This window comes from Salvelinus alpinus, chromosome 5 (genome assembly GCF_045679555.1).
Source record: "Salvelinus alpinus chromosome 5, SLU_Salpinus.1, whole genome shotgun sequence".
In the NCBI taxonomy this organism is placed as follows: Eukaryota; Metazoa; Chordata; class Actinopteri; order Salmoniformes; family Salmonidae; genus Salvelinus; species Salvelinus alpinus.
The window spans coordinates 99,109,522-99,253,700 of NC_092090.1; the positions used below are offsets into that span (position 1 = coordinate 99,109,522).

The 144,179-nt window shown below is 44.3% G+C and overlaps 3 protein-coding genes across 11 annotated transcripts in view; all 3 read left to right on the top strand.

The window, feature by feature from the left end:
• The first annotated feature begins 30,282 nt into the window (after nt 1-30,282).
• Nucleotides 30,283-83,108, top strand: LOC139577337 (zinc finger RNA-binding protein-like). 9 transcript variants are annotated; one of them, XM_071404371.1, is made up of 22 exons: nt 30,283-30,393; nt 30,626-30,707; nt 37,150-37,203; nt 47,876-48,167; nt 50,179-50,371; nt 51,261-51,590; nt 51,889-52,034; nt 54,070-54,156; nt 54,508-54,705; nt 59,138-59,423; nt 60,017-60,201; nt 61,767-61,886; nt 63,530-63,690; nt 63,835-64,009; nt 70,794-71,026; nt 71,200-71,350; nt 71,509-71,665; nt 74,868-74,965; nt 75,919-76,014; nt 77,651-77,762; nt 77,916-78,013; nt 81,169-83,108. In XM_071404371.1, the coding sequence occupies exons 1-22, from the start codon at nt 30,357-30,359 to the stop codon at nt 81,352-81,354; spliced, it is 3,477 nt and encodes a 1,158-aa protein (XP_071260472.1). In that variant the 5' UTR covers nt 30,283-30,356; the 3' UTR covers nt 81,355-83,108. The 9 variants fall into 9 exon arrangements, 8 of the variants coding, with proteins under 8 accessions (XP_071260472.1, XP_071260474.1, XP_071260477.1 ...); XM_071404373.1 differs by having other exon boundaries at nt 63,530-63,675; XM_071404376.1 differs by having other exon boundaries at nt 51,261-51,473.
• A 1,287-nt stretch (nt 83,109-84,395) lies between these two features.
• Nucleotides 84,396-117,556, top strand: mtmr12 (myotubularin related protein 12). Its single transcript, XM_071404380.1, has 16 exons — nt 84,396-84,567; nt 91,784-91,841; nt 92,077-92,216; nt 93,947-94,019; nt 94,231-94,367; nt 94,462-94,552; nt 102,205-102,328; nt 102,519-102,594; nt 102,751-102,848; nt 103,048-103,251; nt 104,241-104,311; nt 108,185-108,357; nt 108,630-108,806; nt 115,021-115,179; nt 115,502-115,764; nt 116,751-117,556. Exons 1-16 carry the CDS (start codon nt 84,496-84,498, stop codon nt 117,103-117,105), a joined length of 2,271 nt encoding a protein of 756 aa, XP_071260481.1. The 5' UTR covers nt 84,396-84,495; the 3' UTR covers nt 117,106-117,556.
• Nucleotides 117,557-134,314: 16,758 nt separating this feature from the next.
• The window catches only part of LOC139577340 (Golgi phosphoprotein 3), a 21,895-nt gene continuing 12,030 nt past the window's right edge, over nt 134,315-144,179 (top strand). The window contains exons 1-2 of the mRNA XM_071404381.1: nt 134,315-135,212; nt 141,232-141,363. Coding sequence (XP_071260482.1) covers nt 135,000-135,212; nt 141,232-141,363 — 345 coding nt within the window. The 5' untranslated portion in view covers nt 134,315-134,999. The remainder of the gene's footprint in view (nt 135,213-141,231; nt 141,364-144,179) is intronic.

Sequence of the window (144,179 nt, forward strand, 5' to 3'; positions counted from 1 at the left end):
GAGCGGTTAGATAATAATCAGATTTAGCCTTTCTGATTTGTCTTACACAATGATTCCTCAGTTGCTTAAAAGCTTGCCAGTCCAGGGCCTAAGCCTGTGTTCCTGGCCTTGAACCAAGCATTTAATGAATTCTAGTCAGCGTTTCTGATGAGAATGATACCGGATCCGGGATGGGGGGTCCGTAGAGGTTAAAGGAGAAGTGTATCTAAAGAGCCATGCATAACACTTGAATTTTCATCAACATTTATAATGAGTATTTCTGTGAATTCATGTGGCTCTCTGCAATATCACAGCATGTTTTTGAACTACTGAACATAACACACCAATGTAAAATTAGATTTTTGTATATAATACATGTATTGTTTATCATGAAGTCCTATGAGTGTCATCTGATGAAGATCATCAAAGGTTAGTGATTAATTTTATCTCTATTTGTGCTTTTTGTGACTCCTCTCTTTGGCGGGAAAAATGGCTGGGTTTTTCTGTGACTTGGTGGTGACCTAACATAATTGTTTGTGGAGCTTTCACTGTAAAGCATTTTTGAAATCAGACACTGGCTGGATTAACGATAATTTTATCTTTAAAATGGTGCCTAATACTTGTATGTTTGAGAAATTTGATTTATGAGATTTCTGTTGATTTGTATTTGGCGCCCTGCTATTTCATTTGCTGTTGGCGAGGGGTTCCGCTAGCGGAACGGGGTGCTGCTAGTGGAACCCCAGTCCTAGACAGGCTAGATGTCACTGTGTCCATTTCAACTTCTGTTCTGAAACAGTATGAACTCACCACTGTGTTTTATATGAAAACGTGGGTTGGACTTCGCTGTCCAAGAGACGAGAACAACATGCTGTTTGTCTATAAAGCACTTCTGAATAAACGACCTTCTTATCATCATCACTCATCAACATTAGAATTAGAATTCATAAAACCAGGTCTCAACATGGATTACACTTGAGGCCCATGCGATCTCCACAGAGTTGGGTATGGCTGCCTTTTCCTGTTACGCTCCTTGCTTATGGAATAGCCTGCAGATTAAACTTAAACTTGAGACTCTTGTCGCCCATTTTAAATATTTATTGGAGGATTTTTATTTTTGTATTGCTTGTAACTGTTTCAGGTAATGCAAGTTCTTGTGCTGTTAGGGGAATAACCTATGTGTAAATGTAATAATCTGCTGCTGTATTGTTTTGTGTGTTATCTGTGATCGTTTTGTCTTGTCTTGTGTAGTTTCTTAATCATTGTACCTAAACTGTATGTGTAAACATGTATACGCAGGGCCCAGCTGTAAAAGAGACCTTGGTCACAGTCTGTGTTCCTTGTTGAAATAAAGGTATAATCATTTTAGAGCCCTGGATTTCATCAGCACTTATTTGAATGTCTTTATGACAGTACGCCAACATTCAATGTCCAGCGCAATTATTGAGTGCTATGAATGCCTCTGAGTGGTCCAGACTCTTAGGAGGGAGATGTGACAGGTTACCTTACCAGCCAACACACCAACCTGCCTGGATCAGACTTAGACATAGTCCCTAAAACATTTAACAGTATTCTTTGACCTCTGAGTCAATTAACTTAATGATTTTTTTTTTCTCTCGTCGGAATGTGACTCATGCGTCAGTCGGAAACCAAGTCGTGACGTCATAACATCCCCTGAGGGGGGGGATTGACTTCCTTCCCAGTTTAAAACGGTCGTTCTCAGATCTGCTTCCTAATCAAGAAGCGACAAATAGGAAGCGCATGGACATCGATGTAAACTCTACCACTTCAATCAAGAGTTGAGTAGATTCTCCCATTGTTTTTTCATCTCTGCCATCTCCAGCTCTCACACGCTAGGCATCAGGAGTGTGTCCCAAACGGCACCCTACTCCTCCATTTATAGCGCACTGCTTTTGACCAGGCACCCCATGGGGAAAAGGTGTGTCGTTAGGGACATTTCCTGGTCTATTTCCTCTGTTTAATGGTCCAGCGGGTCACCGAGGCCAGTTTTAAAAGAACACTCGAATGTGTTAGAAAGCACTACAGTTCTCTACCTCCCCCTCTCTTCCTCACAAATGTGTGGGTTTTTTTTCAACAAAGTCGTCTCCACTGCAAAATGGGCTTTAATGAGTTACAACAGTTTCCTTCAACCTTTCCTTTTTGAACAATGCAAATTAATTAGTTAAAAATCATACAATGTGATTTTCTGGATTTTTGTTTTAGATTCCGTCTCTCACAGTTGAAGTGTACCTATGATAAGAATTACAGACCTCTACATGCTTTGCAAGTAGGAAACACTGCCGATTTTGCAGGTTATCAAATACTTGTTCTCCCCACTGTATATAGGGTACAGGACTAAACTGTAGGGTGATATATATAGGGTATAGGACTCTAAACTGTGGGGTGATATATTTAGGGTATAGGACTCTAAACTGTGGGGTGATATATAAAGGGTACAGGACTCTAAACTGTGGGGTGATATATATAGGGTATAGGACTCTAAACTGTGGGGGGATATATATAGGGTATAGGACTCTAAACTGTGGGGTGATATATATAGGGTATAGGACTCTAAACTGTGGGGTGATATATATAGGGTATAGGACTCTAAACTGTGGGGTGATATATATAGGGTACAGGACTCTAAACTGTGGGGTGATATATATAGGGTACAGGACTCTAAACTGTGGGGTGATATATATATGGTACAGGACTCTAAACTGTGGGGTGATATATATAGGGTACAGGACTCTAAACTGTGGGGTGATATATAGAGGGTACAGGACTCTAAACTGTGGGGTGATATATATATAGGGTACAGGACTCTAAACTGTGGGGTGATATATATAGGGTATAGGACTCTAAACTGTGGGGTGATATATATAGGGTACAGGACTCTAAACTGTGGGGTGATATATATAGGGTATAGGACTCTAAACTGTGGGGTGATATATATAGGGTACAGGACTCTAAACTGTGGGGTGATATTTATAGGATACAGGACTCTAAACTGTGGGGTGATATATATAGGGTACAGGACTCTAAACTGTGGGGTGATATATATAGGGTGCAGGACTCTAAACTGTGGGGTGATATATATAGGGTACAGGACTCTAATCTGTGGGGTGATATATATAGGGTACAGGACTCTAAACTGTGGGGTGATATATATAGGGTACAGGACTCTAAACTGTGGGGTGATATATATAGGGTATAGGACTCTAAACTGTGGGGTGATATATATAGGGTACAGGACTCTAAACTGTGGGTGATATATATAGGGTACAGGACTCTAAACTGTGGGGTAATATATACAGGGTATAGGACTCTAAACTGTGGTGTGATATATATAGGGTACAGGACTCTAAACTGTGGGGTAATATATACAGGGTATAGGACTCTAAACTGTGGTGTGATATATATAGGGTACAGGACTCTAAACTGTGGGGTGATATATATAGGGTACATGACTCTAATCTGTGGGGTGATATATATAGGGTACAGGACTCTAAACTGTGGGGTGATATATATAGGGTACAGGACTCTAAACTGTGGGGTGATATATAGAGGGTACAGGACTCTAAACTGTGGGGTGATATATATAGGGTACAGGACTCTAAACTGTGGGGTAATATATACAGGGTATAGGACTCTAAACTGTGGTGTGATATATATAGGGTACAGGACTCTAAACTGTGGGGTGATATATATAGGGTACAGGACTCTAAACTGCGGGGTGATATATATAGGGTACAGGACTCTAAACTGTGGGGTAATATATACAGGGTATAGGACTCTAAACTGTGGGGTGATATATATAGGGTACAGGACTCTAAACTGTGGGGTGATATATATAGGGTACAGGACTCTAAACTGTGGGGTGATATATATAGGGTACAGGACTCTAAACTGTGGGGTAATATATACAGGGTATAGGACTCTAAACTGTGGGGTGATATATATAGGGTGCAGGACTCTAAACTGTGGGGTGATATATATAGGGTACAGGACTCTAAACTGTGGTGTGATATATATAGGGTACAGGACTCTAAACTGTGGGGTGATATATATAGGGTACAGGACTCTAAACTGTGGGGTAATATATACAGGGTACAGGACTCTAAACTGTGGTGTGATATATATAGGGTACAGGACTCTAAACTGTGGGGTGATATATATAGGGTACAGGACTCTAAACTGTGGGGTGATATATATAGGGTACAGGACTCTAAACTGTGGGGTGATATATATAGGGTATAGGACCCGTTAGGTCAGGGGTGTCAAACTCAAATACCCAGTGGGCCAAAATGTAAAACCTGAACAAAGTCGCGGGCCAACATTGAACAAATGAACCTTTTAATATGGACCCAAACAAGTTTTGCTTTAACATTGAATATGGAACAAGCATCGCTTATTACCATACAATATATAATTTAATAGTGGAGACATGCAAAATCGAATTTCAAATGAAAAAACACATCAATGGCATTCATTTATTAAATAAATAAAATGTAATTCCTGCTCAGGCTCACGTTTGAAAATGCTTGCTTTTTCTCTGGGCATACGAGGTCACAAACTTTCATCATGCACTTTTTCACGAACTCTCCCTCATTAAAGGGCCGGGCTGATTTTGCGATCTCTGCTGCCACTATATAACTAGCCTTTACAGCAGCCTCACTTTGGGATGTGGCTTTTTTGAACATATTCTGTTGTGAAACCAAACTTCTTTTCATCTCCTCTACTTTCTGGCTCCTTTGAGTCATGTCCAGGTCCTTGTATTTGTCATGGTGTTTCGTTTCATAGTGTCGTCTAATGTTGTACTCCTTACTTACAGCCACGTTGACTCCACAAACAAGACAAACAGGTTTGTCTTTTACATATGTAAACAGATATTCTGCCTCCCACTTGTCCAGAAAGCTCCTGTTTTCTGCCTTTCTTTTCGCCATTTTTGGGAAGGGATAGCGCGCTGACAGTTGTAGCGTCTATGTTGCTATGACTACTGTCACAGAGGAGAGGGCGTTTCTGGGTCCTGTCCTGATTGGCGCGTGAAAACAACAGCAGAGCATTATGGGATTCGTAGTATTAGCGGTGAATGCGCTGTATAATACCGGCGGGCCAGCTCTAGTAGTAATTTGGTATTGTCTCGCGGGCCAAATATAATTACCCCGCGGGCCAAATTTGGCCCGCGGGCCAGAGTTTGACACCCATGCGTTAGGTAGTGGAGGAGGACTTAGCAGCAGGTCCCAGGTCAGTTCTCACCAACCGTTAGGTGACAGACCCCTGGTAGTGAAGGAGGACTTAGCAGCAGGTCCCAGGTCAGTTCTCACCAACCGTTAAATAAATCAAATCAAATTTTATTTGTCACATACACATGGTTAGCAGATGTTAATGCGAGTGTAGCGAAATGCTTGTGCTTCTAGTTCCGACAATGCAGTAATAACCAACAAGTAATCTAACCTAACAATTCCACAACTACTACCTTATACACACACAAGTGTAAAGGGATAAAGAATATGTACATAAAGATATATGAATGAGTGATGGTACAGAACGGCATAGGCAAGATGCAGTAGATGGTATAGAGTACAGTATATACATATGAGATGAGTAATGTAGGGTATGTAAACATAAAGTGGCATAGTTTAAAGTGGCTAGTGATACATGTATTACATAAAGATGGCAAGATGCAGTAGATGATATAGAGTACAGTATATACATATACATATGAGATGAGTAATGTAGGGTATGTAAACATTATATTAAGTGGCATTGTTTAAAGTGGCTAGTGGTACATTTTTACATAATTTCCATCAATTCCCATTATTAAAGTGGCTGGAGTTGAGTCAGTATGTTGGCAGCGGCCACTAAATGTTAGGTGACAGACCCCTGGTAGTGAAAGAGGACTTAGCAGCAGGTCCCAGGTCAGTTCTCACCAACCGTTAGGTGACAGATCCCTGGTAGTGGAGGAGGACTTAGCAGCAGGTCCCAGGTCAGTTCTCACCAACCGTTAGGTGACAGATCCCTGGTAGTGGAGGAGGACTTAGCAGCAGGTCCCAGGTCAGTTCTCACCAACCGTTAGGTGACAGATCCCTGGTAGTGGAGGAGGACTTAGCAGCAGGTCCCAGGTCAGTTCTCACCAACCGTTAGGTGACAGATCCCTGGTTATTATCTGGTGGTGAAAGCTTCATAAACTTAAACTCCAATGGTAAAATGCATTGAGACATTATTTCCCCAAGCTTCTTGCCCAGCTTTTGGTTTGGTACAGCGGGCGTTAATAGAAGCCTCTTGGTCTGCCTATCAAACCTCGATCAATGAGTAGGTTTACATGCAAACTAACAATTCAATTCAAAGGCAGTATGGCAAGAGTCAAGTTAACACCTTACTCTGCTTATCTTAATTGGCGTAAGCTCATAATCGATGTAAGCATACCCTGATTAAAACACCTGGTTAACACCTTAATCAGCATTCCAGCGGTGTATTTGAGCTGTGCATGTTATAGTATCAGCTAAGCAAGTTTTGACTTGGGCCTAAGAACAGCCATTAGTTGGGAGTTATCACACAATAATCCCCAGGTTCTCATGCCTTATTGCTTTAAATGATTAAACTCGTTGGTATGTGGAGTGAGATCATCCCTATCCACAGCTCAGTCAAACATCGCCACAGGCCTTCCTTCCTCATCTACTTGGAAGATGCACAGCATCAGGGAGGGAGGGAGGGAGGGAGGGAGGGAGGGAATAGAGGAAAGGGAGGAGGAGAGAGGAGAGATGGAATCAGGTAACAGGGGAGAGGGGAGAGGGAAGCAGGGAAAAAGGGAGAGAGAAGATGGGAAGGGGGAGGGAAGAGTGGAGAGGAAAGCAGGGAAGAGGGTAGCAAGGAAGCAGTAAAGAGCGGAGAAGGGAAGCAGGTACTAGGGGAGAGATGAGAAGGAAGCAGGAGAGAGGGGAAGGGGAAGCAGGAAGCAGCGAAGAGGGAAGAGGGAAGCAGGACAGCAGGGTGAGTGGAGAGTGGAGAGGGAAGCAAGGAACAGGGGAGAGAGATGCCAGGAAGAAGGGAGATTGAAGCAGGGGAGAAGGGAAGCAGAGAAGCAGGGGAAAGGGAAGCAGGGGAGAGGGGGGATGGGAGCAGGGAAGGAGGGAAGAGAGAAGCCGGGAAGATGGGAGAGTGAAGCAGTTAAGCGGGAAGAGGGGAGAGGGAAGCAGCAAAGAGTGGAGAGGGAAGCAGGACGGCAGGGTGAGTGGAGATGGGAGAGGGAAGCAGGGAAGGGAGGAAGGGAAGAGTGGAGAGGGAAGCAGGGAAGGGACAGCGAAGCAGGAAAGAGGAGAGAGGGAAGCAGGGAAGAGGGGACAGGGAAGCTGGAAAGAGGGGAGAGGGAAGCAGGGAAGAGGTAAGCAGGGAAGAGGCGAGAGGGGAGAGGGAAGCAGGGGAAATGAAAGGGAAGTGGGGAGAGGAAAACATGGAAAATGGGAGAGGGGAGAGGGAAGCAGGGAAGCAGTAAAGAGCATGGGAAGTGGGAAGAGGGAAGCATGGAAAATGGGAGAGTGGAGAGGGAAGCAGGAAAGCAGTAAAGAGCATGGAAAAGTGGGAAGAGGGAAGCATGGAAAAAGGGAGACGGGAGAGAGAAGCAAGGAAGCAGTAAAGAGGGGAGAAGGGAAAGGGAAGCAGGGACAAGGGGAGAGGTGAGAGGTTAGAAGGAAGCAGGAGGGAGGGGGAAGCAGGGGAGATGAGAGAGGAGATAAGGAAGCAGGGAAGTAGAGAAGCAGGGATAAGGGAAGCAGGAAAGAGGGGAGATTGGAGTAGGGAAGAAGGAAGGAGGGAAGAGAGAAGCCGGGAAGAGGGGAGAATGAAGCAGGGAAGAGGGGAGAGCGAAGCAGGGAAGAAGGGAGAGTGAAGTAGGGGAGAAGGAAGAGGGGAGAGGGAAGCAGGGAAGAGGGGAGAGGTAAGCAGGGAAGAGGGGAGAGGAAAACAGGACGGCAGGGTGAGTGGAGCAGGGAAGAAGGGAAGAGAGAAGCCGGGAAGAGAGAAGCCGGGAAGAGGGGAGAGTGAAGCAGGGAAGTAGTGAAGAGGGGATGAGGGGAGAGGGAAGCAGGATGGCAGGGTGAGTGGAGAGGCGAGAGGGCAGCAGTGAAGAGGGGATGAGGGGAGAGGGAAGCAGGGAAGAGGGAGGCAGTGAAGAGGGGAGAGGGAAGCAGGATGGCAGCGTGAGTGGAGAGGCGAGAGGGAAGCAGGGAAAGGGAAGTAGGGAAGGGGAGAGGGGAGGAGGGAAGACGGGAGAGAGAAGCAGGGGAGAGGGAAGGAGGGAAGAGAGGAGATGGGAGCAGGGAATAGGGGAAGCAGGGAGAAGGGAGAGGGAAGAGGGGAGAGGGAAGCAGGGAAGAGGGGATAGAGGAGAGGGAAGCAGGGAATCAGGGAAGGGAAGCAGGGAAGAGGGGAGATGGGATAAGGAAGAGGGGATAGGGAAGCAGGGAAGAGGGGAAGGAGTAGAGGGAAGCAGGGAAAGAGGGAGGCAGTGAAGAGGGGAGAGGGAAGCAGGATGGCAGGGTGAGTGGAGAGGCGAGAGGGAAGCAGGGAAAGGGAAGTAGGGAAGGGGAGAGGGGAGGAGGGAAGACGGGAGAGAGAAGCAGGGGAGAGGGAAGCAGGGATGAGGGGAGATGGGAGCAGGGAATAGGGGAAGCAGGGAGAAGGGAGAGGGAAGAGGGGAGAGGGAAGCAGGGAATCAGGGAAGGGAAGCAGGGAAGAGGGGAGATGGGATAAGGAAGAGGGGATAGGGAAGCAGGGAAGAGGGGAAAGAGTAGAGGGAAGCAGGGAAAGAGGGAAGAGGGGATATGGAAGCAGGGAAGAGAGGAGAGGAAAGCAGGGGAGAGGGGACAGGGGAGAAGGGAGAAGGGAGGGTAAAACAGAGACTCCTCTATAGCTGTTCATACAAGGCTGGTTTGCCAGAATACTGTATATAGAGGCCTCTGAGGATGGTGTGTGTGTGTATGTGTGTGTGTGTGTTGGCGTGGGAATGGGGGTGGTTTGGGGGCACCTCCAGGTGAGCCTCAGGGGGATGGTCTCCACAGGGTCGGATGGTGAACGCCTGGGATGGGGAGGAGGTGAGGTGTGGGGTGTGGAGGACATAGCGGATCAAGACGATCAACAAGCCCTCTACATTCCAGTCCACACAGCCGTGCCTGGGCCAACATCAACAGCATGCAGCCATGGAGTGAGAGAGAGGTAAATAGAGAGATGGACGTGGAGAGAGAAAAGAGAGAGCGTGAGAGAGAGAGGGGCAGAGAGAGATGGAGAGAGAAAAGAGAGAGCGTGAGAGAGACAGAGGTAGAAAGGCAGAAAGAGAGGGAGAGAAAAGGTAGAGAAAGAGAGAGAGAAAGAGAGAGAGAGAGAGAGAGAAAGAGAGAGAGAGAGAGAGAGAGAGAGAGAGACAGACAGACAGACAGACAGACAGACAGACAGACAGACAGACAGACAGACAGACAGACAGACAGACAGACAGACAGACAGACAGACAGACAGACAGACAGACAGACAGACAGACAGACAGACAGACAGACAGACAGACGAGAGAGAGAGAGAGAGAGAGAGAGAGAGAGAGAGAGAGAGAGAGAGAGAGAGAGAGAGAGAGAGAGAGAGAGAGAGATAAAGAGAGAGAGATAAAGAGAGAGAGATAAAGAGAGAGAGATAAAGAGAGAGAGAGGGGGCAGAGAGAGACAGGAGGGGGAAATCAATAATTTCCATACAAATCTTAGAATCAACTATTAAAGACTACCAGAGCCCACTGGATTCTCCAATTACATTGAATGAACTACAGGACAAAATACAAACCCTCCACCCCAAACAAAAGGCATGTGGTGTTGATGATATCTTAAATGAAATTCCAAAAAATACAGACCACAAATTCCAATTGGCTATACTTAAACTCTATAACATAATCCACAGCTCTGGCATCTTCCCCAAAATGTTGAACCAAGGACTGATCACCCCAATCCACAAAAGTGGAGACCAATATGACCCCAATAACTACCGTGGAATATGCGTCAACAGTAACCTTGGGGAAATCCTCTGCATTATCATTATCAGCAGACTCGTACGTTTCCTCAGTGAAAACAATGTACTGAGCAAATGTCAAATTGGCTTTTTAACAAATTATCGTACGACAGACCACGTATTCACCCTGCACACCCTAATTGACAAACAAACCAAACAAAGGCAAAGTCTTCTCATGCTTTGTTGATTTAAAACAAGCTTTTGACTCAATTTGGCCTGAGGGTCTGCTATACAAATTGATGGAAAGTGGTGTCGGGGGAAAAACATACAACATTATAAAATCCATGTACACAAACAACGAGTGCGCGGTTAAATTGGCCAAAAAACACATACATTTCTTTCCACATGAAAGTGGGGTGAGACAGGGATGCAGCTTAAGCCCCACCCTCTTCAACATATATATCAATGAATTGGCGAGGGCACTAGTACAGTCTGCAGCACCCGGCCTCACCTGCTAGAATTTGAAGTCAAATGTCTACTGTTTGCTGATGATCTGGTGTTTCCGTCCCCAACCGAGGGCCTACAGCAGCACCTAGATCTTCTGCACAGATTCTGCCAGACCTGGGCCCTGACAGTAAATCTCAGACCAAAATAATGGTGGTCCAAAAAAAAAAGTCCAGTTGCCAGGACCACAAATACAAATTCCATCTAGACACCGTTGCCCTAGAGCACACAAAAAACTATACATACCTCGGCCTAAACATCGGTGCCACAGGTAACTTCCACAAAGCTGTGAACGATCTGAGAGACAAGGCAAGATGGGCATTCTATACCATCAAAAGGAACATAAAATTCGACATACCAATTAGGATCTGGCAAAAAAATACTTGAATCAGTTATAGAACCCATTGCCCTTTATGGTTGTGGGATCTGGGGTCCGGTTCCCCAGCTGAATGCCGTCCACAGGCACGAGGTGTGAAGGATGGTCTTGGGCTCCGGGGTGGTAACCGTGGGGTTACAGCAGCAAGACAAGGCATCCGGATTGACGTTCTTGGACCCCGGCCGGTAGGAGAGGGATAAGTTGAACCGGGTAAACAGCAGGGCTCATCTCGCTTGCATGGAGTTGAGGCACTTGGCGGTGCAGAGATACTCCAGGTTTTTGTGGTCGGTCCACACAATGAACGGATGTTCCGCCCCTTCTAGCCAGTGCCTCCATTCCTCCAACACCATCTTCACCGCGAGAAGGTCCCGATTCCCCTCATCGTAGTTCCTCTCTGTGGCTTTGAGGCGGTGGGAGAAGAAGGCGCAGGGATGAAGCTTAAGGTCCAGGGTAGAACGTAGGGACAGGACAGCCTCCACTCCGACATCCAAAGCATCGGCCTCCACCACGAACTGACGGGAAGGGTCAGGATGAACCAGGATAGGAGCAGTGGTGAAGCGGTGTTTAAGGTCCCGGCAGAGGACCACGTGAACGGAACCTCGGTAGAGGTGAGTGCAGACAGGGAGGGAGGCCAGGGTACCCCGGATAAAGCGGCAATAAAAGTTGGCGAACCCCAGGAAGCGTTGCAGCTGCACCCTGGATGTAGGCTGAGGCCAATCTACCACCACTCTCACCTTCTCGGGATTCATCTGGACTCTCCCAGCAGAGATGATCTGGCCCAGAAAGGGAATGGTGGAGCGATGGAACTCGCACTTTTCCGCCTTAAAAAAAACAAATGGTTCTCCAGAAAGTGCTGGAGAACCTGTCGGACGTGGAGCACGTGTTATTGGGGGGAGTGGGAGAAGACGATGATGTCATCAATGTAGACGAAAATGAACCGGTTCAGCATGTCGCGGAGGAACATCATTCACAAGAGCCTGGAACACGGCAGGGGCGTTGGTGAGGCCAAAGGGCATGACCAGATATTCGTAGTGGGCACTAGCCCTGTTGAAGGCGGTCTTCCACTCGTCCCCCTCTCATATCTTGTATCCACACCAGTAGATCCAGCTTGAAGAAAACAGTGGCCCCTTGAAGACCGTAAGGAAAAGAGTGGTAGCGGATAACGGTTCTTCACAGTAATGTCATTGAGTCCCCGGTAGTCAATGCACGGGTGCAGGGTCTTGTCCTTTTTCTCCACGAAGAAGAAACCTGCACCAGCGGGAAAAGACGAGGGATGGATAAATCCTGTAGCTAGGGAGATCCCAATGTAGGTCTCCATCACCTTGGTCTCTGGTCCCGACAGAGAGTACAGATGTCCCCGGGGCGGCGTGGTGCTAGGGAGAAGGTCAATCACTCAGTCATAGGGGCGGTGCGGGAGAAGAGAAGTGGCCCAAGACTTGCTGAACACCTCTCAGAGGACCTGGTACTCCGCAGGAATAGCGGAGAGGTCCGGAGCAACTTCCGAGCCCCCAGGAAGACATCCCGGGGCAGGTTGCGCCAATGGGCTTGGCAAAACGGAGTCCAGCCCATGAAAGCGCCCGTAGACCAGTTGATGAGGGGATTGTGTCGCTGCTGAATCCCAAAACCACGGGAATCTGGGGGGACTTAATGAGCAGGAATTGAATGGTCTTGCTGTGATTCCTTGACACACGTAGGTTGATGGGAGTGGTGTTATTACCCGACCTATAGAGCGCCCGCCCAGCGCTCTAACATTCATAGGAATGGAGAGGGGCTGAGTGGGGATGTTCAGTTTAGAAGCCAGTGTGGCGTCAAAAAAAACTCTCATCGGCCCCAGAGTCAATGAGGACCCGGAGAGATTTGGACTGGTTTCCCCACAGCAGAATGGAATGAAAAGGGATGTGTGTAAGGGAAGCAGAAAAGTTCTCCATATGGCCCACCAGAGTAATCGCTCCTACCGGTGAGCCTGGTCTTTTACCGGGCAAGAGGACACGAAATTACAAAAATTCCCGCAATACAGACAGACAGCTCAATACAGACTTTGTGTTGATCCTGTGTTGCCGTTCCGCCGTTCCGCTGGCGACAGCCCAGATCTGCCTATGTAACCGGTTCTGTACCGGTACCTTTCTGCGTTGTGTTCTGGTAAGGTGAAGGGGGAAGATAAGGCTCTGGACACAATTCTGCCAGTTGTAACCTCTTTTAATGACTGCATGGAATGGATACAAATACAAGGCAAAAGTTGCCGTCTGCCGTCTGGACTCCATAGAAGTACATTTGCCTCTCCTCATCACGGTCTGAACAAACTTATTCAGTAGTAAAAGGCTCAACATAAAAAATACATTGTACCAAATGTAAATGTTCATATTTTCAAAAGACTCACATTTCGTCTTATTAATGTTGTACATCAATACACTAATAACTTGCTAATAAGTGTTAAATATTTCTATTGTACCATTATATGAAGCAACATTTTTGAAAATGAACGACAGCTAAATAGGTGTCACGTTCTGACCCATAGTTCTTTTGTATTTTCTTTGTTTTAGTGTGGTCAGGGCGTGAGTTGGGTGGGTATTATCTATGTTTTCTGTTTCTATGTGGGGTTTCTCGTTTGGCCTGATATGGTTCTCAATCAGAGGCAGGTGTTAGTCATTGTCTCTGATTGGGAACCATATTTAGGTAGCCTGTGTTCTATTGTGTTTTGTGGGTGGTTGTTTTCAGTCTTTGTGTGTCTGCACCAGATAGAACTGTTTCGGTTTTCACTTTTGTTGTTTTGTAATTTGTAGTGTTCAGTTTTTTGATTATTATTAAATTAAGATGAACACTAATCACGCTGCGCTTTGGTCCTCTCCTTCTTCCACCGACGAAAGCCGTTACAATAGGCACATTAATTAAACATGAAATACAAAATCGTCACATTTTTACAACATACCTACATGGAATGGATACAAATACAAAGCAAAAGGTACAAGTACAACTGAAGTCGGAAGTTTACATCCACTTAGGTTGGAGTCATTAAAACTCGTTTTTCAACCACTCCACAAATTTCTTGTTAACAAACTATAGTTTTGGCAAGTCGGTTAGGACATCTACTTTGTGCATGACAAGTCATTTTTCCAACAATTGTTTACAGACTGATTATTTCACTTATAATTCACTGTATCACAATTCCAGTGGGTCAGATGTTTACATACACTAAGTTGACTGTGCCTTCAAACAGCTTGGAAAATACCAGAAAATGATGTCATGGCTTTAGAAGCTTCTGATGGGCTAATTGACATCATTTGAGTCAATTGGAGGTGTACCTGTTGATATATTTCAAGGCTTACCTTCTAACTCAGTGCCTCTTTGCTTGACATCATGGGAAAATCAAAAGAAATCAGCCAAGACCTCATAAAAACAATTGTCGACCTCCACAAGTCTGGTTCATCCTTGGGAGCAATTTACAAACGCCTGAAGGTACCACGTTCATCTGTACAAACAATAGCATGCAAGTATTAACACCATGGGACCACACAGCCGTCATACCGCTCAGGAAGGAGACGCGTTCTGTCTCCTAGAGATGAACGTACTTTGGTGCGAAAAGTGCAAATCAATCCCAGAACAACAGCAAAGGACCTTGTAAAAAAGCTGGAGGAAACATGTACAAAAGTATCTATATCCACAGTAAAACGAGTCCTATATCGACATAACCTGAAAGGCCGCTCAGCAAGGAAGAAGCCACTGCTCCAAAACCGCCATAAAAAAAGCCAGACTACAGTTTGCAACTGCACATGGGGACAAAGATCCTACTTTTTGGAGAAACGTCCTCTGGTCTGATGAAACAAAAATAGAACTGTTTGGTCATAATGACCATCGTTATGTTTGGAGGAAAAAGGGGGAGGCTTGCAAGCCGAAGAACACCATCCCAACCATGAGGCACGGGGTGGCAGCATCATGTTGTGGGGGTGCTTTGCTGCAGGAGGGACTGGTGCACTTCACAAAATAGATGGCATCACGAGGATGGAAAATTATGTGGATATATTGAAGCAACATCTCAAGACATCAGTCAGGAAGTTAAAGCTTGGGTGCAAATGTGTCTTCCAAATGGACAATGACCCCAAGCATTCTTCCAAAGTTGTGGCAAAATGGCTTAAGTACAACAAAGTCAAGGTATTGGAGTGGCCATCACAAAGCCCTGACCTCAATCCCATAGAAAATTTGTGGGCAGAACTGAAAAAGCGTGTGCGAGCAAGGAGGCCTACAAACCTGACTCAGTTACACCAGCTCTGTCAGGAGGAATGGGCTGAAATGTACCCAACTTATCGTGTGAAGCTTGTGGAAGGCTACCCGAAACGTTTGACCCAAGTTAAACAATTGAAAGGCAATGCTACCAAATACTAATTGAGTGTATGTAAACTTCTGACCCACTGGGAATGTGATGAAAGAGATAAAAGCTGAAATAAATCATTCTCTCTACTATTATTCTGACATTTCACATCCTTAAAATAAAGTGGTGATCCTAACTGACCTAAAACAGGGAATTGTTACTAGGATTAAATGTCAGGAATTGTGAAAAACGGACTTTAAATTTATTTTTAATTTCTCCGGAGAGAGAGGCCAGACTACCTTCAGGGGGTCGGTCGGGTGACCCGAGGCATGTCATTCGGTAATCCGACCCTGTTTTAAGAGGTGTGATCAAACAGAATCTTCCATCTGTGATTTTATTTTCAAAGTCTCTGAACTAGCCGGGAACCAAGCAGCCTGCAGCTCATCATTAGACTAACTCAAACAGCATCTCATCTTATCGTTAGGAGAGGAGCCATCTGCTCTCACAGCTTTAGAGGACGGACATTGGGTTGTTTTGATCCGTTGCCCAATGCTGTACAGGCCTTCAACACATATACTATTCTGATCTCTCTCTCTCTCTGTCTCTCTCTCTCTGTCTCTCTCTCTCTCTCTCTCTCTCTCTCTCTCTCTCTCTCTCTCTCTGTCTCTCTCTCTCTCTCTCTCTGTCTCTCTCTCTCTCTCTCTCTCTCTCTCTCTGTCTCTCTCCGTCTCTCTCTCTCTCTCTCTCTCGTATAGCAACTTGAAAAAGAGGTACTGTACGTTCTTGGTTTTACGCACTTCAATTATCGCTGTTTAAAAACATAAAGACATTTAAGTGACAGAGACGTGGCATCCGACATATATAACCAGATATACAGTATATATATAACCCAATCATCGATGCGGTTTGAGTGTTGCGAAAGTAATCAAAAGGTCACTGGTTCGAATCCCCTAGCTCATGGGTGTCAAACTCTGGCCCGCGGGCCAAATTTGGCCCGCGGGGTAATTATATTTGGCCCGCGAGACAATACCAAATTACTACTAGAGCTGGCCCGCCGGTATTATACAGCGCATTCACCGCTAATACTACGAATCCCATAATGCTCTGCTGTTGTTTTCACGCGCCAATCAGGACAGGACCCAGAAACGCCCTCTCCTCTGTGACAGTAGTCATAGCAACATAGACGCTACAACTGTCAGCGCGCTATCCCTTCCCAAAAATGGCGAAAAGAAAGGCAGAAAACAGGAGCTTTCTGGACAAGTGGGAGGCAGAATATCTGTTTACATATGTAAAAGACAAACCTGTTTGTCTTGTTTGTGGAGTCAACGTGGCTGTAAGTAAGGAGTACAACATTAGACGACACTATGAAACGAAACACCATGACAAATACAAGGACCTGGACATGACTCAAAGGAGCCAGAAAGTAGAGGAGATGAAAAGAAGTTTGGTTTCACAACAGAATATGTTCAAAAAAGCCACATCCCAAAGTGAGGCTGCTGTAAAGGCTAGTTATATAGTGGCAGCAGAGATCGCAAAATCAGCCCGGCCCTTTAATGAGGGAGAGTTCGTGAAAAAGTGCATGATGAAAGTTTGTGACCTCGTATGCCCAGAGAAAAAGCAAGCATTTTCAAACGTGAGCCTGAGCAGGAATTACATTTTATTTATTTAATAAATGAATGCCATTGATGTGTTTTTTCATTTGAAATTCGATTTTGCATGTCTCCACTATTAAATTATATATTGTATGGTAATAAGCGATGCTTGTTCCATATTCAATGTTAAAGCAAAACTTGTTTGGGTCCATATTAAAAGGTTCATTTGTTCAATGTTGGCCCGCGACTTTGTTCAGGTTTTACATTTTGGCCCACTGGGTATTTGAGTTTGACACCCCTGCCCTAGCTGAAAAATCGGCCGATGTGCCCTTGAGCAAGGCACCCTGGGGAAGAGCGTCTGCTAAATGACTAACACATGAATGCGGTAAAGAGGTCAACGGAACTCGACCATAACAATGGAAATGCCATGGAAACGCAGTGGGGGGAAAGATGCTGTGGGGGGTTGTAACGCTCGTCGTTAGGGGGGTTGTAACGCTCGTCGTTATGTGGAAGAGAGGAGGACCAAAGCGCAGCGTGGTATGTTTCCATATTTATTGGAAACACTTAACAACACGAACAAAAACAATAAACAGAAAATGAAACTAACGACGCTACAGACCTGAACATGTGAACATACAGACAACGAAGAACGCAATGAACAGGAACAATCACCCACAAACAAACAGTGAGAACAGCCTACCTAAATATGGTTCCAATCAGAGGAAACGTAAAACACCTGCCCCTGATTGAGAACCATATCAGGCTAGTTGACAACCCTAAACATAGAAACACAGAACATAGAATGCCCACCCAGCTCACGTCCTGACCAACTAAACAAGACTGAACAAAGGAAATAAGGTCAGGAACGTGACAGGGGTAAAGATCGCAAATCTCCCAGACAAAAATTTGCCTTGATTTAGGCTATTGTTTCTATGTGTACTTCCCACTATGTTGAGGTAAAAACCTGAGTATAACGGTATTGATGTCAACACCAACACGTGTTCATGTCATTATCACCAATCAACTGCATTACAGTTAAAACAACGACTTTAACTACCACCACCAATCTCTTGTATGCTAGCTATGCTACCAGCTTATACGAATGGGAGTTAGCGTTTAGCAGTCGCTTCTTCTAAAACTGAGAAAGGGATTACTTATAAATGTTATGCCGTGAAAACAGCCAATCAGGATGGATTTGGTCTGTGTTCCATTGACCTCTGTACTGCATCTATGCTTCCTGTTCTCTGTCTCTCACTCCATCGCTATTTCTCTTCCCCCCCTCCCCCCTCTCGCTTTCCGGCAAAGTGTTTTCTGGGCTGTAAACTTTCAGATATAATTTGTCCGTCACTAAGATAATAAAAGATCAGACTTTTGTCCAGCCAGGGTGGCTAGTTAATAACCAAAGATGGTCGCGCCAGTAACATCGGCGTCACAGACAGGAAACTGAAGGAGTCCCATAATCAATACGCACTCCACATCTCAATGGACCAACACATTCCTTCCATGGCACCGGATCACTTACTGTACATTAGCAACCATTCTGAAGAACAACACTCACCACAAATAAGAAACAGAACAGGGACCTTTCTCTCTCTCTCTCTCTCTCTCTCTCTCTCTCTCTCTCTCTCTCTCTCTCTCTCTCTCTCTCTCTCTCTCTCTCTCTCTCTCTCTCTCTCTCTCTCTCTCTCTCTCTCTCTCTCTCTCTCTCTCTCTCTCTCTCTCTCTCTCTCTCTCTCTCTCTCTCTCTCTCTCTCTCTCTCTCTACTCACTCACTCACTCACTCACTCACTCACTCACTCACTCACTCACTCACTCACTCACTCACTCACTCACTCACTCACTCACTCACTCACTCTCTCTCTCTCTCTCTCTCTCTCTCTCCTTCCCTCATCTCTCTCTCTCTCTCTCTCTCTCTCTCTCTCTCTCTCTCTCTCTCTCTCTCTCTCTCACTCACTCACTCACTCACTCACTCACTCACTCACTCACTCACTCACTCACTCACTCACTCACTCACTCACTCACTCACTCACTCACACACTCTCACTCTCTCTCTCTCTCACACACTCTCCCTGTAGTGATTCTATAGGTCTGGAGTCAGAGTAGATCCTAACCTGGGTTTGAAGTAGTGAGTCTAGCTACTAGCGATGGAACACCAGTCATGGAGGGAATAATGGGGTCTCGAGTAACAGAAGCTTCCGTGGTCCAACAACCACAAGGAAGGCTGTTTCAGGGCGCGACGCACAGTATACCAGTGCCCTGAAATGTAGGCAGATGTCAGTCGGGGGACTTTCATAGCTTCAGATGGATTAGTGCCCCACGTTATTGGAGCACACACACACTCTGTCTCTGTCTCTCTCCGCTCTCTCTCTCTCCCTCCCGTCTCTCCCCCTAGTTTATTTTTTGACAGGATATTCTTCACATTCTTCGATCCATCATAGAACAATCCTAGAATATCTTTAGAGTGTGAAATATAGCATTTCCTGAAAGACAATCATTCCTGGCGGAACTCATCTAGGTCCCAAGCGCTGGTTGCATCATCGCCCGGTCTCTCCAAAACCAGATGGATTTAAAGATGGATTTGCGTGTGAAACAGAAAACATCTCCTTTCCATTAGAACGCCCACTCCTGTTTAACACTCCGTTTCCACATCTAAAATGATTCAACCACATGCTACCACTGGAAACAAACGATTCTCTATTTATTAGCCACATGCTACCACTGGAAACAAACGATTCTCTATTTATTAGCCACATGCTACCACTGGAAACAAACGATTCTCTATTTATTAGCCACATGCTACCACTGGAAACAAACAATTCTCTATTTATTAGCCACATGCTACCACTGGAAACAAACGATTCTCTATTTATTAGCCACATGTTACCACTGGAAACAAACGATTCTCTATTTATTAGCCACATGCTACCACTGGAAACAAACGATTCTCTATTTATTAGCCACATGCTACCACTGGAAACAAACGATTCTCTATTTATTAGCCACATGCTACCACTGGAAACAAACGATTCTCTATTTATTAGCCACATGCTACCACTGGAAACAAACGATTTTCTATTTATTAGCCACATGCTACCACTGGAAACAAACGATTCTCTATTTATTAGCCACATGCTACCACTGGAAACAAATGATTCTCTATTTATTAGCCACATGCTACCACTGGAAACAAACGATTTATTACTGTACTATGTGCTATTATTAGCATGATGGTTTCTTAAGCGCTGGCTGATGTATGCAGCGTGTTTGAATTCCATTTGTTATTAAGTTTTGAGAAAGAGTCATCCCCAGGTCATTATGACAAAAACTGCGATGCCAAGAGATCTTTTAGACTCAAACCTGAAATCAAATTCATAGCACTTTTCGAAATGCCCTTTAGCCCCCTGTTAGTGAATGGGATCCTGGCTCAGTGTGAGTGAATGGGATCCTGGTTCACAGTGAGTGGATGGGATCCTGGTTCACAGTGAGTGGATGGGATCCTGGTTCACAGTGAGTGAATGGGATCCTGGTTCACAGTGAGTGAATGGGATCCTGGTTCACAGTGAGTGAATGGGATCCTGGTTCACAGTGAGTGAATGGGATCCTGGTTCACAGTGAGTGAATGGGATCCTGGTTCACAGTGAGTGAATGGGATCCTGGTTCACAGTGAGTGAATGGGATCCTGGTTCACAGTGAGTGAATGGGATCCTGGTTCACAGTGAGTGAATGGGATCCTGGTTCACAGTGAGTGAATGGGATCCTGGTTCACAGTGAGTGAATGGGATCCTGGTTCACAGTGAGTGAATGGGATCCTGGTTCACAGTGAGTGGATGGGATCCTGGTTCACAGTGAGTGAATGGGATCCTGGTTCACAGTGAGTGAATGGGATCCTGGTTCACAGTGGGTGAATGGGATCCTGGTTCACAGTGAGTGAATGGGATCCTGGTTCACAGTGAGTGGATGGGATCCTGGTCCACAGTGAGTGGATGGGATCCTGGCTCATTGTGAGTGAATGGGATCCTGGTTCACAGTGAGTGAATGGGATCCTGGTTCACAGTGAGTGGATGGGATCCTGGCTCAGTGTGATTGGATGGGATCCTGGCTCAGTCTGAGTGAATGGGATCCTGGCTCAGTGTGAGTGAATGGGATCCTGGCTCAGTGTGAATGGATGGGATCCTGGCTCAGTGTGAGTGAATAGGATCCTGGCTCAGTGTGAATGGATGGGATCCTGGCTCAGTGTGAGTGAATGGGATCCTGGCTCAGTGTGAGTGAATGGGATCCTGGCTCAGTGTGAGTGAATGGGATCCTGGCTCAGTGTGAGTGAATGGGATCCTGGCTCAGTGTGAGTGGATGGGATCCTGGCTCAGTGTGAGTGAATGGGATCCTGGCTCAGTGTGAGTGAATGGGATCCTGGCTCAGTGTGAGTGGATGGGATCCTGGTTCAGTCTGAGTGAATGGGATCCTGGTTCAGTCTGAGTGAATGGGATCCTGGCTCAGTGTGAGTGAATGGGATCCTGGCTCAGTGTGAGTGGATGGGATCCTGGTTCAGTCTGAGTGAATGGGATCCTGGCTCAGTGTGAGTGAATGGGATCCTGGCTCAGTGTGAGTGGATGGGATCCTGGTTCAGTCTTAGTGAATGGGATCCTGGCTCAGTGTGAGTGAATGGGATCCTGGTTCAGTCTTAGTGAATGGGATCCTGGCTCAGTGTGAGTGAATGGGATCCTGGTTCAGTCTTAGTGAATGGGATCCTGGCTCAGTGTGAGTGAATGGGATCCTGGCTCAGTGTGAGTGGATGGGATCCTGGTTCAGTCTTAGTGAATGGGATCCTGGCTCAGTCTGAGTGAATGGGATCCTGGCGCAGTGCTTGATCAATTCTATCCTCAAACAGCGGCAACTAACTCTTCAGCAAATTACTGTTTTCAAAATCCTTGTAACAATAATGATAACATTTAACAATATATGCCATTGAGCAGACACTTTTATCCAAAGCAACTTACCAGACAGGGACTGCATACATTTTTAGCATGTGATTCCTGCGGGAATTGAACCCACGACTTTGGTGTTACCACCACACTTGTGCCAACTGAGCTACACAGGAGAATGACAGTGAAGGCCTACATGTATACAGGACAGTAAGCAGAGACCTCTCAGCCTAGCGTCTTCATAAAGCAGTGTACCTGCAGAGTGTACAGTGTTCCACAAATATTACAATGAGAGATCCACTCCACAGTCTATACATCTGCATATTTAAGTGGTCATTTGGTGCCAATTGAAGAAAACTGTATTCAAGTAAACAGAAAGCAAAGATGAGCAGCTGGCGCCATCTGCTGATTTGACTCTCTTGGTATGTGTAAAATGTTCTCAATATTTGACTCTTGGTAGGTGTAAAACGTTCTCAATATTTGACTCTTGGTAGGTGTAAAACGTTCTCAATATCTTACTCTTGGTAGGTGTAAAATGTTCTCAATATTTGACTCTTGGTAGGTGTAAAAGGTTTTCAATATTTGACTGTCTTGGTAGGTGTAAAACGTTCTCAATGTTTGACTCTCTTGGTAGGTGTAAAAGGTTTTCAATGTTTGACTCTCTTGGTAGGTGTAAAACGTTCTCAATGTTTGACTCTCTTGGTAGGTGTAAAACGTTCTCAATGTTTGACTCTCTTGGTAGGTGTAAAAAAAAAAGTTTAATAATGTTTACTCCCTCAGCTTTGGGACAAATGGCGGAGGTGCGCGTGAATGCACAAATGGAGGGCCAAGGGGAAGGGGGTGATTTGGGATTCAGTCACACACACAAACAAGTGTCATGAAATGCATGCACCAGAAACAGGGTATACTGACTTATCCGATAAATATCAGCAAGCTAGGCTAACTATGTGCAGCAAGCTAGGCTAACTATGTGCGGCAAGCTAGGCTAACTATATGCAGCAAGCTAGGCTAACTATGTGCAGCAAGCTAGGCTAACTATGTGCAGCTAGCTAGGCTAACTATGTGCCGCAAGCTAGGCTAGCTATATGAAGCAAGCTAGGCTAACTATGTGCAGCAAGCTAGGCTAACTATGTGCAGCAAGCTAAGCTAGCTATGTGCAGAAAAATGGCTAGCTAGCTGCTGACCGAACACAGAGAGTCAGCGCACTGTTCTCTTGATTGCAAAAAATGGATCCGTCTAGTCACAAGACTTTAGCTAAAGATTTGACATGTTAAATCTTGGAATCTCCGGTTGACCACATGAGACGTTTTAAAACTAGATCATTCAGATCAAACAAACTTTTTTTTCTAAAACTCCTTAAGACCGTAAAGTCTCATCTTGTGTATTAGAGGGCTGGGCCAGGGAGGCCAGAGACCTCACAATATGATATTATCATGATACCATATACATAGAGTATACAAAACATTAGGAACACCTTCCTAATATTGAGTTGCGCCCACTTTTGCCCTCAGAACTGCCTCAATTCGTCAGGGCATGGAACCTACAAGGTGTCGAAAGCGTTCCACAGGGATGCTGGCCCACGTTGACTACAATGCTTCACGTTGACTCCACAGGGTAGCTGGCCCACGTTGACTCCACAGGGTAGCTGGCCCACGTTGACTCCACAGGGTAGCTGGCCCACGTTGACTCCACAGGGTAGCTGGCCCACGTTGACTCCACAGGGTAGCTGGCCCACGTTGACTCCACAGGGTAGCTGGCCCACGTTGACTCCACAGGGTAGCTGGCCCACGTTGACTCCACAGGGTAGATGGCCCACGTTGACTCCACGGGGTAGTTGGCCCACGTTGACTCCAATGCTTCACACAGTTGTGTCAAGTTGGCTGGATGTCCTTTGGGTGGTGGACAATTCTTGATACATGCGGGAAACGGTTGAGCGTGGAAAAACCCCAGCAGCGTTGCAGTTCTTGACATAAACTGGTGCTCCTGGCACCTATTATCGTACTCTATTCAAAGGCACTTAAATCTTTTGTCTTGCCCGTTCACCCTCTGAACGGCACACCTACACAATCCATGTCTCAATTGCCTCAAGGCTTAAAAATCTTTCTTTAAACCTGTCTCCTCCCCCTTCATCTACACTGACTGAAGTGGATTTAACAACTGACATCAATAAGGGATCATAGTTTCACCTGGATTCACCCAGCCAGTCTGTATGTATGTTATGAAAAAAGCAATTGTTCGTAATGTTTTGTACAGTCAGTGTATATTGTAAATCTTTCGATTCTATATGTATTGCGATTCGATACTGTGATTTTATTGCAATTTGATGTTCCAAACATATTGCTTACCATATGAACCCCCCCCCCCCCCCCCCCATCACTATTATGTATCTGAACTGGGCTTAGCAGTACATGTCTGCCCTAACTGTCAATTTGCCAGGGTTAGAGGTGTCAAGTCCTTTCTATGGATTATATTTCTATGGCGGTGACTAACCTGGGACATGTCAGTCGTCTGTCTTGCCGGCGGCACCGTCCTGCTCCAGGTCTAGAGATCTGCTCAGGTGGGGCGCTGGGCTTCTTTTTCTCAGGTGGGGCGCTGGGCTTCTTCTTCTCAGGTGGCGTGCTGGGCTTCTTCTTCTCAGGTGGCGTGCTGGGCTTCTTCTTCTCAGGTGGCGCGCTGGGCTTCTTCTTCTCAGGTGGCGCTGGGCTTCTTCTTCTCAGGTGGGGCGCTGGGCTTCTTCTTCTCAGGTGGCGCGCCGGGCTTCTTCTTCTCAGGTGGCGCTGGGCTTCTTCTTCTCAGGTGGCGCGCTGGGCTTCTTCTTCTCAGGTGGCGCGCTGGGCTTCTTCTTCTCAGGTGGCGCGCTGGGCTTCTTCTTCTCAGGTGGCGCTGGGCTTCTTCTTCTCAGGTGGGGCGCTGGGCTTCTTCTTCTCAGGTGGCGCGCTGGGCTTCTTCTTCTCAGGTGGCGCTGGGCTTCTTCTTCTCAGGTGGCGCGCTGGGCTTCTTCTTCTCAGGTGGCGCGCTGGGCTTCTTCTTCTCAGGTGGGGCGCTGGGCTTCTTCTTCTTAGGTGGCGCGCTGGGCTTCTTCTTCTCAGGTGGCGCGCTGGGCTTCTTCTTCTCAGGTGGGGCGCTGGGCTTCTTCTTCTCAGGTGGCGCGCTGGGCTTCTTCTTCTCAGGTGGCGCGCTGGGCTTCTTCTTCTCAGGTGGCGCTGGGCTTCTTCTTCTCAGGTGGCGCTGGGCTTCTTCTTCTCAGGTGGCGCGCTGGGCTTCTTCTTCTCAGGTGGCGCGCTGGGCTTCTTCTTCTCAGGTGGCGCGCTGGGCTTCTTCTTCTCAGGTGGCGCTGGGCTTCTTCTTCTCAGGTGGCGCGCTGGGCTTCTTCTTCTCAGGTGGCGCTGGGCTTCTTCTTCTCAGGTGGCGCGCTGGGCTTCTTCTTCTCAGGCTGAAATGTATGTTATATAGTTGGGAATATTCACAACACACAGACCTTTACCTCAAGCTTTCAGACACAGACTGACAGGACACCTTGGTTTTCACCTCACTGTCAGAGTTTGCTGCCAGATGTGGACGACAACATTTCCTTTAATTTGGGCATTTTGCTTGGAAACAAAAAGGACATCAACATTACAGTAGCTGACATATTAAGTACAACACTGCCACCAAGTGGCCACAATGTACATCATGTACAGTACCAGTCAACTGTTTGGACAATCCTACTCATTCAAGGGTTTTTCTTTATTTTTTTTTGATTTTTTTTCTACATTGTAGAATAATAGTGAATACAACAAAACTATGAAATAACACATATGGAATCATGCAGTAAGCAAAAAAGTGTTAAATAAATCAAAATAATATTTTTAATATGAGATTCTTCAAAGTATCCAACCTTTGCCTTGATGACAGCTTTGCACACTCTTGGCATTCTCTCAACCAGCTTCATGAGGTGGTCACCTGGAATGCATTTAAATTAACAGGTGTGCCTTGTTAAAAGTTCATTTGTAGAATTCTTTCCTTTTTAATGCGTTTGAGCCAATCAGTTGTGTTGTGACAAGGTAGAGGTGGTATACAGAAGACAGTCCTATTTGGTAAAACACCAAGTCCATATTATGGAAAGAACAGCTCAAATAAGCAAAGAGAAACGACAGTCCATCATTACTTTAAGAGATGAAGGTCAGTCAATACGGAAAATTGCAAGAACTTTGAAAGTTTCTTCAAGTGTATTCGCAAAAACCATCAAGCGCTATGATGAAACTGGCTCTCATGAGGATCACCACAGGAAAGGAAGACCCAGAGTTACCTCTGCTGCAGAGGATAAGTTCATTAGAGTTACCAGCTTCAGAAATTGCAGCCCAAATAAATGCTTCACAGAGTTCAAGTAACAGACACATCTCAACATCAACTGTTCAGAGACTGAATCAGGCCTTCATGTTCGAATTGCTGCAAAGAAACCACTACTAAAGGACACCAATAAGAAGAAGAGACTTGCTTTGGCCAAGAAACACGAGCAATGGACAATAGACCGGTGGAAATCTGTCCTTTGGTCTGATGAGTCCAAATTTGAGATTTTTGGTTCCAACCGTTTGTGAGACGCAGAGTAGGTGAACGAATGATCTCCGCATGCGTGGTTACCACCGTGAAGCATGGAGGAGGAGGTGGTGATGGTGTGGGGGTGCTTTGCTGGTGACGCCGTCGTGATTTATTTAGAGTTCAAGGCACACTTAACAAGGCTACCACAGCATATGGGGCGGCAGGTAGCCTAGTGGTTAGAGCGTTGGGCCAGTACCCGAAAGTTTGCTAGATCAAATCCCCGATCTGACAAGGTTCAAATCTGTCATTCTACCCCTGAACAAGGCAGTTAACCCACTGTTCTTAGGCCGTCATTGTAAATAAGAATTGTTCTTAACTGACTTGCCTAGTTAGATAAAGGTTAAATATAAAAATTCTGAAGTGATATGCCATCCCATCTGGTTTCCATCATTTGTTTTTCAACTAGAAAATTACCCAACACACTTCCAGGCTGGGCTATTTGACCAAGAAGGAGAGTGATAGAGTAAAGAGGTTGGCTACTTTGAAGAATTTGTTTAACACTTTTTTTGGTTACTACATGATTCCATATGTGTTATTTCATAGTTTTGATGTCTTCACTGTTATTCTACAATGTAGAAAATAGTAAAAATAAAGAAAAACTCATAGTGGTGTCCAAACTTTTGACTGGTATTCTATATACTTTATACTTTATTTTATACTTTATTTATGCCACTCCGACATTGCTCGATATAATATTTATATATTTTTTAATTCCATTATTTTACTTTTAGATTTGTGTGTATTGTTGTGAATCGTTTTTAGATCCAACAGCACCGTTAGATACTACTGCAATGTTGGAGCTAGGAACACAAGCATTTCGCTACACCCGCAATAACATCTGTTAAATATGTGTATGTGACCAATAACATCTGCTAAATATGTGTATGTGACCAATAACATCTGTTAAATATGTGACCAATAACATCTGTTAAATATGTGTATGGACCAATAACATCTGTTAAATATGTGACCAATAACATCTGTTAAATATGTGTATGTGACCAATAATAGTTTATTTGATTTGATGTTTTCAACGGCAGGAAATGGGAGACTAGTCAGGATCGAGGCAAAGATGAATGGAGCAAAGTACAGAGAGATCCTTGATGAAAACCTGCTCCAGAGCGCTAAGGAACTCAGACTGGGTCAAAGGTTCACCTTCCTACAGGACAACGACCCTGAGCACACAGCCAAGACAACGCAGGAGTGACTTCGGGACAAGTCTCTGAATGTCCTTGAGTGGCCCAGCCAGAGCCCGGACTTGAACCCGATCGAACATCGATGAGGTTCAACGGCGGTTGGCATCCAATGTTAATTGTGCAAATGCTGAAGAACATAGAACATACGCACATTCGGGCACTGGAGTTGTAGACAAACTCAGAGAAAACAGAAACACAAACCGGCGCTGACAGAGATGGCCGCCTCGCTTCGCCTTCTCATCCATATATTTATATTTAGATATTCTTATTCATTCCTTTACACTTGTGTGTATAGGGTAGTTGTTGTGAAATTGTTAGATTACTTGTTAGATATTACTGCGTGGTCGGAACTAGAAGCACTAGCATTTGACTACACTCGCATTAACATCTGCTAACATCTGCTCATGCTCCTAGGTGATATTTATTTAACATTTAGACCCTTAGGTCTTCATCCATATCCCAAGTGGCGGGTGGAAGGTCCCTATACATAGGGGAAGTACTCAGTGACATCACTTCCTGAAACAGGCTAAAAAAAAAAATGTATAGCATAGTTTCACAATATTATCATTCAATGTATCAAAATATATGATCATACACAGGGAATGTGATGAATATTTACAGTAATATACACTTAGGTTGGAGTCATTAAAACACGTTTTTCAACCACTCCTCAAATGATGTACACCTTAGCCAATGATGAATCGAGTCATGCTTCTTCAGTAGTGGAATAAAGACAATTAACACTTAAATGTTGTAAATAAATGCTGTGTGCAAATACTGGAGTGATCTATTATTATTATAAAATTGTTCATAGACCAATGTTTGATACTGCATTCACGTGTAAAGGCTGTAAGTACACTGAATTTTAGTCGTTGAACTGAATGCAGACGGAAGTCTTTGTATAGACACCTTTTCGATTACATGAAAAATACGTATTTTCAACGACCTGAAAAATACGTCTTTTCAACTACCTGAAAAATACGTCTTTTCAACTTTTACTTTCAACCGAATCTGAATGTAGATTGGACGTCGGGCATAGTCGTCTTTTAAACGACATTTCGTTAGGTGGGAAAGCATTAGCTTTGGTGAGAGGGGGAGCTAATGCAAGTCTTTAAAATCTCTGTAAATGGTTACTCACACGAGTGTGGCTCAGAACTACAGTACTGCTACACTTCACCCCCATTTAACCTCCACCCTGTAGAGACAGATCACAGTCATTTCTCCATTGTGACCAACTGGGGCTTCAAAACCTGAGTCTCCTGCTATTCACATGACTGTTAGCCCACTGAGCTAAAGACAGTCTTCAGCACCGCAGACAAGGGATACTCATCATCATCATCATCATCATCATTCATAGCTCCGAACCACCAGTCATACGAGTGTCTGCTAAATTGAATATTGTAGCGACCTCATTCGGACTTCTTGGCGTTAACGGTTAATTAAGGTGTTGGCTTGACAGTTGCTGGACCTGGGACGAGCCAGGGGAGGCTGTTGAGGGGAGGAGGACGGCTCATAATAATGGCTGGAATGGAGCTAATGGAATGGCATCAAACACATGGAAACCATGGAAACCATGTGTTTGATGTATTTGATACCATTCCACCTATTCCACTCCAGCCATTACCACGAGCCCCAGTTAAGGTGCCACCAACCTCCTCTGGTACGAGCCCCAGTTAAGGTGCCACCAACCTCCTCTGGTACGAGCCCCAGTTAAGGTGCCACCAACCTCCTCTGGTACGAGCCCCAGTTAAGGTGCCACCAACCACCTCTGGTACGAGCCCCAGTTAAGGTGCCACCAACCTCCTCTGGTACGAGCCCCAGTTAAGGTGCCACCAACCACCTCTGGTACGAGCCCCAGTTAAGGTGCCACCAACCTCCTCTGGTACGAGCCCCAGTTAAGGTGCTACCAACCTCCTCTGGTACGAGCCCCAGTTAAGGTGCCACCAACCTCCTCTGGTACGAGTCCCAGTGGGGCTACCCCCTGAGTTTGCTGCAATGCTTTTGTAAGAGAAAAATATAACCAAATTATGTTGTTAATTTCCTTATAATAGTTAGACACAATGCATAGATACATTTCATATAAATAGTCTATAATTTGCAGTGGTGTAAAGTACTTAAGTAAAAATACTTGAAAGTAGCACTTAAGGAGTTGTACTTTACTATTTATATTTTTTTGACAACTTTTGCTTTTACTTCACTACATTCCTAAAGAAAAATAATGTACTTTTTACGACATACATTTTCCCTGACACCCAAAAGTACTAGTTACATTTTGAATGCTTAGCAGGACAGGAAAATGGTCCAATTAACACACTAATCAAGAGAACATCCCAAAATGCAACTGCCTCTGATCTGGCGGACTCACTAAACACAAATGCTTCGTTTGTAAATTATGTCTGAGTGTTGGTGTGCCCCTGGCTATCCATTCGTAAAAAATAAAAATAAAATGGTGCCGTCTCGTTTGCTTAATATAAAGGAATTTGAAATTATTCATGCTTTTACTTTTAATACTTAAGAATATTTTAGCAATTAAATTTAAATTTTGATACTTAAAAATCAAATCAAATGTTATTTGTCACATACACATGTTTAGCAGATGTTATTGCGGGTGTAGCGAAAATATACAGTACGTATTATCAAATACTTTTTGACTTTTACTCAAGTAGTATTGTACTGGGTGACTTTCCCTTTTATTTTCATGTTCTATTAAGTATGACAACTGGGTACTTTTTCCACCACTGATAATTTGATATTATGGTTTGGCCAAGTCCGTCGACATCGAGAAAAAATAATTATAGGCCTAGTAGAACTACAATTCCCATGTATATCTGCATGTAAAGCGCATGTGCGCCTGGTCCATTTCCCGGTCCGACCTTCTCATATAAATACGCAGGGTTACTAGACAAGAGTTCGTCAGAAAATACGAACCCAATGATTCCTATATGTCCAGTGGTCTCCTTCACCTATGGTGAGTTAACGTTAATAAAAATGATTAAATAGGTAACAAGATTATCAATGAATAATTTATAACATTTACGGGGAAAGCTGGGGTTGGTCGGTGTGTCCTTGAGGTGCTCTTTCTGCCTGTTTTACGCCTCTGCAGTGCACTGTATGCGGGGGTCTTGATTCAAACAGTAGCTAGCTAGCTAACCAGCGCTAGCCCACCGTTCACCCTCGATGTATCTGTCCCTTTTCTGCAGTGCCCAGCCGGCTTGGTGAAGATGCCAAAATGGCTACTGGCAACTACTTTGGATTTACCCACGGTGGTGCTGCACAGTACAGGTAGGATATGACTCCTTGGAATTGGAAATATGCGATCCTTCACCGCGGGAGCCCAATTTAAAGGACGGTCGGTGCTATCAGGGATCCTTGGGACCTTCACTAGCCTTAACAATAACCCTTACCTAACCAATAAAACAAATATATATACTTCAATGGTGGTGGGGGGGGGGGACACGTCCCAAGGATTCCGGACCTTTAAAGGATCCCCCAGAGGAAGTTGTGGCCTCTACTTTGCTGTAATATCCTGTCCTCGATGGGAAATTCACGTTTAGGTTCCACCTCCGATATAATTTGAAGGTTACTTATACATATTCAATAAATGGTTGTGGGAATTTACACATGGAGTTAATAATCAATCAATAAAATGTTATAAATCCCCTTTTTACATCAGCCGATGTCACAGTGCTATCCTATGCAGATGTAGAAGCATGGTGGCTAGGAATAAACATCAACAAATAGGGCACTGACAGCTGTCAGTGTAGCTAGCATGGTAACATTAGCAAACTAGCTATCTTGCTAACCATATCTAGTTAGCGAATCAAATTAAAGTTTATTTGTGTAGACCTTACAGTGAAATGCTTACTTTACAGGCCCTTACCAACAGTGCGATTTTTAAGTAAAACCAAAAAAAAAGGTATTAGGTGAACGACATAAGTAAAGAAATAAAAGCAACAGTAAAAAGACAGTGAAAAATAACATTATAGCCTCCCTACTGTTATCTGTTGCTGTTTTTTAATTTTTTTTTTACTACACAGCATTCACAAGATTAGGTTCTGGAACTGATTGGTTCTGGAGCTGATTGGTTCTGGAGCTGGATTTGTTAAGTCTCTTTTTGGTTAAACGTCATCACCGATTGGAAACTACTGGCGTATATTTTGAATTTGCCATCTATTATCTCAAGTTTTGTCATCTTCCATAAATTGGGGCTGTGAATCTGCCAGTTTATGCTTGATCCAGAAATATGGTCTGGGGCTTCGTCTGGAGGGTGTGAGCAGAGCATGCAGATGCCAAATTTATCTCCATACCCCAAATTTTGTGACAATGCAGAGGGCGCTCTTTTAGCTTTGACATGATTGGTTGATGGTAGGTGGGGTGGGGGGGGTGGCAGTTCCAGTATAAACACTCAGGTCATTGACAACTGCTCTGCTCAGTATAAATGACCTGACTTCTGTAGATACAGATTGACCATGAAGAGCCTTCAACTTTATGATTTAACAAACAATGGCATGCTGGTCGGCGGTAACATTCAAATATAACGCAGTCCTGAAACTAAATGCAGCTAGGCTGGAAAAATACATTTTATTTTATTTATTTAACCTTTTTAACTAGGCAAGTCAGTTAAGAACACATTCTTATTTACAATGATGGCCTACCAAAAGGCCTCCTGCGGGGACGGGGGATAAAAAATAAATATAGGATAAAACATGCATCACGACAAGACAGACAACACTACATAAAGAGAGACCTAAGACGACAACATAGCAGGGCACATGGCAACAGGGCACATGGCAGCAGGGCACATGGCAACAGGGCACATGGCAGCAGGGCACATGGCAGCAGGGCACATGGCAGCACAGCACGGTACAAACCATTATTGTGTACAGACAACAGCACAAAGGGCAAGAAGGTAGAGACAACAATACATCACGCAAAGTAGCCACAACTGTCAGTAAGAGTGTCCATGATTGAGTCTTTGAATGAAGAGATGGAGATAAAACAGTCCAGTTTGAGTGTTTGCAGCTCGTTCCAGTCGCTAGCTGCAGCGAACTGAAAAGACGAGCGACCCAGGGATGTGTGTGCTTTGGGGACCTTTAACAGAATGTGACTGGCAGAACGGGTGTTGTATGTGAAGGATGAGGGCTGCAGTAGATATCTCAGATAAGGGGGAGTGAAGCCTGAGGGTTTTATAAATAAGCATCAACCGGTGGGTCTTGCGACGGGTATACAGAGATGACCAGTTTACAGAGGAGTATAGAGTGCAGTGATGTGTCCTATAAGGAGCATTGGTGGCAAATCTGATGGCTGAATGGTAAAGAACATCTAGCCGCTCAAGAGCACCCTTACCTGCCGATCTATAAATTACGTCTTCGTAATCTAGCATGGGTAGGATGGTCATCTGAATCGGGGTTAGTTTGGCAGCTGGGTTGAAAGAGGAGCGATTACGATAGAGGGAACCAAGTCTAGATCTAACCTTAGCCTGCAGCTTTGATATGTGCTGAGACAAGGACAGTGTACCGTCTAGCCATACTCCCAAGTACTTGTATGAGGTGACTACCTCAAGCTCTAAACCCTCAGAGGTAGTAATAACACCTGTGGGAAGAGGGGCATTCTTCTTACCAAACCACATGTCCTTTTGTTTTGGAGGTGTTCAGAACAAGGCTAAGGGCAGAGAAAGCTTGTTGGACACTAAGAAAGCTTTGTAGAGCATTTAACACAAAATCCGGGGAGGGGCCAGCTTAGTATAAGACTATCTTCTGCATATACAGTTGAAGTCGGAAGTTCACATACTCCTTAGCCAAATGCATTTAAACTCAGTTTTTCACAATTCTTGACATTTATTTCTAGTAAAAATTCCCTGTCTTAGGTCAGTTAGGATCACCACTTTATTTTAAGAATGTGAAATGTCAGAATAATAGTAGAGAATTTATTTATTTCAGCTTTTATTTCTTTCATCACATTAGCAGTGAGTCAGAAGTTTACATACACTCAATTAGTATTTGGGAGCATTGCCTTTAAATTGTTTAACTTTCGTCAAACGTTTTGCGCAGCCTTCCACACATTTCCCAGAATAAGTTGGGTGAATTTTGGCCCATTCCTCCTGACAGAGCTGGTGTAACTGAGTCAGGTTTGTAGGCTTCCTTGCTCGCACACGCTTTTTCAGTTCTGCCTCCTTTGTTCTATAGGATTGAGGTCAGGGCTTTATGATGGGCACTCCAATACCTTGACTTTGTCATGCACACAGTAGATGTCCTAACCGACTTGCCAAAACTATAGTTTGTTAACAAGAAATTTGTGGAGTGGTTGAAAAACAGAGTTTTAATGACTGGATGTAAACTTCCAACTTCAACTGTAAATGGATGAGAGGTTCCTACTGCCTGAGCTATGTTGATGATGTAAATTGAGAAGAGTGTGGGGCCTAGGATCGAGCCTTGGTGTACTCCCTTGGTGACAGGCAGTGGCTGAGACGACATATGTTCTGACTTTATACACTGCACTCTTTGAGAGAGGTAGTTAGCATACCAGGCCAAAGACTCCTCAGAGACACCAATACTCCTTAGCCGGCCCACAAGAATGGAATAGTCTTCCGTATCAAGTGCTTTGGCCAAGTCCAATAAAAATAGCATCACAACATTGCTTAGAATCAAGGGCAGCGGTGACATCATTGAGGACCTTTAAAGTTGCAGTGACACATCCGTAACCTGAGCGGAAACCTTCATGACTCGAGACCACCGGTGTGACGGTAATACGGTCACCGCATCAGCCCTAATGACAGCCCACTTGGAGTTTGCCAAAAAGGCACCTATAGTACTCTCAGACAAGATTCTCTGGTCTGATGAAACCAAAATTAAACTGTTTGGCCTAAATGCCAAGCGTCACATCTGGAGGAAACCTGTCACCATCCCTACGGGGAAGCATGGTGGTGGCAGCATCATGCTGTGGGGATGTTTTTCAGCGGCAGGAACTGGGAGACTAGTCCGGCTCGAGGGAAAGATGAACGGAGCAAAGTACAGAGAGATCCTTGATGAAAACCTGCTCAGGACCTCAGACTGGGTGAAGGTTCACCTTCCAACAGAACAACGACCTCACAGCCATGTCCCGAAGCCACTGGAGTGGCTTCGGGACATGTCTCTGAATGTCCTTGAGTTGCCCAGCTAGAGCCCGGACTTGAACCTGATCGACCATCTCTGGAGAGACCTGAAAATAGCTGTGCAGCGACGCTCCCCATCCAACCTGACAGAGCTTGAGAGGATCTGCAGCGAAGAACGGGAGAAACTCCCCACATACAGGTGTACCAAGCCTGTAGTGTCATTCCCAAGAAGACGCAAGACTGTAATCGCTGCCAAAAGTACTGACTAAAGTGTCTGAATACTTATGTAATATTTCAGTTTTTTATTTTCAAAAATGTATAAACCTGTTTTTGCTTTTTCATTGAGATATTATGTGTAGGTTGACAAGGGGGGGAACTATTAAATACATTGTAGAATAAGGCTGTAATGTAACTGTCAAGGGGTCTGAATACTTTCCGAATGTACTGTCTTTTGTGTTATTTTGCAATGACTGAGTTATTTAATTTGTATTAACCTTTTTTTGAGAGAATTTCTTCCACTTTCACATTTAGAGTATTTTGTGTAGATTGTTGACACACAATGATAGTTTTAAATCTGACTTTATAACACAATGTCAAATCGAAGGGGTTTGAATACTTTTGCAAGACACTGTATCTTGTTGTCACCTATCGTGCACAAACCTACCAAAAGCACAGCTAATCTAGAGTCCAGATGTGTGGATTTCTCTTCTGATGCTCTCTGGGCTTGTCAGAAAAGCTGTGGAGACGACCGGTGACCGTTCTGATGCTTTCTGGGCACGTCAGAAGAGCTGTGGTTTTGGACTCCCTGAATGTTACTGACTGGGGTTCCCCGAGAAGGCATTTTGGTATCCGACATTATTCCAGCACATTTTCTGTGTATCAGCCTACAATTCATTTGAAATGGTCTGCTGTGCAGTGAGTGATTTAAAAAATGTTTTTTTAAATCCACTGTTTGTGTCAACCTCTACTGCAGAAGTCATTTATTTAACCAGGAAGTTCAAAGGAAATAGTCTACTAGAACACAGCTGTAGTAGGCTACCCAATATTTCTATCCAAAACAACTTAGGTCGACAACCTAGATGGCTGTTGTCGTACCAAGAGGATTGGGCCGTTTAACCCCATTTAAAACACAACAGTATTGACGAGAAACCGTTATAGGCCTATTTAGTTTGTAGCGTTTAATGACATTTTTAGTTGTGGGGTGCTGTTTTTAAATGTTTTTTTCAGGGCAGTTCTCCTGTGTCTCTGTCTGTCTGTGTTTTTGAAAGCACGTTTCCTGTAGCAGCAGCTTAGAGCTCATTGATAGAAAGCCAAGACTATTCTTCATGGCATTAACAGGCAGAGCATGGTGGCTCTTTCTGCCCTGTCAGCTCGCTGGCCACTGGACAAAATGGCATCGCCACCTCCCCTCCCCCCTCCCTCTATTGTCAGAGACCAATGGTGTGAAATCATCCGTAAGGAAATGAATGGGACAACGGTACACCATATCTTCAGTGATTAATTTGTGTAGAAAACTTTAGTTTAATCACTCTTAAATGACACAAATCACAAATTTTAAGTATTTATCTATCCATTTTTCCCAGATATATTAAACCAGAAAAGGGAATGTGCTCTATTGTTTTTCTTACTGAGTCGTCTGGTTTTAACGATGAGGAATTGGCACCAAAACTACTTTTGAATAATCTGAGTGCGCATGTTTCTCGACAGAATTCTACTCTACCGTTGAGGAATGGTCTGTTATGATATCTGGTTCATATGTGACTAAAATGCTGCCTATGCTACTCCATGTTTCTGCTGTTTTGGGATCAGGCATAACTGAGACGTCAGATTTTTATACAAAATCTACCTCTTGTTATGTATTATATTTTTTTTATTATTTGACATGTGATTTTAAGATCCCCATTTTAGATGTTGCTAAAGCAGTGGGTACTCTTCCTGGGGTGAAACATGACATAATACAGAACATTAATAGATGACGACAGATCTACACAGAGCTCCAACGGTATTGGGACAGTAACCCCTCATGTGTTGTGGCTCTGTACTGCAGCACTTTGGATTTGAAATGATACAATGACTGAGGTTTAAGTGCAGACGGTCAGCTTTTAATTTGAGGGTATTTTCATATCAGCTGAGCTGTTTAGAAAATTACAGCTCTTCTCCCTATTTTAGGTGGAGTAAAACGTTTAGTGTTTGGTCACATTTCATAGCAATCGCTTGACTACATCAAGCTTGTGAGTACAAATTTGCTGTTTTTGTTTTGGTAATATTTCAGGTAATTATTTTGCACCAATCGAAATAAATAGTTGATATTGTGTCACTTTTTTAAAATTGTAAATAAGAATATAATATATTTATAAACACTACATTTTAAAGTGGCTGCTACCATGATTACCGATAATCCGGGACTGAATCGTGAATACCGAGTGAAGAAAGTTAGACGCACAAATATCATATCCCAAAGACATGTTAACCTCTCACCATTTACAGTAACAGAAATCCAATCCATGTATATTTGTTAGATGTATGATATTTGTGCCTCTAACGTTCTCACTAAATCAACTTAACTCCGAGCAATCCAATCTTACAGGGATGTTGGGGAATGCTGTGTCTCTTTTTTTGTTTTTGTTTTTACAGACACTCGACTGCTATTCAACCAGATTTTCCATATGGATCGAACTGTGGCTTCTGGTAAGGGTAACTCACTGCTAACTCTAGCAGGCTTGTAACTGCATGTCGCTCATGGCTAGTCGAACACTGAACTTGTCATTGCGGGAAAAGCTGAAACATCAATCAATGGTCGAGTCAGTTCCACTTTTATTTTGTATTTTTTGCGGCAACATTTTTAAATGTTTTATTTATTTATTTATTTAAATATTTTTTATTCAGCAGGTTATGTTGTGAAATAGGATTTTAGAAACGCTGTCTTTTATTACTTATTGTCACGACCACAAGCACCTTTCCCCCCCACTCCTATTGATACATTTAGTTTTATTAAGTCAGTTGCATTGTGGGAAGTTAAAAATAATTTTGTGATTTTAATCTTTTTTTAACAAACATTTAATTTAATAAAAATATTTAATCAGTTATCTTCCTCAAATGATAGGGATGATGAGGGAATCTTTGCGAGATGGAGGGAATCTGATTTTATTGGTCCTTAGAATAGAAATTTACCTGGCTAAAAGGTGAGCCACTTTGATATGACCGGTTATCCCGAGGTGAACTCTGAGTTGACCAACGTTTTTGCTCTGTCACTATGGGTTCTTGTCGGGCCGACTCTTTTCTCTGTATATATCAATGATGTCGCTCTTGATCCACCTCTACGCAGACAACACCATTCTGTATACATCTGGCCCTTCTTTCCACACTTAACTAACCTCCAGATGAGCTTCAACACCATACAACACTCCTTCCGTGGCCTCCAACTGCTCTTAAATGCTTGTAAAACTAAATGCATGCTCTTCAACCGATCGTTGCCCGCACCCGACCGTCCGACTAGCATCACTACTCTGGACGGTTCTGACTTAGAATATGTGGACAACTACAAATACCTAGGTGTCTGGTTACTGTAAACTCTTCTTCCAGACTTGCATTTTTAAGCATCTCCAATCCAAAATTAAATCTAGAATCTGCTTCCTATTTCGCAACAAAGCCTCCTTCACTCATGCTGCCAAACATACAATCCTAAAACTGACCATCCTACCGATCCTTTACAAAATAGCCTACAACACTACTCAGCAAATTGGATGTAGTCTATCACAGTGCCATCCGTTTTGTCACCAAAGCCCCATATACCACCCACCACTGCGACCTGTATGCTCTCGTTGGCTGGTCCTCACTACATATCCGTCACCAAACCCACTGGCTCCAGGTCATCTACAAGTCTTTGCTAGATAAAGCTCTGCCTTATTCAGCTCACTGGTCACCATAGCAACACCCACCCGTAGCACGCGCTCCAGCAGGTATATCTCACTGGTCACCCCCAAAGCCAACACCTCCTTTGGCTGCCTTTCCTTCCAGTTCTCTGCTGCCAGTGACTGGAACGAATTGCAAAAATCACTGAAGTTGGAGACTTATATCTCCCTCACTAACTTTAAGCATCGGCTGTCAGAGCAGCTTACCGGTTGGTGTAGCTGTACACAGCCCATCTGTAAATAGCCCATCCAACCAACTACCTACCTCATCCCCATATTTGTTTTTGTTTTTCTGCTCTTTTGCACCCCAGTATTTCTACTTGAACATCCTCATCTGCTCATCTATCACTCATCTATCTATCACAGTGTTAATCTGCTGAATTGTAATTACTTTGCTACTATTGGCCTTTTTATTGCCTTACCTCCTTACTTCATTTGCACACACTGTACATAAATAGAAACATCTTTGTTTGTTTGTGTAACTCTGTTGTTTTTGTCGCTTTGCTTTATCTTGGCCAGGTCGCAGTTGTAAAGGAGAACTTGTTCTCAACTGGCCTACCTGGTGAAAAAATAAAAAATGAATTGTGTGTAGATTGAGGGAGGGGGGGGGGTAATTTTGATCCATTGGCTTCAGAATGTGAAGGAATACTTTATGAATACATGAGGTATTTTGCGTCAAAGCTGTGTACATACCGTCACAAGCAAACACCAAGGCGGCTCTCGGCAAACTGTAAAAGGGTCATTAGCTAGCAAGAATCCTCTCACCCAGAGCCGTCTTTGTCACGGGTGACGTTAACCAAGCACTTTTTTAAAAACAAACATCACCATGTATCACAATGTGCTAGACCATGTCGTTGTTCCACATTTTGTTGTTACAGAATTTAAAATATAATAAAATGAGTTTTTTTTTTTTACTGTCCCACACAATGTCGAAGTGGAATTTACGTTTTTCGACTTTATTTTATTTTTTACAAATGAATTTTAAAAAATGACGTCAGTAAGTATTCAAACTTTTTATTTTATTTATTTTATTAAGTTCAGGAGTAAATTTTACAAACAAGTCCCATAATAAGTTGCATGGACTCACTGTGCAATAATAGTATTGAACTTTTTTAATTTTTTTTAATCACTACCTCATCTCCACATGCAATTATCTGTAAGGTCCCTCAGTCGAGCAGTGAATTTCAACCACAAAGACCAGGGAGGTTTTCCAATGCCTCGCAAGGAAGGGCACCTCTTAGTAGCAAACATTGAATTATCCCTTTGAGCGTGGTGAAGTTATTAATTACACTTTGGATGCTGTATCGATACACCCAGTCACTACAAAGACGTCCTTCCTAACTCAGTTGCCAGAGAGGAAGGGATTTCACCATGAGGCCAATGGTGACTTTAAAACAGAGTTTAATGGATATGATAGGAGAAAACTACAATGTTGTTGATCCATCCTCAGTTAACTCCACAATACTAACCTAATTGACAGAGTGAAAAGAAGGAAGCCTGTACAGAATACAAATATTCTGTGTGCAACAAGGCACCAAAGTAATACTGGAAGAAAAAAAAAAGTGAAGCAATTCACTTTTTGTTCTGAATACAAAGTGTTATGTTTGGGGGAAAATCCAATACAACACGTTACTGAGTACCAGTGACCTTTCGGCAGGACAATAACCTAAAACACAAAGACAAATCTACACTGGAATTGCTTACCAACTCCAAGTTAGTTTTGACTTAAATCTACTTGAGAATCTATGGCAAGACCTGACTAGTTGTCTAGCAATGATCAACAACCAATTTGACAGAGCTTGAAGAATTTAAAATATTAGTGGGCAACTGTTGCACAATCCAGGTGTGGAAAGCTCTTAGAGCCTTACCCAGAAAGACTCACAGCTGTAATCGCTGCCAAAAGTGCTTCTACAAAGTATTGACTCAGAGGTATGAATAATTATGTCAATTAGATTTCTGTATTTAATTTTCAATATATTTATTGAAAGTTTTTGCTATCATTATGGGGTATTGTGTGTAGTTGGCTTAGAGAATCTATTTAATTCATTTTAAATTCAGGCTGTAATACAACAAGGTGGGATAAGTTAAGGGGTCTGAATACTTTCTGAAAGCTACTAATATCTGTGACGTGTAAAAAGCCATCCCCCACACCCAAATTCGTCCAATCAGATCACGTATCTCTGTTCCTACTCCCCGCCTACAAGCAGCAACTTGAGGTAGCCACCAACACACAGAAATGTTAGGCGCTGGACAGAGGAGGCAGACTTAATGCTGCAGGACTGTTTTTGAGAATACTGGTTGGAATATGTTCAAAGATTCATCCACCCAGGACTCCAGAACATCGTTAGTCACAGGCTTCACTAGGAAATGTGTTTTTATGTGCTAGGGCTGATCCTATCCTCTAACGTAGGGCTGGGCGATATATCGAAATCATGTTTTGAGGGTGATATTCCTTTGCTTCTTCTGTGCTGTGTGCAATGATTATCATCATTTTCAATCACAATGATGATAATAACTAACAATCAATAGCTTTGACCAATCCCCGAGGTTTGTAAGACCATGGGATTAATAATAATAATTAGGCAAAGACTCAGCTTATGCAAAAGGTTTGTACAGGTTATTCACGAGAGCGCTCTAAAGTCAAGAATGCAAACAGTCTTTATAACACACACACACAAACAAGTTTAAATCTTAAGCTACGCCTTGCTCAGACAGTCGGGGTTTTTCCACTACACAGATACATTGTTTAATCTGCAACATGTTTCATAATTTTCTGCAAGCCTAACAGTTTCTCCCCTCCACGGGTGGAGACAGAATGTCCTGTAAGGAACACAGTAGTACAACTTGTCTGTCGATAGCTCCTCTTATCATTTCTTTCACACTTGCACCCTGCTTACGTACTAAACAGGAACAAATGGTCCTTGTTCTAATTCTGACTAAAACTACACACATCAGATTATAGTCTTATGATTCTAATACATTTCATAAAATTATATGGTTTCAGGGTGGAATATTTTAATCATTACCATTTAAGCATATAATTCCCTAATCATGGACGGGCTAACATGCTGTTCGCGATAGACTGAAGGGTATGGTCATAAAAATGTAACTATTTTACCTTGTTAGCTAGCAAATAGAGCCAAGTTGGCTGAACTTTAAATATAAAGATTAGCTGGCTACTCACATGGGTTTGTGCTTGAGAGATTGTTAATGTTCTTTTTAATGCCACAAGAAGTTAGTCATTATTAGTGGATGTGGTAAATTTAACAAAAACATTTGTTTTCATAGACTTCAAAGCTAGATCAGTGACTATTGCAACAACAAAAAACGGGTTAAACCTTTTTTATAAAATAATTAGTGGGTCTTATGGTTGTGGAAGGCTCATATTTAGCTTTATTTATATTTAGCTATAATTTCACAAGCCCTGAATTAGATTTATTGCGGACCATTTGAAATTCAGTGTATTGGACCAGTTTGGAGAAAATGGTCATTGTGAATCACCCGTACATTTTGAGGAAATTGAGAAGATTTTTCGGTCATATTGCCCAGCCCTATGTTGCCCACAAAAACAACCCGGACAAACCCCAACCAAAAGCCCTGGATGAACAGAGATATCCGTACAACGCTGCGAGCCCGTACTGCAGCATTCAATGTCAGCAGAAATTAACGCTGATGACCTCCTTCAAAACCATTAGGGACGCATAAAGACAATAGACTCAAACTTGAATTGACGTTTAACAACACTCTCTCTACGCATCTGCAAGGACTACAGACCTATCACAGACTACAAAGACAAATCCAGCTGTGTGGTGCCCACCGCTGGCACCCCTCCCAAACACATTCTATGCCCGCTTCGAGGCAGACAATGCAGAGCCATCCAGAAAGACTCTCGTTGCTCCGGACGACCAGGTGCTTTCGCCTTCCAAAGCTGATGTGAGAAACTTTCGAGTGAATACTCAAAGCCACGGGCCCAGATGGCATCACTGGCCGCGTCCTCCTGAGTGCTGACCATCTTCTCTGACATATTCAACGTGTCCCAGGCTGTAGTCCGTGCTGACCAACTGGCGGGCATCTTCTCTGACATATTCAACGTGTCCCTGTCCCAGGCTGTAGTCCCCACCTGTTTAAGGACACCATCACAGTGCCCAATATGATCAAACGAGGTGACGTGCCCAAATGACTGTCGCACTCACCTCGGTCATCATGAAGTGCTCTTGAGAGGCTGGTCATCAAGACCAGCATACTAGGCACACTGGACCCATTCCAATTTGCCTACCGCTCCAACAGAGCCACGGAAAATGCTATTTCCATCACTATTCACACAGCCTTAACACACCTGGACAACAGGAACATCTATATGGGAATGCTGTCTAGGAATGCTGTCATTGACCACAGTTCAGAGTTCAACACTATTGTTTCCCTCCAAGCTCAGAGCTCTGTACATCACCCTCTGCAACTGGATCCTGGTGTTCCTGATGGGCAGACCACAGGCTGTGAGGATCCGGCAACAACACCTCTTAACACAGAGGTGTGTGTCCTCTGCTGTACTCCTGGTTCACCCACTATTACGTGGCTATGCGTAACAAACTCCGTCAAGTTTGCTGACGACACCACTGTTATAGGCCTGACGATCAACGACGAGTAGAAAGGAGGTATCTACTTATCTCCCAGGACAAATTTAGCATGTGTCAGCATATGGTCTCACAAGGGGTCTGAGGATCTCATCTCGGTACCTAATGGCAGTCTGGCGAGCACATGGAGGGCTGTGCAGCCCCCCAAAGAAATGCCACACCATGACTGACCCACCGCCGAACCGGTCATGCTGGAGGATGTTGCAGGCAGCAGAACGTTCTCCACGGCGTCTCCAGACTCTGTCACGTCTGTCACATGTGCTCAGTGTGAACCTGCTTTCATCTGTGAAGAGCACAGGGCGCCAGTGGCGAATTTGCCAATCTTGGTGTTCTCTGGCAAATGCCAAACGTCCTGCACGGTGTTGGGCTGTAAGCACAACCCCCACCTGTGGACGTCGGGCCCTCATACCACCCTCATGGAGTCTGTTTCTGACCGTTTGAGCAGACACATGCACATTTGTGGCCTGCTGGAGGTCATTTTGCAGGGCTCTGGCAGTGCTCCTCCTTGCACAAAGGCGGAGGTAGCGGTCCTGCTGCTGGGTTGTTGCCCTCCTACGGCCTCCTCCACGTCTCCTGATGTACTGGCCTGTCTCCTGGTAGCGCCTCCATGCTCTGGACACTACGCTGACAGACACAGCAAACCTTCTTGCCACAGCTCGCATTGATGTGCCATCCTGGATGAGCTGCACTACCTGAGCCACTTGTGTGGGTTGTAGACTCCGTCTCATGCTACCACTAGAGTGAAAGCACCGCCAGCATTCAAAAGTGACCAAAACATCAGCCAGGAAGCATAGGAACTGAGAAGTGGTCTGTGGTCACCACCTGCAGAACCACTGCTTTATTGAGGGTGTCTTGCTAATTGCCTATAATTTCCACCTTTTGTCTATTCCATTTGCACAACAGCATGTGAAATTTATTGTCAATCAGTGTTGCTTCCTAAGTGGACAGTTTGATTTCACAGAAGTGTGATTGACTTGGAGTTACATTGTGGTGTTTAAGTGTTCCCTTAATTTTTTTGAGCAGTGTATATAGTTGGTTCAGAGTTTGTTGTGATATTTCAACCTGTGTGTCTTGACCTCGTCTGGCGTGGATGGACAAAATCAACATGGCGTGCGTGCCCCGGTGTAGTCAGCATGTCAGGATGGCTCGCAGCATTGTCAAAGACCCCACACATCCCAGCCACGAGCTGTTCGCTCCCTTACCGTTGGGCAGGTGCTATCAGAACATAAAATCTGATACCATTTTAGGCTCTGAGTTTCTGTTTACGAAGCCATCAGACTGCTGAACAGTAGAACTGAACTGACCTGCTCTGAGTTCTACACACACACACACACACACACACACACACACACACACACACACACACACACACACACACACACACACACACACACACACACACACACACACACACACACACATCCATCACAACTGCTACTACTAACGTTAGGTTCTTCGTCTTCACAATTTAAACACTTGCTCCTTTAACCAAAATATTGGACTATAAATTGTGCCGTCCTGTATTATACTTTATACTTTACCACTTTATACTATTTATTCTATTCTACTGAGACATTTTACTTTATGTTCCTATTATCTTTCATAAATGTATTGTTGCGTTGTCCAGAAGGAACCGGCAAGTAAGCATTTCATTGGCTGGTGTATCCCGTACATACGATTTTAATAAAACATGAAGCGTGACCAGCCATTTTGAATTATTAAACGGGCTCATTGAGACTGACATCAAGATGGATGCCCTTCTTCTTATAGACTAGACCTCTCTCTGCACATCTTGGAATTCAGAGGAATTAGATGGGTTCTGTTGAATTAAACTAAACTCAATTCCCGGGGCAGTTAGAAAGGCATTGTTTGTCAGTGCATGGTGACAATAGGCCTACTTGTAAACATTCTGTAGTTGATTTTTCTATGTTTTGAGGAATGGTCACACAAGTGCTAGGCTATATGGATAGTAAATCCATACTGTGGTTAAATTGACTGAGTTGATGCAATGACAAATAGTTTACATCAAAATAAAAACTTGTAGACATAATTTTTTTATGCCCCTTTTTAAACTACTACTATACAAAAATGAACGCAACATGCAACAGTCTCAACTTATTTTGTAATTTAACCTTTTATTTAACTAGGCAAGTCCGTTAAGAACAAATTCTTATTGACAATGACTGCCTACCCCGGGCCAAACCCGGACGACGCTGGGCCAATTGTGTGCTCCCAATCACGGCCAGATGTGATACAGCCTGGATTTGAACCAGGGTCTGTAGTGACGCCTCTTGCACTGAGATGCAGTGCTTTAGATCGCTGCGCCAATCGGGAGCCCACTAGACGGACCTGGTCAACAGTAGTGCATAGTCTGTGTTGGAAGGAATAGGCTAGGGGCTACACTGCACTCTCCTCCACTAAGAGACCTCTTTTGGTCTGCTGCTCATCAGGGAAATAATCAAAAGGATTTTCCTGAATACCACCATTCTCTCGCCTCCACACTTTGCCTTTCTCGCTCTCTCGTTCTCTTTCTGTCGCTCGCTCGCTCTCTCTCTTTCCTGTCCCGTTCTTTTCTTCTCTTGCCCTCTTTCCTATTCCTATTTCCTCCCCATTTGATGCAGTGATTTCTCTCTTGCTCGCTCAGTGTGTGTTGTCAAAATATTCAAGGCATTCCTTTAAATCGTTCTCCATTTTTAAACATGCCGACGGCCTGACATCTTTCTACACCTATAGAAGCATATAAGGCTGGCTTTCATTTTCCTAAACTGATGAATATATACATATATTTTTTTAAATAAATGGATGATTTGATTGGCCCTTCAAACTGGATGCCAGTTCCACTGCATTGTTCTCATTGTTCCCCTCTAATCAGGGACTCATTTTAGACCTGGGACACCAGAGGCGGGCGATTTCCCCTCTAATTGTAGTTGGCACATTGTGGTTTTTGACTCAACCGTCCTGAAGTTGGAGCTGAGCCAATCAGTGGACTTGGGCAAGGAGAAACAAATATCTCACTCCTCCGTCGCGCCCCCCCTGTAGTCGTAGTACTATCAAAGATGGTGGATAAATTAAGTTTACCATGGGAGGGAGGGGGGGGGGTGGTCTGTTCCTGTCTACTTAAGGGGGCGGCTCCCCCATAGGCACCAATGCGATAGCAGCTGGGTCTGGTCTACTTACTAAATTGATTTCAACTTGAGCCAGAAAGATGCAGAAAACGCAGCGAGTGGGGTGTCTCACTTCCTTATCCGAGCTTGATGGCAGCAGCCCAGGTCTCCACTTTGTCCTTTGATTCCATCTAATGTGAGGGAGGGGGGGGAATAGAGAAAATGGAGATCGAACTGTTTGCCAAAAGTGTATGTTTAAGCAAATAACCACTTTCGTAGTTAGCTACAGCGTTGTTTAGTTAACAAAGTCAGAACACACATGCTTTGATATCAATGGTAGTAGGCGTAACAGGCTGACCACACCGCTTGCGTTGCAAAATAAATTTAGAAATCCATGTTATTCTATTATTGCACCCACACTGCTCGCGCGCGCCAACGAGCGTCTGCGTTGCCAAGGGCTAAAATAGAAATCAGTTCTATTTCTGACGGAGATCGCGCTGTAAGTCCTGCCTCTCCCATCTCCTCATTGGTTTATAGAAGCGGGTATCCACGTGCCATCTCCTCATTGGTTATACCCACGTGGGTGATTGAAAGACAAACTGTTTTGCAAGTTGTCATGGTAATACTATGAAAGTGTAGATGCCAATCACCATATAAGTTCAAAGATGAAAAAGCCTGGAAGGAGGAGAGATGACTAGAAACGATTCGGTTGACCGTTTTATGTGTGAATTGATTGTCGGAGTAGAGGACCTTGTGCATTTCAAGTAAAATAACAACTCAATGTTTATTTCCCAGGACAAATTAGCTAGTCACAGCATCTAGCTAACTAGCTAAATTGCCATAAATGTTTAATGCTTTTCGACCTGTCCCCAAATTAATGTCATTGGTTCATAGTTTTGTTTTGATATTTTAACCTGTGTGTCGTGATCGCGTTTGGTGTAGGGGGGCAAAATATATTTATGCACGATGGTGCGCAGCCGGTTTTGGGTTCCGTATGAGCGTTTTGACGAGCAAGGAAACGTGCCGCGCGGCGTTGCGCTAGTTAAGTGCTCTCCGCGGCAGACAGCCGTTCCGGCTAATACCTGTCCGTCACAGAAAGTTATGCTAGGCCTACTAATCTGAACAGTCTGTATGTTAATCATTTGTGGATCTGTCCTCTTCGTATTGCTGGAGGTCAACAAGTAGGCTGCTAGTGATGTCATAATAGTCAGGTCACCGATGACAACAAGGCATGTTGAATGACTGGTAGGCTAGTCGTCAGATCTGATGGATAAGGTCAGGGATGGCGATCTGAAACAAGCTCATTTAGCCCTAGTTCAGTTCATATTCCACATTTCCTACAGTAAGATGGACTACTATGTTGAATCCAGTAATTTAATTATTCAGAGTTCTCCCCAAACAAAATTGTAGCCAGTTTACATTTTCGCTAGATTATCCACATGAAGACACCTACTAATTTAAGAATAATCATTATCCCTAAATTGAACCCCCAAAAATGTGTCGTTGAGACCACCTCAATTTAATTTAGGATCCAACATTGTTTAAGAGTCTCTATTCTAGGTTTCAGGAAATGGCAATTAAATGTAAAAAAATATATATTTTTTAAATGAATTAGGAGGAAGTTGACTCTCACCCTCCGGACCCCTAGTCACAGCCACGGTACTGACTTTCCTTCTCTCAGCAGTCACACCAAACCTGATCTCTCTCTCTCCAGTCAGCAGCCAGCTGCGGGGGTGGCCTACACCCACCCTACCACCGTGGCCAGCTACACCGTACACCAGGCACCGATGGCGGCCCACTCCGTGGCAGCAGCCTACGCTCCCACCGGCGCCGCCGTTGCCGTAGCCAGGCCTGCCCCTGTCGCCGTGGCAGCAGCAGCCACTGCCGCAGCCTATGGCGGGTACCAACCGGCGCACGCCACCGCTGACTACGGCTACGCACGCCAGCCGGATGTCCCCCCGCCGCCCCCCCCGGTCACGTCCCAGAACTACCAGGTAGGATACCAGGTAACTAACATCCCACCTCAATGTTATATTCAACATGTTAGCGTTTTGGAGTGTTCATTTCACCTTTAAAGCTTTCATAATCCCCAGGCTGGGCAGTGTTCTGAGGCAGTTTTAGCACTAGTCCTAAAAAGGGTTGCAAAACAGCATTGTGGGAGATTAATTTGAAGCTTCAGGATTTGTTTTTGAGAACGTCCCCTCCATTTTGTTTTAAATATATATATTTTTTAAAGATTTAAAGTCACACAGAAGTCGTTATTTTTCTCCCCCAAGAATCCTCAAGTTGATTGAATCAAGGTGTTGGACGTCACATCTGCCTGTTCCTTATTGTGTGAAAGTCTCCGTCAATCTGGAGCCCAGATGCTGTTGGGCTGAACGATGGAGAGAACTGCTTTGGTTTAAACTGCAGCTTGTGATGTTATTTTTACCCCAGAACTCCATCTGTCCAGTAGTTATCACAACTCTACTGACATACTGCCTGTTAATTACTATTCAGCGTATGCTGTGATGACTACACTAAATATGTATTTAATTAACTTCTCTAGGGTACGTGAGACGGTAGCGTCCCACCTCTTCAACAGCCAGTGAAACTGCAGGGCGCCAAATTCAAATACAGAAATACTCATTATAAAAATTCAGAAAACAAAACATATTTTACATAGGTTTAAAGATTAGCTTCTTGTGAATCCAACCACGGTGTCAGATAAAAAAAATTTAAAAAATGCTTTACGGCGAAAGCATACCTTACGATTATTTGAGAACATAGCCCAGCAGACAAATCATTACAAACAGTAACCAGCCAAGTAGAAGAGTTATCAAGTCAGAAATAGAGATAAAATTAATCCCTTACCTTTGATGATCTTCATATGGTTGCACTCAGCAGACATTCATTTACTCAATAAATGTTCCTTTTGTTCGATAAAGTCTATTTATATCCAAAAACCTCTGTTTTCTTCAGTAATCCACAGGCTCAAACGCAGTCAAAACAGAGACAAAAAATTCCAAATTGTATCTGTAAAGTTCATAGAAACATGTCAAACGATGTTTATATTCAATCCTCCGGTTGTTTTTAGCATAAATAATCGATAATATTTCAACCGGACAATAACGTCGTCAATATAAAAGGTAAACAAGAAAGGTACTCTCTCGGTCGTGTACATGAAAAAGCTCTGTGACACTTTAGGGTCCACTCATTCAGACTGCTCTTACTTCCTCATTTTTCAGAATACAAGCCTGAAACAATTTCTAAAGACTGTTGACATCTAGTGGAAGGCATAGGAACTGCAATTTGAGTCCTAAGTCAATGGATACTGTAATGGCATTGAATAGAAAACTACAAAACAAAAACTACTTCCTGAATGGATTTTTCTCAGGTTTTCGCCTGCCAAATCAGTTCTGTTATACTCACAGACACTATTTTAACAGTTTTGGAAACTTTAGAGTTTTCTATCCAAATCTACCAGTTATATGCATATCATATCTTCTGGGCCCGAGTAGCAGGCAGTTTAATTTGGGCATGCTTTTCATCCAAAATTCCGAATGCTGCCCCCTACCCTAGAGAAGTTAAGCACATTGGCTTTGTCTGCTAGTCTAAAGAAGTCCCCTAATGCACTCATGACCTGTAGCTAAAGGCTACTTCCCTCTTCTTCGGGCCTTCTCCATGTGTGCAGCTGCACATTCCCCAGCATGGATTTAACAAAGCGAAAGAATCAAGATGCTGAATGTACTGAAACACCCCTTGTTGATCTCTGTTTCTTTTCCCTGACTCCACTGTGTCTCTGTTTTACAGGACTCCTCCTCCTCCATGTTTCTTTTCCCTGACTCCACTGTGTCTCTGTTTTACAGGACTCCTCCTCCTCCATGTTTCTTTTCCCTGACTCCACTGTGTCTCTGTTTTACTGGACTCCTCCTCCTCCATGTTTCTTTCCCCTGACTCCACTGTGTCTCTGTTTTACAGGACTCCTCCTCCTCCATGTTTCTTTTCCCTGACTCCACTGTGTCTCTGTTTTTACAGGACTCCTACTCCTACGTACGGCCCACGGCCCCAGCGGTAACCTACGACCCTAAGCAGTACTACCAGCAACCCGTAGCTAGCTCTGCGGTAGCCGCTGCGGTAGCCGTACAGCCTCAACCCACTGCCGAGTCCTACTACCAGACCGCCTCCCTCAACACATCCTGGGACACCACGTGGAAGAAAGCTCTACCAGGTGATGATGGTCGGATAGTTACTACTATCAATGAAATATGTTTTTCGAAAGCCCTTTCTACGTCAACAGGATATCAAAGTGCTTTTACAGATACCCTGTCTGAAACCCCAGAGCGAAAGCAATGCACAACTGCACTCCTATTCCTTTGTGATTTTACACATTTCATTTTATAAATGTTAATGGTAGTACTAGAATTAATAATTGTCCTTTATCCATAGTCACTTGGATGGAGATTATTATTTCAATATCATTCTACTGTATTGTACCCATGATTATCCAGTATTGTATTGTATTGTACCCATGATTATCCAGTATTGTATTGTATTGTACCCATGTTTATCCTGTATTGTACCCATGATTATCCAGTATTGTATTGTACCCATGTTTATCCTGTATTGTACCCATGATTATCCAGTATTGTACCCATGATTATCCAGTATTGTATTGTACCCATGTTTATCCTGTATTGTACCCATGTTTATCCAGTATTGTATTGTACCCATGTTTATCCTGTACTGTATTGTACCCATGTTTATCCTGTATTCTACTGTATTCTACCGTATTGTACCCATGTTTATCCTGTATTGTACTGTATTCTACTGTATTGTCCCCATGTTTATCCAGTATTGTATTGTACCCATGTTTATCCAGTATTGTATTGTACCCATGATTATCCTGTATTGTACTGTATTCTACTGTATTGTACCCATGTTTATCCTGTATTGTAGTACTGTACTTAACAGGTGAACTCTTGACCAACATCAAGCTCTCTCTCTCCTCCTGCAGACAGGCTACATAGCTTTTGACCAATTTCCTCCCTTCTGTAAGAGAGACGTACATTAAGAAATAACCTGATTTTAAAATGAATGTCTCTGCCTCTCCCCCTCAGCCCCTAAGACAGGCTACAGCCAGGCCAGTCTGACCCCCTACACCCAGACCCAACAGTCTCGTCAGGTGACGGCCATCAAGCCTGTTACTCCCTCCCCCGCCTCCTCCACATTCTCCATTTACCCCGTGTCCACCGTTCCGCCTGCCGTCGCCTCCGTCGTCCCCTCCTACTCTCAGAGCCCCACGTACTCCACCAACGCAGTCACGTACTCTGGTAAGCACGACATGCAAGCCGTAACCAGTATGCACTACCTGCCAACTACCTACTCGACCAACGCAGTCACGTACTCCCAGAGTCCCACGTATAGTACCAACCCCGTCGCCTACTCTGGTAAGCATTCAAATACAACTAGACCTATAAAATTCTCTTAACTTTCCAATAGAATTCCCACCCAGGTTTTCCAGATATATTTTTTGGTTTCTGGGGGAATAAGCTCCAACTGAGAATCCTCCAGCTCCAACCAAGCCTTCTGGGAAACCTATAGGAATCCTGGGATTGTTACTGGAAATGTGTAGTTACACCACGCAATGCCCCCCCCAACTCCTCAGGCTCCTGGCCTGTGCAAAGTTGGAAGTTAGATGTGTGGGAATTAACCCCTCCCTCCTCTCTCACCCCCCCCCCCCTCCAGGTACGTCGTACTCGGGCTATGAAGCAGCGGTGTACTCTGCTGCCTCTACCTACTACCAGCAGCAGCAGCAGAAACAGGCTGTGGCAGCAGTCGCTGCTTCAGCAGGCTGGACAGGAAGCTCCTTCACCAAGAAAACTCCCTTCCAGGTCATATTTCTATTCCAATGTTTTCTGACGACAGTGAGCTCCGAAAGTATTGGGCCGGTGACAATGTTTTGTCTCTGTACTTCAGCACTTTGGGATTTTAAATGGATACTATGAGGTTAAAGTGCGAAACGGTCAGCTTTAATCTGAGGGGATTTTCATTCAGATCGAGTGAACTGTATTTTTATTTTTTTTTGTACATAGTCCTCCCATTTTTAGAGGACCAAAAGTATCGGATAAATTCACTTATGTGCGTTAAAGTAGTAAAACGTTTTAATATTTGGTGCCATATTCATAGCACGCAATGATTACATTAAACTTGCGACTCTACAAATGTGTTGAATGCATTTGCTGTTTTGTTTTGGTTGTGTTTCATATTATTTTGTGTCCAATAGAAATGAATGGTGAACAATGTATGGTGTCATTTTGGAGTCACTTTAATTGTAAATAAGAATATGTTTCTGAACACCCCTACATGAATGTGGATGCTACCATGATTACAGATTATCCTGAATTAATCGTGAAAAATTAAGAGTGTTTTTGGTCCCCTAAATACTTTTGGTCTCTTAAAATTGGCTGGGGGGGGGAACAATGTACAAAAAGTGCTTTACTTAAACAGTTTACTCGATGGATGAAAATACCGTATAATACCTAGGATAGGATAAAGTAATCCTTCTAACCCCCCCCCCTTAAAAGAGTTAGATGCACTATTGTAAAGTGGTTGTTCCACTGGATATCATAAGGTGAATGCACCAATTTGTAAGTCGCTCTGGATAAGAGCGTCTGCTAAATGACTTAAAATGTAAAATGTAATTATAAACCCATAGTCATTGTAATATCCTCCATAGGCATTATTCTATTTCAAATCCAAAGTGCTGAACTACAGAGCCAAAAACAAACTTAAGTGTGTGTGTGAATAAAATATCACAAATGTTGTGCACAAATTTGTTTACATCCCTGTTAGTGAGCATTTCACATTTGCCTAGTTAATCCATCCCCCTGACAGGTGTGGCATATTAAGAAGCTGATTAAAAGGCTTAAAAATATAAAAAAATAGTCTTCATTTGCAACGCTCACTGAGTTTCTTACTGCCTCTGGAAGCAACATCAAGAACTGTTCATCAGGAGCTTCATGAAATGGGTTTCCATGGCTGAGCAGCCTCACACAAGCCTAAGATCACCATGCACAATGCCAAGCGTCGGCTGGAGTGGTGTAAAGCTCGCCTCCATTGGACTCTGGAGCAGTGGAAACGCATTCTCTGGAGTGACGAATCACGCTTCACCATCTGGAAGTTCGACAGACGAATCTGGGTTTTGGTCGATGCCAGGAGAACACTACCTGCACTAATGTATAGTGTCAACTGTAAAGTTTGGTGGAGGAGGAATAATGGTCTGGGGCTGTTTTTCATGGTTCGGGCCCCTTAGTTCCAGTGAAGGGAAATCTTAACACTACAGCATACAATGACATTCTAGACGATTCTGTGCTTCCAACTTTGTGGCAACCAATTTGGGGAAGGTCCTTTCCTGTTTCAACATAATGCCCCTGTGCACAAAGTGAGGTCCATACAGAAATGGTTAGTTGAGATCGGTGTGAAAGAACTTGACTGGCCTGCACACACAGCCCTGACCTCAACCCCGCCAAACACTTTTGGGATGAACTGGAACGCCTTTAAAAAAAGAAATATTTAACTAGGCAAGTCCGTTAAGAACAAATTCTTATTTACAATGACGGCCTACACCTGCCAAACCCGGACGACGCTGGGCCAATTGTGTGCCACCCTATGGGACTCCCAATCACGGCTGGTTGGGATACAGCCTGGATTCGAACCAGGGACTGTATTGACGCCTCATGCAGTGCCTTAGACTGCTGCGCCACTCGGGAGCCCATTACACTGATTTTTAAAGTGGATTTAACAAGTGACATCAATAAGGGATCATATCTTTCACCTGGATTCACCTGGTCAGCCTGTCATGGAAAGAAGTGTTTTTAATGTTTTGTCCAGTCAGTGTTTATATTGTATTTTTACCCCCCCCACCAGAGCAAGCAGCTGAAACCCAAGCAGCCCCCCAAACCACCACAGATCCACTACTGTGACGTCTGCAAGATCAGCTGTGCAGGACCCCAGGTGAGCATAGACCCTGAGAGGTGGTCCTCTATCTGTCCCTCACTCAATCTATCAGTCTTTCATCCATCTCTCCTCTTTTTCCCTCTCTCTGTCCCCCCTTTTCAGCCCTTTTCTCATTCCTCTGTCTTTAGGTTAGCACAGAGACTCATACTTACCTACCTGTCCTTAGGGTAGTATGGAAATGCGTACTACTTGTTACTTTTTCTCATCAAGTATGTTCATAATACATGATGATTAATTCCATTGACAGATTCTATATGCCACTGCCCCCCCCACCCCCCCCCACCCAACCCTCCGATAGAGGTTTAGCTCTATCTAGAGAGAACTGATTTCTCCCTCTCATCCACCCAGACCTACAAGGAACACCTGGAGGGTCAGAAGCACAAGAAGAAAGAGGTGGCCCTGAAGGCCTCCCAGAGCAGCAGCAGCAGTAGTGGAGGAAGCTCAGCCCGGGGGACTCAGAACCAGCTACGCTGTGAGCTCTGTGACGTCTCCTGCACCGGGGCAGATGCATACGCTGCACACATCAGAGGGGCCAAGCACCAGAAGGTAAGGCTCCTTGGTCAAATGGATTTATAAAGCCCCTTGTTTACATTCGCGGTTGTCCCAGTGGTTTAGAGTTACCCGGCCTAGACCCACCGACGAGGTCCAGGAATACTGAGTGTAATGGATATGGTTCTAGGCTCTATACTTAGCCTTTTTTTGTATTGTTCATGTCCGTTTGCATCAGGACAAACTCAAATACATCCAGGGCATGTCTCGGGGGGGGGCTGTTTTGGTCACCCAATAGCACTCACTTAGTCTATGATGACGTCACTCATTTGGCCAGTGTCACTCTGCAGTGTCGTGTTGATTCCATAACATACGCTAATATTAATACTCATCAAGTGACATCAATAAGAGATCATAGTTTTCACCTGGATTCACCTGGTCAGTCTGTGTCATGGAAAGAGCAGGTGTTCCTAATGTTTTGTACACCGAGTGAGTGTATGAATTTTTTTTACATTTGACGAACTGACTTGTTGGAAAGGTGGTATTCTGTGACGGTGCCACGTTGAAAGTCACTGAGCTCTTCAGTACGGGCCATTCTAATGCCAATGTTTGTCTATGGAGATTCCATGGCTGTGTGCTCTTTGTATATGTCAGCAACAGGTGTGGCTGAAATAGCCAAATCCATTGTGTGTGTGTGCTCACACAGTACCAGTCAAAAGTTTGGACATCCATTCAAGGGTTTTTCTTTATTTGACTGTTTTCTACATTGAAGAATAATAGTTAAAACTATGAAATAACTCGTATGGAATCATGTAGTAACCAAAAAAGTGTTAAGCAAATCAAAATATATATTTTAGATACCTCAAAGTAGCCACCCTTTGTCTTGAGGACAGCTTTGCACACTCTTTGCATTCTCTCAACCAGCTTCACCTGGAATGCTTTTCCAACCTGACTTGAAGGAGTTCCCACATATGCTGAGCACTTGTTGGCTGCTTTTCCTTCAATCTGCGATCCAACTCAACCTAAACCATCTCAATTGGGTTGAGGTCGGGTGATTGTGGAGGCCAGGTCATCTGATGCAGCACTCCATCACTCTCCTTCCTGGTGAAATAGCCCTTACACAGCCTGGAGGTGTGTTGGGTCATTGTCCCGTTGAAAAACAAATGATAGTCTTACTAAGTGCTCCCGAGTGGCACAGCGGTCCAAGGCACTGCATTTCAGTGCAAGAGGTGTCACTACAGACGCTGGTTCGATCCCGGCTGTATCACAACCGGCCGTGATCGGGAGTACCATAGGGCGGTGCACAATTGGCACAGCGTTGGGCTGTGGTAGGCCGTCATTGTAAAATAAGAATTTGTTCTTTAACTGACTTGCCTAGTTAAATAAAATGTGCAAACCAGATGGGATGGTGTATCTCTGCAGAATGCTGTGGTAGCTATGCTGTTTATGTGTGCCTTGAATTCTAAATAAATCACTGACAGTGTCACCAGCATCACACCTCCTCCTCCATGCTTCACGGTGGGAACAACACATGCGGAGATCATCCATTCTACTCTGTGTCTCACAAGACTCGGTTGCAACCAAAAATCTCACATTTTGACTCATCAGACCAAAGGACAGATCTCCACATTTTCTAATGTCTATTGCTTGAGTTTCTTGTCCCAAGCAAGTCTTCTTCGTATTGGTGTCCTTTTGGTAGTGGTTTCTTTGCAGCAATTTGACCATGAAGGCCTGATTTTTCACGCAGTCTCCTCCGAACAGTTGATGTGTCTTACTTGAACTCTGAAGCATTTATTTGGGCTGCAATTTATGAGGCTGGTAACTCTAATGAACTTATCCTCTGCAGCAGAGGTAACTCTGGGTCTTCCTTTCCTGTGGCGGTCCTCATGAGAGCCAGTTTCATCATAGTGCCTGATGGTTTTTGCGAATGCACTTGAAGAAACGCTCAAAGTTCTTCAAATGTTCCGCATTGACTGACCTTCATGTCTTAAAGTAATGATGGACTGTCGTTTCTCTTTGCTTATTTGAGTTGTTCTTGCCATAATATGGACTTGGTCTTTTACCAAATAGGGCTGTCTTCTGTATACCCTCCTACCTTGTCACAACACAACTGATTGGCTCAAACGCATTAAGAAGGAAATAAATTCCACAAATGAACTAGTTAATTTTAACAGGAACACCCGTTAATTGAAATGCACTCCAGGTGACTACCTCATGAAGCTGGTTGAGAGAGCCAAGAGTGTGCAAAGCTGTCAGTCATCAAGGCAAAGAGTGGCTATTTGAAGAATCTCAAATATAAAATATATTTAGATTTGTTTAACACTTAAAAAAAAAAAGGTTAATTTATGATTCCATATGTGTTTTGATGTCTTATTATTATATTATTCCACAATATTTTCATTTGTTTGATCTTTTTTATCTTGTTTTTTTTCATTGAGTTCCTATCGTGCAGCAACTTTCAAAAAAGCTTCTTGATCCGAGTTCTAATTGTTCCTACCTCTGCGAACGATTAATATGTGCTCGTTATGTTCACCTGCTCTCTCTGATTTGGCCGTGTTTATTAACAGAGCATTCGTTTTACCGTCCAAAGGGAAACTCCGCCCCCTCGACATAGGCCCGAGAGGTGAATTGAACTCCGCCCAGACCAATAGCAGAGCGACGCAGCTGACAGTGGAGTTTCAGACGACTCGACTCCTGCTGTGTCAACTGGAACATTCACGCGTATAGCCTACTGCCATGTGCGCATTGCTGCTCTTATAATGTGAAGAAATAGCATAATAGTTTATCAACATTTTAAGCTAAATGTTCTGATTTGTTGCATCAACCACATTGCATTAAAAAAAAAAGTTATTTTGATGCTAGTTGTATTAATTTGAGATCTATCGGATCCCACAACTGTTCCAGACGGTTTGGAATACTTACTTCTCGCACAGAATAGGTCGACTTTTGTACTATGGGGGATAGTAGATTGACATAGGCTAGTGCTTTTGCTGTTCATTAAGCCTACTCCTCTTGTTTGCTGACTGAAAGTAAATGTGGACAGTTCTTCCAATATCTTCAATATGTACGTCGACGTGCGCAGTTGCGTCTGTATTAACTTGTAGCCTGTGAGAAAGACCCGATCACGTGATGGATAGTGCTATTCGGATTGCGCTGCACAATCCGGGAGAAGGACACAACGCAGCACGGACCGTAAAGGGGATGCCGCCGTGAAATTTGAGGCATTATCAAGTGCTTGTCAAATTGTGAATGAGAGACTGATGACGTGTGTACAGCCTGCACAAAAAAAAAACTAAGCAGAGACCATGCCTTTTTCAAGCAACTTTTTTTCAAATCTTCATAAGTCGCATCATGCAGCCTTACAATGTATTAAAAATCAAAACATATAGTCCACTGTTAGTAGAACTAAAGTTGCATTAATAACTTAAATTAAGCATATAGGAGGACCTGTTTCTTTGTTAACCGCTCAACACAGAATAGCCGCATGTACCACTTCCTCAAATCATTTGGAGAAAATATGTTTTATTTTATTCAGCTTTGTTCAATTGATTCTTAATAATATAAAATAATCAAATCTTGTCTGCTAAATGAACTAGTGTAGCCCACAGCCATTTGGCATAGCCACATCATATCAAAATCTATTTGTCACATGCGCCGAATACAACAGGTGTAGTAGACCTTATTGTGAAATGCTTAGTTACAAGCCCTTAATTAACCATCAGTGCAGTTCAAGAAGGAGTTAAGAAATGATTTACCAAATAAACTAAAGTAAAAATAAAATAGGTAACGCAATAAAATAACAATAAGGAGGCTATATAGAGGGTATACTGAGTCAGTGTGGGGGTACAGGTTAGTTCATTTTTACATGTTGGTAGGGCGGTGTGGTGTTAGGGCAAAAACAAAATGATCATGGGCCTCCCCGAGTGGTGCAGCGGTCTAAGGCACTGTAGCCCAGTGCTAGCTGCATCACTACAGATCCTGGTTCGATCCCAGGCTGTCGCAGCCGCCCGCAACCAGGAGGCCCATGAAGCGGCACAAAATTGGCCCGACGTCACCTGGGTTAGGGGAGGGTTTGCCCGACCGGGTTGACCTTGTCCCATCGCGCTCTCGCGACTTCTCCTGTGGCTTGGCCTGGCGTAATGCACGCTGACACGGTCGCCAGGTGTACGGTGTTTCCTCCTACACATTGGTGTGGCTGGCTTCCGAGTTAAGAGAGCATCGTGTCAAGAAGCAGTGCGGCTTGGGGGGTGGGGGGGTCTTGTTTCGGAGGACGCACGGCTCTCGACCTTCGCCTCTCCCGAGTCCGTACTGGAGTTGCAGCGATGGGACAAGACTGTAACTACCAATTTGGGAAACCCATTGCTAGCTGCATCACTACAGATCCTGGTTCGATTCCAGGCTGTGCTTTACATGTTGCGTTTTTTATATTTTTTGTTCAGTGTGTGTATATAACGTATTTAGTCTCTGTCTCTGTTTTTTGTCCTGTCAGGTGGTGAAGCTGCACACCAAGCTGGGGAAACCCATCCCTTCCACAGAGCCCAGTGTCGTGACCCAGACCCCTACGTCCACCACGGCCTCCTCCTCCAAGACCCCCTCCTCCTCTACCACCCCCACAGGATCCACCTCCAACTCTTCCTACCTGAAGCCGGTTAACATCGGGAGCCAGGGTGGTGCGGGGGCCGGACTGGGGAAGGGTCTAGTGGGGAACAACTTATCAGCAGCCAATGCCACCACAGCTGTCAAGAAGTTTAACACCCCCAAGATCAACTTTGTCGGTAAGGCTGTTGTGTTTAAAATGGGAGGGGTGGGGTCCACATCATTCCAGTATATCCCTCCTAAATAAAGATCCAAACATCCAATCATTTCACTGAAACTTGAATATAGCTTTTTGAATTCGGAGAATGTCTTTAAATGGAGTTTGCATGTGGAACGTGGTCCCTGATGAAATTCTAGAGGCTGAGACTGCTCTAGGCTAGTGGTTGAGCTGTGTTGGCAGTACATGCCAATGGGGAGCTGAATCGCTGCCAGTCTCTGGGATTAAAGTCAGGCTGAGGCCAGCTTTCTCTGCCCATCTCGCTCGCTCGCTTGCTTAGGGATGTTAATCGTTAATCGGTTAGCTGCCGAAATTATTATTATTACTTTTTTAATTTCCCCTAGCTAGTCTGCTCAGGGATTCAAACCAGAGAGACCCTTTGGTTACTGGCCCAATGATCTTAACCACTATGCTACCTGCCGCCCCTTAGACGTTCGTCTTTGGCTGGCGAGACTCTTTTTGACATCTGGTTCCCTGTAAATCTGCAAGTCATCAGAACCTCATTTATTATTCTGGAATTCTACCAATCCTCATCAATCCTCATTCTGTCTCCAGGGGGAAACAAACTCCAGACTACCGGGAAGGTGACAGAGGAAACCAAGGTGGAGACATCCAAGCCTCCTCCGCCCTCATTGGTCCCCCAACCTCAGGAGACGAAGAACGAGTCCTCTGATTCGCTGTCTACCCTGGCCGCCTTGCAGAATGACGTGCAGCCTGTTGGACACGACTATGTGGAAGAGGTACGGGTGAGATCACATAGAACCGGATCACATAGAACCGGATCACATAGAACCAGATCACATAGAACCAAAAACCTGAGTGAATGTCTTGCCAAAAGTGTAGTAGAATATATGATTTCTCTTATAATTTTAAAGGACTAAGGGGTAAACGGTAACGAAGACCGATCAGGTCAGCCTCTAGGGCAAGAGATGCTTTGTTGAAAAAGACAAGCGCAGACAAATCAGACTCCAGAGCTAGCAGACGGGACAGACTCCCAGGAGACAACTCTAGTACAGACCATTTTTCTCAAAACCTCACTTGATTAATCTCCATTATCAACTGTGTGGTTCAAGCCGTGAATTCTGACTGGCTGAAAGCCGTGGTATATCAGACCGTGTATATCACGGGTATGACCAAAAATTACTTTTTACTGCTCTAATTACGTTGGTAACCAGTTTTTATTTTATTTTTATATAGCAATAAGACACCTGAGTTTTGTGGTATATGGCCAATATACCACGGCTAAGGGCTGTGTCCAGGCACTCTGCGTTGCGTCGGGCATAAGAACAGCCCATAGCCGTGGTATATTGGCCATATACCACACCCCCTCATGCCGTATTGCTTAATTATACCTGGTTTAACAGGAATCAAATTCAACGTACTTTATCACAACAGCTTGAGTGTAGAGTTTCAATAGTCCGACAGACAATATAAGGCTAAGCTTCTAGATAATAAATGTGTCCCATACCACAGATACTAAGTGGTCTAAGGCACTGCATCGCAGTTCTAGAGGCGTCACTACAGGCCCGGTTTCGATCCCGGACTGTATCACAACCGGCCGTGATCGGGAGTCCCATAGGCATGCGCACAATTTGGCCCAGCGTCATCCGGGTTCGGGGAGGGTTTGACCGGGGGAATTTACTTGGCTAATTGTGCTTTAGTGACTCCTTGTGGTGGGCCGGGCGCCTGCAGGCCGACCCTGGTCGTCAGGTGAACAGTGTTGCCTCCGACATGTTGGTGCGGCTGGCTTCCGGGGTTAAGCGGGCGGGTGTTAAGAAGCGCGGTTTTGTTGATCCGAGTTTTTCGAGATCATTAGTCCACCGGACCAAAAGATCCAGACCTTCACGAAGCTTTTGCTAATGTGAGGATCACATTTAATTCTCTACACACAGTCTCTGCGCTTTTCCTAGAGAACAGGCTAGTCTGGCAAATGGTGAAATTAGATTGTTGGTGTTGTCTTACAGTAACATTATACTATGTTATGTAGAGTACTGTGTTCATTAGGTGATCTTGCAGACATTTGATTCAGCTTTGATCAGAACGTGATCCGAACATTCCCGGACGCTTTGAGAGGCTCCGGAGCTTTTAGTCCGGCGGACTAAAGATCCCGAAAAAGTCGGCTCCACAGCCGTACATTCAGTAGCAACGGGGCATTAAACTCTTAAAATGACCTATGACTCCTTGGCCCAACGATTTAACAGTTCCATATTAACAATGGTATTTGAAACATTGCTTAGTTCTATTGTCAAATACCATCTTTTGTGTAGAAAAATACATTAATAAAACATTGATTTCTTATCTGTAGGTGCGTAACGACGAAGGCAAGGTGATCCGGTTCCACTGTAAGCTGTGTGAATGTAGCTTCAATGATCCCAACGCCAAAGAGATGCATCTGAAGGGCAGGAGACACCGCCTGCAGTATAAGGTTAGTGGAGTCACTGCCTGCAGTATAAAGTTAGTGGAGTCACTGAAGGGCAGGAGACACCGCCTGCAGTATAAAGTTAGTGGAGTCACTGAAGGGCAGGAGACACCGCCTGCAGTATAAAGTTAGTGGAGTCACTGAAGGGCAGGAGACACCGCCTGCAGTATAAAGTTAGTGGAGTCACTGAAGGGAAGGCGACACCGCCTGCAGTATAAGGTTAGTGGAGTCACTGAAGGGAAGGCGACACCGCCTGCAGTATGAAGTTAGTGGAGTCACTGAAGTGCAGGAGACACTGCCTGCAGTATAAAGTTAGTGGAGTCACTGAAGGGTAGGCGACACCGCCTGCAGTATAAGGTTAGTGGAGTCACTGAAGGGAAGGCGACACCGCCTGCAGTATGAAGTTAGTGGAGTCACTGAAGTGCAGGAGACACTGCCTGCAGTATAAAGTTAGTGGAGTCACTGAAGGGTAGGCGACACCGCCTGCAGTATGAAGTTAGTGGAGTCACTGAAGGGCAGGAGACACCGCCTGCAGTATGAAGTTAGTGGAGTCACTGAAGGGCAGGAGACACCGCCTGCAGTATAAAGTTAGTGGAGTCACTGAAGGGCAGGAGACACCGCCTGCAGTATAAAGTTAGTGGAGTCACTGAAGGGAAGGCGACACCGCCTGCAGTATGAAGTTAGTGGAGTCACTGAAGGGCAGGAGACACCGCCTGCAGTATAAGGTTAGTGGAGTCACTGCCTGCAGTATAAAGTTAGTGGAGTCACTGAAGGGCAGGAGACACCGCCTGCAGTATAAAGTTAGTGGAGTCACTGAAGGGCAGGAGACACCGCCTGCAGTATAAAGTTAGTGGAGTCACTGAAGGGCAGGAGACACCGCCTGCAGTATAAAGTTAGTGGAGTCACTGAAGGGAAGGCGACACCGCCTGCAGTATAAGGTTAGTGGAGTCACTGAAGGGAAGGCGACACCGCCTGCAGTATGAAGTTAGTGGAGTCACTGAAGTGCAGGAGACACTGCCTGCAGTATAAAGTTAGTGGAGTCACTGAAGGGTAGGCGACACCGCCTGCAGTATAAGGTTAGTGGAGTCACTGAAGGGAAGGCGACACCGCCTGCAGTATGAAGTTAGTGGAGTCACTGAAGTGCAGGAGACACTGCCTGCAGTATAAAGTTAGTGGAGTCACTGAAGGGTAGGCGACACCGCCTGCAGTATGAAGTTAGTGGAGTCACTGAAGGGCAGGAGACACCGCCTGCAGTATGAAGTTAGTGGAGTCACTGAAGGGCAGGAGACACCGCCTGCAGTATAAAGTTAGTGGAGTCACTGAAGGGCAGGAGACACCGCCTGCAGTATAAAGTTAGTGAAGTCACTTTTTTAACCAGTTGATCACTGTCATGAAACTAATTCTATAGAAAAACATGGAGGTGTGTCCTAGTACTATACAGCTGATTTCAAATAACCGACTCATCATCAAGCGTTGATTATTTGAATCAGCTGTGTTGTGCTAGGGGCAAAAACCAAAATGTGCACCGGGGGGGGGGGGGGGGGGGGGCAACAGGACCGAGTTTGGGGAAACCCTGGTCTCAGACCTGCGATTATGGGGACACGCACACACAATAACGCGTTCCCCCTACTTTGTTCCTTCCCTTCTAGAAAAAGGTGAACCCGGAGCTACAAGTGGAGGTGAAGCCTTCTATCAGAGCCAGGAAGATCCAGGAAGAGAAGATGAGGAAACAGATGCAGAAGGAGGAGTACTGGAGGAGGAGAGAGGAGGAGGAGAGATGGAGGATGGAGATGAGGTACGGAGAGATAGGGTGGGTCTCTCACACACAGTATGCTAATCACCACCAACTCTGTCTCTCTAGCTAATGCCAATTGAGTGAATACTTCCCAATAATGAACGTCTCTCTCTCTGCCTGTGTGTGTGTCTCTCTCTCTGCCTGCCTGTGTGTGTCTAGGCGTTATGAGGAGGAGATGTATTGGCGTCGTATGGAGGGGCAGCACCACTGGGACGAGAGACGTGGGGGGCCCAGGATGCCAGGGGACGGACCATACCTCCAGGGGCCCCCTGGCCCACCTGGACTACTGGGCGTTCGGCCTGGCATGCCCATCCCTCAGCCACAGGGACCTGTAGTAAGACAACCGGTTTTCTGTCACACTGACTGGACACGTTCCAGGACACCTGCAACACAAATGAACCCATTTTGAATCGTGTACCATGTTTTCCACTCAAATCAACGGTTTTGTAAAAATATGTGCTGGTTTTAGTGGTGGAAACCCAAACTTTCAAACATGTGGCAGTAATTCGGGCCCTTTTCAAACATGTGGCAGTAATTCGGGCCCTTTTCAAACATGTGGCAGTAATTCGGGCCCTTTCAAACATGTGGCAGTAATTCGGGCCCTTTTCAAACATGTGGCAGTAATTCGGGCCCTTTCAAACCTGTGGTAGTAATTTGGGCCCTTTCAAACATGTGGCAGTAATTCGGGCCCTTTCAAACATGTGGCAGTAATTCGGGCCCTTTCAAACATGTGGCAGTAATTCGGGCCCTTTCAAACATGTGGCAGTAATTCGGGCCCTTTCAAACCTGTGGCAGTAATTCGGGCCCTTTCAAACCTGTGGTAGTAATTCGGGCCCTTTCAAACATGTGGTAGTAATTTGGGCCCTTTCAAACATGTGGCAGTAATTTGGGCCCTTTCAAACCTGTGGTAGTAATTTGGGCCCTTTCAAACCTGTGGTAGTAATTTGGGCCCTTTCAAACATGTGGTAGTAATTCGGGCCCTTTCAAACATGTGGTAGTAATTCGGGCCCTTTCAAACATGTGGCAGTAATTCGGGCCCTTTCAAACATGTGGCAGTAATTCGGGCCCTAGCCAGAGGTTCCTCTGTGTGTCAAAGGAAAACCTCTTCCTCTACCGTCTCACCTCGTTAGGCCCTGCCACCTCGTTAGGCCCTGCCACCTCGTTAGGCCCTGCCACCTCGTTAGGCCCTGCCACCTCGTTAGGCCCTGCCACCTCGTTAGGCCCTGCACCTGATTTGCAGATCGTAAACATCCCATCATGAAAACATATTTTGCGGATCAGAAACACTGTGTAAAACCATTTGTAGATTCGGGGGGGAAACAATTTACATGGCAGCTGAATTATTTGTTGTTGTTGTTGTTGCAACCGTATCATTCCCTTTTTAGAGAGACGGGGTCAGATGCGTTTTTAGTTTGAGCTTGTCACTTGCAGACAGAAATTAATGTTGGCAAGAGAATGGCTTCCAACAGGGTTGCAATCAGTTTTAGAATGTAAAATCATCTTACCAGAATGAAGTAAAAAAACACACAATGCTTCCACAACGTTACAAAGTCGTGCACCAACCTCAAACGTGTATCTACTATCAGTATAAATGCCAACAGTTTTTTTTATCCTTAGCTAGAATTCACACCCTAGTTAGTGTAAACAATTCTGCTACCAGACCTGAGAGATGTGATGGCAGTTTTGCACTCTCTATCTAGAGTAGTAGCGACTGCGTAGGCCACCAATGGTTTACCTCGTGGTGATCTTTTTTGGACGGAGCCATCGACAAACAGCTCTAGGTCAGCATTCAAGTAATGGCACGTCCGAGAGGTCGGGACAGGGTTTACAGACCTGGTCTACAAGGGTGGCACGTCAGAGAGGTCAGGAAGGGGTTTACAGACCTGGTCTACAAGGGCGGCATGTCAGAGGTCGGGAAGGGGTTTACAGACCTGGTCTACAAGGGTGGCACGTCAGAGAGGTCAGGAAGGGGTTTACAGACCTGGTCTACAAGGGCGGCATGTCAGAGAGGTCAGGAAGGGGTTTACAGACCTGGTCTACAAGGGTGGCACGTCAGAGAGGTCAGGAAGGGGTTTACAGACCTGGTCTACAAGGGCGGCATGTCAGAGGTCGGGAAGGGGTTTACAGACCTGGTCTACAAGGGTGGCACGTCAGAGAGGTCGGGAAGGGGTTTACAGACCTGGTCTACAAGGGTGGCACGTCAGAGAGGTCAGGAAGGGGTTTACAGACCTGGTCTACAAGGGTGGCACGTCAGAGAGGTCAGGAAGGAGTTTACAGACCTGGTCTACAAGGGTGGCACGTCAGAGAGGTCAGGAAGGGGTTTACAGACCTGGTCTACAAGGGCGGCACAATCATGTGGTTCCCCATCATCGTCAGAGTAGCAGGGTTAAGAACAGTACAACATTTAAGAGTCACATGAGACATTCTCAACAACACATTATGATAATGCAGGAGCCGTCCTGGAGTGAGATGTGCGGTCCGTGCCTGTTAGATAACAACATGAACAGTGTGAGAACTGTGAATCTGGTGCGATGGGAATGAGAGAGAGAGGGGAGAAAAAACACACATTAGCCAAGTCAACAGCTGAAAGAATCCTAGTGGTGTTTGGCACAACAGGGAGCCCTTGCATAAACTGCATCGTTAACAGGTCTGACATCTTGGAACAAAAACACCAATCACTTGAGGCGTTTCGGACAGGAAGAGGAGGGGATATTACAGGGAAAGTCTGGACAAGACGACACTAGCTCCACTTTCTACCAATGAACGGGGGTAAACCCCCACACAGCTTCCTGACTTAGGGGATACTGGATTCTGCTTGGTCTGTGGGTGCCCTTAAGTGTGACAGTAAGCGGTTCAACCCCCTCGTTCGCCCAATGTCATACTTCTCTTTAGCCCGTAGAGAGTCCGGAAGACCAATCAACAAGGGTGACTCCTTCTCCACGGAAATCATCTGTTTTAGTTGATTTATAGTGCTATCAAGGCCATGTACACCTCGTGGAATATGTACGGTCCCCCAAAAAAATGAACACACAAAGTATGTATGTTGAGGGAGAATTTTGACCCTTCCGCTCGAAGTTCCCAGTCAGTGACCTGCAAGACAGACCTCAACCAAATACCGGTATCCTCCCAAGCAACCATCTGTCTTAGCTACCCTGTCACTAAATAAATACAACAAAGCCTGTTTTTTGTTGTTGTCAATTTAACACTTAAAGCACAAAATTGGGGCCCACTATACATGTCACTACGAGCAGTTGAGAACATTTTGTCAGTAGGGTCATAATGTGACCCGTCAATATCCTGTACGTCCCATGTGTATAGTACCAATCACATGTTGAGACCGTGTCGGATGACATCATGACATGTCCCCCGAGGCTCTACAACAGTGAGGCCTTTTCCTTTACAAATAATAAAAAATTAAAAAATCCCAATTTACAGAGAAGATCTCTTCCTGCCAAATTTACAGGACAACATGCAGAATAAATTAATTGATGGTTTATGCGTGTTTTATCAACTTTAACAAGTAGGCAACTCTTTCATAGTCACTGCTGAGGCTCCCACAGTCCCGACTAATTCATTTGACATGGGAGATTTGGACAGACATTGCAGCGCCCGTATCGACTAGAAAATCGATTGACTCACCATTGACGAGGAGACGAACTATTGGCTCACGTGGGTTTGAAAAGAACTCTTGAAATGCTGTCCAAGGGTGTCAAGCTGTCTCTACCTCGCGTCAGTCCATATGTGGGTTGTAAAAGGGATGTTTTTTTGATGGAGGTTCAGTCTTCAACCTGCTGCTCCCTGCTCACTTGGATTTGGACACTTTGTAGCAAAATATCCTTTTCCACCGTTGTAACAAACAAAGTTGCTGTTGTCTGGCCCACCTGTCAGCACCACCCCTTTCCTCTTCCCCTCGGTCCACCATTTTGAGGTCGTCTCTGAGCCTGCCGCTGCTGGCCCTGTCCTTCATTTTAAAAAGCCAGCTGTGCAGCTTGTAACTTCACTACTTTTTCTATTCTTTGTTTTTTTTGTTTTGTCTTCTTGAGACAGTTTCTGTCTCTCAGCGTGTTTACAGTGTTCAATAACTGCTTGTGGACTGGTAGTTTCCCAGCCAATGCAGCTCATTTGAACCTGTTTACCAAGGGCTGGCAAAAAGTCCATTAGGGCAGCCTTCAAGAGGCTGTTGTAGTCATCATTGCGGCGGGCCATCAGTCATTGGTTTGAGCCCGCTATGTTTAAGGTAGCAGGTCTCCAGTCTTCCAACGACTCTTTAGCTTTCTGCTGCCCAATCGGTCATGGGGTGGGGTAATGTTATTTTATGCGATCACACATTGTAGCCAATTGGGTCTGATAGGCTCCACTCTCTCTTCCCATTGGTAGTTTTCATCAAAGCCTCCCTCCACTTCCGCCCGTCGTAGCCTCATCATGATACCCGCAAATGTGCGCGATCTCAGCCTGCAGATGGCTTGTACAGCCGGGCCATCTTAATAGCCGTGTGGTTAAAAACACCAGCTTCCCTTTTTGTAGGATCTAGACATTCTTTAGCAGTGTCTTTCATTTTGTCTTCTGGATGTCGATGAGCGGATACCATTCGTCATGGCCCTCTTCACCATCCGCAGGTCGCGGATTAGGGAATGTTACCAGAGGTGCCTGGAGAAAGGTTGTCTTTGGGTCCCCATTTTTTAAATGTTCTGGTCGTTGGGGTTGAGGGACTTAGCTGCGTGGTTAGGCGTCAACGTCGATGGTGGACTAAGTTCCCAGAGTCCATCAACACCAGAGAACGGGACTCAATGTGGACGGTGCATGGAATGGATTTCCACTGCTCGTGGGCCTGCCTCCGAGGGGTCTGCTGGTAGAGCTGCGGTGGGGGAGACGGCTGAGCGAGCTGCTTTCGCACAACCAGGGCTGGGGTGCTGGTGCAGTGATTACAGGGGTATAATATAGGGGTGGAAAGTCATCATCATCCCTGTTTCTCCTTTTCTTCCTCCGTCTGTTTCTTCTTCTTACTTTTCCTTCACCATCATTCCTTTAACTTCCTGTCTGACTGTCTTTCAGCTTCCCTCTCCCACTTTCTAAACTTACCCCAATCTATTCTGAGTGACGCAGCGGTCTAAGGCATTGCATCGCAGTGCTACAGGCGTCACTACAGACCCGAGTTTGATCCCGGGCTGTATCACAACCGGCCGTGATCGGGAGTCCCATAGGGCGGCACACAATTTTGGCCCAGCGTCGTCTGGGTTAGGGGAGGGTTTGGCCGGGGTAGGCCGTCATTGTAAATAAGAATTTGTTCTAAACTGAGTTGCCTAGTTAAATAAATGGACATAACTTTCCTTTCTTGGTTTCCTCAAACTTCTCTAAGTTCTTTCTACACTTGGCTAATAAAACTAAACTCAATGTGCCTTTCTTTAAGGGAAAATCTGCTACTTTGTGCCAGAGCGGCCAGAACACACACACACTTTTTTAAAATATATATATTCTATGTAATTTTAAATATTATACCCACATGGTAGTTTCGCCTATGCAAATTTCCCATCTAGGTTTTACATTTATAGCTGGTTTCCCAATCATAACCTCCTGTTTAACCAGTACACTGAGTTTAATACATTTTCTGATTTTCTTAGCTGCAGAAATAGGAATATTTTCTTCTCAGGATTGTACCCTGGGATCAAATCAAAGTTTATTTGTCACGTGCGCCAAATACAACAGGTGTAGGTAGACCTTACAGTGAAATGCTTACTTACAGGCTCTAACCAATAGTGTGGAGAAAAAATAGGTGTGTGTGTAAGTAAAGAAATAAAACAACAGTAAAAAGACATTTGAAAAAAGATGAACAAGGCTATATACAGACACCGGTTAATCAGGCTTATTGAGGTAGTATGTACATGTAGATATGGTTAAAGTGACTATGCATATATGATGAACAGAGAGTAGCAGTAGTGTAAAAAGAGGGGTTGGCACACAACTCATAACCGTGTCTGGTCATCCCATGACCACTTCTCTGCTTCAACAGATAAACACAACCCCTTGTCTCTGACCAGGATACTTCTGCTTCAACAAAAATATCCAAATTGGAGATCACCCTGCTTCAACAGGATGTTTACTTATTTAACTAAAGATATCTGTTTTTATTATAAGATTTACTAATGAAAGATTCTAGGACTTCTCCTATTCAGAAATATCTCTGCTACAACAAAGTTTATAACTAGTGGTATCTTTTGAAACCACAAAATACGTCATGTGCGCAACCTGTTGCCAGAACAGGATTTTCTGTGATGTTTAAAGTAAAATCAGTCTCACCTGTCCGGAATGGCGTATCCACTCACTGCCGGTCCGAGGCGGGCCCCTTTTTCTGCTCTGTTTCAGCCGGAGTGTGGGCTCCCTTGCGCGCAGTTAACCTCGGTCTCCTCGGGAGCAATCAGCGAGCGGAGTTGGCCATCCCATCCTCGTCGCCAAAATTGTCGTAGCAATTCTACAGGAAGAGAGACTGTAGATTCCTCTTACAACATTTTGAACATTTGCAAAAATGAAGGAATTGACAACTGCCAAGAGCGATTCAGTTGAAGGTTTAACAAACATAGTCAGGTCTCTGCTTTCATAGGAGAGGGAAAAAAAGCACAACCTCTTTTGGCTATGTGGCAGTTTAGCAGATGTGTGGAAACGGGCGGAACATCGTTTTTAAAAGGCGATTGGTTTGTCTGTGCATATTAAGAAGGTTCGACCGTATAACTGCGTTTTTTTGGTCAGTTCACACTGCTCCTTCCTGCAAGGTACCACACAGCTGACTTCCTGCAGATAGTAAACCCACGGGATGACTCGCATGCTGCAGTCACAACTAAACGGATCTTAGCTATACGCCCAGTCTTATGATTAAGTCACGCAAAGACAAGTTTGTATCGGGTTATAAAAAACACAAGTATATAACAAGAGACAATTCTTTAAACGGTAAAACACAGGACTTTCCACGACACGTAATGTAGCTATTGCCTTAGATTCCAGTTACTATATGGTAAGCACCATGGATTAGAAATGATTTTAACAATTTCTAATCCATTATTGAATCATTTCTAATCCCCCCCCCACTGCTGTGGCATTGAGACCTTTTGTTCTGCTTTACCTCGCAGCCTCCTCGTCGGCCGGACTCGTCAGACGACCGCTACGTGATGACGAAGCACGCGACCATCTACCCCTCTGAGGACGAGCTGCAGGCCATCCAGAAGATCGTCTCCATCACAGAGAGAGCCCTCAAACTGGTCTCAGACATCATCATCGACCAGGACAAGACCAAGGAGACTACTGCGGAGGACAAGGATAAGGACAAGGATACAAAGGAGGTTCCCAAGACTCCCCAAGACCGGTGAGGAGAGTGGATGGAAGGATGAGTGGGGGGTTAGATGGATGGGAAGTTGGGGAAACTCACCCCTGAACTTTTGTCTCCTCAGAGCTCTGAAGTGGTGATGAGGGTGGGGGTGCTGCTCTGTTTGTCTGTTTTCTAACGTTAGATACCTAATGAACGCCTCCCTCCTGTAGAGCTCTGAAGGGGGTGATGAGGGTGGGGGTGCTGGCTAAAGGACTGCTGCTCTGTGGAGACAACAATGTCAACCTGGTCCTGCTTTGCTCAGAGAAACCCACCAAGAACATGCTAAGCCGCATAGTGGAGCATCTTCCCAAGCAGCTGACGGTACACACACACACACACACACCCTAACGATACACACACACACACACACACACACACACACACACACACACACACACCCTAACGATATACACCAACGATACCCGCACACTTACCTCTCGCTCTCGCTCTCTCTCTCGCTCTTCTTCCCTCCCCTCCAGGTGGTGACCCCAGAGAAGTACGAGGTGAAGGGTTCCATCGAGGATTGTTCCATCGTCCTGACGTCTGGAGCCGACCCCAAAATGACAGTCACCATCACCCTGACCTCCCCCAGCATCCGAGAGGAGGAGGAGACCACACCTCCGCCGCGGGACGGAGGTTGGAAAGACATCGCCCCCTCTCCTTTCTCTCTCTCTCTCTCTGCCACCTAGCTATGGGTGCATTAGTTTGTTCAGGGTGGACTTATTTCAATGGTCCTGTTTCGCCCAGTACCTGAATGAATGCACCGTGTAAGATCCATTTTTATCTGAGGAGATCTACCCTGGTGGCACTTTTTTTTTTTTTTTTTTAAAGAGGACATTCCTAGATTTTGTTCTGAGAGAAGTCTAGCTGTATGTCTCGGGCACTAAGTTCAGATTTGACCTGTTGAGTCTTGCTCACAAGTTTTTTTGTCATTTTTATAGACGCTAGTTATCATTTCAACTTCAACCAATGACGCGCTTGAGCTCTGTCATGACATGAGAAGCTAGATTGGTCATCATAAAACAGTGCTCTTACTTGGTGTGCTTTCAAAAGGCCTTTAGGATAGGAATTCTAGGTCCAATAGTCAGTGATTTTTAAACTTTGGGATTAGAGAAGTACTGAATAGTCAATATTCTGTAGTTTTAATTCACGGAATATCATAAACCGTGTATAAAGGGAAGTAAAGTTTTGGGGGATCCATTCAAATTGTCCAAGAGACCTGTTTTGAAGGCAGAGAAACCATCTTTTAATTTTTGTATCTTAAAACCAACCTGAATGATATACCAAAGGTTCATCATTGAAAAACATTTGTAGAAACTTGACTTTCTAGTCATGGTTAGAGCTCAGCAGTCTTGGTGAAGTCTTGGCGGTTCCTCGTGCCACCAGTGTAGCTCTTACTCTATCTGGAACTCTCCTTCAGTGTGTCTTGTAAAGCTGTCCCCTTACAAACAAAGCATGGACAGTGTTTGCATTTTCAGACTAGTTTTTTAGTTCCCAGGTAAGATTTAATTTTTGTTTCCTGTGTTCCAGGGGGGTTTGTTTCACCGTCACACCACTACGATAAACCCTCCCACACCGGGTCAATCGTTAGCTCCCTTAGTTCAGAAATACATACACCAGAGGAACGTTATTCTCTAGAGATATTACAAATAAATGAAAGACCCATTTGAGAAGGGAAGCAGCGAGGCACCGAATCCTGACTTATGAAACGTGCACCAAACTCAGAGCTCTGCACAAATCGTGCATTAGATTGATGTCACTGGGGGAGATTTTTTTTAGCGGAAGTTTGAGTTGAGTGAGCGTTTGTCAGGTTAGGATTTGGCCAAATGAAAAGAGCAGAAAGACCAGGGTTACAGAAGACTGTTACAGAACACACACACAGACGGTTCTAGAACACTGGCAAGCGGTTCTAGAACACTGGCGAGCAGTTCTAGAACAGACTGTTCTAGAACACAGACAAGAAATGGGTTCACACATCCCCACAGGAAACAAATCTTATGTTGGTCTGGTCGCGAGGAGGTGATCTGTTCTTACATGCTCCCTGAGTGAACTGGTGTCCCCCTCCACACAGAAGCCTATGCACAGACAGATCTGTCCTTTTTATTGTAGCTAATCATGCTGTTAACAAACCAAAAAAAAGATGTGATCAAAAGGGCTTTAAAGTCATATGATCCATTCTCTGCATTCGTTGACAATGGAGGGGTGGGAGTGAGTGTTGCTAAGCTCCAGTATCTATCTAGCATGCCTCTTAGTTATGGTTTGTTGTGCCAATATTTTTTTTTATCATCTTATTCCAGACGTGTGCACTTGCACACTCTGTCAATGGATTTGAAAGCATAGGATTGGTGTTGCCCAGAGAGGGTATCCATCTACCATTTGTTAAATCCAGTTTCAGAAAGTGGGCAAGTACACACTTCAGCATAAAGGTGCAAAATGGGGACGCTGTGTGGCCAGCCTGCAGTAGACTTCAGTAGGCCAGGGATGAAGGCTTTGGCAGACTGTGGTTGGACCCGAGTACAGCAGAGCAGTATACAGTTAGTGTGATTGATCTGTTTTGTTGGTTTCATGCCCAACCTACTGACTTTAATCCAGCCAGTTATGCATGCAACGATGTCCGATCTAACCCTTCTTTTTTGCTGCTGGGAGCTTCCATGTTTGTAGTTTTTCTGCTGCAACATAATTTGTAGTTTTCTGTCCAGTCCAGTCCAAAGCCCTCTGTTCTTTTTTAAAATTATTTTATCTTTAAAACAATACATCTCCAGTATGTGGGAGGGTTCAAACCTCAGCCCCCCCCAAACCTCAGCCCCCCAGCCAACCAGTTCCTCTGGAAGGATTTTTGACCAAGGTTTCCCCCCTTCCCCCTCACCACCCAAACACTTTGCCACACCTATCATTGTCATGCCACTTTTTGTTGTTGAAATCAGCTCAGTTCACACTCCTGTTCTGACAGGACCTCTCTCCTTTGTTTCTTTTATCAGTTACCATGGCCCAGACTAATGCGCCGGGGCCCAGACTAATGCGCCGGGGTCCAGGCTAATGCGCCGGGGTCCAGGCTAATGCGCCGGGGTCCAGGCTAATGCGCCGGGGTCCAGGCTAATGCGCCGGGGCCCAGGCTAATGCGCCGGGGTCCAGGCTAATGCGCCGGGGTCCAGGCTAATGCGCCGGGGCCCAGACTAATGACCCATTGGAATCCCCCTAGAGTATCCGCCCAGTATCATCTCAGAAGATTAAGACTGAAAGTGACAAATGATTGGCGTAACGTTGCTTACTTGAACAAGCTAACATTATATATCAGCTTTTGAGATTTAAACTTCTCTGTTAAGGCTTACATTTCAGCACATGATATCAATAGGCCTACAATACAGTTCAGTTATTTGACTATATGATCAAGTGAATAACTGTTGGTATCAGCCGACAGTAGCTAGACAATGATCAGGCTGTTGACATTCTGGTTGTTTCCATCACTCATCCTGCTTCTATTCTCTCAAGGTTTGGTTTAGCATTTTACGCCAGTCCCGTAATTCACATTCGCTTTACCCAACACCTCACACCAACGTAAACCTAACGTTACATACATCACACTACATCTCCAAACCCTTGGTAATTTCAATGAGGTTAGGTTGCGCATTGGTTTATTTGGCAGCAACACCAATCGGATTAGACTTTTATCTAGTTAACTTCCTGGTTCCTTACTGAAACACTATCTTGGTATGTGTGGCAATGTGTTTTGTATCTTCTTGTTAATGAGTCTTGCTCTACCTGGTCAAACACCCGTTCCTCCTCCTCCTCAACACCTCAACCGACCGCCATTTTGACAATTCGACTCATCCGTTTTTAGATGTAACCTGGGGCTTGGTGCGAGACCCAGCGGACGTCTTGGACAGGCAAAAATGCCTTGCCGCTCTAGCGGCTCTGCGGCACGCTAAGTGGTTCCAGGTTCGGACACATCCTTTTTACTTTCTTATTGTAGCCTTATGAGATGCATCATTTTTTATTCCTTTGTTTGAATTTTGTTTTAATGAAGGAATTGAATAATGAATTTAACACTCCTCCCCCCCCCAAAAAAAAACACAGTAATACCTGATAACAGTTTAATTATTGTTTGAAAAAGAGAAATTCAATGATGCCACACAAGTAATGATAAAAAAATAAATAAATGTAACCAGATTGAATATTCAATCTTTATTTATGATATTTATTGTTGAACTTTAGCATGGTAATGATTTTTATAATTTTCCAAAAAAGAACTGGCATCCTTGTATTATTTTATTTCCCCCCCCGTCCATACCAGACTATATTGTCAGTGTTAAAACATGATTCCATAAGGCTGCAGAGATATCTTTGCATAAGATCTGATAAGAGCTTCCATGTTGAGCATTAGTATCTTGTGATTTTGTATTTATTTTAATAGAAGAATAGGGATTGAGAGAAACGGGGACATCTGATTTTTTTTAGTTTCGCTGTGTTGCTGCAATGGCAGAAAAAGCTAACTCACAGGCAAAACAGATTCCCTCCCCTCTCACAGTCCCTAACCTTGATCTTCTTTACAAACACAAACTGACTCTTCTGTCAAACACTTGATCAACCTGAGAAGTCAGGGTTTATAAGATGACAAGGAAATTTAAACCTTTTCTTGTTTCATCTTGCAAACTGTGAGCTCTCTTTCTTTTTTTTTTCTTTTTACTAACGAGGTGAAATACTCCTGGAAATGGCAGCTGATTCCAACCAATTACGGACAATTAATTAATTGAGTCTTCAATCAACCTATCACAAGCTTCCATTGTGTACAGTAGTGTTTGGCCCTCTATGACAGACCCGTTGTAATGTAGTGTACACTATAGTCCATGTTGTCTGTTATCACTAAACTAAACGTGTTATTGCTCCACAAGGCTAGGGCGAACGGACTCCAATCCTGTGTGATTGTTATCCGTATCCTGCGTGACCTCTGTCAGAGGGTCCCCACGTGGTCCGCCTTCCCCAGCTGGGTGAGTTTATCGTCAGGCTAAACGCTCGAGTCGACAACTGTCTCATGAGTGTTTTTTTATATGTTAGAAAAGTATTGTACTTTAAATGGGCCGGTTTATTGGACGCAGATGAAGCCCAGTCCATTGAGAATTGTTTCTAGTCCCGGACGAGGCATAATCTGTGTCTGGGAAACCCGACCATATAGGTAAATTAAAGGGATAGTTGGGGATTTTAGCATTGAAGCCCTTTTTCTACTTCCCCAGAGTTGGATGAACTCGTTGATACCATTTTTTTATGTCTCTTTGTTCAGTTTGAAGGAAGAGTCAAATTGCTAACTAGCGTTAGCGCAATGACTGGAAGTTGTTGGGAACAGCTAGCACGTTCGCTGTTCCTGTAGACTTTGTCTTTGCGCTAACGCCAGTTAGCATTGGCTCGCGAAACTTAATTTCCTCGTTACTGGACGCAGAGACAAACAAAATGGGATCCACCAGTTCATCTGACTCTGGGGAAATGGATTAAAGGGCGTATTTGACAAAATCCTGAACTATCCCTTTAAGTTCATGCAAGTGTCAAACAGCAGATGTGTTAACTTGGGACTAAACACACTGGCTGCAGCTCAGTGGTATAAAGTGTCTTCTTTCCCTGGCGTTGTGAGTAGGTGGCAAGGAAAGATCCAAAATACTTCTTTAGATTCACTCAATGAGGAGTTTAAACATCTCCACCCCCCCCTCTGCTCCTCCACCCCCCCTCTGCTCCTCCACCCCCCCTCTGCTCCTCCACCCCCCCCTCTGCTCCTCCACCCCCCCCTCTGCTCCTCCATCCCCCCCTCTGCTCCTCCATCCCCCCCCTCTGCTCCTCCACCCCCCCCTCTGCTCCTCCATCCACCCCCTCTGCTCCTCCATCCACCCCCTCTGCTCCTCCATCCCCCCCTCTGCTCCTCCATCCACCCCCTCTGCTCCTCCATCCCCCCCTCTGCTCCTCCACCCCCCCCTCTGCTCCTCCACCCCCCCCCTCTGCTCCTCCACCCCCCCCCTCTGCTCCTCCACCCCCCCCCCCTCTGCTCCTCCACCCCCCCCCCCTCTGCTCCTCCACCCCCCCCCCCTCTGCTCCTCCATCCCCCCCTCTGCTCCTCCACCCCCCCCTCTGCTCCTCCACCCCCCCCTCTGCTCCTCCATCCCCCCCCTCTGCTCCTCCATCCCCCCCTCTGCTCCTCCATCCCCCCCTCTGCTCCTCCATCCCCCCCCTCTGCTCCTCCACCCCCCCCCTCTGCTCCTCCATCCCCCCCTCTGCTCCTCCACCCCCCCTCTGCTCCTCCATCCCCCCCTCTGCTCCTCCACCCCCCCCTCTGCTCCTCCACCCCCCCCTCTGCTCCTCCACCCCCCCCTCTGCTCCTCCACCCCCCCTCTGCTCCTCCACCCCCCCCCCCCTGCTCCTCCACCCCCCCCCCTCTGCTCCTCCACCCCCTCTGCTCCTCCACCCCCTCTGCTCCTCCACCCCCCCTCTGCTCCTCCACCCCCCCTCTGCTCCTCCACCCCCCCTCTGCTCCTCCACCCCCCCTCTGCTCCTCCATCCCCCCCTCTGCTCCTCCATCCCCCCCCTCTGCTCCTCCACCCCCCCTCTGCTCCTCCACCCCCATCTCTTTCCCTTGTTCTCCAGGCCATGGAGCTGCTGGTAGAGAAGGCCATTAGCAGTGCCTCTGGCCCCTTGAGCCCAGGCGACGCACTGAGACGAGTCTTTGAATGTATTTCCTCCGGAATCCTGCTCCCCGGTTGGTCTAACCTAATTATAGCAGACTATTTCGCATATCATCATGGGAGACTATTATTTTTTGACGATCGTGACAGACTTTTGCGTAGTTTGGGTGGGGTTAATGGTGTGTTGGCATTAGCAGAGTGCTGATAGGTGTTTGGTTGTCCACTAGGTGGCCCGGGATTGGTCGACCCGTGTGAGAAGAACCCCACTGACACCCTGACAGCCATGGGTGAGCAGCACAGAGAGGACATCACCTCAAGTGCCCAGGTACTGACACATGTATAGAATATACAGGACCAGTCAAATGTTTGGACACACCTACTCATTCCAGGGTTTTTCTTTATTTTTTACTATTTTCTACATTGTAGAATAATAGTGAAGACATCAAAACTATGAAATAACACATATGGAGTCATGTAGTAACCAAAAAAGTGTTGAACAAATCAAAATATATATTTTAGATTCTTCAAAGTAGCCACCCTTTGCCTTGAGGACAGCTTCGCACACTCTTGGCATTCTCTCAACCAGCTTCACCTGGAATGCTTTTCCAACCTGACTTGAAGGAGTTCCCACATATGCTGAGCACTTGTTGGCTGCTTTTCCTTCACTCTGTGGTCCAACTCATCCCAAACCATCTCAATTGGGTTGAGGTCAGGTGATTGTGGAGGCCAGGTCATCTGATGCAGCACTCCATCACTCTCCTTCTTGGTCAAATTGCCCTTACACAGCCTGGAGGTGTGTTGGGGCATTTTCCTGTTGAAAAACAAATTATAGTCCCACTAAGCCCAAACCAGATGGGATGGCGTATCACTGCAGAATGCTGTGCCTTGAATTCTAAATAACTCTAAACAGTGTCACCAGCAAAGCACCATCACACCTCCTCCTCCATGCTTCACGGTGGAAACAACGCATGAGGAATCATCCGTTCACCTACTCTGCGTTTCACAAAGACGCGACGAATGGAACCAGAAATCTCAAATTTGGACTCATCAGATCCAAGGACAGATTTCCACCGGTCTAATGTCCATTGCTCATGTTTCTTGGCCCAAGCATGTCTCTTCTTATTGGTGTCCTTTAGTAGTGGTTTCTTTGCAGCAATTCGACCATGAATTCGACCATGAAGGCCTGATTCACGCAGTCTCCTCTGAACAGTTGTGATTAAGATTTGTCTGTTACTTGAACTCTGAAGCATTTATTTGGGCTGCAATTTCTGAGGCTGGTAACTCTAATGAACTTATTCTCTGCAACAGAGGTAACTCTGGGTCTTCCTTTTTTGTGGCGGTCCTCATGAGAGCTAGTTTCATCATAGCGCTTGATGGTTTTTGCGACTGCACTGGAAGGAACTTTCAAAGTTGTTGAAATTTTCCGTTTTGACTGACCTTTATGTCTTAAAGTAATGATAGACTGTAGTTCCTCTTTGCTTATTTGAGCTGTTATTTTACCAAGTAAGGCTATCTTCTGTATACTACCCCTACCTTGTCACAACACAACTGATTGGCTCAAATGCATTAAGAAGGAAATAAATTCACTTTTTTAACACTTTTTTTGGTTACTATATGATTCCATGATGGTTATTTTATAGTTTTGATGTCTTCACTATTATTCTACAATGTAGAAAATATTAAAAGTAAAGAAAAACCCTTGAATGAATAGGTGTATCCAAACTTGACTGGTAAAGTGTTGGTCCCATGTTTCATGAGCTGAAATAAAAGATCCCAGAAATATTCCATTTCCACAAAAAGCTTATTTCTCTAAAATTTTGTGCACAAATGTGTTTACATCCCAGTTAGTGAGCATTTCTCCTTTGCCAAGATAATCAATCCACCTGACAAGTGTGGCATATCAAGAAGCTGATTTAAACAGAATGGTCATTACACAGGTGCACCTTGTGCTGGGGACAATAAAAGGCCACTCTAAATTGTGCAGTTTTGTCACACAACACAATGCCACAATGTCTCAAGATTTGAGGAAGCGTGCAATTGGCATGCTGACTGCAGGACTGTCCACCAGAGCTGTTGCCAGAAAATGTAACGTTAATTTCTCTACCGTAAGCTGCCTCCAACATCGTTTTTGAGAATTTGGCAGTACGTTCAACTGGCTTCACAACCGCAGACCACGTGTAACGAAGTATTTCTACACAAACTGTCAGAAACCGTCTCAGGGAAGCTCATCTGCGTGCTCGTCGTCCTCACCAGGGTCTTGACCTGACTACAGTTCGGCGTCGTAACCGACTTCAGTGGGAAAATGCTTTAGCACGATGGCCACTGGCACGCTGGAGAAGTCTGCTCTTCACGGATGAATCCCAGTTTCAGCTATACCGGGCAGATGGCGTAGTGTGGGCGAGCGGTTTGCTGATGTCAACGTTGTGAACAGAATGCCCCATGGTGGGGTTATGGTATGGGCATGCATAAGCTACGTACAATAAACACATTTGCATTGTATCAATGGCCATTTGAATGTACAGAGATACTGTGATGAGATCATGAGGCCCATTGTCGTGCCATTCATCCTCCGCCATCACCTCATGTTTCAGCAGCATGATAATGCACGGAACCATGTCGCAAGGATCTGTACACAATTCCTGGAAGCTGAAAATGTCCCAGTTCTTCCATGGCCTGCATACTCACCAGACATGTCACCCATTGAGCATGTTTGGGATGCTCTGGATCGATGTGTACGACAGCGTGTCCCAGTTCTTCCATGGCCTGCATACTCACCAGACATGTCACCCATTGAGCATGTTTGGGATGCTCTGGATCGACGTGTACGACGGCGTGTTCCAGTTCCCGCCAATATCCAGCAACTTCGCACAGCCATTGAAGAGGAGTGGGACAACAGTCCACAGGCCACAATCAACAGCCTGATCAACTCTATGTGAAGGAGACGTGTCGCGCTGGTTTTCTGATCCACATCCTTAACTTTTTTAAAAGGTATCTGTGACCAACAGATGCATATCTGTATTCTCAGTCATAGATCCATAGGACCTAATGAATATATTTAAATTGACTGATTTCCATATATGAACTGTAACTCTGTAAAATCTTTGAAATTGTTGCGTTTTTACATTCATGGTGTACTGAACAAAAATCTAAGGTACTGGCCATATATAAATAGTCAAGTTTAATATATGATTATGGATGTAAGGTATTGGCCACCATACCTACCTACCTTTTTTATGTACATTTCTTAAGGTACATTATAAATATAAGGTGCTGTATGTAGTTAAATATAATAAATAGTAAAGTTTAATATATGATTATGGATGTAAGGTATTGGTTTTATGGTGTACCTTAAGAAATGTACATAAAAAAAAGAAGGTAGTTAGGTATGGTGGTGTGTGTAGTTGACGCTCCCCGTCCGTCTGCTAGAAGGTCTTTTTTTAATAGAATTGTCTTCTATTGACCAACTCTGTCTCTGTCCAGTTTGCTCTGCGGCTGCTAGCGTTCCGTCAGATCCACAAGGTGCTGGGCATGGACCCACTTCCCCAGACGAACCCCCGCTTCAACGTCCGCAACAACCGTAAGCGTCGCCGTGACAACAGCGACGGAACGGACGGATTCGAGGGTGAAGGGAAGAAGGACAAGAAGGATTTCGACAGTAGCTACTAGGACCCATTTCCCCCCCCCCCATCCCCTCTCCACCACCCCCACCCCAATTCATTTAAAGTAGTGTGTGGCCACGTTTCAGGCTGACTACATTGCAGTCACCTGCCGGATCTCACGACGCCTGGATGTGTGTTTTTTTTAAGATGAGAGCTAACCATAATCATATAGCATTCTGATGCTGGATTGCACAGTCAATAACGTGGCGTGCAACCATTGGTTGATGCCTGCACTGCGATGTAGTCTGCCTGGAACGGGCCCTATGTACTTCTGTCACCTACAGGTTGGTTTGTGTAAATGCTCAAGACTAACATCGGACAGGGCCTGGTCCTGTAAGCCATGAGTAAATCGGGGTTGTATTCATTTGGGCACGTAACAGAAAATGTTTAACCATTTTGCAAAAGGGGTTAAAGAAAATTAGCATCTCTATTGTCAGTCCGTTTTTCTTCCGTTTTGGGGTGCCAAATGAATACGACCCAGTCTTGACTGAATAAGCATACTGCAGTACTCAGTTTGTCCACGATGTTCTGTTTTGGTAGCGATTTGATATGACCTGTGGTTGGGACACACAAACTTCTCCTTCCTAGCTGATTCTACTTTTATTTTTTACCCCCCTCTGTTTCTCCAGTAGAAGTTACCACGACAACGGGGCTTTCTTACACCAACCTTCTCCTTTTTTTAGACTTTATTTTGTCCCGTCTTTTTTTTTTGTTAATTTGGGTTACAGACTTTCCAGTTTTGTCGAGTTATGAAAACGTAAACTAGAGTGAGATCTGTTTTTGTTCCAGTTGTTGATAGATCAGGAAGATGACAGTAAATGTTGATAGCTAACATGCATGCTATTTCTAGTTGCATACATTCTGTGTTGGCTGTTTTTAGTAAGTTTAAATACCCATTTATATGAAGCACATAATTCGATCAGTCGTCAGTAATGTTTTATTTTCCTATAAGCTGTAATTTTTGAGTAGGATCTTTCTTTTAAGTGTCATAATGCTTGTTAAAGTAGCGTAAAAGCTATGGTCTTGTCCCATTTTTAAGGCCAGACTGCAATGTGTTCTAGTGTTTAACACAGGCCCCTTAACTGTGGTGTTGTACTACATTTCTGAGGAAAACACTGATTCCTAATTTTGTTGTTTTGAATGTAGCACTCTCTAATATATATATATATATGAAAATATACCTATGATAATCTTGCAATAGATCAAAAAGTGTGTTTTTAGTTTGGAAGAACTCACGGCCGTGTTTTCAGATTTTGTTATTTGTATTATGGCTTTTAATATTTTTGGTTTAACAGATTATAATGGGACATTTATTGGCCCCAAATCTACATACATATAGTTCATTTGAATAATGTATAGAAAATGGAAAAAAATTATTGGAGTAAAAAAAAAGACAAGTGTAACGTTTGTTTGTTTAAACGTAGATCCCTTCTTTTAATGTCTGACTATCAGCCTGTCTCTGTCTGCCGCTCTCTCTCGGTCTGGCTGCCTGCCTGCCTCTCTCTCTCTCTCTCAATTCAAGGGGTTTTATTGGCATGGGAAACATATGTTTACATTGCCAAAGCAAGTGAAATGGATAAACAAAAGTTCTCTCTTGGTCTGTCTGTGTCTGGCTGGCTCTCTCCTCCCTTCTCTGTCGGTCTCTCGTGCTCTGCCTGTCAGTCAGCCTTTCGTGCTCTCTCTGTGCCTGTTTTGTCTCTGTCTGTCTTAGTACCTCCACTTTACCATGGGCAGAATAAAAGACATTTCCTGAATGAAGAACTTCTGGACTAAGTGGGGTTTGTTGTTTTTGTGTCTCAGCTCCCTATTTCCAAGGATATACATATGTAACGGATGTGAAATGGCTAGCTAGTTAGCGGGTACGCGCTAATAGCGTTTCAATCAGTTACGTCACTTGCTCTGAAACCTAGAAGTAGTGTTGCCCCTTGCTCTGCAAGGGCCGCGGCTTTTGTGGAGCGATGGGTAACGACGCTTCGTGGGTGTCAGTTGTTGATGTGTGCAGAGGTTCCCTGGTTCGCGCCCGTGTCGGGGCGAGGGGACGGTACTAAAGTTATACTGTCACACACATCCAATGTGTGACGACACCACCTCAGCACTTTCCACACTTCATGTTCAGCTGTATAAAGTCCCCAAGTGGCTTTATGAAACAACCTGGAACCATAGAGATATTTCCCTCTGTGTGCAGAAGACAGTTTACTGACAGTGTCCCAACAGGATATGATGAGTGAGGTGAGACGGACTTTATCCCTTCACAACAGGAAGACCACACAATGCGATATCCATAGCCTGCTTCCTCTGCTGACAGACCATGAAATCATACTAGAGCACCACTTGCCACATCAAAGAAACAAAATGTTTGTTTTGTTTAAAAAAAAAAAATACAGCCCAAGATAAAGTTAAGTTTCAAAATCAACATGAGAGTATAACCAAGCAAGGACCACTACAGACACACTAGCAATAAGGCGTGTCTTATGTACTTGGCTCAAGCCACAATTCAAGAAGTGGATGGTTCCATTTCCAGGGCCTTTCGATCAAAGATGATCTATTATATTGACAAGATTGCCGAGTGACCGCTCTAACACTAGAGTTCATGTCCGCAATGATTTGAAGGCAAGTGAGATCAGGTGGAACCATTCTAGCCAATGAGAGGGCAGATACGCGCGTGACCGAACATGCACAACTCAGTCGTTTTTCTCAAAGTTGCCTGAATACCAAACGCATCCACTTATTTCAGTACATTTTGTAACAGACTTAAACATTTACGAAACATATATGTGATCAAGTAAGCCTGAGGTAATTCGACCATCTCATAGACCGCCATATAAAACAATTAAAAAGGGTCTTGTCTCACTCACACTGACAGATTTTTGGGATGGATTAAATCCTCTCGCTTCGCCTCTTCTGTCAGTATCGGCCCGTCCCAAATGAGGAATGGGAGTTGTCGTAAATACAAGACCGACAGACATTATATCCAATAGAATCACGAGAATCATTTTAGCCTCCTTGGCAATTTTTTTTATTCTCAGCCAATGTGGATGGTCGATGGGCGGGTTCTGTTGTCAAAGCAGGTTAATCTTCTGTTTTACACCCTATTACCACCTGGTTTAGGGGCAGAGAAATAGGTAGTTGTTAGCTACAAGTTACAGAAATGTTGAGTAGTTTGGGGAGCGCAGGTGGGAAGTCTGCCAAACCTTCGTTTGTTTCTTATGTGACGCCCGAGGTAAGTTTTTTTTGTTTTACATGACATTGTGCTTTATTAGTGTACGCGATTATGCATGTTGGATGAGAGAGAGAGAGCAAAAAAAAAAAAAGAAGCTTGTCTTTATTTGATACGGACAAGTTAGCATTACTGCTATCTGGCTAGCTAACATGATTGGGGCGGGGTTATGGTTACTGTAGTTGTTCGTAGCCCGCTAAACATAGTTTAAGAAAAACAAAATTTCCATCCGATATAACTGTTTTGTCCTGGAACAGAGTTTCTCTCCGGAGAATGGTGTGCCTTGTCATGTTTTGAATGACTATAAAGATAGCGTGTTTTATTCCCCCCCTGTTGGCAGCAGACACCCAGGCAAATGTAACACTGTTGTTTTTGTGTGACGAGTCTTTACACGCAGTTAAAGATACATTTAAACATTGTTTCTCAGCCTTTTTAAAATTTATTTTTTACATTGAGTGTGTGTGACATTTCATCTGTCAGATCTGCATGGAATAGTCAGTCAAACTGGAAATTATAGATGGCAAACATGCAATATAATGTTGCTATTTCTGTATCCGTAAACACCCTCTGAAATCATTGTAGATTTAGTTATTATCCGGTATGGGAATCGCAATGACGATTGAGACATTATTGCCTATATTGTCTCTGAAGTGTGGACATTTGGGAACAGTACAACTTCCGTGGGAAGCCGCAGCAGAAAGTGCAGAAACCAACCAAATTTTTTTTTATAGGGCATTAACATGGGCAAGATAGAATATCTATTATATTCAAGAACGCAACACAGTGAATGATAGTCAAAATCCCATGAAAGAAACCGTCAGGAAAGTCATAGTTTTATGAACATCACATGACGGACCCAGTAGTCCATATTCGTGTGACACTCAAACACTTATTAACCCAGCTCCATAATACTCTTAGGTGGTAAGCAGAGCAGGCAAGCTCGGAGTCTTGTTACTCCTTGTGTGTCCTCTGAATGACATCCTAGCTTATAGGAAGCTGACCTTAATGTAATACACAGGATATTCACATGATTTAGTGAATGTTTGAACAGCCTCGGTGACACAGTATCTCCTAATAAGGATTCCCTGGTGATGTTTTCATTCCTGTTTAGATAGTAGCTCTCCAACAATGTGTTGTGTTATTTAAATTGTTTTATTGAACTTTATTTAACTAGGCAAGTCAGATTAAGAACACATTCTTATTTACAATGACGGCCTATGAATCAGTGGGTTTAACTGCCTTGTTCAGGAGGCAGAACGACAGATATTTTTAACTTGTCAGCTCGGGGATTTGATCTAGCAACATTTCGGTTACTGGCCCACCAAAAGTATGTGGACACCTGCTTGTCTTAACCTCTCCTTCCAAAATCATGGACATTAATATGGAGTTGGTCTCCCCTTTGCTGCTATAACAGCCTCCACTCTTCTGGGAAGGCTTTCCACTAGATGTTGGAACATTGCTGCAGAGACTTGCTTCCATTCAGCCACAAGAGCATTAGTGAGGGGACTGATGATGGGCGATTAGGCCTGGCTCGCAGTCGGCGTTCCAATTCATCACAAAGGTGTTCGATGGGGTTGAGGTCAGGGCTCTGTGCAGGCCAGTCAAATTCTTCCACACCGATCTCGACAAACCATTTATTTTTGGACCTCGCTTTTTGCATGCCGGCCATTGTCATGCTGAAACAGGAAAGGGCCTTCCCCAAACAACTGTTGTCACAAAGTTGGAAGTGCAGAATTGTCTAGAATGTCATTGTATGCTGTTAGTGTTGAGATTTCCTTTTACTGGAACTAAGGGGCCCGAACCATGATAAACAGCCCAAGACCATTATTCCTCATCCACCAAACTTTACCGTTTTGGTGGTGGGGGGTGGGGGGGGAGTTGGCGGTATGGTGAAGTTGGCGGAAAAACATGTTACTATGAAAAATGGATATAACTGAAAATAGAGCTATTACCTGGATGTAGTAGCCCTCTCTCTAACTGATTATTTACAGGGCTACATTTGACCATCTCGCACACATTACCAATAATTAATCCATGTGTAAATAAAATGGCGCTCTGTTTTACTACAAAGAGGAATAGCCTACTTTCTGGCCACTCTCCAAGCAGGATGTTGTAGGCCTGTTGTTATCTCTGACTGAAATATAGGGCTATATTTGACTCTCATATTAGCTAGGTCTAGCTGTGACTTTAGATACAAATGGGAGGGCTGCAGTTACTAATATAGAAATAGTTGACTTCCTCTGAGGCCAGAAGTGTCAGATGTATGAGGAAACCAGTAGCCCATAGCTTTAAAATGATCCTTATCTATGGTGACAGCTTTACAATAAGCCTTATATATGGTCACAGCTTTACAATGAGCTTTGGCTATGGTGACGGCTTTACAGTGAGCCTTGGCTATGGTCTAGAGGTCGGCCGATTAATTAGGGCCGATTTCAAGTTTTCATAACAATCGTAAATCGGTATTTTTGGACACCGATTTTGGCGATTTAAAAAAATAATGTTTTAACACCTTTATTTAACTAGGCAAGTCAGTTAAGAACACATTCTTATTTTCAATGACGGTCTAGGAACGGTGGGTTAACTGCCTTGTTCAGGGGCAGAATGACAGATTTTTACCTTGTCAGCTCAGGGATTCAATCTTGCAACCTTACAGTTAACTAGTCCAACGCTCTAACCACCTGATTACATTGCACTCCACGAGGAGCCTGCCTGTTACGCGAATGCAGTAAGAAGCCAAGGTAAGTTGCTAGCTAGTATTAAACCTATCTTATTAAAAACAATCAATCAATCATAATCACTAGTTAACTACACATGGTTTATGATATTACTAGTTTATCTAGCGTGTCCTGCGTTTCATATAATCGATGCGGTGCGCATTCGCGAAAAAGGACTGTCGTTGCTCCAACGTGTACCTAACCATAAACATCAATGCCTTTCTTAAAATCAATATATATTTTTTTTATATACACTGCTCAAAAAAATAAAGGGAACACTTAAACAACACAATGTAACTCCAAGTCAATCACACTTCTGTGAAATCAAACTGTCCACTTAGGAAGCAACACTGATTGACAATAAATTTCACATGCTGTTGTGCAAATGGGACAGTAGTGGAGAAGGTGGAAAGTTTTAAGTTCCTCGGTGTACACATCACGGACAAACTGAATTGGTCCACCCACACAGACAGCGTTGTGAAGAAGGCGCAGCAGCGCCTCTTCAACCTCAGGAGGCTGAAGAAATTCGGCTTGTCACCAAAAGCGCTCACAAACTTCTACAGATGCACAATCGAGAGCATCCTGTCGGGCTGTATCACCGCCTGGTACGGCAACTGCTCCGCCCACAACCGTAAGGCTCTCCAGAGGGTAGTGAGGTCTGCACAACGCATCACCGGGGGCAAACTACCTGCCCTCCAGGACACCTACAAAACCCGATGTCACAGGAAGGCCATAAAGATCATCAAGGACAACAACCACCCAAGCCACTGCCTGTTCACCCCGCTATCATCCAGAAGGCGAGGTCAGTACAGGTGCATCAAAGCAGGGACCGAGAGACTGAAAACAGCTTCTATCTCAAGGCCATCAGACTGTTAAACAGCCACCACTAACATTTAGTGGCCGCTGCCAACATACTGGCTCAACTCCAGCCACTTTAATAATGGGAATTGATGGAAATTATGTAAAAATGTACCACTAGCCACTTTAAACAATGCCACTTAATATAATGTTTACATACCCTACATTACTCATCTCATATGTATATACTGTACTCTATACCATCTACTGCATCTTGCCTATGCCGTTCTGTACCATCACTCATTCATATATCTTTATGTACATATTCTTTATCCCTTTACACTTGTGTGTGTATAAGGTAGTAGTTGTGGAATTGTTAGGTTAGATTACTTGTTGGTTATTACTGCATTGTCGGAACTAGAAGCACAAGCATTTCGCTACACTCGCATTAACATCTGCTAACCATGTGTATGTGACTAATAAAATTTGATTTGATTTGAAATGGAATAGACAAAAGGTTGAAATTATAGGCAATTGGCAAGACACCCCCAATAAAGGAGTGGTTCTGCAGGTGGTGACCACAGACCACTTCTCAGTTCCTATGCTTCCTGGCTGATGTTTTGGTCACTTTTGAATGCTGGCGGTGCTTTCACTCTAGTGGTAGCATGAGACGGAGTCTACAACCCACACAAGTGGCTCAGGTAGTGCAGCTCATCCAGGATGGCACATCAATGCGAGCTGTGGCAAGAAGGTTTGCTGTGTCTGTCAGTGTAGTGTCCAGAGCATGGAGGCGCTACCAGGAGACAGGCCAGTACATCAGGAGACGTGGATGAGGCCGTAGGAGGGCAACAACCCAGCAGCAGGACCGCTACCTCTGCCTTTGTGCAAGGAGGAGCAGGTGGAGCACTGCCAGAGCCCTGCAAAATGACCTCCAGCAGGCCACAAATGTGCATGTGTCTGCTCAAACGGTCAGAAACAGACTCCATGAGGGTGGTATGAGGGCCCGACGTCCACAGGTGGGGGTTGTGCTTACAGCCCAACACCGTGCAGGACGTTTGGCATTTGCCAGAGAACACCAAGATTGGCAAATTCGCCACTGGCGCCCTGTGCTCTTCACAGATGAAAGCAGGTTCACATTGAGCACATGTGACAGACGTGACAGAGTCTGGAGACGCCGTGGATAACGTTCTGCTGCCTGCAACATCCTCCAGCATGACCGGTTTGGCGGTGGGTCAGTCATGGGGTGGCATTTCTTTGGGGGGCCGCACAGCCCTCCATGTGCTCGCCAGAGGTAGTCTGACTGCCATTAGGTACTGAGATGAGATCATCAGACCCCTTGTGAGACCATATGCTGGTGCGGTTGGCCCTGGGTTCCTCCTAATGCAAGACAATGCTAGACCTCATGTGGCTGGAGTGTGTCAGCAGTTCCTGCAAGAGGAAGGCATTGATGCTATGGACTGGCCCGCCCGTTCCCCAGACCTGAATCCAATTGAGCACATCTGGGACATCATGTCTCGCTCCATCCACCAACGCCACGTTGCACCACAGACTGTCCAGGAGTTGGCGGATGCTTTAGTCCAGGTCTGGGAGGAGATCCCTCAGGAGACCATCCGCCACCTCATCAGGAGCATGCCCAGGCGTTGTAGGGAGGTCATACAGGCACGTGGAGGCCACACACACTACTGAGCCTCATTTTGACTTGTTTTAAGGACATTACATCAAAGTTGGATCAGCCTGTAGTGTGGTTTTCCACTTTACTTTTGAGTGTGACTCCAAATCCAGACCTCCATGGGTTGATAAATTTGATTTCCATTGATCATTTTTGTGTGATTTTGTTGTCAGCACATTCAACTATGTAAAGAAAAAAGTATTTAAGAATATTTCATTCATTCAGATATAGGATGTGTTATTTTAGTGTTCCCTTAATTTTTTTGAGCAGTGTATTTTTAAACCTGCATATTTAGTTAATATTGCCTGCTAACATGAATTTATTTTAACCAGGGAAATTGTGTCACTTCTCTTGCAACAGAATCAGGGTATATGCAGCAGTTTGGGCCGCCTGGCTCTTTGCGAACTGTGTGAAGACTATTTCTTCCTAACAAAGACAGCCAACTTCGCCAAACTGGGGATGATTTAACAAAAGCACATTTGTGAAAAAAGCACAATCGTTGCACGACTGTACCTAACCATAAACATCAATGCCTTTCTTGAAATCAATACATAGAAGTATATATTTTTAAACCTGCATATTTAGCTAAAAAGAAATCCAGGTTAGCAGGCAATATTAAGCAGGTAAAATTGTGTCACTTCTCTTGCGTTCATTGCACGCAGAGTCAGGGTATATGCAACAGCTTGGGCCGCCTGGCTCGTTGCGAACTAATTTGCCAGAATTTTACGGAATTATGACATAACATTGAAGGTTGTGCAATGTAACAGAAATATTTTGACTTATGGATGCCACCCGTTAGATAAAATACGGAACGGTTCCGTATTTCACTGAAAGAATAAACGTTTTGTTTTCGAGATGATAGTTTCCGGATTCGACCATATTAATGACCAAAGGCTCGTATTTCTGTGTGTTATTATGTTATAACTAAGTCTATGGTTTGATAGAGCAGTCTGACTGAGCGATGGTAGGCAGCAGCAGGCTCGTAAGCATTCATTCAAACAGCACTTTCCTGCGTTTTGCCAGCAGCTCTTCGTTGTGCTTCAAGCATTGCGCTGTTTATGACTTCAAGCCTATCAACTCCCGAGATTAGGCTGGTGTAACCGATGTGAAATGGCTAGCTAGTTAGCGGGGTGCGCGCTAATAGCTTTTCAAACGTCACTCGCTCTGAGACTTGGAGTAGTTGTTCCCCTTGCTCTGCATGGGTAACGCTGCTTCGAGGGTGGCTGCTGTCGATGTGTTCCTGGTTCGAGCCCAGGTAGCGGCGAGGAGAGGGATGGAAGCTATACTGTTACACTGGCAATACTAAAGTGCCTATAAGAACATCCAATAGTCAAAGGTATATGAAATACAAATCGTATAGAGAGAAATAGTCCTATAATTCCTATAATAACTACAACCTAAAACTTCTTACCTGGGAATATTGAAGACTCATGTTAAAAGGAACCACCAGCTTTGATACGTTCTGAGCAAGGAACTTAAACGTTAGCTTTCTTACATGGCACATATTGCACTTTTACTTTCTTCTCCAACACTTTGTTTTTGCATTATTTAAACCAAATTGAACATGTTTCATTATTTATTTGAGACTAAATTGATTTTATTGATGTATTATATTAAGTTAAAATAAGTGTTCATTCATTATTGTTGTAATTGTCATTATTACAAATACATTTAAAAAAATCGGCCGATTAATCGGTATCGGCTTTTTTTGGTCCTCCAATTATCGGTATCGGCGTTGAAAAATCATAATCGGTCGACCTCTAATATGGTCACAGCTTTACAACGAGCCTTGGCTATGGTCACAGCTTTACACAGAAGCTAGCTGGAAGGAATTTCAAATCCAGACTACCCTGTTTGTTGTCAAGAGAAAATAACATGAAAACATGTCATCACATTTTGGCTTTCTCATTCTCCTGGTAAATTTGTATATGTTACAGGAAGTCCTTTTGAATGAGTGATTTAGTTTGTTTTCTTATATTTGAACATCATTGAGGTAGTGAAGTGATAATATGACTGTTTTTGTCGTCGTTTCAAACAGGAAATCAAGTCGGAGAAGGAGCCCTCCAGAAAAGAGAAACATCCAGACTTGTTACCAGGTGCATCTGGAAACGTTCCGCCTCTCTCCAGAACATGGAGTTTCTTCCATGATTGAAACATTTGGCATCAAGTTGATTTGCTCAACTTTCCTGTCGTCTGTCTGTTTGTCTCCTGTCTGTTTGTCTCCTGTGTCGTCTGTCTCCTGTGTCGTCTGTCTCCTGTGTCGTCTGTCGTCTGTCTCCTGTGTCATCTGTCTCCTGTGTCGTCTGTCTCCTGTCTGTGTACCATCTCCAGGTGAGGTGGTGTTCTGCAGTGCCAGCACAGTGTTGAAATACACTCAGGATGACCTGTCACAGCGAGGCGTCTTCGGGGCGCTGCTCTGCACCAACTTCCGAGTGTCCTTTGTCAGCGACGAGGCGCCGACTGAGGAGACGGTGAGGACCGCCGTCACGTTGAATAACGGACAGTTTGATAGGTCACTTCATCATGGACCGATTTGGTGCGTCTCAATAGTTGTTTTTAACTTGTATCAATGGGTGTTGTTGAATTTGCTGTCCGCTTCTCTCCGGTTCTTTAAAACTTCTCTGCGCTACGGATCCCTTTTACGGGATCACTTTCCTAAACAACCGTTAGAATTGCAGGGCGCCAAATGCATAAATATTACTAAAAATATTTATAGTCATGCAATCACAAGTGAAATATACCAAAACACAGCTTAGCTTGTTGTTAATCCACCTATCGTGTCAGATTTTTAAAATATACTTTACAGCGAAATAAATCCAAGCTTTTGTGAGTGTAGCAATCCATGCTAGAACAGCTAGCCCCAAATTAGCATGGTCACAAAAGTCAGAAAAGCAATAAAATGAATCGCTTACCTCTGATAATCTTCGGATGTTTCCACTCACGAGACTCCCAGTTACACAATTATTTTTGGTTCGATAAATATTACTTTTATCACAAAAAAATTCCATTTGGGTTGTGCGTTATGTTGAGAACTACAGCCTTGTTCCGTTTGACAAATTCCAAAAAGTATCCGTAATGGTCGTAGAAACATGTCAAATGTTTTTTATAATCAATCCTCAGGTTGTTTTTAACAAACATAATCGATAATATTTCAACCGGACCATAACCTATTATTTAAGAGGGAAATGGGGAGCCCCTCTCTCGCGCGCAGGAACTATTCAGAGGACACCTGACCTCTTTTGAAACATCTCGCTCATTTTTCTAAATAAAAGCCTGAAACTATGTCTAAAGCCTGGTCACAGCCTGAGGAAGCCATTGGAAAAGGAATCTGGTTGATACCCCTTTAAATGGAGGATAGACAGTCCAGGAAACACAGATAAAAAATATATATATATCACTTCCGGGTTATATTTTCTCAGGTTTTCGTCTGCAGAATACGTTTTGTTATACTCACAGACAATATTTTGACAGTTTTGGAAACTTTGGAGTGTTTTCTATCCTAATCTGAAAATTATATGAATATTCTACGATCTGGGCCAGAGAAAATGTCCGTTTACCTTGGGAACGATATTTTTAAGAAGAAAAAAAAAAATTCTGACCCCTAGCGTCAAGAGGTATTAAGACCAGTTCAGGGAGAGGATGTCTCATCGGAGATCGGACTCCGGAGATCCAGACTAATGGCTCTTCTCATTACCACCCTGTGGGCAGTTCCTCTGAACTAGACACATCAAGTAACTGATGCAAGCAGTAAAATTTATATATTTTTTAAAACGTATGGAACAACTGCGACTGTGAAGCAACACACACACGATAGCATACCCACTACACACACACACACGTACACATGGGTTTTGTACTGTATATATGTGGTAGTGGTGGAGTAGTTGCCTGAGGGCACACAGTCTGTGAAATATATTGTAATGTTTTAAATACATTTTTCTGGACCCCAGGAAGTGTAGCTGCTGCCTTGTCAGCAGGCAATGAGGATCTATAATAAAATACGAAATACACACTCAGATGGTGAATGAGGAACTACTCCGATGAGAGAAAGTAAACACACACACACTTTCTTTATTACAGAAGCCATTTGAGGAACTGAGTATGTGACTCATGTTGGTTTTGATTAGAGTTCAGACTTGTTTATCCTTGGAAGTGTCTGAATGGAGATATATATATATAATCATGTTCTTCCTTTACATAGGGACAGCTCTTCAAAAATAAGCTCTACGGTGAAAATGACATCCCTCTTTCGTGTGTGGATAACATCTATGGAGGTACAGCTTACTGAAATACTGGTTCTACATTGTTTTGTTTCATGTAGATTTGGATATTTCATAGTTTTCTTCCAGTCTTCATTCATTTTGTAATTCAGTGTTGACCAGTCATTTAAAGTCTTGGAATGAATAGATTATTTTTTTTTTTTTTTTTCTTCTGCCTTTTTTTGAAAGAATATCACTGGTGTCTTGATCAATTTTGTGTCTTCAGGTTATGAAGAGAAGAAGAAGCTGATAACGGGAGGCCTGGTGAAAAACAAGTATCCATCTAAAATGATCATCCACTGTAAAGACCTGCGGGTGTTTCAGTTCTCTCTGTCCTTCTCTAAAGAGGAAGATGCCAAAAAGGTGGAGCTCCTGGCTTACAAAAAAAATCACAAATGTATTATATCTTGGTTGGTTGATTGATTGATTGGAAACATGCTTTGTCTCCCCTTGTTAGATTTTCCAAGGGATTGTCCACCATTGTCTGGAGCCCAAGTCCCTGAGATGTCTCTTTGCCTTCTCCTACTGCGAGAACACCTCGTATCCAGGTAGCTATAGTTACTGTAGAGAACACCTCGTATCCAGGTAGCTATAGTTACTGTAGAGAACACCTCGTATCCAGGTAGCTATAGTTACTGTAGAGAACACCTCATATCCAGGTAGCTATAGTTACTGTAGAGAACACCTCGTATCCAGGTAGCTATAGTTACTGTAGAAGAACACCTCGTATCCAGGTAGCTATAGTTACTGTAGAGAACACCTCGTATCCAGGTAGCTATAGTTACTGTAGAGAACACCTCGTATCCAGGTAGCTATAGTTACTGTAGAGAACACCTCATATCCAGGTAGCTATAGTTACTGTAGAGAACACCTCATATCCAGGTAGCTATAGTTACTGTAGAGAACACCTCGTATCCAGGTAGCTATAGTTACTGTAGAAGAACACCTCGTATCCAGGTAGCTATAGTTACTGTAGAGAACACCTCGTATCCAGGTAGCTATAGTTACTGTAGAGAACACCTCGTATCCAGGTAGCTATAGTTACTGTAGAGAACACCTCGTATCCAGGTAGCTATAGTTACTGTAGAGAACACCTCGTATCCAGGTAGCTATAGTTACTGTCGAGAACACCTCGTATCCAGGTAGCTATAGTTACTGTCGAGAACACCTCGTATCCAGGTAGCTATAGTTACTGTCGAGAACACCTCGTATCCAGGTAGCTATAGTTACTGTCGAGAACACCTCGTATCCAGGTAGCTATAGTTACTGTAGAGAACACCTCGTATCCAGGTAGCTATAGTTACTGTAGAGAACACCTCGTATCCAGGTAGCTATAGTTACTGTAGAGAACACCTCGTATCCAGGTAGCTATAGTTACTGTAGAGAACACCTCGTATCCAGGTAGCTATAGTTACTGTAGAGAACACCTCGTATCCAGGTAGCTATAGTTACTGTAGAGAACACCTCGTATCCAGGTAGCTATAGTTACTGTAGAGAACACCTCGTATCCAGGTAGCTATAGTTACTGTAGAGAACACCTCGTATCCAGGTAGCTATAGTTACTGTAGAGAACACCTCGTATCCAGGTAGCTATAGTTACTGTAGAGAACACCTCGTATCCAGGTAGCTATAGTTACTGTAGAGAACACCTCGTATCCAGGTAGCTATAGTTACTGTAGAGAACACCTCGTATCCAGGTAGCTATAGTTACTGTAGAGAACACCTCGTATCCAGGTAGCTATAGTTACTGTAGAGAACACCTCGTATCCAGGTAGCTATAGTTACTGTAGAGAACACCTCGTATCCGGGTAGCTATAGTTACTGTCGAGAACACCTCGTATCCGGGTAGCTATAGTTACTGTCGAGAACACCTCGTATCCGGGTAGCTATAGTTACTGTAGAGAACACCTCGTAGCTATAGTTACTGTAGAGAACACCTCGTATCCGGGCAGCTATAGTTACTGTAGAGGACACCTCGTATCCGGGTAGCTATAGTTACTGTAGAGGACACCTCGTATCCGGGTAGCTATAGTTACTGTAGAGGACACCTCGTATCCGGGTAGCTATAGTTACTGTAGAGAACACCTCGTATCCGGGTAGCTATAGTTACTGTAGAGAACACCTCGTAGCCAGGTAGCTATAGTGAATGTCCTGATGTGTCTCCACAAAAAAGAAAATGTGTGGAAACCTCAGTTCTAGTTGTCTCTCAGTAATATTTCTGCGTATTTTCTGTGAGCAGAAGGCTGAGGTAGTGAGAGAAGCCCAAAGCAGCTTTCTGGAATGTGGGGGTGTTACCATGGTTACCCGTGATGGGTTCCAGCCCTAACAGACGGGAGGAGGGCTCTTTACAGAGCTGTTAGTGTGATGAAGGATCCCTGTAGTGACCCACTGTCACATTCCCTCTCGTCGTCAGGCAGGACTTCACAGGGCCTTTGTCTGTCTGTCCCGGCCAGCACTGGGGCCAAGAGATGTCTGCTGTGACATTCATCACATTTACATTTTAGTCATTTAGCAGATGCTCTTATCCAGAGTGACTTACAGTAGAGTGCATACATTTTATTACATTTTTACATACTGAGACAAGGATATCCCTACCGGCCAAACCCTCCCTACCGGCCAAACCCTCCCTAACCCGGACGACGCTATGCCAATTGTCCCACGGATCTCCCGGTTGTGGGAACCCAGCCCAGCCTGGGTGTGAACCCAGAGACTCTGGTGGCGCAGCTAGCACTGCGATGCAGTGCCCTGGACCACTGCGCCACCGGGAGACATTCCTCAAAGCTTCTCTGTCAGGGTCTCTCCTCTCTCTTCCTTGTGGTCATGGACTGGTAACTTGCATTGACAGAGAGTATGGCTAGCAGCTATGAAGCTGTCCCACAACATTGTTTAGTGTGATGTTAAATTCCTGTCTCTCTCTGTCTCCTCTCATTGCTTGCCGCATGTTCACAGAGCGGTGACTTGACAGGGCTGGTATTAACACACAGATCTGCTAGCCTGCATGCCCCAGACAGGGCTGGTATTAACACACAGATCTGCTAGCCTGCATGCCCCAGACAGGGCTGGTATTAACACACAGATCTGCTAGCCTGCATGCCCCAGACAGGGCTGGTATTAACACACAGATCTGCTAGCCTGCATGCCCCAGACAGGGCTGGTATTAACACACAGATCTGCTAGCCTGCATGCCCCAGACAGGGCTTGTATTACAGTTTTTGTTAAATTGCTAACAAGCGTTTTTGTTCAATCTTCACACAGTCTGCGTTACCAACATGCATCTTGGCCAAACAGTTCATCTCACCTCAAAACTCACTCAAACCACCAAAACACTTCATACGTGTCTCAAAATAAGCTCGTTGGACCAAAACACTGGCAACAGTTCTCACTCAGAAAGCATAACATTGTCTCTCATAACACACCGACATGAAAAACACTGACAGCAGGCAGCATTACATAAATGAGGAACTTTTCTCTTTGAAGTTTGTATTATTTTTCACATAAATCAGTATTTCATTATAGAATAAGAATAACACCTTTTTACTTTATTGACTGTACTAAAGTATATGTAACAAGAATGAATCAGAAATGCAGCAATTTGATTCAATAGACTTTATTTTTATTTTTATATACACTGCTCAAAAAAATAAAGGGAACACTTAAACAACACAATGTAACTCCAAGTCAATCACACTTCTGTGAAATCAAACTGTCCACTTAGGAAGCAACACTGATTGACAATAAATTTCACATGCTGTTGTGCAAATGGAATAGACAAAAGGTGGAAATTATAGGCAATTAGCAAGACACCCCCAATAAAGGAGTGGTTCTGCAGGTGGTGACCACAGACCACTTCTCAGTTCCTATGCTTCCTGGCTGATGTTTTGGTCACTTTTGAATGCTGGCAGTGCTTTCACTCTAGTGGCCCGACGTCCACAGGTGGGGGTTGTGCTTACAGCCCAACACCGTGCAGGATGTTTGGCATTTGCCAGAGAACACCAAGATTGGCAAATTCGCCACTGGCGCCCTGTGCTCTTCACAGATGAAAGCAGGTTCACACTGAGCACATGTGACAGATGTGACAGAGTCTGGAGACGCCGTGGAGAACGTTCTGCTGCCTGCAACATCCTCCAGCATGACCGGTTTGGCGGTGGGTCAGTCATGGGGTGGCATTTCTTTGGGGGGCCGCACAGCCCTCCATGTGCTCGCCAGAGGTAGTCTGACTGCCATTAGGTACCGAGATGAGATCCTCAGACCCCTTGTGAGACCATATGCTGGTGCGGTTGGCCCTGGGTTCCTCCTAATGCAAGACAATGCTAGACCTCATGTGGCTGGAGTGTGTCAGCAGTTCCTGCAAGAGGAAGGCATTGATGCGATGGACTGGCCCGCCCGTTCCCCAGACCTGAATCCAATTGAGCACATCTGGGACATCATGTCTCGCTCCATCCACCAACGCCACGTTGCACCACAGACTATCCAGGAGTTGGCGGATGCTTTAGTCCAGGTCTGGGAGGAGATCCCTCAGGAGACCATCCGCCACCTCATCAGGAGCATGCCCAGGCGTTGTAGGGAGGTCATACAGGCACGTGGAGGCCACACACACTACTGAGCCTCATTTTGACTTGTTTTAAGGACATTACATCAAAGTTGGATCAGCCTGTAGTGTGGTTTTCCACTTTACTTTTGAGTGTGACTCCAAATCCAGACCTCCATGGGTTGATAAATTTGATTTCCATTGATCATTTTTGTGTGATTTTGTTGTCAGCACATTCAACTATGTAAAGAAGAAAAGTATTTAATAAGAATATTTCATTCATTCAGATCTAGGATGTGTTATTTTAGTGTTCCCTTTATTTTTTTGAGCAGTGTATATATCTTTGCATATGGTAATTTACTTGTGAAAAACCAAAAATGAATTCCTGAAATTCCAGGACTGCAATAATAATTACAAAAAAACATTATCAACATGTATAATCACTCGTACAGTACTGTGAGGGTTCTAGTTCTCATCAACATGTATAACACTCGTACTGTACAGTACTGTGAGGGATCTGGTTCTCATCAACATGTATAGTATAATCACTCATACTGTACAGTACTGTGAGGGTTCTAGTTATCATCATGTATAGTATAATCACTCATACTGTACAGTACTGTGAGGGTTCTAGTTATCATCAACATGTATAGTATAATCACTCATACTGTACAGTACTGTGAGGGATCTGGTTCTCATCATGTATAAACACTCATACTGTACAGTACTGTGAGGGTTCTAGTTCTCATCAACATGTATAGTATAATCACTCATACTGTACAGTACTGTGAGGGATCTGGTTCTCATCATGTATAAACACTCATACTGTACAGTACTGTGAGGGTTCTAGTTCTCATCAACATGTATAATCACTCGTACAGTACCGTGAGGGTTCTAGCTCTCCCTGTGAGGGTTCTAGCTCTCCCTCTCTCCTGCATTTGGCCACAAGTTTTCATCAACATCACGTCTTATGTCTTCTCTGGCGATGCATCTTGGAAAGTATCTTCTGGAAGGCCTAATCCAACCCTGGAAGTCTTCAGGAGAAGTGTCTCCACACCCTCCGCATTCATGGCCTCCAGTAAGGACATCTGGTCATGTGGATGGTGGTCATAAACCTTCCACCTCCACGCAGAGAGAAACTCCTCTATGGGGTTCAGGAAGGGGGAGTATGGAGGCAGGAATAGTACTGACATCCTGGGATGTGTAGTAAACCAGTCTGTGACTGCAGCAGAGTGGTGGAATGCCACGTTATCCCACACAACAACGAAGGTAGGGGAGTTTCTCTCCCCTCTCTCCTCCGCTGGTGTAACGGATGTGAAATGGCTAGCTAGTTAGCGGTGGTGCGCGCTAATAGTGTTTCAATCGGTGACGTCACTCGCTCTGAGACCTTGAAGTAGTGGTTCCCCTTGCTCTGCAAGGGCCGCGGCCTTTGTGGAGCGATGGGTAACGATGCTTCGTGGGTGACTGTTGTTGTGTGCAGAGGGTCCTTGGTTCGCGCCCGGGTCGGGGCGAGGGGACGGACGTAAAGTTATACTGTTACATTCACAAGTTGATTGTGCAGGTCATCCAGAAAAGAAATGAGCCTCTCTGTATTGTAGGGACCAATGAGTGGTTTGTGTCACAGCAAACCATCATTGGCCAGTGCTGCACACATTGTGATGTTAGCTCCTCTCTGGCCTGGGACATCCACGGTTGCTCTCTGTCCAATCACATTTCTTCCCCCGCGGTGTGTTTTTGCCAGGTTGAATCCAGCTTCATCCACAAAGATGAATGTATGTGCAGTTTGCCTGGCTTCCATCTCCATTACTCTGTAAAATACAGGAAGTCCACAGTTTTACAGTACTTTACATTATGCATAGCTGTGTATGTACCCTGTTTGGTTGTTGAACAAACATCTTACCTGGACATATTGATACCGGACTTCTTTCTCACATTCACCGTTTCTCTCCAAGGGTACAACTGCTTCATCCTTGTTTTATGTTTCTCTGGGACTCTGGCCATTGTCATTGTGCTGACCGTATTCACATTCCCAGAAGTGATATTGTCTGCCAGCACTCTGTCCCGAATTTCCTGCAGTTTTATTGCCATTGTTGCCAATTACCATGGCAACCATGGCAATTTCCTGCGAATCTGATAATATTCTGCCTCTCCTTCCTGTGAGAGGCAACCTTTTGGATCCTACTGAAAAACACAAAACAATCAATATATTTCAATGTCAGTACATGTAAAAATGTGAACATACTGTATTGTACTGTAATATTTTATTTATTTTATTTCACCTTTATTTAACCAGGTAGGCAAGTTGAGAACAAGTTCTCATTTACAACTGCGACCTGGCCAAGATAAAGCAAAGCAGTTCGACACAGACAACAACACAGAGTTACACATGGAGTAAATCAAACATACAGTCAAAAATACAGTAGAAAAATAAATCTATATACAATGTGAGCAAATGAGGTGAGATAAGGGAGGTGAAGGCAAAAAAAGGCCATGGTGGCGAAGTAAATACAATATAGCAAGTAAAACACTGGAATGGTAGATTTGACAGTAGATGAGTGTGCAAAGTAGAAATAGAAATAATGGGGTGCAAAGGAGCAAAATAAATACTCTTCTTTCCCCACCAACCTGTCTTCCTCGATCCATGTTTCCAAACTAAATCATTCCCGAAGCCGTCCTCTTTTCGTCGGTTTGGTAACGAGACTAAAAACAGGACTCGTGGGTCGGCTTTCAGCTGAAATTGCAATGAGCTGTGTTTGGAATGATGAAATATTCTGCTGAGCTTTTCTATATGTTTCAATCTGGTTACTGCAGAAATGCACGACATTTACCATCGTTCTGTTTTTAACAGTTTTGGAAAACAGTGAGCCAGCATTTGCCAGCACAGTGTGCCAGCATGCTGCAAATATATAGTTTTGCAGGTGGCGGAGTGTGAATGAGAAAAGAGTTCATGGATTTCGGAGAATGTGGTCATTTGAATGCATTTTGTGTGAAAGCAATTGAAAAAATTATTCACAGTTTGGTCCACTTACACTTCTGTTTCGCCGACTGTGTGTAGAGTTTTGACCAATGCATGTTAGCAATTAAAAAGGAAAAACTCAGAGCTCTGTTCATGCTGTCTTACCACTGCCATGTCATTATCACCAAACTGTGACAGAATGTCTACGCACAAGGCCTCCCGAGTGGCACAGGGGTCTAAGGCATCGCAGCGCTAGAGGCGGTACTACACACCCAGGCTGTATCACAATCGGCTGTGATCGGGAGTCCCATAGGGCGGCGCACAATTGGCCCAGCGTCGTCCGGGTTTGGCCCGAGAGGGGGGGGGGGGATTTTACTTGGCTCATCGTTCTCTAACCTGGCTAGCTTCCGGGGTTAAGCGGGCGGGTGTTAAGAAGCGCGTTTTGGCAGGTCAACTCCGAGACCGTTGGGGAGTTGCAGCGATGAGACGATCAAAAAAAAAAATAACGTCAATGTAGAATGTTGACCGGAAACCATGACGATGACTAATACAGATGTATTCACAGATCTGTAGAGAGCCATTGTAAGTAACACTGCCTTTTTGTGTTTTCCAGAGATACAGAGAGAAGTGAAGATTACATAGACAGCATTTCTATGGCCTGTTCACACCGTGAGGAGGGTGGGCATTGGAAATGACAGTACCTTTGTGTTTTCCAGAGGTGCAGAGGAAAAAGCAGACTGTGATGTTTGACTCCGTGGAGGACTGGATTCAGGACATGAAGAGAACTAAAGGAAACTGTAGAGTGGTCTCGGAGAACAGCAACTTTGAGCTCTCTCCAAAGTACGGCCATTTTTTTAAGTCTGACCAATGCCGTACGCAATATAACGGCTGTAACATGCTAGTTTACATATCAAGACATTGCATCCTAAACAACATGTTGGTTGAAGTACTCTGTAGTTATCTTGGAGTCCTCTGTTTCCTGTTTTATCATGTTATGAGTAAACCAAAGCTACACGTCTATTTCCTGCAGGTTGCCTCAGTTTTTTATAGTCCCATCAAACGTCTCGGACGAAGACTTGACTAAGTACCAGGGAAAGGGATTACCGGTATGTGTTTTTTTTATTTAATTTTTTAAAAGTCGTTTTGTGTCTGGTACTTGATTTAAATTGAATATCTCATTTTAATTATAGGACCCGTAACTCTTCACTTTCTGTATGGGTCAATATACAAATAAATGAATGTATTTGATGTCTGTTTTTCAGATGTGGTGCTGGTCTCATCATAGCGGCTGTGCCTTGTTTAAAGCCGCCTCTATACCCCTGGTACAAGAGGACAACGTCCCACAAACCTACATGGAGAAGTAAAAGACATCCTGATATTGGTTACATCATATTTGAGTATTGTCTGTGTTTTTGATGAATGCTTTTATATGTACTGATTTTATAAAAGTTGTGACTATGACCTTTTTCCAGTCCGTAGATCCCCCCCTTTTTTTTTTTTTACATAAAAAAATAAAATAATGTACCGACTTTTGTGTAACACTGTGAGGTGTGTTGCAGAATGTTGACGGCAGTGGCTCACAACCACCTGTACTCAGTGAAGACAGAAGACCTGTCCGACACACTTCCCGCCGTTCAGGACATCCTGTTGTCTTACAACAAGTTCAAACAGTTCTTCCTCATCGACAATACAACAGAGTTCTGGATGTCTGATATGAAATGGTTCTCCTCACTTGACAACTGTGGATGGCTGGACATCATCAGGTGAGATTTTGAAAAACCTAACTACTATTTGTCCAGTGTTTTTTACAATGTTCACTCAGTGGCCAGTTTATTAGGTACACCACCCCGTTCGCTGCTCCAGACAGTGAGCCAGGTGGCCGTGGCTTGCTATATAAAACAGTTACTGTTCGGTTGAACGATAGAATGGGCGAAACTAGTGACCCTAAGCGACGTTGAGTGTGGTATGATCGTCGGTGCCAGGCGTGCGGGGTTCCATTATCTCAGAAACGAACGGCCTCCTGGGCTTTCGACGCACGACAGTGTCTCGGGTTTACGGAGAACGGGGGGGGGGGGAACTGCTCGTTGATGACAGAAGTCGAAGGAGAATAGCAAGAATGGTGCAACCTAACAGGCGGGCCACAAATGCAGTACAACAGTGGTGTGCAGAACAGCATCCAGGAACGCACAACTCGTCGGTCCTTGTCACTGATTGGCTATGGCAGCAGACGACCACACCGGGGTTCCCGTCCTATCAGCTAAAGACGAGAAGAAACGGCTCCAGTGGACACGCCATCACCAACGCTGGACATTTGAGGAGTGGAAAAAAAATTCCTGGTCTGACGAATCCCGGTTCCTGTTGCATCATTCTGATGGCAGAGTCTGGATTTGGCGTGCATGGACCCATCCTGCCTGGTGTCACCGATGGCGGTGGTGTGGGGAATGTTTTCCTGGCTGAAGTTAGGTCCCTTGATACCAATTGAGAAATGTTTTAGAATGCCATACCTTGTAGAATCCATACTCCCGAAGAATTCAGACTGTTCTGGAGACAGGGGGGGGTCTGACTCGGTACTAGATGGGTGTGCCTAATAAAATGGCCACTGAGTGTATTTGTTTAGGATCTTGTCTCACGCAGAGAGCCAATGTCTTGTATCACGCGGCGAGCCAATGTCTTGTCTCACGCCAATGTCTTGTCTCACGCGGAGAGCCAATGTCTTGTCTCACGCGGAGAGCCAATGTCTTGTGTGTTGCAGACAGTGTCTCCAGAAGGCTGTGGAGGTAGTCGAGTGCCTGGAAAAGGAAAACACTAATGTTCTCATTATGGGTAAGGACCAGTTATTTGAGGAAGGTTGTATTTTATTTGACAAGGGTTGGCCACACAGATCCTGTGTACTGACATTTTGTTAGACATATTTTTTATATTTACTTTACTTAAGAACATTTTATCCTACAATGACTCTCAGGAGAGCAGTGGCAATCGTTATTGAGTGGACTATCCTCAATAAAAACTATTTAAATGAATTGAAGCTAAACTCAGCTAAATGACATTTGCCACGAGTGGCACCGGTGATATTGAGATGATGCAAGACATTGCTCCTCAGTCGCACACAGTATCTGCTGTTTACAGTGTGGTAGCCAGGGCACCAAAACAACAGAAGTTGACCCTCGCGCTTTTAATGCTCTTAGTTGTTGAAGAAATTGACCCACTATGCTGTTTACTTTCTGTGTCTACGTCATGTCGCTGAGTCTACCATTTAAATATGTGTTTGTGTTCCAGAGGAGGCTGGTTAGGACCTGTACTGGGTCCTCTATATTGTATAATATCAGAGGAGGCTGGTTAGGACCTGTACTGGGTCCTCTATATTGTATAATATCAGAGGAGGCTGGTTTGGACCTGTACTGGGTCCTACCTCTATATTGTATAATATCAGAGGAGGCTGGTTAGGACCTGTACTGGGTCCTCTATATTGTATAATATCAGAGGAGGCTGGTTAGGGCCTGTACTGGGTCCTCTATATTGTATAATATCAGAGGAGGCTGGTTAGGGCCTGTACTGGGTCCTCTATATTGTATAATATCAGAGGAGGCTGGTTAAGACCTGTACTGGGTCCTCTATATTGTATAATATCAGAGGAGGCTGGTTAGGGCCTGTACTGGGTCCTCTATATTGTATAATATCAGAGGAGGCTGGTTAGGGCCTGTACTGGGTCCTCTATATTGTATAATATCAGAGGAGGCTGGTTAGGGCCTGTACTGGGTCCTCTATATTGTATAATATCAGAGGAGGCTGGTTAGGGCCTGTACTGGGTCCTCTATATTGTATAATATCAGAGGAGGCTGGTTAGGGCCTGTACTGGGTCCTCTATATTGTATAATATCAGAGGAGGCTGGTTAAGACCTGTACTGGGTCCTCTATATTGTATAATATCAGAGGAGGCTGGTTAGGGCCTGTACTGGGTCCTCTATATTGTATAATACCAGAGGAGGCTGGTTAGGGCCTGTACTGGGTCCTCTATATTGTATAATACCAGAGGAGGCTGGTTAGGACCTGTACTGGGTCCTCTATATTGTATAATACCAGAGGAGGCTGGTTAGGGCCTGTACTGGGTCCTCTATATTGTATAATACCAGAGGAGGCTGGTTAGGACCTGTACTGGGTCCTCTATATTGTATAATACCAGAGGAGGCTGGTTAGGACCTGTACTGGGTCCTACCTCTATATTGTATAATATCAGAGGAGGCTGGTTAGGGCCTGTACTGGGTCCTCTATATTGTATAATACCAGAGGAGGCTGGTTAGGACCTGTACTGGGTCCTCTATATTGTATAATATCAGAGGAGGCTGGTTAGGGCCTGTACTGGGTCCTCTATAATACCAGAGGAGGCTGGTTAAGACCTGTACTGGGTCCTACCTCTATATTGTATAATACCAGAGGAGGCTGGTTAGGACCTGTACTGGGTCCTCTATATTGTATAATATCAGAGGAGGCTGGTTAGGGCCTGTACTGGGTCCTACCTCTATATTGTATAATATCAGAGGAGGCTGGTTAAGACCTGTACTGGGTCCTCTATATTGTATAATATCAGAGGAGGCTGGTTAGGGCCTGTACTGGGTCCTCTATATTGTATAATATCAGAGGAGGCTGGTTAGGACCTGTACTGGGTCCTCTATATTGTATAATACCAGAGGAGGCTGGTTAGGGCCTGTACTGGGTCCTCTATAATACCAGAGGAGGCTGGTTAAGACCTGTACTGGGTCCTACCTCTATATTGTATAATACCAGAGGAGGCTGGTTAGGACCTGTACTGGGTCCTCTATATTGTATAATATCAGAGGAGGCTGGTTAGGGCCTGTACTGGGTCCTACCTCTATATTGTATAATATCAGGGGAGGCTGGTTAGGCCCTGTACTGGGTCCTCTATATTGTATAATACCAGAGGAGGCTGGTTAGGGCCTGTACTGGGTCCTCTATATTGTATAATACCAGAGGAGGCTGGTTAGGACCTGTACTGGGTCCTCTATATTGTATAATACCAGAGGAGGCTGGTTAGGGCCTGTACTGGGTCCTCTATATTGTATAATACCAGAGGAGGCTGGTTAGGACCTGTACTGGGTCCTCTATATTGTATAATACCAGAGGAGGCTGGTTAGGACCTGTACTGGGTCCTACCTCTATATTGTATAATATCAGAGGAGGCTGGTTAGGGCCTGTACTGGGTCCTCTATATTGTATAATACCAGAGGAGGCTGGTTAGGACCTGTACTGGGTCCTCTATATTGTATAATATCAGAGGAGGCTGGTTAGGGCCTGTACTGGGTCCTACCTCTATATTGTATAATATCAGAGGAGGCTGGTTAGTTACTGGGTCCTACCTCTATATTGTATAATACCAGAGGAGGCTGGTTAGGACCTGTACTGGGTCCTCTATATTGTATAATACCAGAGGAGGCTGGTTAGGGCCTGTACTGGATCCTCTATATTGTATAATATCAGAGGAGGCTGGTTAGGACCTGTACTGGGTCCTACCTCTATATTGTATAATATCAGAGGAGGCTGGTTAGGGCCTGTACTGGGTCCAACCTCTATATTGTATAATGTCAGAGGAGGCTGGTTAGGGCCTGTACTGGGTCCTCTATATTGTATAATATCAGAGGAGGCTGGTTAGGACCTGTACTGGGTCCTCTATATTGTATAATATCAGAGGAGGCTGGTTAGGACCTGTACTGGGTCCTACCTCTATATTGTATAATACCAGAGGAGGCTGGTTAGGACCTGTACTGGGTCCTCTATATTGTATAATATCAGAGGAGGCTGGTTTGGACCTGTACTGGGTCCTCTATATTGTATAATACCAGAGGAGGCTGGTTAGGACCTGTACTGGGTCCTACCTCTATATTGTATAATATCAGAGGAGGCTGGTTAGGGCCTGTACTGGGTCCTTTATATTGTATAATACCAGAGGAGGCTGGTTAGGACCTGTACTGGGTCCTCTATATTGTATAATATCAGAGGAGGCTGGTTAGGGCCTGTACTGGGTCCTACCTCTATATTGTATAATATCAGAGGAGGCTGGTTAGTTACTGGGTCCTACCTCTATATTGTATAATACCAGAGGAGGCTGGTTAGGACCTGTACTGGGTCCTCTATATTGTACTGGGTCCTCTATATTGTATAATACCAGAGGAGGCTGGTTAGGACCTGTACTGGGTCCTCTATATTGTATAATACCAGAGGAGGCTGGTTAGGGCCTGTACTGGGTCCAACCTCTATATTGTATAATATCAGAGGAGGCTGGTTAGGGCCTGTACTGGGTCCTCTATATTGTATAATATCAGAGGAGGCTGGTTAGGACCTGTACTGGGTCCTCTATATTGTATAATATCAGAGGAGGCTGGTTAGGACCTGTACTGGGTCCTACCTCTATATTGTATAATACCAGAGGAGGCTGGTTAGGACCTGTACTGGGTCCTCTATATTGTATAATATCAGAGGAGGCTGGTTTGGACCTGTACTGGGTCCTACCTCTATATTGTATAATATCAGAGGAGGCTGGTTAGGACCTGTACTGGGTCCTCTATATTGTATAATATCAGAGGAGGCTGGTTAGGGCCTGTACTGGGTCCTCTATATTGTATAATATCAGAGGAGGCTGGTTAGGGCCTGTACTGGGTGTTAAGTTGTATTGTATTCTCCCAGAGGAAGGCGGTTCAGACCTGTGCTGTGTGGTCTCCAGCCTGGTCCAGTTGATGTTGGACCCCTACTACAGAACTCTTCTGGGCTTCCAGAGTCTGGTGCAGAAGGAGTGGGTGGCAGGAGGACATGCGTTCCTGGATCGCTCCAACCATCTACACCTCAAGGACAAGGCGGAGGTAGGATCCGTGTGTCTTGTTTTGTTTATTCTGTGGTCTGACAATTAAACTAGCCATCAAAACCTTGATTCCTCGCCTCCCTCTCAAAGCTTATTGGAGGAACGGCTCCGATGTCCCTCCCCTGGACATCCTCCTCCAATGAGCTTTGAGAAAGTGAGGAATTTTCAAGAATCAAGGACTGTAGGGGAATCAAGGATTTTTGAGACCTGCGGTTTATGCCTTTAAAGAACACAACTGTGTTGATGACCGTGTCCCTGTGTCCATCCTCTCAGAGTCAGTCTCCAGTGTTCCTGCTCTTCCTGGAGAGTGTGTGGCAACTACAGCAGCAGCACGGTCCGGCCTTCCAGTTCTCCGAGACCTACCTGACCGTGCTGTCTGACAGCGTCCATGTTCCTGTCTTCACCACCTTCCTCTTTAACAATGACAGCCACAGAGACAACATACTCAGGGTAAAGACACACGCAGGCAGACACAGACGTTACCAATACAGTATGGTTTTCTCAAGGCTGTCTACAATCCACTCTGCTGTAGTTAGACCTAAAGACCACTCTGCTGTAGTTAGACCTAAAGACCACTCTGCTGTAGTTAGACCTACAGACCACTCTGCTGTAGTTAGACCTACAGACCACTCTGCTGTAGTTAGACCTACAGACCACTCTGCTGTAGTTAGACCTACAGACCACTCTGCTGTAGTTAGACCTACAGACCACTCTGCTGTAGTTAGACCTACAGACCACTCTGCTGTAGTTAGACCTACAAGACACACCTCTGCTGTAGTTAGACCTACAGACCACTCTGCTGTAGTTAGACCTACAGACCACTCTGCTGTAGTTAGACCTACAGACCACTCTGCTGTAGTTAGACCTACAGACCACTCTGCTGTAGTTAGACCTACAGACCACTCTGCTGTAGTTAGACCTACAGACCACTCTGCTGTAGTTGGACCTACAGACCACTCTGCTGTAGTTAGACCTACAGACCACTCTGCTGTAGTTAGACCTACAGACCACTCTGCTGTAGTTGGACCTACAGACCACTCTGCTGTAGTTAGACCTACAGACCACTCTGCTGTAGTTAGACCTACAGACCACTCTGCTGTAGTTAGACCTACAGACCACTCTGCTGTAGTTAGACCTACAGACCACTCTGCTGTAGTTGGACCTACAGACCACTCTGCTGTAGTTAGACCTACAGACCACTCTGCTGTAGTTAGACCTACAGACCACTCTGCTGTAGTTGGACCTACAGACCACTCTAGCTGTAGATGACTAGACGCTGCAGGCACCTAGTCTCTTGCTGTAGTGTAGACCTACAGACCACTCTGCTACGTCAGGCCTACTGTCTACTCTCCTGTAGTGTAGACCTGACTAGACGTCAGGCCCTGCTCTCGTTAGACCTGTAGACCACTCTGCTAGATGACTAGACGTACAGACCACTGTGCTGCGGTTAGACCTGTAGATCGCTCAGATGTAGCTAGACGTACAGACCACTGTGCTGCGTTAGACCTGTAGATCGCTCAGATGTAGCTAGACGTACAGACCACTGTCTCTTCCCAGCTGTGGTTAGCCCTGTAGACCGCTCTGCTGTGGCTAGACCTACAGACCACTGTCTGCTGTGGTTAGACCTACAGACCACTCTGCTGTAGTTAGACCTACAGACCACTCTGCTGTGGTTAGACCTACAGACCACTCTGCTGTAGTTGGACCTACAGACCACTCTGCTGTAGTTGGACCTACAGACCACTCTGCTGTAGTTGGACCTACAGACCACTCTGCTGTAGTTGGACCTACAGACCACTCTGCTGTGGTTAGACCTACAGACCACTCTGCTGTAGTTAGACCTACAGACCACTCTGCTGTAGTTGGACCTACAGACCACTCTGCTGCTAGTCTGGACCTACAGACCACTCTGCTGTAGTGTAGACCTGACTAGACGTCAGGCTCTGCTGTAGTTAGACCTACAGACCACTCTGCTAGATGGTTAGACCTACAGACCACTCTGCTGTGGTTAGACCTACAGACCACTCTGCTGTGGTTAGACCTACAGACCACTCTGCTGTAGTTGGACCTACAGACCACTCTGCTGTAGTTGGACCTACAGACCACTCTGCTGTGGTTAGACCTACAGACCACTCTGCTGTAGTTAGACCTACAGACCACTCTGCTGTGGTTAGACCTACAGACCACTCTGCTGTAGTTAGACCTACAGACCACTCTGCTGTAGTTAGACCTACAGACCACTCTGCTGTAGTTGGACCTACCCTGTCTCTTCCTGTAGTGTAGATGACTAGACGTCAGACCCTGTCTCTTCCTGTAGTGTAGATGACTAGACGTCAGGCCCTGTCTCTTCCAGCTGTGTTACCCTGTAGTGTAGATGACTAGACGTCAGGCCCTGTCTCTTCCAGCTGTGTTACCCTGTAGTGTAGATGACTAGACGTCAGACCCTGTCTCTTCCAGCTGTGTTACCCTGTAGTGTAGATGACTAGACGTCAGACCCTGTCTCTTCCTGTAGTGTAGATGACTAGACGTCAGGCCCTGTCTCTTCCAGCTGTGTTACCCTGTAGTGTAGATGACTAGACGTCAGACCCTGTCTCTTCCTGTAGTGTAGATGACTAGACGTCAGACCCTGTCTCTTCCTGTAGTGTAGATGACTAGACGTCAGGCCCTGTCTCTTCCAGCTGTGTTACCCTGTAGTGTAGATGACTAGACGTCAGGCCCTGTCTCTTCCAGCTGTGTTACCCTGTAGTGTAGATGACTAGACGTCAGGCCCTGTCTCTTCCTGTAGTGTAGATGACTAGACGTCAGACCCTGTCTCTTCCGCTGTGTACCCGTGTGAGATGACTAGACGTCAGACCCTGTCTCTTCCAGCTGTGTTACCCTGTAGTGTAGATGACTAGACGTCAGACCCTGTCTCTTCCTGTAGTGTAGATGACTAGACGTCAGGCCCTGTCTCTTCCTGTAGTGTAGATGACTAGACGTCAGACCCTGTCTCTTCCTGTAGTGTAGATGACTAGACGTCAGACCCTGTCTCTTCCTGTAGTGTAGATGACTAGACGTCAGGCCCTGTCTCTTCCAGCTGTGTTACCCTGTAGTGTAGATGACTAGACGTCAGGCCCTGTCTCTTCCTGTAGTGTAGATGACTAGACGTCAGACCCTGTCTCTTCCTGTAGTGTAGATGACTAGACGTCAGACCCTGTCTCTTCCAGCTGTGTTACCCTGTAGTGTAGATGACTAGACGTCAGGCCCTGTCTCTTCCTGTAGTGTAGATGACTAGACGTCAGGCCCTGTCTCTTCCTGTAGTGTAGATGACTAGACGTCAGCTCTTCCTGTAGTGTAGATGACTAGACGTCAGACCCTGTCTCTTCCTGCTGTGTTACCCTGTAGTGTAGATGACTAGACGTCAGACCCTGTCTCTTCCTGCTGTGTTACCCTGTAGTGTAGATGACTAGACGTCAGGCCCTGTCTCTTCCAGCTGTGTTACCCTGTAGTGTAGATGACTAGACGTCAGACCCTGTCTCTTCCTGCTGTGTTACCCTGTAGTGTAGATGACTAGACGTCAGACCCTGTCTCTTCCTGTAGTGTAGATGACTAGACGTCAGACCCTGTCTCTTCCAGCTGTGTTACCCTGTAGTGTAGATGACTAGACGTCAGGCCCTGTCTCTTCCTGTAGTGTAGATGACTAGACGTCAGGCCCTGTCTCTTCCTGTAGTGTAGATGACTAGACGTCAGGCCCTGTCTCTTCCTGTAGTGTAGATGACTAGACGTCAGGCCCTGTCTCTTCCAGCTGTGTTACCCTGTAGTGTAGATGACTAGACGTCAGACCCTGTCTCTTCCAGCTGTGTTACCCTGTAGTGTAGATGACTAGACGTCAGACCCTGTCTCTTCCTGCTGTGTTACCCTGTAGTGTAGATGACTAGACGTCAGGCCCTGTCTCTTCCTGTAGTGTAGATGACTAGACGTCAGACCCTGTCTCTTCCAGCTGTGTTACCCTGTAGTGTAGATGACTAGACGTCAGACCCTGTCTCTTCCTGCTGTGTTACCCGTGTAGATGACTAGACGTCAGACCCTGTCTCTTCCTGTAGTGTAGATGACTAGACGTCAGACCCTGTCTCTTCCTGTAGTGTAGATGACTAGACGTCAGACCCTGTCTCTTCCTGTAGTGTAGATGACTAGACGTCAGGCCCTGTCTCTTCCAGCTGTGTTACCCTGTAGTGTAGATGACTAGACGTCAGACCCTGTCTCTTCCAGCTGTGTTACCCTGTAGTGTAGATGACTAGACGTCAGGCCTTGTCTCTTCCTGTAGTGAGATGACTAGTCGTTACCCTGTAGTGTAGATGACTAGACGTCAGACCCTGTCTCTTCCTGCTGTGTTACCCTGTAGTGTAGATGACTAGACGTCAGGCCCTGTCTCTTCCTGTAGTGTAGATGACTAGACGTCAGGCCCTGTCTCTTCCAGCTGTGTTACCCTGTAGTGTAGATGACTAGACGTCAGGCCCTGTCTCTTCCTGTAGTGTAGATGACTAGACGTCAGGCCCTGTCTCTTCCTGTAGTGTAGATGACTAGACGTCAGGCCCTGTCTCTTCCTGTAGTGTAGATGACTAGACGTCAGACCCTGTCTCTTCCTGTAGTGTAGATGACTAGACGTCAGACCCTGTCTCTTCCGGCTGTGTTACCCTGTAGTGTAGATGACTAGACGTCAGGCCCTGTCTCTTCCAGCTGTGTTACCCTGTAGTGTAGATGACTAGACGTCAGGCCCTGTCTCTTCCTGTAGTGTAGATGACTAGACGTCAGACCCTGTCTCTTCCTGTAGTGTAGATGACTAGACGTCAGACCCTGTCTCTTCCTGTAGTGTAGATGACTAGACGTCAGACCCTGTCTCTTCCTGTAGTGTAGATGACTAGACGTCAGGCCCTGTCTCTTCCAGCTGTGTTACCCTGTAGTGTAGATGACTAGACGTCAGACCCTGTCTCTTCCAGCTGTGTTACCCTGTAGTGTAGATGACTAGACGTCAGACCCTGTCTCTTCCGGCTGTGTTACCCTGTAGTGTAGATGACTAGACGTCAGGCCCTGTCTCTTCCAGCTGTGTTACCCTGTAGTGTAGATGACTAGACGTCAGACCCTGTCTCTTCCTGTAGTGTAGATGACTAGACGTCAGACCCTGTCTCTTCCTGTAGTGTAGATGACTAGACGTCAGGCCCTGTCTCTTCCTGTAGTGTAGATGACTAGACGTCAGACCCTGTCTCTTCCAGCTGTGTTACCCTGTAGTGTAGATGACTAGACGTCAGGCCCTGTCTCTTCCTGTAGTGTAGATGACTAGACGTCAGGCCCTGTCTCTTCCAGCTGTGTTACCCTGTAGTGTAGATGACTAGACGTCAGGCCCTGTCTCTTCCAGCTGTGTTACCCTGTAGTGTAGATGACTAGACGTCAGGCCCTGTCTCTTCCAGCTGTGTTACCCTGTAGTGTAGATGACTAGACGTCAGACCCTGTCTCTTCCTGTAGTGTAGATGACTAGACGTCAGGCCCTGTCTCTTCCAGCTGTGTTACCCTGTAGTGTAGATGACTAGACGTCAGGCCCTGTCTCTTCCAGCTGTGTTACCCTGTAGTGTAGATGACTAGACGTCAGACCCTGTCTCTTCCAGCTGTGTTACCCTGTAGTGTAGATGACTAGACGTCAGGCCCTGTCTCTTCCAGCTGTGTTACCCTGTAGTGTAGATGACTAGACGTCAGACCCTGTCTCTTCCTGTAGTGTAGATGACTAGACGTCAGGCCCTGTCTCTTCCAGCTGTGTTACCCTGTAGTGTAGATGACTAGACGTCAGGCCCTGTCTCTTCCAGCTGTGTTACCCTGTAGTGTAGATGACTAGACGTCAGGCCCTGTCTCTTCCAGCTGTGTTACCCTGTAGTGTAGATGACTAGACGTCAGGCCCTGTCTCTTCCAGCTGTGTTACCCTGTAGTGTAGATGACTAGACGTCAGGCCCTGTCTCTTCCAGCTGTGTTACCCTGTAGTGTAGATGACTAGACGTCAGACCCTGTCTCTTCCTGTAGTGTAGATGACTAGACGTCAGGCCCTGTCTCTTCCAGCTGTGTTACCCTGTAGTGTAGATGACTAGACGTCAGACCCTGTCTCTTCCTGTAGTGTAGATGACTAGACGTCAGGCCCTGTCTCTTCCAGCTGTGTTACCCTGTAGTGTAGATGACTAGACGTCAGGCCCTGTCTCTTCCAGCTGTGTTACCCTGTAGTGTAGATGACTAGACGTCAGACCCTGTCTCTTCCTGTAGTGTAGATGACTAGACGTCAGGCCCTGTCTCTTCCAGCTGTGTTACCCTGTAGTGTAGATGACTAGACGTCAGACCCTGTCTCTTCCTGTAGTGTAGATGACTAGACGTCAGGCCCTGTCTCTTCCGGCTGTGTTACCCTGTAGTGTAGATGACTAGCTGTGTTACACCAGAACGTCCATGGGCCAGTGGAGGCTGGTGTCACTTTAAATCAGAGGACGGGCTCATTGTAACGTCTGGGAATGAACTAATGGAACAGTGACCTCCGTTACAATGAGCCCGTCCTCCCTCCACCAGTCTCCACTTCTGTGTACAGTCGGGTAAACAGCCTGTACTATATACAGTATGCCCACATACACCCAGCCTGACTGTTTGCTTGTCTTGGCAGGCCGAGTCGCCCCACACACAAAGGAGCCCATTGAACTGCCCTACAGTGTGGGACTGGTCGGTGCAGTTTGACTGCAAGGCACAGGATCTCTTCACTAACCCTTTGTATAGCGAGAAGCCCAAGCAGGACGCGTCTGTGAGGAAATCATACAGGCCCAAGGTACTCTCTCTCTGTCTCTCGCTCTCTCTGTCTCTCGCTCTGTCTCTCGCTCTCGCTCTCCAACTCCATTCAACTGTAATATTTTCAGTCTATTATATTCCAACATTATCCCGATCTACATTTACATTTAAGTCATTTAGCTGACGCTCTTATCCAGAGCGACTTATAAATTGGAATGTTCATACATATTCATCCTGGTCCCCCCATCCTGGTCCCCCCCATCCTGGTCCCCCCGTGGGGAATGAACCCACAACCCTGGCGTTGCATCTAATTGAACATGTCTACAATAAACAACAACTGGTCTTCTATTCCTATTTTCCAGCACCTGCGTCAGCTGTCCCTGCCAAGCTCAGCCTTCAAGACCCCCACTAAGAAGGGCTTCTTTAAAGACGAGGCGGACAACCTGAAGAAGATCCTGGGTGTGAAGAGGCTCAGCCGCTGGATGCTGTCTCCTTCCTCAGAGTCCCCTCAGACCTCCTCTTCAGTCAGGGAGTTCTACGAGGCATGGCAGACTAAACCCTTGGACTACCACAGTCTGCTGCTGCCCTGCCTGGACGGTCCCTCCATACGAGTCTGGATGCAGAGGTACCCGTAGAGATGGGCAGCCACTTCCCCTAAAAAGGCCGTTTTCAAAAAGGAAAAAAAGTAGCTATGTGGCATTGATACGAGTCAAAGGTTTTTATTTTAGTGTCAAAATTGACTACAACGTGTAAATAGGATAATTTTGGTCATGAAGTCAGTCTCGTCTAAAACTGAGATTTGCGAGCTGATAGGAGAAACATTATGTTTGAATGTACTGTAAAAGTGTTTGAGTTTGTTTCAATTCTGCCCACAGCTGACAGCACCCAAGTAATCATCAATTCAGATCGCAGCTGATTGTATTACACGTGTTCAATTTGCTTTGACATTCAATATACCTATCGGGCTAGTTACGGACCATCAATAAATTACACAATGTACATGGGACAATATTTTTAAAAGGGCAATAGCAAAAAAAAAAAGGGGGAAAAAAAGTGTATTATATAAATATTGAAAGCATTTAATTAGACAACTAAAAGATGTGCAACATGGAAATATTGTCTCATTTACATTGTGTAATTTATTAACGGTCCATAACTATTCCCGGAGATTGGCTATCCAAAGTCAAACCAATTTTTCCATGGTCGCACACCAGCTGGCTAGAAGCTAATTGGTGAAATGATTTGGTTAACTCTTACACCTATGAACACACACGAGACCCACATCAACCCCCCCTCCCCCCAAAAACCAACTCATGTTTACATTTGAATTCAGTCGTGGCCGCAATCATTTCTTAATGAACGAAATCAGGAAGTGCAGCCACCTTTTAACCTTTTATTTCACCAACAAAAGACCCTTGAACTTAGGAACCTATTTTGTGACACATACTTTTTATATCTACAAATTAATTGTTTTATTTAATAATAATAATATATTTGACTGTAGTTGATGGGTTTCTAGAATGAAAGATTCCCTGACCAAGATGGCTGCGATTTGAGTCACATTACTGGGATGTCCAACCACTATTTTACTGTTCTGCCTTTCTATGAAAGGTACCTGCGCTGGATCCATGACGTACAGATCCTAGGAGGGGGTCCAGTGGCCATGCTGAGTAAAGTCTCTGAGATACTGGGGGAGGTTCAGGAGCTGCAGAGACAGCTAGACCGCCACGGCTGCACTTTAACCTCCAACCACAAGGGGGCGAGGCCAAGGTCCAAGACGGCGTCGGTGATCGCAGCCAGGTCTTCGGTGAGGCTGTCGTCGTCGTTCCCTTTCGTGACGTCGAGGAACTGGTCGTTCAAACCGGCCATACCGACCAGCCTGCTTCAGAGCCTCATGGTGACGGGGATGGCAGGAAACCTGGCCGATAGAGAGGATGATGGTGGTGGCCCGGAGTCTCTGGTCTAGGATAGACACACACAGTCCCTCTGTCTGTCACAAATCCAATGGGGAGGTGGGTTTGGTTGGGAGGCCTGTTACTGTACGTACACCGGGACCTAAAGTGTTGGACCTGTATGTGTCGTGGTGCTCACTTCTCAAAGCCATCGTTGACATGACCATCGTGTTCCTGCTTTAGACAGAGAAGACCAAAGCTATAGCCTAATACCATTTGTGCACTACTGTGGTGAGCAACATTTTTAACCTGTTGCTCACAACAAAACTGTGACTGAATATCTCCCGTCTCTTGCTTAAAGGAAATGGCATCTTTTAAAGAATTCCTAGCTGCCCATAGTTGACTACTGTCCTGTTTAAAGAACCATAGAGCTGTACGGTCTAAAATACATAACTACTGTAAAGCACTGAATAATGAATTACCACTTGTATGCCTTTTTAATTAAATAAAAAATGCTAGTCTCTCGATGGAATACCAGAGGTTGCTTAATGGTATAGAAGCCGTTTTCTCTCTTGTGTTGCTTCCCAATAATGGACAATCTGTGGACCAAAATCACATGCATCTATGCCATAAGTGTGCAGTATGTGTTAACCAATGAGGCCAGCTGTATGTTTTATACTGCAGAAAGGGAGCTTGTTAACCAATGAGGCCAGCTGTATGTTTTATACTGCAGAAAGGGAGCTGGTTAACCAATGAGGCCAGCTGTATGTTTTATACAGCAGAAAGGGAGCTGGTTAACCAATGAGGCCAGCTGTATGTTTTATACTGCAGAAAGGGAGCTGGTTAACCATTGAGGCCAGCTGTATGTTTTATACTGCAGAAAGGGAGCTGGTTAACCAATGAGGCAGCTGTATGTTTTATACTGCAGAAAGGGAGCTGGTTAACCAATGAGGCAGCTGTATGTTTTATACTGCAGAAAGGGAGCTGGTTAACCAATGAGGCCCAGCTATATGTTTTATACTGCAGAAAGGGAGCTGGTTAACCAATGAGGCAGCTGTATGTTTTATACTGCAGAAAGGGAGCTGGTTAACCAATGAGGCAGCTGTATGTTTTATACTGCAGAAAGGGAGCTGGTTAACCAATGAGGCCAGCTGTATGTTTTATACTGCAGAAAGGGAGCTGGTTAACCAATGAGGCAGCTGTATGTTTTATACTGCAGAAAGGGAGCTGGTTAACCAATGAGGCCAGCTGTATGTTTTATACTGCAGAAAGGGAGCTGGTTAACCAATGAGGCAGCTGTATGTTTTATACTGCAGAAAGGGAGCTGGTTAACCAATGAGGCAGCTGTATGTTTTATACTGCAGAAAGGGAGCTGGTTAACCAATGAGGCCAGCTGTATGTTTTATACTGCAGAAAGGGAGCTGGTTAACCAGTGAGGCCAGCTGTATGTTTTATACTGCAGAAAGGGAGCTGGTTAACCAATGAGGCCAGCTGTATGTTTTATACTGCAGAAAGGGAGCTGGTTAACCAATGAGGCAGCTGTATGTTTTATACTGCAGAAAGGGAGCTGGTTAACCAATGAGGCCAGCTGTATGTTTTATACTGCAGAAAGGGAGCTGGTTAACCAATGAGGCCAGCTGTATGTTTTATACTGCAGAAAGGGAGCTGGTTAACCAATGAGGCCAGCTGTATGTTTTATACTGCAGAAAGGGAGCTTATTAACCAATGAGGCCCAGCTGTATGTTTTATACTGCAGAAAGGGAGCTGGTTAACCAATGAGGCCAGCTGTATGTTTTATACAGCAGAAAGGGAGCTGGTTAACCAATGAGGCCAGCTGTATGTTTTATACTGCAGAAAGGGAGCTGGTTAACCAATGAGGCCCAGCTGTATGTTTTATACTGCAGAAAGGGAGCTGGTTAACCAATGAGGCCCAGCTGTATGTTTTATACTGCAGAAAGGGAGCTGGTTAACCAATGAGGCCAGCTGTATGTTTTATACTGCAGAAAGGGAGCTGGTTAACCAATGAGGCCAGCTGTATGTTTTATACTGCAGAAAGGGAGCTGGTTAACCAATGAGGCAGCTGTATGTTTTATACTGCAGAAAGGGAGCTTATTTTTGTTTTGTTTTACCTTACAACTTCTACACTGTTTTATTCCTGATCTCTGTGGACTGGAATCCAAAGCCAATATCATACTGGATGTAATGTGACGGTAGTAAATCATCAGGGAAAGTGCTTTTTCCAAAAACAACATTTTAACCTACTGCACATTTTAACCTTCTGCACATTTTAACCTACTGCACATTTTAACCTTCTGTCACTCACTAATTCATTCATTCACTTACACCCCTCTTGAACATACATTATTCTGTTCAGTTATTCTTCTGCCGTATTGTCTGAGAGAGGTTTCGATAGCTTTACATCGTTGACGTACATCTGCATAACTATGTGCATGCATACCCAAGGTTTTTCTCTTCTTATTTTTGTTTGTCATTGATTTGTTTATTGTTAATTTCACTTATTGGATCATGTTTTTTTTTTGTGTAAATACAAGAACAATGATCCTGCTCTTTTAATATGGTTGTGTTTTAGGAATTACTGGATCGTATTGCTTTAGGTTTGATAACTGGTAGTGCTGAGCGATTTTAACCGGCTTTAAATTAACCGATTTCTGTTATTTAACAAATAATTGACCGATGTCGGTTCAATTACTTGAATTACATTTGTTTTTTTTTGTGAGCTCAACACGCCGTTTCTCTAGAGAGAAATTAAATCATTTACGAAAGAAATCGGAGACATTAAGTCAAGTTTTTGGCGGAAGGAGTTTTCATTAAGCAAATATTCAACCAAGTTCAGCGCAGAAACGTGGTAATTAACTACAATGACCATAATCTATTTCGCCAGTTTTTCCTGGCTCAGAGGCGGGTCAGAGAGGAAAAGGCGAACGGGAGTTTTAACTCACGACAAAATCTGTCCAAATTTAACACAATGGGCTAAATTTGTCGCCTGCATTCCCGCCTTTGGGACAGCGACTCCTATTGTTAGGGCGGAGACATGAGCATATCGTCATTATATACAGATCTCTGGACGGATACACTTTCACCGTTCGTGAAAGTATGTCTTATCTACTTTGAAGAACTAGTCAAATGATTGTCAGACAGCTCTGCAGCATACTTAGGCAGGCCAGCTAAATAGGATGACTACAGACCGTACAGTATGGGGAGAACAGAGATAACTGTCTGGCTGACTGCTACTGCCTGGGCAGAGATGATGACATAAGGAATGAAAAATAATAAAGTCAAAATCAGACCTAAAGAAAATGTAAATGTTATTCTTCATGTGCTGAATACAACATGTGTAGACCTTACAGTGAAATAGTTATTTACAAGCCCTTAACCAACAACGCAGTTTTAAGAAAATGTCTAAAAAAAAGAGTAAGAGATCAGAAAAACAAATGATTAAAGAGCAGCAGTAAATAACAGTAGCGGGGCTCTATACAGGGGGTACCTGTGTTGAGGTAATATTGTAAATGCTATGAAAAATGTTATTTCATAGTAATTTACTATAATTATATTGATGTCTACCCAAGGTGGACCTGACAGAGACCATATCATATTTTCAATGTTTTAGCAATTAAATGTTCACTGTTTTTGACTTTGGAATTTTAATTAAAAAGCTCTAAAATCAGTGTAATGTCAATATTTCATGTTTTCATTTTTTTTATCGAAATCTAAAACAGATTTTTCTCTTTTTTTTTTACATATAAAAAAAAAATGGAACCGAACTGACCCAAAAAGCACTAATTGCTCAGCACTAATGACTGGATTGCTAGGCTGGTTCGATGGCTGGATTGCTAGGCTGGTTTGCTAGGCTGGTTCGATGACTAGATTGCTAGGCTGGTTCGATGGCTGGATTGCTAGGCTGGTTTGATGGCTGGATTGCTAGGCTGGTTCGATGGCTGGATTGCTAGGCTGGTTTGCTAGGCTGGTTCGATGACTAGATTGCTAGGCTGGTTCGATGGCTGGATTGCTAGGCTGGTTTGATGGCTGGATTGCTAGGCTGGTTTGATGGCTGGATTGCTAGGCTGGTTCGATGACTAGATTGCTAGGCTGGTTCGATGGCTGGATTGCTAGGCTGGTTCAATGACTGGATTGCTAGGCTGGTTCGATGGCTGGATTGCTAGGCTGGTTCGATGACTAGATTGCTAGGCTGGTTCGATGGCTGGATTGCTAGGCTGGATTGCTAGGCTGGTTCGATGGCTGGATTGCTAGGCTGGATTGCTAGGCTGGTTTGATGGCTGGATTGCTAGGCTGGTTTGATGGCTGGATTGCTAGGCTGGTTCGATGGCTGGATTGCTAGGCTGGTTCGATGACTGGATTGCTAGGCTGGTTCGATGGGTGGATTGCTAGGCTGGTTTGATGACTGGATTGCTAGGCTGGTTCGATGACTACATTGCTAGGCTGGTTCGATGGCTGGATTGCTAGGCTGGTTCGATGACTGGATTGCTAGGCTGGTTCGATGGGTGGATTGCTAGGCTGGTTCGATGGCTGGATTGCTAGGCTGGTTTGATGACTGGATTGCTAGGCTGGTTCGATGGCTGGATTGCTAGGCTGGTTCGATGGCTGGATTGCTAGGCTGGTTCGATGGCTGGATTGCTAGGCTGGTTCGATGGCTGGATTGCTAGGCTGGTTTGATTATTTCCTCTTCAGGAAAATGTACAGTATGTTTTGGTTATTATTTCAATGCAGAGCCCTCTGCTGGTGACAGGAAAAACTGTGCTCAGGAGGAGGAAGGTAACACTGAGTATACAAAACTCTTTCTTAGTATTGAGTTGCACCCCCTTTTTTCCCTCAGAACAGCCTCAATGTGTCAGGACATGGACTCTACAAGGTGTCCAAAGCATTCCACAGGGATGCTGGCCCCGTGTTGACTCCAATGCTTTCCGCAGTTGTGTCAAGTCGGTTGGATGTCCTTTGGGTGGTGGGCCATTCTTGATTCATATGGGAAACTGTTGAGCGTGGAAAAACCCAGCAGCGTTGCAGTTCTTGATTCAAACCGGTGCAGCTGGCACTTACTACCATACCCCGTTCAAAGGCACTTCAATATTTTGTCTTGCCCATTCACCCTTTGAATGACACACACACACAATCCATGTCTCAATTGTCTCAAGGCTTAAAAATCTTTCTTTAAAACTTCTTATGGCTGCAATCCCGTTAACGGGATCGATATGACAACAGCCAGTGAAAGTGCAGGGCGCCAAATTCAAACAGAAATCTCATAATTAAAATTCCTCAAACATACAAGTATTTTATACAATTTCAAAGGTAATTTTGTTAATCCCACCACAGTGTCCGATTTCAAAAAGGCTTTACAGCGAAAGCACCACAAACGATTATGTTAGGTTACCGCCAAATCACAGCCATTTTTCCAGCCAAAGACCGGAGTCACAAAAAGCAGAAATGGAGATAAAATTAATCATTAACCTTTGATGATCTTCATCAGATGACACTCATAGGACTTCATGTTACACAATACATGTATGTTTTGTTCGGTAAAGTTCATATTTATATCAACAAATCTCAGTATACATTGGCGCGTTATGTTCAGTAGTTCCAAAAACATCTGGTGATTTAGCAGAGAGCCACATCAAACGATGTATTGAATCAATCTTTAGGATGTTTTTAACAAATCTTCAATAATGTTCCAACCGGAGAATTCCTTTGTCTTCAGAAATGCGATAGAACAGAGCTCGCTCTCACATGAACGCGCATGGTCAGCTCATGGCAGACCTTACGCAATCCCCTCTCATTCGGCCCCACTTCACAGTAGAAGCATCAGACAAGGTTCTAAAGACTGACATCTAGTGGAAGCCTTAGGAAGTGCAAAATGAAACCATATGCCACTGTGTATTCGATAGGCGATGATTTGAAAAACTACAAACCTCAGATTTCCCACTTCCTGGTTGGATTTTTTCTCAGGTTTTTGCCTGCCATATGAGTTCTGTTATACTCACAGACATCATTCAAACAGTTTTAGAAACTTCAGGGTGTTTTCTATCCAAATATACTAATAATATGCATATATTAGCAACTGAGTAGCAGGCAGTTTACTCTGGGCACTTTTTCATCCAAACTACTCAATACTGCCCCTGCAGCCATAAGAAGTTGTCTCCTCCCCTTCATCTAAATTGATTGAAGTGGATTTAACAAGTGACGTCCAATTAAGAATCACAGCTTTTACCTAGATTCACCTGGTCAGTCGATGTCATGGAAAGAGCAGGTGTCCTTAATGTTTTGTACACACAATAGATGAGCTTGCCTGATTCCAGATCTGTTTGTGTTGTTGTGTGACCTTTTGAGTTGGCAAGACAGCATAGATCTGGGAACCAGGCTATAAATGAGCTGTTGGACTGTAATGGTTCAGTTCAGACACACACACACACACACAGTCTTGTACAGCTAACCTTGTGGGGACATACAATTCAGTCCCATTCAAAATCCTATTTTCCCTAAACCTAACCCTAATCCTAACCTGTACTCTTACCCTAACCCTAACCTTAACCCTAACCCAAAAACCTAAACTTTATCCTAACCCTAGCTCCTAACCCTAACCCTACAACTAACCCTAGCTCCTAACCTTAATATTTAACTTAATTCTAACCCTAACACTAATTCTAACCTTAACCCTAAACCCCCTAGAAATAGCATTTGACCTTGTGGGGACTAAAAATGTCCCCAGTTGGTCAATTTTTACTTTGTTTACTATTCTTGTAGGGACTTCTGGTCCCCACAAGAATAGTTAAACACGTCCACACACACACACACACACACACACACACACACTAGTGAGGGTTAGTAGTAGGTAGGAATGATGTCTAGTGTCTGCTCGGGCCTAGTGCAGAGGGCGGACCGAGGCCTCTCGTAGCTCTGCCGCCGCACAACTGAAATGAGTGTCATGACAGTTTATGGCAAACTTTGTTCATTTATGTTTATATACAGTGCATTCGGAAAGTATTCAGACCCCTTCCCTTTATCCACATTTCGTTACGCTACAGCCTTGTTTGAAAATGTATTCAATCAATCTACACACAATAGCCCAGGTTTACATTTTTTTTGTTGCTAATTTATAAAAAATACAAAACAGAAATACCTTATTTGCATAAGTATTCAGACCCTTTGTTATGAGACTCGAAATTGAGCTCAGGTGCATCCTGTTTCAATTGATCATCCTTGAGATGTTTCTACAACTTGATTGGAGTCCACCTGTGGTACATTCAATTGATTGGACATGATTTGGAAAGGCACACACCTGTCTATACAAGATCCCACTGTTGATATGGATTGGTTTTTGCTTTATCTTTATGGGGTATTGTGTGTAGATTTGAGGCGGGGAAACTATTTAATCAATTTCAGAATAAGGCTGTAACAAAATGTAGAAAAAGTAACTTTCCGAATGCACTGTAATTCCATTCAGATTTGTGACATGAACTCAGCAATTGGTGGTGGTTGAACTATACTGAACAAAAATATAAACGCAATATGCAACAATTTAAACAATTTTACTGCGTTACAGTTCATGTAAGGAAAATCAGTCCATTAAAATGAATGAATTAGGCCTTAATCTATGGATTTCACAACTTGGCAGGGGTGCAGCCATGGGTGGTTCTTGGAGGGCATAGGCCCACCCACTGGGGAGCCAGGCTCAGCCAATCAGAATGAGTTTTTCCCCACAAAAGGGCTTTATTACAGACAGAAATACTCCTCAGTTTCCTGCAGGTGAAGAAGCCGGATGTGGAGGTCCGGGGCTGGCATGGTTACACGTGGTCTGCGGATGTCAGGAAGGTTGGACATACTACCAAATACTCTAAAATGACAGAGGCAGCTTATGGTACAAAAATTAACATTCAATTATTTGCCCGCTCCCTCAACTTGATACATCTGTGGCATTGTGCAGTGTAGCAAAACTGCACATTTTAGAGTGGCCTTTTATTGTCCCCAGCGCAAGGTGCACCTGTGTAATGATCATGCAGTTTTATCAGCTTCTTGATATTATACACCTGCCAGGTGGATGGATTATCTTGGCAAAGGAGTGCTCACTAACAGGATAACAAAAAATAAGCTTTGGAACATTTCTGGGATATTTTAACATTTTTCTTGTACTTTTACCCCTTTTTCGTGATATCCAATTGGTAGGTACAGTATTGTCCCATTGCTGCAACTCCCGTACGAACTTGGGCGAGGCAAAGGTCGAGAGCCATGCATACTCCGAAACACGACCCTGCCAAGTCGCACTGCTTCTTGACACACTGCTTGCTTAACCCGGAAGCCAGCCGCATCAATGTGTCGGAGGAAACACCGTCCTACTGGCGACTGAAGTCAGCTTGCAGGCGCCCGGGCACACCACAAGTCGCTAGAGCGTGATGGGACAATTTAAATCCCGGCCGTCCAAACCCTCCCCTAACCCTGACGACGCTGGGCCAACTGTGCGCCCGCCTCATGGGTCTCCGGGGTCACAGCCTGGGATTGAACCCGGGGCTGTAGTGACGCCTCAAGCACTGCGTTGCAGGGCCTTAGACCGCTGCGTGACTCGGGAGGCCCGGGATCTTTTATTTCAGCTCATTAAATATGTGTCCAACACTTTACATGTTGCGTTTTATATTTCTGTTCAGTATATATTGGAACTGATACCCAAATATATAAATATAAATGTAAATGTCCATATTAAATGCATGCATTTTGACATTTATCCATTTCATGAATAGCATGTCTCACATCCACATTGTTAATTGCTTCTTTTTAAATGTCTTATGCCCACAATCTTTATGCACTTGCACTGTAGTTATGAAGTTAAAGCGTTTATTTTCTTATGGACAAACTGTACTGCTGTTTATCGTACTTGAATACAATTGTCTTCAGAGAGCACTGAATACAGAATAATAAAATGCATTGTTGGTTAGAAATTTGAGAAGCGATTATCTGGTACTTAAATTTTTTTGCCAGTAGTTAAAAGTAGCGCTCCCGAGCCAAAAATATTCCCTGGAAATTGCATCCTTACGTCCCGTACTATACGTGCAGACAGATCCACCACGTCATCTCTCTCTCTGCTAGCATCTTGCTAGCTGGCACACAAATGGTAAGGGGCTGAAGCTCATCATTGGCTACAAGGTGATTTGCTAGGCGGCTGTCCACATGGGGGAAGTTTCCAGAAAAAACAGTCGCTTTCAAATTAGGGATTTTGTGGCTAATTGAGGTATACCAGTAATTCTGCTCATAGATGATGCATGTATGAACTAGACATCGACACAGCCAGCACAAAGCGGGAGGTTTAAACATTTGTTGTTAATAGTCAAAGTTCCAGTCTTTACAGTTTTGTTTTATATTTTCTTTGTGCTACTGATGTCTGAAACGCCTACATTATATCCCTGCCTCATACTGTAAAAAAAAAAAAAAATTGTCAGATCGATGTGTATCATAAAATGGTAAACCCAATCATAGCTTAATCAGATTGCTGATGATTATGCAATTTTAAAGATTACAAACCCTGGTTCACTGCTCAGATCCCTGCACTCAGCCTAAAAGGACTACTATATACAGTGTATTGGGAAAGTATTCAGACCCCTTGACTTGTTCCACATGTTACGTTACAGCCTTATTCTAAAAATGGATTCAATACATTTTTCAGCCCTGGTGATTTTTCTACTTTTCAAAAAAATATATTTTGCCATGAGCCTAACAACATATTGGTCTATATTTTCAGGCTGCTGTCAATTACGGTCACACTTTATTTGAACAGTCCGGAAAGTCCATCTGCTCTACAGATGGACTTACTATCTGTTGATAAGCAACTGCTTGCTAAGGTTAAGGTTAGGGTCAGAGTAAGGGTTGAGGTAAGGGTAAGGGTTAGTAGGTTGCAGTGTTGGGGAAGCTACAATGCACATATAGTTTACCAAGATACCAATTACTTCACACTGGAAGAAGTTAAAAACCTCTTAAGGATCCGTACCTTTTTTTCCAATTTTCGCCTGAAGTGACATACCCAAATCTAACTGCCTGTAACTCAGGCCCTGAAGCAAGGATATGCATATTCTTGGTACCGTTTGAAAGGAAACACTTTGAAGTTTATGGAAATGTGAAAGGAATGTAGGAGAATATAACACACTAGATCTGGTAAAAGATAATACAAAGAAAAAAACAACTGTTCTTTCGTATTTTTTTGTACCATCATCTTTAAAAACAAGAGAAAGGCCATAATGTATTATTCCAGCCCAGGTGCAATTCATATTTTGGCCACTAGATGGCAGCAGTGCATGTGCAACGTTTTAGACTGATCCAATGAACCATTGTATTTCTCTTCAAAATGTATCAAGACTGCCCAAACGCGCCTAATTTGTTTATTAATAACTTTTCATGTTCAGAATTGAGCGCACTCCTCAAACAATAGCATGGTATTATTTCACTGTAATAGCTACTGTACATTGGACAGGGCAGTTAGATTAACAAGAATTTAAGCTTTCTGCTAATTGCAGATATGTCCATGTCCTGGGAAATGTTCTTGTTACTTAGCCTACGTTAGCTCAACCGCCCCGTGGACGGAACGACGATTGTTTAAGCTACAGTTAAGAAAAATGATTTGTGATAAATTATCATATGTAAATCTGAAATGTCAGACTACAAATTGCAGAACAGATCACTGTGGAGTCAGATGTTAACAGATCACATCACTCATCATTAAGCTCAGGGGCCCTGGGTCTGACTCCCGCCCTGTGCCACTGGGTCCTGTACTTCCTGACGGGCCGCCCCCAGGTGGCGAAGGTAGGCAACAACACCTACACTTTGCTGATCCTCAACACAGGGGTACAATTGAGAGCATCCTGTCGGGCTGTATCACCGCCTGGTACGGCATCTGTACCGCTCCGCAACCGCAGGGCTCTCCAGAGGAGAGAGCTCTGCCCAACATATCACACCTTCCAGGACATCTACAGCACCCGATTGTCACAGGAAGGCCAAAAAGATCAACAAGGACAATCTGTATTTATGCTAATCGTTAGCTAGATCAGTGCTTCCCTAACGTGTTCAGTCATGCCCCACTTTCATCATGGGTGAACACCCTAGGGAGAGAAATCAGGCTTGGTTGAGCCTACTGTCTGAGGTTCAGAGAAACAGCCCTTCTCTAATTCTGTAGCTTACCAAAAAAACTGTTTTTTCCAAATTTTATAATGCTACCAAAGTTGTCTTTGAACTCACAAACTTGAGCCCAATATAACCATGACCAATTATCAATGTTTTTTTCAGGCTCACGTGTAAGATGATCATCTGTCACTTCCATTTGAAAAATAGGCTCTACTTTTCTATATCATTCTTATTGATTATGAATCGATCATGTTAAATGTTAGCTCACAGAATTAAGGGTTTGTTAAGGGAGCCAGTAGCTAAAACCAGAAGCTAAGATGAGGAAATCATTTCCAATCCATCACATTCATCATGGTATATTAATGGGCGGTTCAAATGGACTTGTTTGTAATATTTACCCCGTCCTCCCAATCAAGAGTCTCTAACCCTTCTGCCATCTAAACCCTCAGCCATCTAACCCCTCAACCATATAACCCCTCAGCCATCAAGTCTCAGCCGTCTAACCCATCAGCCATCTAACCCATCAGCCATCAAGTCTCCTCAGCCATCTAAACCCTCAGCCATCTAACCCAATAGCCATCTAACTTCTTAGCCATCTAATTAGCCCCTTAGCCATCTAACTCCTTAGCCATCTAACCCAATAGCCATCTAACTCCTTAGCCATCTAATTAGCTCCTTAGCCATCTAATTAGCCCCTTAGCCATCTAACTCCTTAGCCATCTAACTCCTTAGCCATCTAAATCCTTAGCCATCTAATTAGCTCCTTAGCCATCTAACCCAATAGCCATCTAACCCAATAGCCATCTAACCCCTCAGCCATCTAACCCCTTAGCCATCTAACCCAATAGCCATCTAACCCAATAGCCATCTAACCCCTTAGCCATCTAACTCCTTAGCCATCTAACCCCTTAGCCATCTAAATGGCTGAGGGGTTAGATGGCTATTGGGTTAGATGGCTAAGGGGTTAGATGGCTAAGGAGTTAGATGGCTAAGGAGTTAGATGGCTAAGGGGATAGATGGCTAAGGGGATAGATGGCTAAGGAGTTAGATGGCTAAGGGGATAGATGGCTAAGGGGTTAGATGGCTAAGGGGTTAGATGGCTAAGGGGTTAGATGGCTAAGGGGTTAGATGGCTAAGGGGATAGATGGCTAAGGGGTTAGATGGCTAAGGGGTTAGATGGCTAAGGAGTTAGATGGCTATTGGGTTAGATGGCTAAGGGGTTAGATGGCTAAGGGGTTAGATGGCTAAGGGGTTAGATGGCTATTGGGTTAGATGGCTATTGGGTTAGATGGCTAAGGAGTTAGATGGCTAAGGGGTTAGATGGTTATTGGGTTAGATGGCTAAGGGGTTAGATGGCTATTGGGTTAGATGGCTATTGGGTTAGATGGCTATTGGGTTAGATGGCTATTGGGTTAGATGGCTAAGGAGTTAGATGGCTAAGGGGTTAGATGGCTATTGGGTTAGATGGCTATTGGGTTAGATGGCTATTGGGTTAGATGGCTATTGGGTTAGATGGCTATTGGGTTAGATGGCTAAGGAGTTAGATGGCTATTGGGTTAGATGGCTATTGGGTTAGATGGCTATTGGGTTAGATGGCTGAGGGGTTAGATGGCTATTGGGTTAGATGGCTAAGGAGTTAGATGGCTAAGGAGTTAGATGGCTAAGGGGTTAGATGGCTAAGGGGTTAGATGGCTAAGGGGTTAGATGGCTATTGGATTAGATGGCTAAGGAGTTAGATGGCTGAGGGGTTAGATGGCTAAGGGGTTAGATGGCTATTGGGTTAGATGGCTAAGGGGTTAGATGGCTAAGGAGTTAGATGGCTGAGGGGTTAGATGGCTAAGGAGTTAGATGGCTAAGGGGTTAGATGGCTAAGGGGTTAGATGGCTATTGGGTTAGATGGCTAAGGAGTTAGATGGCTGAGGAGTTAGATGGCTATTGGGTTAGATGGCTAAGGAGTTAGATGGCTATTGGGTTAGATGGCTAAGGAGTTAGATGGCTATTGGGTTAGATGGCTATTGGGTTAGATGGCTATTGGGTTAGATGGCTGAGGGGTTAGATGGCTATTGGGTTAGATGGCTATTGGGTTAGATGGCTAAGGAGTTAGATGGCTATTGGGTTAGATGGCTAAGGAGTTAGATGGCTATTGGGTTAGATGGCTATTGGGTTAGATGGCTGAGGGGTTAGATGGCTATTGGGTTAGATGGCTAAGGAGTTAGATGGCTATTGGGTTAGATGGCTAAGGAGTTAGATGGCTAAGGGGTTAGATGGCTGAGGGGTTAGATGGCTAAGGGGTTAGATGATTAAGGAGTTAGATGGCTACGGGGTTAGATGGCTATTGGGTTAGATGGCTATTGGGTTAGATGGCTAAGGAGTTAGATGGCTACGGGGTTAGATGGCTAAGGGGTTAGATGGCTGAGGGGTTAGATGGCTACGGGGTTAGATGGCTGAGGGGTTAGATGGCTAAGGGGTTAGATGGCTATTGGGTTAGATGGCTAAGGAGTTAGATGGCTAAGGAGTTAGATGGCTATTGGGTTAGATGGCTATTGAGTTAGATGGCTAAGGAGTTAGATGGCTACGGGGTTAGATGGCTGAGGAGTTAGATGGCTAAGGGGTTAGATGGCTAAGGAGTTAGATGGCTTTTGGGTTAGATGGCTACGGGGTTAGATGGCTGAGGGGTTAGATGGCTAAGGGGTTAGATGGCTATTGGGTTAGATGGCTAAGGAGTTAGATGGCTAAGGGGTTAGATGGCTATTGGGTTAGATGGCTATTGGGTTAGATGGCTAAGGAGTTAGATGGCTAAGGAGTTAGATGGCTAAGGGGTTAGATGGCTGAGGGGTTAGATGGCTAAGGAGTTAGATGGCTAAGGAGTTAGATGGCTAAGGGGTTAGATGGCTATTGGGTTAGATGGCTATTGGGTTAGATGGCTAAGGAGTTAGATGGCTAAGGGGTTAGATGGCTAAGGGGTTAGATGGCTATTGGGTTAGATGGCTAAGGGGTTAGATGGCTAAGGGGTTAGATGGCTAAGGGGTTAGATGGCTATTGGGTTAGATGGCTAAGGAGTTAGATGGCTAAGGGGTTAGATGGCTATTGGGTTAGATGGCTAAGGAGTTAGATGGCTAAGGAGTTAGATGGCTAAGGGGTTAGATGGCTGAGGGGTTAGATGGCTAAGGGGCTAGATGGCTATTGGGTTAGATGGCTAAGGAGTTAGATGGCTATTGGGTTAGATGGCTAAGGAGTTAGATGGCTAAGGGGTTAGATGGCTAAGGAGTTAGATGGCTACGGGGTTAGATGGCTGAGGGGTTAGATGGCTAAGGGGCTAGATGGCTATTGGGTTAGATGGCTAAGGAGTTAGATGGCTATTGGGTTAGATGGCTATTGGGTTAGATGGCTACGGGGTTAGATGGCTGAGGGGCTAGATGGCTAAGGGGTTAGATGGCTAAGGAGTTAGATGGCTATTGGGTTAGATGGCTAAGGAGTTAGATGGCTAAGGAGTTAGATGGCTATTGGGTTAGATGGCTATTGGGTTAGATGGCTATGGGGTTAGATGGCTAAGGAGTTAGATGGCTACGGGGTTAGATGGCTACGGGGTTAGATGGCTACGGGGTTAGATGGCTAAGGAGTTAGATGGCTAAGGGGTTAGATGGCTATTGGGTTAGATGGCTAAGGAGTTAGATGGCTAAGGAGTTAGATGGCTACGGGGTTAGATGGCTAAGGAGTTAGATGGCTAAGGGGTTAGATGGCTATTGGGTTAGATGGCTAAGGAGTTAGATGGCTAAGGAGTTAGATGGCTAAGGGGTTAGATGGCTAAGGGGTTAGATGGCTAAGGGGTTAGATGGCTAAGGGGCTAACCCCTTAGCATCTAGGTTAGATCGGAGGGTGAGGGCTTGGGCCATTCCCCCCAGAAATGTCCAGGAACTTGCAGGTGCCTTGGTGGAAGAGTGCGGTAACATCTCACTGCAAGAAGTGACAAATCTGGTGCAGTCCATGAGGAGGAGATGTATTGCAGTACTTAATGCAGCTGGTGGCCACACCAGATACTGACTGTTACTTTTGATTTTGATCCCCCCCCAACCCCCTATGTTCAGGGACACATTATTCCATTTCTGTTAGTCACATGTCTGTGGAACTAGTTCAGTTCATGTCTCAGTTGTTGAATTTTGTTATGTTCATACAAATATTTACACATGTTAAGTTTGCTGAAAATAAACGCAGTTGACAGTGAGAGGACTTTTCTTTTTTTTGTTGCTGAGTTTAGATTGGTTTGGAAAGATCGGGACTGTCTGAGATTGTCCTGTAGATTGTAACGTAGACTATGTTAACCTGATCTTACTTTTGTTCTGTTTTTGAAATGTACAAAAAACTTTTTGAGTTTTGATTCTGTTAGTTAACTTATAGGGTACTATGGAGTAACTATCCCCCCTAAGAATAATGTCTAATTGTTGCCACAAAAAAAGCAACGTTTGGAGAAAAAAAATGTACGTGGGTGAAGGTCATGTTTTGGCGAATAAACTATAAAGGAAAATAAATTGCTTCAGCTGACACTTTTTTTTTGTTGTTATTTCAAGAAATGTTGTTTTTAGATAAGGGGCGTTTTTTTTAAAGGTACCATGGCATAGTGTTTCACACAAGTGTGTTAAAGTCCATTTAAATCAGGTTGATTTAGCAATTATTTATTAAGCCATACTTAAAAGCCAAGTCTAGTTGTCTTATTTTCACGATTTAAATAAAATATGGGGGGGGGGGGGGTGTTGCACATGTCACCATTAATATGTGCACTATGAGGAGATTTGACGTAAAGTCCTCTGTTACACTCACCTGCACATTTATTTTCTGTGTTTGTTTTTTGTTGTTTCTTTGCCGTACATTCCATGATGTACAAATTGCACTAAATATGATTTGAATAATGCAAGATCTTAAAATCCCAGCAGTCTTTAAAACAGCTTTTTAAAATGTATTTTACATCAGACGATCTGGTAATAAGGTAGCTAGCTGGTACTCCAAGGAGCTTATGCTAACTAGCTAGCATTTACTGCTCGTGACGTTTCTAGCTAGCATAAACTAGCGCTAACTGGGCTAGTCGTCGTCTAAATGAAACACATTCATAACCCCCAGGGGCCAGTTACCCCCAACACACTCATCCAACATATTACTACTTTACAACAACAACAAAAAGATAAATAATCCACTTGTTTAGAGAGAAAAATTATCTTAAGGCTTTCCTAGAGTGTATGACAAAACAACAATACAAAACAAAAGTATTTATCTGTTTTAAGCAATCAATCTTGTACTTTATATTAACATCGCCAATCTGAGGTCAAAAGGATGTGTAATTCCACTACATTTTATGAGGTGAAAATGCAAGCTTGTACTGTACTGCCTTCACAAATAGCATTTACTGTATTTAGCTTGTAAAAACAACTTGGGTAATGTTATATGACCCCCTTATAAACAGGCCCATTCTTACCACATTCTTGCCTGCATACACCTTTTAAATCTCCTGTGTGTATGCCGAGGATGATTGGTAGTAGTGATGTGCAGATGCAGGGTAGGTCGTCATTGTAAATAAGAATTTGTTCTTAACTGTTAAATAAAGTTTTTTTTTTAAAGTTATATATAACATGTGGTGGGGTCTATTTTTATAAATCTATTGAAGATACACCATCAAAAATAAATCCATTCATTTTGTTTGTCCTAAGAAACATAAGACTAATAAAATGTATTTTCAAAACAATACAATGCCATATTTTGAATTTAATTAGGCCTATGTTATGGGTGTGTGCAGATGAATGAAAACAAATGAAATCGATAGTTTGTTATTTTGTTAATTAAAACAGACCAGACACACATATTTTGTAGTAAAAATGGAATACAACAGAATAAAATAAAACAAATATTGTTCCCACACAACTGGGTTAGGCTATTTGCAATTGCTTGCAGGTGAACAAACAGCTGACCCACACCCCAATGGTGGTGTCAGGTTGGGTGAAAATGGTGTTGGGTACTGTTGAATCAATGAAGGTAACCTGAAGTGGACTTGTGATACTTTGTTGTGCTTCTTCCGCCCAGAGGGAGGGGGCGCTCTTGCGCCATGCGACTGGAGAAAAGACCTGCTTTGCTCTCAGGAACAGGGCGCCAATGAAAGGAGTGATTATTAGGGTGGAGGTGGAAATGGAAGATTCCCAGTGTCTGTGAAGCTCGCTGTTTGGTATGACGCAGGCAAGCGATGTAAAACAGAAGAGTCACTGTCTGTCCTTTTGAGTTTTGATTCTGAGTCTTTACCTGACAAAGTAATGTTAAGATATATCACTTATCCCGTAAGAGTTTTTGTTCCGAACCAGGTGCCAAGTTTATGGTCATGTTGCAGAAGTGTGTAGGAGGGATATTCCAAGTACTTGACTTGTATGTGTCTCTATGGACGTACTTGACTTGTATGTGTCTCTATGGACGCGGGCCAGAATAAAAGGGCTGTTTGAAAATGTGATAGTTTTTTTTTACAAAGAAATACAACTTTTTTTGGGGGGGGGGGGTAAATGTGAATAACATTTTGTCGTACCCCCGACGGCATTGCCTACCCCAGTTTGGGAATACCTGCCCAAGCGCCACATTCACTGTTCTCGTTATCACCTGCCGCCATATTGGATAAACTACCAGTGGAAGAGGAGGGAAACTGAAATATTGCTTCTGTGTCGCTACTTTCGTTGTAGTATAGTTAAAACCACGGTTAAAACAGTCGTCCGTAGCTGTATGTGTAGGACACATTTTAAGTGGTTTATAATATCGGTCAGTGAGAGTCGGAGGCGAGAGGTTTCGTCTTTTGACGTTGTTAGGACTTGTTGTAAATATGACTTCCCTAACACAGCGGAGTTCAGGCCTAGTGCAGAGGCGGACCGAGGCCTCTCGTAGCTCTGCCGCCGACAAGGACAGAGGGTCCGGGGATGAGGACTTCGAGACCCACCGCGGAGAAGAGGAGGAGGAGGATGACAAGGGAGACTCCAAAGAAACTCGACTCACATTAATGGAAGAAGTGTTACTCTTGGGATTGAAGGACCGCGAGGTATAACAATGACATGTATTATATTATTTTACAGCTAAAACCATATTATAGTATTTAGCTGGTTAGGTAACGTAAGTTAACGCTACTCAAAGATCTCATAAAAATTCGCTAACGTTAGCTATCTTCATTTTGTCAACATCGAATGAATGCTAATGTCAGCTATCTACAGTAAGTAGTAACCTGAGGGGTATCCTACGAAGGAAGCTAGATCTACTCAGGGTTTTCTAAAGTTAACCAGTTTCACTTAGCTTCACAGCTCAGGCGTCTTCCGTACTATGATGGTGTATGTTGCTCGGCTTGTAATATACAGGGCAAACTCGTTTTGGTCCCTTCTGGTAGCTATGTCTTACAAATAAATTCATGGCAGCACGTTTTTGGACTCATTCAGCAGTTTTTACTTCCTTAAGTACAATACCATTGGAAATTAATGTTGAATGTTAAATGTATATTTCTATAAACTTAAGTTGGAAATGATGCTTCCTGTTGACAAGACATTTTTTGATAAATAGCCCAATCCAAACACAGTTTTAATGTGTCCGAATCAATAACCAATATGCACAAACAGTTTGTTTATTGAAAACTTAAACATAGTGTATCTACACATACATGTGCAACAAAAGTAATCATATTACATTTTTAAGTTTTCACCTTAGAAACTACACATGCAAGGAAAACCCAGTTGTTTTGAAAAGTGACAATACGTCGATGATATCGATTAAGGGGGGAATCGGGTTGTACGCGCTGTTAGAACTAACCTGCAGAAAACATCTAGCTACATTTTGAAGTGTTGCGTTTTGATTCAAGTAAGTGTAACGCAATATTTTTTTGTTTGTTGATCACTTCCATCGATGTCACACTGAAATCAATAGAACAGGGAGCAAACGTTTGTGGTATAGCGCTGTTTAAACTAACCCTATTTATTCAAAGGCTACACAGGAATGTGGAATAACCTATACATGGTTGGTTTGATGAGAATTTACATTAGGCTTAAATCTATATGTAGGAATGTTGATTTTTTTTTTTGGGGGGGGGGCTGTAATCAGGGAAAAGGTAACAATCCACTTTTTTTCTGTTAATTAACTTAAATGAATCACAACGCGACATATAGGTTATCAACAGTGACTAGTTTGGCTGCTATTTTAAGTAATAGTTTGATTGTCAAATCCATGTATTGGTGTGTGGCCAATTTACTTTTATAGAGAGACAATTTTCCGTGCCGTTTCATTAACTCTACGTTCCAAGTGGTTCTATGTGTGACGAAAATCAATGATACAAAAAAGTACCAAAGATATTTCTGTTTTAATAAGCAATCAATCTTATGTCATAGTGATGTTACTATAAACTTTTATACTAACATACTAACATTATACTAAGTTTTATACTAAGTTTTATACTAACATTATACTAACTTTTATACTAACTTTTATACTAACATTATACTAACTTTTATACTAACATCACCAATCTGAGGTCAAAAGGATGTGTAATTCCACTACATTTTATGAGGTGAAAATGCAAGCTTGTACTGTACTGCTTTCACATTTTTCACGTTTATATGACCCCTTTTACAAACAGGCCCATTTTTACCACGTTCTTGCCTGCAGCATAAAAAATGTTTGTTTCGGTAGGTCAGCATAAAAATGTTTGTTTCGGTAGGTCCTAAGAAACATAAGATTAATGTATTTAATAAAACAAATATATATAATAGCATATTTAGAATTTTATTAGGCCTATGTTCACGAGTCTGTACAGCCATGGCTGCGCCATCCAAATTAAATCAATATTTTGTTCATTAAACAGACCAGGCACACCTACCCGATCAAAGTCAACACACTAGGGCTGTCCCTGACTAAAAAAAATCTTAGTCAACCGAAAGTCGGCAGTTCTTGGTAAAAAAAAAAAAAAAAAACTTTAATAAAATCAACAATATAGGCATTAAGCTTGTCTGATGCTTTAAGCGCACGTTGTGATGAAATAAGACACACATGACTCGAGGAAACCAGAGATCAAGACCTGACCCACTCCTTCTGGCTTTCGTAGATATATAGGCTACGCTGTTATAGGCCACGCTGTAATAGGCCACGCTGTAATAGGCCACGCTGTAATAGGCTACACTGTAATAGGCCACGCTGTAATAGGCCACGCTGTAATAGGCCACGCTGTAATAGGCCACGCTGTAATAGGCCACGCTGTAATAGGCCACGCTGTTATAGGCCACGCTGTTATAGGCCACGCTGTTATAGGCCACGCTGTAATAGGCTATACATGGAGTCTGCAACCTTTCTCAGGTGGAAACATTGTATCAACTATTAATTTGGGTCTGCCCTGAAGGTCATGCTAGCAAACTTGCAATATTGTATAAAATATTCTGGGCCCTCAGTTTCCTGCACCAGTGAGCTCGGGAATATCTTGGGCCCTCAGTTTCCTGTGCCAGTGAGCTCGGGACAGACACAGCTGTAGGCTATTTGCGCAAGGGATCAGAGCATGACATTATTCCCTTTCACACTGAGTGTTATTTGAAAGGGAGAGAGCTGGAAATAGTTTCCAAATGCATTGAGGAACTACTCTCTGTCTCAATGGATGTAAAAACAGACTCGTAAAAACACTATTTTTGCTCGCTGTTTTGAGGTGAAGAAAACATTACTTTGAGAAGCTCCACAACTCATTTAATGGTGTGTTAAGCCAATCAGAAACACTATCAGATCCCCAAACGGGCACATTTTATAGGCCTACATTTGCGTGCAGGCCAGGTAGCCTATAGGCCTACTTCTATGTGTAATCGGGTGCGTGTCCTTACGCCTCGATCACACGGACAGCGTCATTTGCCTTTTGGTACACCAGAAGTACGTTAATTTCCAATGGAACGCTGCGTTTGCCTTTTGGTACACCAGAAGTACGTTCATTTCCAATGGAACGCTGCGTTTGCCTTTTGGTACACCAGAATTACGTTCATTTCCAATGGAACGCTGCGTTTGCCTTTTGGTACACCAGAAGTACGTTCATTTCCAATGGAACGCAACGTTTGCCTTTTGGTACACCAGAAGTACGTTCATTTCCAATGGAACGCTACGTTTGCCTTGCAGCATTGCTGTTGCAGAGGCAGTTGCAGTGCGTTCTGTGTGGTGCACACATTGGATTTATCAAACGGTATGCGTTAAAACTGTCTGCGTAGACGGCTTGACAGAAACGGTAGCAGAAGGTGAAGGTTGAACTTTTTGTTGCAGACATACCCAGAGGATGTTGCGTAACTCTCTCGCTGTGGGCTTTATTCCAATGTTGACAGGAGTGTTCCAAACAAAAGACCATGGACAAAATAAAAATACAACTCATGAATGGAATAAACCAAAACGTGTTTCTCTAAGAGTGTATGCATAGGTTGTGCGCTCTGCAAACAATGTGTCCACTTTGAAAACGAGAATGGTATAAGACTAGAATAGTAATATATTACATGAATTAACAGAAATGACCTTAATAACCAAACATTTTAAATGAGAAATGATAGGATTTAAAGGTGAATGTACTACTGGTGATATATGTAACGGGGAAGTTGCTTATCACAGTTACTAATAAGCATGCGCCCATTTTTAAGAAAATGACCAAATAAATGTAAAAAAATCCCTGTGGATTGATGAGGAATTGAACCATTTTATGGTTGAGAGGGATGAGGCAAAAGGAATGGCAAATGCGTCTGGCTGTACAACCGATTGGCAAACGTACGACAAATTGAGAAATCATGTGACTAAACAGAATAAAAAGAAGAAGAAACTACACTATGAAACAAAGATAAATTATATTAAGAATGAGAGTAAAAAGCTTTGGAGCGCCTTAAATGACATTTTGAGTAAAAAGGCAAACTCTGCTCCATCATTCATTGACCCAGATGGTTCACTCATCACGAAAACGACTGATATTGCCAACTACATTAATATTTTTTTTATTGGCAAGATTAGCAAACTTAGACATGCCAGCAACAAACGCTGACACTACACATCCAAGTATACCTGACCAAATTATGAAAGACAAGCATTGTAATTCTGAATTCCGTAAAGTGAGTGTGGAAGAGGTGAAACAATGATTGTTGTCTAGCAACAATGACAAGCCACCGGGGTCTGACAACTTGGATTGCAATTCGCCGTGTATACCAAACGCTTTTCAGAAGACAAAGAAAATACCGGACCTGTCACTCCAAAAGCTCTTGTTCGGCCTCAGATCAAGCTAGACACCCCATTCCACCTTCCACTGCCTGTTGACATCTAGTGGAAGGCATATGAAGTGCATGCATATCGATAAATAAAAGCCAGTTGAATAGGCAGGCCCTGAAACAGAGCCTCGTTTTCAGATTTTTCACTTCCTGTATGGAAGTTTGCTGCCAAATGAGTTCTGTTTTACTCACAGATATAATTCAAACAGTTTTAGAAACTTGAGTGTTTTCTATCCAATAGTAATAATAATATGCATCTTGTATGATCTAGAACAGAGTACGAGGACGTTTCATTTGGGCACGATTTTTTCCAAAGTGAAAACAGCGTCCCCGTTTTGACAAGAAGTTCAGATGTCTTTTCATTGGTCTAGCCTATATTCCAAAAATTCAACAAATTCTAGTAATTTCCTTTTGAGTGTAGACTGTTATTATGTATACTGGATGGACTTGATTACCTTATGTTACGCTCCACTTTCTATCCACAAGTCTGGGAGAGAACGTATAGGCCTTGGTGATGCTGTTGGTTCATTGATTGTGCAGGGCGGCTTACAGAGTTAGTCTACAATTTAGTGAATTTGTATTTGAATAGGATTTCTAAGCATATCTTGTCTGCTAAATGAACAAGCCTACAGCCTATGGCAAGGAGCATAGCCAGATAAAATTCAGTAAGTACATTTACATTTTAGTCATTTAGCAGACGCTCTTATCCAGATCGACTTACAGTAGAGTGCATACATTTTATTACATTTTTACATACTGAGACAAGGATATCCCTACCGGCCAAACCCTCCCTACCGGCCAAACCCTCCCTAACCCGGACGACGCTATGCCAATTGTGCGTCGCCCCACGGATCTCCCGGTTGCGGCCGGCTGCGACAGAGCCTGGGCGCGAACCCAGCCCAGCCTGGGCGTGAACCCAGAGACTCTGGTGGCGCAGCTAGCACTGCGATGCAGTGCCCTAGACCACTGCGCCACCCGGGAGAAGTTGTCTGCTAAATGAACAAGCCTACAGCCTATGGCAAGGAGCATAGCCAGATAACATTCAGTAAGTAGGACCAATTTTATATGTTGAAATCCTGGAATACATTTTCGTCATATCCTGTTTCTTTACACCTACCTAAAATAAGTAATGGGTTTATTGTTATAGTTTATATTAAATTGATTTATTAGACTTGTTATATTGTAGATGTTCCAAAGGCTTCTATGTGTGGAGGCCTGGAGATACTAAACGTGTTTTGCTAATTTAACGGTCAATTACCTTGAGACCCGGCAGTCAGACAATAACCGACTGACAACATGTAATTACCGCCACAGCTCTACACTCATAGAATACATGCTGGATCTGGGGTCACAGTCAGCAGTCACACGGGCATTAGTCTCCTAAACAGCAGGCTGACCACTGTGATCCTATCGGTTCAGAGAGTGAAGGCTACAGGACGGCTCGGTGATCTGCATGCTCTCACTCACACACACACACACACACACACACACACACACACACACACAGACACACACACACACACACACACACATACACACACACACACACACACACACACACACACAGTGTCTTCTCTCTGTGTTCAGGGCTACATGTTGTTCTTGAACGACCATCTCGTCAGGCCTGTGTTGCAGCTTCCTTACACACGCACACACACACACACACACACACACACACACACACACACACACACACACGCTCATCCCTGTCCTCTCTCAGGGCTACACGTCGTTCTTGAACGACCATCTCGTCAGGCCTGTGTTGCAGCTTCCTTACACACACACACACACACACTCATCCCTGTCCTCCTCTCTCAGGGCTACACGTCGTTCTGGAACGACTGCATCTCGTCGGGTCTGCGCGGCTGCATGCTCATAGAGCTGGCTATCAGAGGACGACTACAGCTGGAGGCCTGTGGCATGAGGAGGAAAAGCCTGCTCGCCAGGAAGGTAGGGAATCTTGATCAAATGACCTCTCTTAATTGGCGGCAGGGTAGCCTAGTGGTTAGAGCGTTGGACTAGTAACCGGAAGTTTGCAAGATCGAATCCCCGAGCTGACAAGGTACAAAATATGTCGTTCTGTCCCCTGAACAAGGCAGTTAACCCACTGTTCCCTGGTAGGCCGTCAATGAAAATAAGAATTTGTTCTTAACTGACTTGCCTAGTTAAACGCTCTGAAGGTAAACATTTTTAAAAAGTGTGTGTTGCCGGTGTTGTGACTTTGGCTATGGATATTCAAGATCATTGACTGATTAAATTGCTCTTATTTAATTAATTTGGTTTCCTATTCAAATTAATCTGAGGGGCACCATTTAAGGGTTTTGATATAGAGAGACCCCTTGACTGAACTCCTGTCAGTAGTTACCTGTTATACCATTTAATCCTATATCAACAATAGTACCAGTACCAATAATCAACAGTCAATTTACTATATTCTCATTCTGAATGGTCGTCGAGCTCTCAGACTCGGAGAATCCAATCGCTCGTGAAAGGCCTTCAATGCAACAACGGATTGAATTCAAAGTTTTATTACTAAGACTAAGAGATTGAAAATGAGATAGATACAGTTGCCTTAACAGACCCAACGGAATGCGGTACAATCGCCGACGTGGGGAACTCTACAGATCAATTGAATAGTTTGATGTAGCCTACTCACAGGCAGAGTACAGGCGACACGTTAACAGGACTTTGGAGAATTATAAATACTTTTTCGTGAGAACAGGAGAAGTGTTGAGAGACTACTACATCAGTAAAACTTCACAGTCGTGAAAATAAAGGTTCCCTAATCGGGGGTTAACAGGCCCGGTTACAGGTTAACACCCTCTGTGGACAGTGCCAGGACAATATTGGTTATTGATATGTCAATCCAACTGACAGTCTTACAGTAATCAGCATTTTCCACCACTTTCACACAGACACAACGTCAGCCAAAAGGGAAATCAAATGCAATGATGTATTGACGTGCATTTTGAGCTGATTGTCGTTTTGGTTCAGTTGGGTTTTCAGATTTGACAGAGATGAAACGGGGGGGGGAGATCAGTGTTTCTGATAGCCCGAAGAAGCTTCTTCCCTCGTCGGAGCCCACACGTTGTTGCCTGTTCTCTCTATTTATCAGACTCAGTCCTCAAATCTGTTCAGTCCAAAGATATAAAGTTTAAGGCACTAAGGTGCAGTGGAATGTTCCGGTCCTCTTAGGGAAAGATAAAAACCCAGCGGGTCGTCGTGTGAACGCAGTGTTGCTCGGCCAAGTTCCTCTCACAGGTGATTCTTCTGTCTGAGTTGTATAACGCTTCCTCGATCTGAGTTTTGGGTTTCCAAGGAGATGGGATCATTTTGTCCCACGGATGTGGCCTTGCCTTAAAGAACTTGATTCTAGTTTCTGGGTAGTAAAGGCCTCTAATTTATAGGGAGGCGGATAGAGCCATTGGTACCGCCGCGTTGATTGTAAGGATTCAGTGTGGCAAATCCTGAGACTTTTTTTTGTTGTTGTCCGGGAGACCGTTACGTGCATTCCCCATGCTGAAGAACGTAGCCTGTAGGGTACAGACATGACCATGGCTCCTTTGCACACTCTGTATGCTACAGTAAAATCACCATTAAACCCTCTTTTAATGACAGGAAAATCACCATTAAACCCTCTTTTAATGACAGGAAAATCAGAAGAAAGATATTCAAGTAATATCAACAGTTTTAATAGTGAAGATTAAAAAATATATATATATTTTTTTTTTACTTTTTATTTAACTAGGCAAGTCAGTTAAGAACAAATTCTTATTTCCAATGACGGTCAATCCCGGACGACACTGGGCCAATTGTAAGCCGCCCTATGGGACTCGGCCCGGATGTGATACAGCCTGGAATCGAACCGGGGACTGTAGTGATGCCTCTTGCACTGAGATGCAGTGTCTTAGACCACTGCGCCACTCGGGAGCCCATAAAAGCGTGTTTAAATGTCCTTTTGCGCTCTCGGCGCCATTTTGTCTTTGTTACAAAGAGTAACAATTCCTGACTTTCCTCTTATGATACACATCACCAGACACACTGATGACTCTGCAGTGGTTTCTGTCTCCTGACCTGCTCGGTTCCCGAAATTAAGAGCAGTTTCGAACCACCTGGTCGTGATAATTTTTTTTGAACCACTAAACAACTATTGATTTAAAACCATAGAGTTATTACCGCAAGTCATATAGAAAACAGGAGCTGCCTCCACTATTCCAGCACCATTTCAACATCAACGTGACAACTAAAAGATACCCGAAAACAATTTAGTCCTATTGCCATAAGCTAAATATGATGTGGGTGTCTATGGTTCTGATTTCTGTTTGTGTGTACGTGCCTTCGTTGCAAGTAGAAAAAAACATGTAGAGTGACGCCAATGCCATTCTCTCTTTCATGTTTCTGTTAGTGATGTATGCTCTCAAAACAATTTGATAGGAGAGAAGCCAAGTCCAGTAATGTATGCTCTCAAAACAATTTGATAGGAGAGAAGCCAAATCCAGTAATGTATGCTCTCAAAACAATTTGATAGGAGAGAAGCCAAATCCAGTAATGTATGCTCTCAAAACAATTTGATAGGAGAGAAGCCAAATCCAGTAATGTATGCTCTCAAAACAATTTGATAGGAGAGAAGCCAAATCCAGTAATGTATGCTCTCAAAACAATTTGATAGGAGAGAAGCAAAATCCAGTAATGTATGCTCTCAAAACAATTTGATAGGAGAGAAGCCAAATCCAAGCTAGCTTCCATTGACACATCTTTTTTTTTCT

Bases quoted from the DNA above. Each gene is read 5' to 3' on its own strand.
- LOC139577337 (XM_071404371.1), top strand. From the start codon at position 30,357: ATGATTCCTATATGTCCAGTGGTCTCCTTCACCTATG. The intron at 30,394-30,625 runs GTGAGTTAACGT...CCTTTTCTGCAG, and splicing joins AGTGGTCTCCTTCACCTATG to TGCCCAGCCGGCTTGGTGAA. The intron at 74,966-75,918 runs GTTCGGACACAT...TTGCTCCACAAG, and splicing joins GGCACGCTAAGTGGTTCCAG to GCTAGGGCGAACGGACTCCA.
- mtmr12 (XM_071404380.1), top strand. From the start codon at position 84,496: ATGTTGAGTAGTTTGGGGAGCGCAGGTGGGAAGTCTGCCAAACCTTCG. The intron at 102,595-102,750 runs GTATGTGTTTTT...TCTGTTTTTCAG, and splicing joins ACCAGGGAAAGGGATTACCG to ATGTGGTGCTGGTCTCATCA. The intron at 115,180-115,501 runs GTACTCTCTCTC...CCTATTTTCCAG, and splicing joins GGAAATCATACAGGCCCAAG to CACCTGCGTCAGCTGTCCCT.